This window comes from Argiope bruennichi, chromosome 6, assembly GCF_947563725.1.
Source record: "Argiope bruennichi chromosome 6, qqArgBrue1.1, whole genome shotgun sequence".
Lineage (NCBI taxonomy): Eukaryota > Metazoa > Arthropoda > Arachnida > Araneae > Araneidae > Argiope > Argiope bruennichi.
The window spans coordinates 115,478,851-115,623,029 of NC_079156.1; the positions used below are offsets into that span (position 1 = coordinate 115,478,851).

A 144,179-nucleotide genomic window follows, 5' to 3' on the forward strand; every position below is an offset into this window, starting at 1 on the left:
TTTCAGAAATTTCTGGCATAATTTACCACCATGGACAACGCAGTGGCCGACCGCCTACACTTAATCACCAAGACCAGCGACATTTTCGTAGAATTGTCAGTGTTAACAGACAAACAGTACTACGTGATATAACAGAGGGAATCAATGTGGGATGTAGGACGGACGTGTCTATTACAATGTGCCAAAATGTGGCTTTAATAGGCTATAGCAACAGAAAATCAACACAAATGCATTTACTAACAGCTCAATATCACTTGCAGCTTCTCCCTAGGCTCATAACCAGAATCGATTGGACCCAAGACAACTGAAAAACCTGGCTTGGGCACATAAGTTACGATTTTAGTTAGTAAGAGCTAATAGTAGAGTTTGACTCTAGCACAGACCCTATAAAGCCACGGAAGTAAACTGCTAACAAGACACTACGCAAGCTAATAGGTGCTCCATAATGGTGTGTTCTGTTTTTACATAGGCTAGGCTAAGTCTTGTGGCTCAACTCAACTGATAATTGACTGAAAATGGTAATATAAAATTACGCGGATACCATTTGCAGCCATTTATGGACTTCATGTACCCAAACAGCGATGAAATTTGAATGAACGACAATAATGCGCCATTTCACCGGCCCACAACTGTTCATGACAGATTTGAAGAACATTCTGGACAATTCCATCAAATAATTTGGCCACTTAGATAACATAAAATGAATCCCATTGAACATCTATGGCGCATAATCGGAAGATCATTTTTTGCACAAAACACTGCACCAGCAACACTTCCGAAATTACGGACGTCTATAGAGGCAGCATGACTGAGTATTTCTGCAGAGAACTGCACCAGCAACACTTCCGAAATTACGGACGTCTATAGAGGCAGCATGACTGAGTATTTCTGCAGAGAACTTCCAACGACTTGTTGAGTCCACATCAAGTTGTTTCATTTCGATGGGCAAAAGGAAGTTCAATATGCTATTAGGAAGTATCTCATAAGTTTGTCCCTCAGTGTAAAAGTAAATATATTAGTTTTAGCTTAATAATTCATTTTATTTGTGATATTATTTTAAATAATTCAATGCAACATTTCTCATTTGAAGAGACAAATGGAAAACAATATACATATTCTACACAACAGCGAGGTCTGATTCTAAATTTAGTTTAGAAAAGTTATCTATTTTGTCCTCCAATCCAACTGATTAATGTTCTAATTTGCTTTTCTTGTTCTAGAATACATTTAGTAGTCTAGAACAAGAAAAATCATTCTGTTTAACAAAATATCAAGAGCTATAACGCATAATTAGATCTATTAGGAGCATTTTGCAGCAAATTCTATTTTATCTTTTTCTTAATACTCAAATTTTAGTGTTTATAAACTAAATCAAATCTAAGAAACTATAAATGATTTCCGAAAGATAATAATTTTCTAATTTTCTAAAAGTTCACAATTTTAAACGGAATTACTTTTGTGAAGCTGACTGCACTAAACAATTCTTATACCAAAATTTTGTTATGAGTGAAAATCTCTCTTCCTTCGACTTCAAAATTTAATATTTAAATTCTGAAAGGCAAATTGAAAAGATTAAGCTAATTAAAATAACAATTTAGAATTGTTTTTATGGAATTCAAACCTCCTTTACCATAATCTAATACTACCGTTCAAGATCTTGTTAGTCGAGTGGTCAAGGCGGCGATTTCTCGGATATAAATTTCTGGACTCGAGCTTCAACTGCCTTTCTATATGGGTTAAAAAACGACAGTAAAATAAATTATTAGTAGCATATATCTGTACTTATAATATATATAAATGTGTATTTATGCTATATAACCTGGAGCGCTTAATTTACCGAGTTGGGAATATATGTTACTGGCAAAGTATGAAACGCCGGCATTCTATAGAATGCATGGCATTTTTAGGCAAAGTATGAAGTATGAGAATTATTACATTCTTTCCCTATGCACTGTTTATAATACTTGGCATTCTATAGAGTGAAAAATGCTATTTAGGCAAAGTAATAAAAAAGGTCCAGATAAGGCTATTATATAAACGACGTGCATTCCTCAAAAATACAAACTGTATTCTGAAAAAATAATGAGAATGCCATTAAAATAAAAATAAGCAAAGAAAATTGAAAGCTGTACAGAACCAAATTTAAGCTTTTCTTATTAAAGGAAATAAAATGTTCACATAACAAATAAGAAATTATAATTAACTACTTGTTGCTATATGGTACGCTTAAGTGGCATTTACAATTGAATTTCATTACATTTTTTAAGCAAAGACATTTCATATTTTGGCTCCTTACTTTACATATACATTTGACGAATCCTTGGTCGCTTTCACAATTGCAAATGACCGGAGAGGAATTTCGCGGTCAGAAATATCCTCAACTCAAAGCAAGTTCTTAAGGCATAAAGTGGCATGATGGAATATACTTGATTATACTTGAATATACTTGAATATACTTGATTGAAGTTCCCAGTCCATATATACCATTATCTATCACATTCATTACAAATGCCAATATATTGCATGAATCAGAGATGTATTTCAGACTTTGCCGTTTCTCATTCGGCATTCTATAGAATGTCTGTGTGAAATATAAATCGTTTCATACAATGCCGGCTAGCTTTAAGCATTATATACAAAGCCAGGCATTTTATAGAATACCGGATTTCATACTTTCCCGGTAATTTATCTTTATTTTTTAGAAAGTGGGAATGTGCACTTCGGAGAGATTTTTTTTAAATGTTAATTAAATACAAATTCAATGAAACATTTGCATTTTCCCGCGACATCTTCTGAAAATCTTTCAACATAAAAAAAATGATCTTTGAATCATCTTAAAATTCAAAAAAGTAACCTCTTAAAGATACTTGTGGCAACTTGGATCACTGTAATCCCTAAAAGGGGGAAATCTAGCATGCATCTTCCCTATTCGATAGGGAATTCATTCAGTTTGGACAAAAGCATGGCTGAATGACTTTGGAATCGGTACATTTGCCTGTAATAATAATTTAAATGATTCCGGAATTTCTATCTATATACTAATCCTGTTCTTTAATATCCATAAAATGTGAGTGAAATTATAAAGAACTAAAATGCAAAAGGACTGTTTATTTGGAATACGCAGTAGCATAAGTATATATATTGACATATATTGACGCAGTATATATGTATATTTGACACAACACCTTTTATTTTGTCATAAAAATATTTTAATTTTTAATCAGTTTTTAGAAAAGTATTTTAAGTATATTTATAAAAAATACATTTCAAATAAAATAAAATTTAAACTGCACGAACATATTTCCGGCACACGAGAAAAATTAGCTTTTATCAACGTGTTGCAATCACTTTGGCAAAATTAAAAGTTTAAGTTGACTCTAGACAAACTGTACTTAGAAAGCTTTGATTTTCAGGACATGTCTATGTACGAAATGAAATAAATATGTAGCATGAAATTTTTGTGAAAAATAAGAGCAAGAAAGAGTCCTTTCTATTACTTTTTTTAAAAATATGTATTATTAATTCAATGATTATGCATTATTTAGACAAACATTATATCTACTTCTATGATAACTTCTCTAAATGAAGCTTAATTGCTAATTTCTGAATCGTTAAATAAGACATATACAAATAATTAGATAAATTGAGGAAAAGATCATTTTCATACTTTCAGGCAATAGATATTTTGATGAATTACGAATTTTAAATTTTTATACAGCGCTTCAGTAAAATGAGGCATATTTAAAAAATGTTCTAGAAATTCTAATATTTTATTTAAAAATCTACCACGTTTTTGCGATTAAAATTGACTGTTTTCTGAAAATTTCAATATCGCTATTTCATAAAAATGTGAATTTTTAGACCACTCCATTGAATGTGTCTGGAGTTACTCCATGACTGGTTAGTCTAAAGTAATGGAATAATCGATTGTCCTACAATAATATTTTTCACAATATAATCATATTGGTAGTAAAATAATGGATAAAGTCTTTTGATTTAAGTGTCAAGAATATTTTACTAAATATGATCCATATGACCAAACGGTTGTTAAAATTTCAAAACTTTCCAAGGGTGAATTTTTTGATTAAAACAAATTAAAATTATTATATACGACATTTAAATCTTTTTGAATTTAAAACTGCAAACTAATTTGTCAAATAAATGAGAATTTTTTTTTCTTATTCTAAATTGACCTACCCTTTGAGATGTTATACAATATATAGTAGCCATGAAACGACAATGCTTAATGATTCTCTTTCTGTTCTCATATGTAAAAAATAATATGTTTGATTTCAACAAAATTTATGTATTATATAAATTACATATGAAATTACTACATACTATAAATTGTATTAATACTGCAGAAGATAGTGGCCTTTAATTCATTTGTATTGAACCACTTTGTTATTTCAAAGTTGTACGGGAATTATTTAAATACTTTAGTAACATATTTAAAAACAGTTTCATCAGCAAAACTGCTTAATCATCTGAGAAGAGGTAAGACATGATTTTGAAAATCTTGGGGAAATCTGCTGTGAATATTCAAAACAGCTGAAAGCTGAAGATGCTACCTTGAGACTTTTCAGCTTTAATTCCAGAGTTCGGGAGTTTTCTGTGAATGAGGTGCTTGAAAGTTATACTTTCAAGGAAGCTTATATGTACACTGATTAAATATTTCATGAGGTTCAAAAGGATTAGTTTGGAGATTGCCCCCCCCATGCAGTATCATTCAAAATACTAACTGGCTATCCAGAATGACTTCTGCACAAAATCTTACTTTCATTTTTTCTGGGTGATCTTTTTTGACACCTAACCCCCATTTTTTTCTGGGTGCCACCTGTCATCAACCATTTTTTCTGGGTGATGACACTTAGAATTTTGTGCACACTTGAATTCTGCCTTGCAGAATTCAAGTGTGCACAAATTTCTAAACTAAAGTCAAATTGTTAATTAGGTATTACGTTGTTATCGTAGCAGAACTTTCTTTTCTGGAAACTTTTTCATAAAATTTTTGCAACGATAGATTCCAGTGAAACAGATAGCCAAACGCAACTAGTTGATTAACCCTTTGCTCTCGGAAAAGTAATTCGATGCATTATTGTTCACTTAATACATGGACTTGTTTATTACACCAAAAAATAGATACATGCAACTGTTTTAAGTTGAACTTCCTTGAAAAATGTGTCCACATCTTTTTATCATTCTGTAGATATTTTTAACAATTAAAATTTCAAAAAATAAATAAATAAATAAATTGTCAAAATGATGCAACGTCTTGAATGGTGTTTCAGAGAAGACATTCGAGTGTGAAGGGTTACAAATTGCTTTTCTCCAGCCCTTCATATCACCGAATATATTACACAAATAGTATGCACAATTAATATATGTATTTGAGTAAGCTGTAGTTTTACTAGATGCTTCTTAGCTTCATTTTTTTAGGGTTAGAGGTAAGTATAGTTTTTGTAGGGGAGGAAAGGGTCTTTTCAGGGATAGAATTTTTAGAGACACCTAGGAAAATCCGGAATCGTCTCAAAACTGCTTAGGCGTTTTATTACTTTATGACAGATTTAAAGCAGAAATGAGCAACTAATTATCACAATGAATTATATCCCTTATATTAATGCCAGTCATTGAAATGCTATTTTTATTCGTTTAATCATTGTATTAATTCTGTTATATGTGATGAAACTGCTTAGGCGTTTTCTGTATTATTTCTTGACAGATCAAAAACAGATACCAACAATGGGTTGTCACAATGAATTATATCGCATATATTAATGCAAAATATTTAAATACTATTTTTTTATTCGTGTAAACGTTGTATTAATTCTATTATATGTGATGAAACAGCTGAGGCGTTTTTTTTTTATTATTTTATGGCATATTAAAAGAAGATACGAGTAATGAATTATATAACATACTTTAATGCGATATATTTAAATAATATTTTTTATCCGTGTGAACGTTGTATTAATTCTATTACATGTGATGAATAAAGAATAATATAGAAAATTCTAAATAGATTAATAAATCCATTGATTATGCTAATCTAATCATTTGACACGCTAGATAATCTAGATCTTTATCATTATTAAACAGAAAGAGTAAAGACATTTTCGCGTATGTACGGAGTCAAGAAGAGTACAGCAGTAAGAGGAGTGAGGTTAAAATAAGATAGACTAATCAGGGATACAAAATTAATAATATAGTTTATTACAAAATTAATAATATATAGTTTAGGAATGACATGTTTCAGAAATATATTGTTATTTTTTACTTTCAAACATTTTACCCTTAAATGCATAGTGTTTTAGATTGGCATTGTTTGTTTAAAACCTCATCTCTATATGTAGCAACTTTTTCATGGTGTTTTATTATTTTATTTTACTATACCAAAACTATTTTATATTTACCGAACGCAGTTTGAATCTTTGACAGTTTATTTATTTTATTTATCTTTTCTTATTTCATTGCTGGCGCGCTATCTGAGTAGAATTTCATTTCGGCCCGTGTTACGAATTGCGATTATTTATAAAAAAAAAAATGTAATAAAAACAGACAGGAAAAATTGTTTTTGTATAGAATCAAGGTAAAAGTAACGAATAATATCTATATTTTTGTATATACTGATAAATTTATGCACGAAAAATGTAACTTTTTTTGTGTTGTAAAAAAATATCTACAAAATCGGTTCTGAATAAGTTCACTAAACCTTGAGTGTCTTCTCATGCTTTGCCGTCTGTGGATGTAAGAAAAGGCGGCATTCATCACTGGCGTACATTTTCAAACAGATTCAGGTGTAAAATTTCACTATGTAAGTATACTACACAGTGGTCATGCAGCAAATGCAACGTTCCTTTATGTTTAAATGCTAAAAAAAAATTGTATCATCACTTTTCAAGTTTTGTAATGTAATGAGAGGTATTATTTATGTTTGAAATATTATATTATTGCACACAATAGATTTGTAGAATTCAAGGTGCGATTGTTCATAATGTACAAATAAATCAAGTTTTATTTTTTGAAAATTAAAAAAAAAAATATGTAAAGGGTTTTTACTACACTTTTTTCATGGTTGATTCTAAATTTTATTTATTAAAAATAAAAATGCATGCGTTTAAGGATTAAGATTAATAATATTAATTTCATTTGATGTGTGAAAATGTTATTTATTAATTTTAGCCTAAAAGTAGTTGGAAGAAAATAAATTATTTAAAACATATATTTCTATTTCTTGTTTCAGAATATAATAACTTAGAAAAATAAAACTATTTTAGATAAACTTTATCATTAATTATTTTTAGAAAATTGTTCCTTATCTTGGTTTAAACTGATTATCCGATCTTCATCATTTGTTTAGAAAATTATCTTAATATTCATTTACGATTCTTGTAATAAATCATTGCAATCATTAAAATTCTTGTAATAAATTTGCAATCTTCATTGCATATTAGATACACGATTACAACTATTGTTTTAGAAGATTATTGTTTATTTCCGAATAAAAGTTGCCAAATCATTTCTTGCCACAACAATTCATTTCAATCAATTACTTTAATTCGGATTATCAATTAGTTTAACTAACAAAGATAAATTCATTTTAGATGCAATTTTCTTTAATTTCAAAGCAAATTATTGTTTATTTTCTTTATAAATCCTTTGAGCAAAAACAAATTTATTTTAATCAGGCTAATTTTTTTCAAGATTATGGATAATTTGCTTAACATTGGCTTATTATGACTAACACTGTCAATTTAAATAAAAAAAATAATTGATAATTATGATAACTCGCTTCTGAAACCATTGAATATTCTGATGTCTTTGATAAACATTGAAACAGAAAATTCTCATTCATTTAGAATTCTTGTTAATAAATCATTGCAATCATTACAATTCTTGTAATAAATGTGCTATCTTCCTTGCATATTAGATGCACAATTACAACTATTTATTTTTATAAGATTATTATTAATTTCAGAATAAAAGTTGCCAAATCATTTTTTTCCACATCAATTCACTTCAATCAATTACTTTAATTCGGATTTGAAACAAAATAAACAATGTTAAATTCATTTTAGATGGACTTTAATTTAATTTCTAACAGATTGATGTTCATTTTCGTTATAAATTCTTTAAGCAAAAATAAATTTACTTTAGTCACTCACTTTAATTTTTTTGAAGATTATTGCTAATTGGCTTAATATTGGTTTATTATGGCTAACACTGCGAATTTAAATAAAAAATAATTGAAAATTATGATAACTTAATGGCTTCAGAAGACTATTGTTAACTTTGTTATAAAATAAATTTATTTTAAATTACAAAATCATCTTTTCAATCATTTACTTTAGATGGTTAAATATAATTTGGATTTGAAACAAACCTAAACAAAGTTAAATTAATTTCAGACGAAATTTTCTTTAATTTCTTCGCAGATTATTGTTATAAATTCTTTGAGCATAAATAAATTTGTTCTAATCACTCACTTTTTTTTAAGATTATCGCTAACATTGACTTTAGTCAATTTAAATGAAAAATAATTGATAATTATGGTAACTTACTTCTGAATCCTCTGAATATTCTTATGTCTTTGGTAAACTTAGGGGATCTATATGACTCAGGAGCACAAACAAACTGAACCTGACCGAAACAAAACACATTTGAGACTAGAAAGACCTGCATGCGCTCCTATCATTAAGTATTATTTTCTGGGAACTTATCAGTCAAATTCAGAAGATTGTATCTTATTGAAAGGTGACAGTGGGAAAATGAAACTAGATAATGAATGAATCAAGGTAATAAAAATCAGCTTTTTTAAATTTAATCGTTTTGGCCCTCAGGGGAACCCCCGGAGATTACATTTTTTCAAAAGAGGATTTATCCCTATTTGGTAGGTAAATTCCATTTTCACATTTAGAATTGTAGAAGCAATCATTTTTAAATGAGAGTGAAAAGTTTGATACCTTCAGAATGCATGCATAAATAATTCCGTAGGTAGAATAAATTAAAAATTTATGTTGCATTTAAGGTATCCGACTAAGTTCACTTATGTTGCATTTAAGGTATCCTACTAGATTCACTTATGTTGCATTTAAGGTATCCGACTAAGTTCACTTATGTTGCATTTAAGGTATCCTACTAGGTTCACTTATGTTGCATTTAAGGTATCCGACTAAGTTCACTTATGTTGCATTTAAGGTATCCGACTAGGTTCACTTATGTTGCATTTAAGGTATCCGACTAAGTTCACTTATGTTGCATTTAAGGTATCCGACTAGGTTCACTTATGTTGCATTTAAGGTATCCGACTAGGTTCACTGATGTTGCATTTAAGGTATCCAGATTAAGTTATCCGACTATGTAAAATGATTTTTCCAGAAAAATTGAACTTTTTTATGATCTGAAAATAAAGTCCATACTTCGTAGATTCTAAAACAGACTTTGTTTTTAATATATACAACATAGAACTATATATACAGTAGTTTCAATAATGCACAAATAAAAATAAAATCGAAAACTGGTATTTTTAATAGATTTTATTTTTACCTTAAAATTCTCCAAAATAATATTTGATACGTTTATATTAACTCTCTATCTACTCAGTCTTAGTTTTCTTACTTTTGGCATTTCTGTAAAAAAAGGCGTGGAAACTACATGTATTTCCAACGCATTTGGCTGAACTGATTTCAAAGTATAACATTTAAATGTATTTTCTGAAGAATGAACATTTCATTGTGGTGGATTCACGGAAAACATATCTCAGAATCAATTCAATAAAATTTCATGAAATTTGGTATGCTTTGTCCAAAACCTTTAAAGGTGTGATATATCTCGGAATTTAAGATAACTTCATTTAGACATGTTTCACAGACACTTTAAGCTCAAAGCATAGACAAATTTTGACACAAAAAAAAATTATTATTACTTCAAATATTCAAAAAAAAATTTATTTATTAAAATGATTTTTATCTTGTGGTCTGTTACATTTTATGTAATTTGAATTATATACAGGTGAAATAAGAATTAAAAATTTCCATTCTTTTTAAACTTACACTGTTTTTCATAAAATTGAAAATTTTGCTAAATTTTCATTAAATAAGCAGGTTTATTGTTATCATTTTTTTCAAAAACTGAAGGCAATGAGTGTATTTTATTTTTTTTTTTTCCTTCTAATAGTGACTTTTTAAGTCTGGTTTAGCTATTTGGTACAATAAAAAATATTCATGTATCAATTTTCTTTTATAATTCATATCCGAACCTAGTCGGTGGAACAACATTATTAGACTCGATAACAATCTTTAACATAATAATATTTAAAATTGAGACAAAATATTTTTATTAAATTTCGTCTGGTGTTACACATATTTAATATCGTCATGTTTTCCAATATTTTTATAAATAATCTATACTTATAATAAAGCTCAATGTGTGTGTGTGTGTGTGTGTGTGTGTGTGTGTGTGTGTGTGTGTGTGTGTGTGTGTGTGTGTGTGTGTGTGTGTGTGTGTGTTGGCGCTCTACAGGCCAGGTCATTTGACATACAGCTATCAAATTTGGTACATGTATACCTTAGAGGTCGGGAATGTGCACCTGGGGTCCCTTTTTTGAAATTTTAATTATTAATTAAAAACTAACTTTCCTGCCAAAAAAATCTTCCATTTTCCCCACCGCCAACTTTTCCGCCAAAAAAATCTTCCATTTTCCCCAACGCCAAATGAGTAAAGCTTCAATTCTTTTTTCTCCCAACAGTAATGAGGCTAGGGTTAACATTTTTCGGCGGATTATTTCAAACGATTCTGTTTATTTTCTTAATGTTTTATGCATTTAAAATTAAACATTGTTAATTAATCTATGTTTCAGATTCATTCTGAAGTACTTTTGAATTAAAATAACACAGAATAAAGGAAATTAAGAATGTATAATCTGCATAGCGTTACCCCAACTGGCGTAGAAAAATTCACGCATTTGCGTTACCGGAGCTGGCGAAGAAAATTCACGCATGCGCATTCTGATTGTTGCCATGACAACCGTTATCAACAGATGATTTAAATTATTTTTAGGTTAGCATGCTTTTGTAAGTAAATTGTATTTATGTTAGTTATATATTTTTTGTATATGCTTATAGTTTTAAGTACATCGTTTTTTAAGTAGATTTTTTTAACCTGTTTTTCAATTATTTAAATTATTTTTAGGTTAGTTGCATGCTTTTGTAATTAAATTGTATTTATGTTAATTATATATTTTTTTGTATATGCTTATAGTTTTAAGTACATCGTTTTTTAAGTAGTTTTTTAAACCTGTTTTCGACCGATTATTTTAAACGATTCATTTTATTTTCTTAATGTTTGATGCATTTAAAATTAAACATTGTTAATGAATCGATCTGTTCATGATGAATCTGAGAAAATTTTGTTGACAAATTCTTGAGATATTACATAACTTAAGAAAGATATTCTTTAGGGCCCATAAAGTTTAAACGCTCAGTGACTCTATTATCAGTAATCATATTATTAAAAAAAATGCTTTGCTTCAGTAAAAAATATTATTATATTAATTGCAGTTTAGTCATTTCCATTTTAATTTTAAGCATAAATTCTACCAGAACTAAGAGAAAATTAGAGAGATACATATTATATTATGGCTGAAGGACTTTATATTATTATGAGTGAATTACATGACTATCAAAATTTGAAGCTTTAAAATATTTGATGAAGAAGCTATTAAAGTAGGAATTACATAAAATATTTAATTATTAAAATTTTAAAGAGCATTAAGATTGGAAAACCTGCTGGTCGCCAAAGGTGGCTAGTATGAAATGTTTTTAACTATCCCCTATCTCTTACTTGGTTTGGATTGGAATTTCATTCCAAAGGAAATAAGCAACAACACATTAAGCTACTTACTTTGTAATAAAATTTTTAAGCATTTAAAATAAATACGATAATTAGATTTATTACTTAAAAACACATTGAATAATTAATTAATGAGTAACAGATTAATTCAATTTATATTTGATGAATTAATTTTATTTTTGAAATAGATATCAAACCAAATCCAAATATAATCTGATCGAGTATTACCAGAAGAAAAAGAAATTATTCTTTATACTTACCATGCAGTTTAGTATTTCTCGTTATTCAAAAAATAAGATTTTGAAATCCTCCAGCAGCCATTTAAAATTTTGTTTTGTTCTTTTAAATAAGTATTTGAAAATAATTCAACGTTTAAAATATTTTTACTTATTTCAAAAAAATATGTTAAAATTTATAGATGGCTTAAAAATCGTTTTCTCCGGGGGAAATTTCAACATTATCATGCCAAACTTAACATAAAATAACTTTTAATATTCTAAGGGAGATAACTGCGTAATTCGCAATTACAATTTAAATGTGAAGATTCTTTACATTTAAAAAATATCACGAGGAAGTATATAAAAACACCTAAAATTAAAGGTTACGAAATACTTTAAAATTTTTAATGAAAATTTGCTAAACTTCCCCAGAAAAGTTTATACTTTAAAATTTTTAACATTTCAAAATGGCTTTATAAAAAAATTTTAACTAATTGTTTATTTGCAAAAAGTCTATTGCACAAATTTAAGGAATCAATTTGTTTGGATATATTTTATATCGAATGCAGATGTTAATGTAAACTGACAGAATTATCCAATATTTATGTTTACCTAAATTGATACCATTTTTAAATGTTTAGATTTATTATTATTACTCTTGGTGAGCAATATTTTTGATAAAAATCGTACACTTTCTTTCTGGTAATAAAAGAATGTATAACATTTCATTCATCTAAAGTTTAGCGTTTTTAAATTCATCAATTGAAAAAACAATAATCCGGCAGATCGATTTCACATGCATGCATTTTGTCCAAAAAGAACTGATAGATATTTTAATTTTGTTATAAACACATCATGATAGCATATCAAATCTTTATGACAAAATAAAACTTGGTAGATCACATTCTAAATGAATTTATTTGATTTGAACGCATTAGAGCACTGCAGTTTAAAATAGAATTGTCGTTGCTTAATTAGCGTATAAAGTAAAAGAAGTCATATTACAGATTTTTAGATATAATGTTATTATTGTTGATTAAAAAAATTTGAATTCCAAAATTTTTTATTATTATAATTTTTATTTTCACATTATAAATCATATATCAAAAAAGTAGGAAGAAAAGAATTGGCAGTAAGTAAATGAAAAATGTGAAGTTTTAAATTTCTATAATATGTCGCATGTCAAATATATTATAAAAACGTCTTATTTTCAACAGTCAATTCAACAAGAATTTATGCATACAAGATTTTATTTAAATTACATTAAGATTCATTGTAAAGATAGTAGAGGGAAAAAAAATATCCACTCTATTCTTGATGTGCTAAATTTCCGAAATTGATTTATTATTAAGTTCTTGAAGGCAATATATTATTTTAATAATTTCAAAATATAAATATTTGAAAATCATGAAATTTTTGTTTTCGTCTTAGTGAAATCCTTAAGAATTAATTATTTTTTAAATCTATTTTTACATTCAGTCTTATTTATAATAATGCAATACAAAATATACAAAAAAGCAGATGTTCATTTAATTAAATGAGTTTACAAAAAAAAAAACCTTTAATAGAATATAAAAATTAATTAATGCCTCTAAAAACTGTGGAAATAACGAATAAAATACTAAAGGCATAATTAATTAAGTTAAAATAACGAATCAACAACAAATAATGAAAAAGAGCTCTTAAAATTTCTTTAAAATTTAAAATATATTAATATTTTAATTATCTTATTATAATAACACAAGTGCATTAAACTTTTATAAAGCTTTTTTGTCTTTCGCATCTCGGGCAAAAGAAATAATCTATTTCGCATACATTGATAAAAGGACGCATTAAAATAAATACTTTTTTAATTTAAATTTAAAATAAATACTAAAATAAATATTTTTAATAAAAATACTTTATTAAAAATTTACTAAAAATACTTTAATAAAATACGTTACTAATAATACTAACTAATACTTTACTAAATTAATACTTTACTAATGCTTTACTGAAAATACTTTACATTAGTAAAGTATTTTACATTAGTAAAATAATTACTGAAAATACTTTAATAAAAAGTTAAAATAAATACTTCTTTAATATCAAATTTTAAAAAAGTTCATTTTCGATGCTTAGATTGTAACCTAAGCATCGTGATAACAACTTTAAGATCAAAAGAACAACATAAAGATCTGAAAAATATCAACATTATATCATTTCTAAAACGTTTGTCTATCATTGTATGGTTTTCAATCAATTCTTTTAAACAGGTCGTGTTAAATATTAAGTGCAAAAATATATAAATCATAGACAGCATAAAAATATCAAATAATATGAGAAATTTAGTGATAATAATCTTGATGATAATTTGGGAAATAATAATGAAATAGAAGAACACTTATATGTTTTCAAAAAAAATCGAATCTTTCATGAACAACAAAACAAACATGATGAACACCTTCATGGCCCTTGATATATATATATAACTCCAGATAATATTATCTACTTCCGATAATACTTCAACTGTTTGAAAAATACGTATTTCTTTGAATTTTAAGTCCCTACAAATTCTGAAGTTTGTTTCTTTATATCTGAAACTGATTTCCGCCACTTATCATCTAAATAAATGTTTCGATTTCGTTTTTATGTTATCAGTGAACTTCGGTGAATCTGAAGTACTTACAGGAAATGAAATGCACCCACTTAAAAGTGTGCCCTCCGTAATTTTATTGATTTTAAAATTCTACACTTCCTAGTTCTAGAAGAAAATTCTTTTAATTCGTGTGTTCATTTGAATGCTCAAATATCTATGCGCATATAATTTTAAACACAAATTAAAGACAATAAAACAGATAAAAAGCTGCATGCAGTATTGTATATTCAGCTGCAATTAAATGTATTTTAGAAGGCCGGGGTTTCTTTGAGACATCTCATGATTTAGAACTCTGATCAGATATGGAGATGGATATATGAGCTCACCTGAGTTCAAATATTCGCGTCACACCAAAGGAAATACGTCGTAATTGTAAGAAGATTCAAATTTCAGAATGGTGATACATTTTACAAAATAAATTGATAATTCTTAATTTATCATGATTTAGTAGAAAAGTTTATAAATAAACGGATATTGAAACTGCAAGAACAAAATGGAACTTATTTAATTGTGATGAAAGCTTATAAGCCAGTTAACAGCTACGATACACGAGCAATTGTTTTTGTATTGAGATCATGTTACTCGGGTGCGAACCACAAGGTCCCAGGTTCTATCCTCGCTCATTCCAGTCCGCCTCATAATAAAGAGCACTAAAATGCATTAAAATATTTAAATTCTAAATCTGGAAATCATCTCCATCTCTTGCAGAACAAATGTCTCATTTATATGAATTCCTAAAACACGATTTCACTTGATAACTCTAACATTCCTTCCTATAAAACCAGAAAACGACAAATTAATGAAAAGCACTCAGTTATTCAGAAGCATAAAATAAAATGTAAAAACGTTTAAGAGTTTAGAACTACCTGTTAGAAACATCAAAACATGGTATTGTTTTAGGCTTGATTCCTCTGCCATCATATCATTCTTGTGAAATTACTCTTAATTATAGAAAAGATAACGTGTACAAGATAAAACAATTTTTCTACGTATTGTAAAATTCAACAAGCGATAGCCTGAATTACTATCAACACCTCAAGGCCACTGTACTCCATTTCAGGGCGGCCATTCCTTTTATTTCAATTTTAACAGAGATAGAATTCAATAAATTTAAAAAGAAAAAGCTAAAAATCTTATTTATTTGTGATTTATATTATTCTGAAATATATTAAGAAAAAGACAAATTTTTATTCCGTTCACAATGGAATACTAGGAATTAAATATTTACATTAAATTTCCAATTCTTTCACATAATAATTAAAATATTTCTTTATATTTTAAAATAAGAATGTTTAAAATGTTTTTTCATTGAATTTTATTCAATGATTCCTCGATAAAGTCAAATGATTTTTATCGCAAGTGTGCGAAAACGGGAAAGAAACAAATACGTGATGTATAAAATCCGATTTTGAATCCACATCAATAAGCAACATCGATTAAAATAAAACTAATGAATACTTCAAATCATCGACTAATGAAGATATCATTGACTGCAATTCCGACGTAATTACTGACGACACCTCTTCAGTTATTTAAGAACAACAGACTTCCAGTCATCCTGAACATAATCATGGTGACTGCAAGCCATGTCAAACCTCGGAGGTCGGGAATGGGCACCTGGGGTCCCCTTTTTTTGAATTTTTAATTATTAATTAAAAACTAACTTTCCCGTCAAAAAGTCGTTTCATTTTTCCACCGCCAAATGAGTAAGGCTTAATTTTTCTTCCCCACGCTAACAAGGATAGGCTTAACATATTTTCGGCCGATTATTTCAAATGATTTTGTTTATTTTCTTAGTGTTTGATGCATTTAAAATCAAACATTGTTAATTAATCGATCTACTTATACGATCTCAGAAAAGTTTGTTGACAAATTCTTGAGATATTACATAAATTAAGAAAGATATTCTTTAGTGCCCATATAGTTTAAACGCTCAGTGACTCTGTAATCATACTATTAAAAATGCTTTGTTCCAGTAAAAAATATTATTATAATAATTGCAGATTAATCATTTCCACTTTAATTTAAAGCATAAATTCTACGAAGAAAATTAGAGAGATACATATTGCGTTATGACTGAAGGCCGTTTTAATATAATGAGTGAATTATATGACTATCAAAATTTGAAGTTTTAAAATATTTTGATGAAGAAGCTATTATAGTAGGAATTACATAAAATATTTAATTATTAAAATTTTAACGCGTATTAAGATTGACGAACCGGCTGATAACCAAAGGCGGCTAGTTTTAAATAAAATTATTTGAAAAAGACCCTGCTCCCCGGAAAGATAGAAAAGAATTAGACCAGTCTTGATATTATATTTCTTGAATAATTTGTCTACAGATTCTGATAAAATAGGAATCTAAATTCTTAACAAGGATTTTATTATTCCCCTTTGTCATTTTCAAAGTAAGAGTAAAAAATTTATATCTTTCAATACTTTTATAAAATCATAAATTCTTACTTAACCCTTTGTTTGGTAGTACAGGAAAATCTAGCTCTTGTGCTAGTAAACCACAAAATCCAACCTACTTCGAAAGCGGAGACGTGATGGGCTATGAAAATGTTCCTAGAGTGGGAAAAAAATGGTTCCAAACTAGAAATGATTGCTGGAAATTTAGTCTGACTGAGAGAGATTCCGACCAAAATAAATGCCCAAGAATCATTCAATCGTGATATTCTTTTTAATTTAATTTCATTACAACTGATGAACCCGTATTTAGAATATGTATGGTGCAGGATGTTTCCAGATTAGAAATGATTGCTGGAAATTCAGTCTGACTGAGAGAGATTCCGACCAAAATAAATGCCCAAAAATCATTCAATCGTGATATTCTTTTTAATTTAATTTCATTACAACTGATGAACCCGTATTTAGAATATGTATGGTGCAGGATGTTTCCAGATTAGAAATGATTGCTGGAAATTCAGTCTGACTGAGAGAGATTCCGACCAAAATAAATGCCCAAGAATCATTCAATCGTGATATTCTTTTTAATTTAATTTCATTACAACTGATGAACCCGTATTTAGAATATGTATGGTGCAGGATGTTTCCAGATTAGAAATGATTGCTGGAAATTCAGTCTGACTGAGAGAGATTCCGACCAAAATAAATGCCCAAGAATCATTCAATCGTGATATTCTTTTTAATTTAATTTCATTACAACTGATGAACCCGTATTTAGAATATGTATGGTGCAGGATGTTTCCAGATTAGAAATGATTGCTGGAAATTCAGTCTGACTGAGAGAGATTCCGACCAAAATAAATGCCCAAGAATCATTCAATCGTGATATTCTTTTTAATTTAATTTCATTACAACTGATGAACCCGTATTTAGAATATGTATGGTGCAGGATGTTTCCAGATTAGAAATGATTGCTGGAAATTCAGTCTGACTGAGAGAGATTCCGACCAAAATAAATGCCCAAGAATCATTCAATCGTGATATTCTTTTTAATTTAATTTCATTACAACTGATGAACCCGTATTTAGAATATGTATGGTGCAGGATGTTTCCAGATTAGAAATGATTGCTGGAAATTCAGTCTGACTGAGAGAGATTCCGACCAAAATAAATGCCCAAAAATCATCCAATCGTGATATTCTTTTTAATTTAATTTCATTACAACTGATGAACCCGTATTTAGAATATGTATGGTGCAGGATGTTTCCAGATTAGAAATGATTGCTGGAAATTCAGTCTGACTGAGAGAGATTCCGACCAAAATAAATGCCCAAGAATCATTCAATCGTGATATTCTTTTTAATTTAATTTCATTACAACTGATGAACCCGTATTTAGAATATGTATGGTGCAGGATGTTTCCAGATTAGAAATGATTGCTGGAAATTCAGTCTGACTGAGAGAGATTCCGACCAAAATAAATGCCCAAAAATCATCCAATCGTGATATTCTTTTTAATTTAATTTCATTACAACTGATGAACCCGTATTTAGAATATGTATGGTGCAGGATGTTTCCAGATTAGAAATGATTGCTGGAAATTCAGTCTGACTGAGAGAGATTCCGACCAAAATAAATGCCCAAGAATCATTCAATCGTGATATTCTTTTTAATTTAATTTCATTACAACTGATGAACCCGTATTTAGAATATGTATGGTGCAGGATGTTTCCAGATTAGAAATGATTGCTGGAAATTCAGTCGAACAAGCAACGGTTCTCACCAACTATATGTTTAGGAAACATTCAGGAGGATGGTTTCTTGAATTTTATTTCATTGTTAATTAGAATTAATGAACATAAACTTGGATTGTTGTAAATTTAGTTTAGTTATATTCACGTCTCGTTTTAAAGCAACACTAGGGTTATTTTGGGATGGACCTCCTAATTTTGAGCCTCGTTTAAATGACGAATACGATACCGGATCTGGCAACCCTTTCGCCACGCTACATCAGCAGGAGTGCGTTTGGTCCAGACGGTTTAACGTGCACCAGACCAGCTCGTATGGCGGTTCGTCGGTGGAATTGGATCTCGAATCTGAAACCCACCGGTTTCGAAGCCGAGACCAGGCCACCGTGGCCCTGGATTGTTATAAACATCCGCCTTAGACAATCATCTGTTTCGCCGTGAATATTGGCCGCGTTTAATTTCAATTAAATTTATTACGAATAATTTCCTGTCCAAAATTACGCGAACTAGCTATTTTTTCAAGCATCGAATTGTTATAAAAAGAGCCTCAAATGTATTGGCGAACATTTATTAAATCTTTGACATGAATCTAGGATTTTTAATGTATCTAACGTGAGAATATATACGTTGGCTACCTTTTTTACCAACTAATTAGAACCAAAATCTAACATGGAAGTACAGTTATAAATCATATACCAAATTTCATTGATTTAAGTCATTGCACTAATGAGTTATTGTGTTTGCATGCATACTCAAGTACAGACCGATAAGTGGTCAACCCTCTGACAGATTTGATGCAAAATCTGATAAGAATCTACATAATAGATGCTATATTTGTGTACCAAATTTTATCTGTATTGCTATTTGAGTTTTGTAGTTATCAAATTACTTGTGCTCGAACAGCCAGATAGACAGATTTCCTTTGAATGAATTTCATTCAAAAATTTTGATAGATATCTGCAAATTTGGTCTAAAGTCTATATACCAAATTCTATCAATCTGTTTCAAATTATTTTGAGTTTTTGTATTCAGAAACAGGCATAGTTTGAAAAATTGAATTTTCACACTCTGGAAAGAGGCATTTCCTAAAACTTTTAAACAGTATTTTTATTTTTTGGACCCTCAAACAAAAATAAACGTTACTCTCATTAGATTATTGCTTTGTTTTGACTGTATATGTCAGACAAATGTGATTTCTTAGAATAACGAAAATTTTACTTTCCTCCGCTTAAAATAAATTTTCTGTGTGCAGTCATTTTTCATTCCTTCCATGTGTACAAAACATATTAAATATAAAATAATTACTTTCTTCTGCTTAAAAATGTTCAAATAATAAAGTAATTTGTTATATATTAATGTCGATATAGTTTATATGTTTTTCCGCTTCTCAAAGTTAAATAAATCTGAATTCTTCGTGTATGCATGGGTCAAACTTAACCACAATTTCCATAAAAAAATTAAATACTGTATTTTTTTATGTTTCTGCTATGGTAATACATTCATCGTGAAACTAAAGGAAAAACTTACTTACGGGCAACTTACGGGTTTAAAATAACTCTAAAATTTATTATTATTTTTTTATCAAACGAAAAATAATTAGAGAAAAATCTTCATTCCCTTATTAAATGCCATCACATATTATAACATCTTGCATTAATAGCAGATGGTTAAATATCGTCCTATCTATAGTTATAATAAAGCTCAATGTGTGTGTGTGTGTGTGTGTGTGTGTGTGTGTGTGTGTGTGTGTGTGTGTGTGTGTGTGTGTGTGTGTGTGTGTGTGTGTGTGTGTGTGTGTGTGTGTGTGTGTGTGCGTGGTGTGTTGGCGCTCTACAGGCCAGACCGTACTAACTATTACAGCGCAAAATTTATTTTTACATCATATTGAAGTTCAAAAAATAATCTTTTTACCAATACTTTAACCTATAAATTAAGTTTTGATTTTTAACGTATTTTTAAAAAAAAATATTTTGACTATATTTTTCAACAATATATTTTGGACAAAATAAAACTAAAATTTAATCTGTACGAGCATGTCAATGGGAAAAAATTAGTTTTCATCAACGTGTTGCCATCACATTGATAGAAGTTCAAATTAAAAAATCCATCAACTATTATTACAAATTAAATATATAAAAGTGTAATTATCAGCACTTATCGTATCTGTATGACGTGAAAAAAATTTGAAATATAATATTTTCAAAAAAATAAACTCAAAAAAAGTTTTCTAGTATCTTTTATAATATCTATATTATCAATTCAATAAAACAGCGTAATTTAAGGCAAACATATTTTAATATATATAGGATAATCACTCTAGTCATCGACCATCAGCTAATTTGGGGCATGCGTCTACTAACAAAATGGTCTAAATGAAATAAATAATTATATTTTATGTAACTTGAGTCAATAAATGATCCGATGAATTACGAATTTTAAATTTTTACATAGGTCCTCTGCCCTTTGAATCATATTTAACTTAATATTCTTGAGACATCAAAATTTAAAATAAAAATTGTTGAACTCAATCAACTAAATCATCACTAAAAACTAATTTATGAAATTTGAATATCGCTCTTCTTTAAAAACGGGTGATTTTAGACCACTTCAGCGATCGTTTCAAAGAAGATACGCCTATCTTCTGCCAGGGTTTCTCGATAGCGATTGCCTATGATTATGAAAATGTTAATTGTTCTAAACTATTTTATTCGAAACTTCATAAATGGGTCAGATTTGATGGCAGAATATAGAAACGTTTATTTATTTATTTAAAAGTTGGAGTGTCAAGAATATTTCGAGGAATATAATTCCTTTAAGACCAAAAGACTATGAAAAAAATTTAAAATTCATAATTTTTTCATAAGTACATTTAAAAATTGAAATAAAAAAAATATTTTTTTATTTACATCATTTATATATTTTGAAAGTAAAACTAAAACTAAAAACTGAATTTATAATGAATCTGAATTTTTTTTAATCATTCTTTAAGATATTATATAAATTATGAAAATTATTCTGCAATGCACATACAACTTCAATGCCGAATGACTCTGCTTTCAATTTTCAGATTTAAAAAAAAGATATGGTTGCTTTCATTAAAAAATGTTTTTATATTAATTTCAGTTTAACATTTCTACTTTAATTTAAAATAGAAATTTTATGGATGCTGACAGAAAATTAGAGAAAGAGATATATAAGTTGTACAATGAACAGAACAGTTTAAGGCCTACATAATAGTATGACTGAATTATATAACTATGAATATCTGAAGCTTAAAACTATTTTGCAGGAAAAGCTTTTAAGAGACCAAATTTTATAAAATATTTCATTGGAAATTTTAGCCAGCATTAACACTGGAGAACCATCTAGTCCCCAAAGGTGGCTAGTATGTAATAAAAATACGATAGTTCAAGATACTTAAAATTATTAAATTTTGAATGATCTATTTGTGCTGCCATCTATCCATCGCTAAAGCAATGAAGAATATTTTTATAAGCAATATAAACGCTTCCTGATTTTTTTTATAAATTAATAAATTATTAGGAAAAGTTTAAGAGTAATAAATGAAGTGAAATGAATTAATGAAATCAGGCCTTCATCTCAGATCTCAAAAATTCACATAATAATTCATTCATTTTCATATTCTGATAGAAACTATTCATTCTTATTGCATAGAACATGTAGAGTTGTTTTGGAATAGAAATTAAAATTAAACATTTAAATTCTTGTATTAAATTAATTAAAAAATTTAAAAAAATTCTTATATTAGTTAGTTATAATAAGGACGTTTGATGCTTTTACAAGAAACATAATGTCATTCCTCCAAGCGTTTATTATTATTATTATTTAAGCCTCAACTTCTTTTCAACTTGAATATTGTGTATCATTTGAAATGAAATAAACCGATTATACTATATTTATTTGTATATTTTTATAATTTATTGGATAAATTTTATTTTAATTCCAGATTAAACTTTCTTATATTTTTACTTGGATTGATTTTCAAAAGCATTAAATTTTTAATTAATGTTCTGTATATGGTATAAATTCAACAAAATACTTTTGTGTGAAAAGCTTACTCGAAGCACGTCAATTATTTTGGCATTTTAAAGTTACAAAAAATGAATTTATTTTTACGAAACTTAATTATTAGATTTCATCTCTCTTACAGTCAAAATAATAATAATAATAATAAAAGCTGTTAAAGAAAATTATATTTCTTCGAAATTCCATCCTGAACATTATATTTAACTCAATGAAAAGTTCTATGCTTTTTAAATCATTATTTACTTTAAATTAGCATTTTAAAGATGTTTGTGTTTTATCATCATTTTCTCTTATATAAAATACTAATCATCTTTGTTGATAAGTTAATTCGCCATGATTAACAGTTGCTACAAATTTCAATTAAATATTTTTTGCATAACTTCATTTTAATAGCTTCCCAGTCAAAATATTTTTTAACTTTAAATCTGATAGACATATTATTCATAATAATTTTGATTATTATGATTATTGATAATTTTGATTATTATTATTCATTGTACCATACAATCTTCTAATTTTCTGTCTACGCTTTTATATATTCAATTATATCACAGAATCTATATGTGCTTGAGTATAGATTCTGTATAAAAAGAATGTGCACTAGCTATTAGCTTTGAAATTAAAGTCAACTTTATTTTTTAATTTCGGATTAAAAGATTACTTATTTTGAAATCAACACAAGATGAAAAAGTAAACCAAATTCTCATATCTTGATCATCAATAATGGTAAAAACGCATGGGCTTAATACCTGTGGTAATCATGAAAGAGATTTAAGTTTCATTACAATAAATATATTGCAAAATGAGTTTAACATATTTTCAATTAAAAGAATCAAAAAATCAATTAAAAGATTAAAAAATTACACAACAAAACATCGAAATTATTGAACACATCATACTTTGTATTTTAGTATCATATGAAAATAATTTTTCTGCTATGACATTTTTCGGTAATCATAGTGAAAAAGTAACAAACTGCCACTTAATTTTTAATTAATTAAAATTTCAAAAACTTGCTCCATGTGCAAGTCATCCTCCAAAGTTTAGTTTTACAAGTTTGATAGCCCTGGCACAGACAATCTAACAAACACACACATTCATTATTATCAACTTTCCAAAGCTGAGACTTGTGCGGTTTGAGGCTCGAACTCGCAACGTTAAGGTTCATAGCCGAGTAACATCGCCACTAGACAAAAGTGTACACTCTTCTCCGGAACTTGTTAACTGGATTATAATGTTACCACCACAACAGTCCCCCACCAGTGAGTCGGTAGAATTTATCGCGCCAGTCATGGCGAGCGACGAACGTGATTATCGCGCCAGGCGTTATGGTGAGCGACGAACGTTGAAACGCGCCAAGTGTTATGGCGGGCGACGGCGAGCGTGTGTCAGTGGTTGCTGCCGGTAGATGGAGCCACGACAGCTGAATGAAGGATGCGGATGTTCAGAACCAGGGTCACCAATGTGCGGGTTGAGGTTCGAACTCGCAACGTTAGGGTTCATAGCCGAGTAAGATAGCCACTAGACAAAAGTGTACACGCTTCTCCGCAAGTTGTTAACAGGCTTATAATGTTACCACCACAGACTGATCTGAATTTAATTAAATCTTGTTAAGAATAATGTTTATAATGTGAAAGGTATAGAACAAAAACTAAGTTAGCAAGATGAATAAAATTTGGTATTTGATTAAAATACTAAATTTTAGATATATACCATAGTTTGGATGAAATACGTCATTTAGAATTATATCCGTTGGCAATATGTATAAATATGATTATTCAATACCACACCAAATTAGATAGAAAACATTTCGTATAATATTTTATGATCAGAATGCTATATCTAGGTCAAATTTTAATAATAAAATAATTAATAATGAAATTAATTTAATTATGTTGTAGCAGTTGTATTACTCTATCTTCTCTTTTGGATAATAGATGGCAATGCCTAATTAGGTACACATCCCATAGTGCATTGCGATAATAAATAATGAGATGTGATGCTGTTCGGTTAACGTATGCGTGCTTGCATGTCTTGTCCTTTCGTGTTTGTGTTTGTTTTGCTTGAAATGTGATCATTAAAGAAATGTTCCCGAAAACAAACATCCTCCTGCTTCCACTGCACGGATCATAATGATCTTCGTTCCACCACAAAGTTTATTTTGGTTATACTTGATGCTAATGCTTTAGTTAAAAACAATATACAAGATAATGAACCATATTATACCATAATTAAATCGATCTGCTCTTAAGTCGCACATTCATTTAAATTTAGGCAAAGGAATTTATTTTTGAAGTCATTTGAATTCAAAATTATATTTAAGCGAGCTATATTATATAAAGAAAAATTCACCACATTTCTTGATTTGTACAAAAATAAAATTATTTTTCACCATAAATGGTACTCAGTACAGAATTTTTTTTCTCTTATTAATAAAAATCAAGGAAAGGGTGAAAAGAATATACCGTAAAAGAAATAAAGAAAAGTTTTAAGTTTTTTTAAAAAGAAAACAGAAGTGAAAAGTCTCGCCATTTTAATACAATTCTGCATTTCTAGCAAGAATAGTATAAGTAAATACCGTTCCTATCAATGCAAAGAGGGTGCTTCTTTTATAAGACAAGATATCACATCCCATCATCAAAGAGTCTTCATCATAAAACAAATCTCTTTTCAAGTCTGCTTCGTCCAAAGTTTTCAGGACAAGGCATCTTGCATGCGTTTTTCTATGAAATGTCTGCTTGAATTTGCTCACTTCAATGGGCAAACCACCGGAAATCCAAAGCACTGACGTTACACACCACACGGAATTAAGGACAAAAAACGATGATTCCATTTTCCAGAAATGATCGCTAGATCGCCAGCTCTTTTCTAGAAACCACCCTATGATGCTACAAAACATGAGCGTATTAGCAATGATTATAAAGAAAACAGGCAGAGACAGCGTGGCTTGGATGTCAAGTATTATGTTGTCAACATGTGCTTTCCTTGTCAGGATATTAAGTTGGTTGCTGAAATCAAATCCGTCTGGAGGACAGCGCTGGATTTCTTTTGTAAGGTACTTGATATACTTTGAACAGCGTAGACATAATGTGATATAAAAGAGGGCTAAAAGATTTGTTGCACATGGGTATACCATATAATAAAAGTTGCATTTCATTATGAATGTGAATGACCTTGCCCATTTACTGGGTAGATAGTACCCAAAAATAGAAGCTCTTGGATCATAGTCATTCAAAAAGAAGAGTAAAACAATCGAAGCTATTAAAGATTCGATGATGATTATGTATGTCAAAATATTTAGTTCTTTAGAATTTGAAGACTCAATGTTTCGAATCTTTTTCATTAATATCCATATTTGCTTCCTTTTATATAGTGTTACGAACCACGTAACAACAGCGGAAGTAAAGCCAGCGAGATAAGCAATACCAGATTTTCTATCCTGTAGAGATAATGTTATTGTATACGTTACCCACACATCCATGCACGAATAAAGAACTAAAAGGCTGAAAATATGTGACATAAAACGCCATCTTACGTTAGAAGCATTCGAAATTCCTATCCAACAGATTAGTTTAAATAAAAACATAGGAAATTTTTCAATTTTGAATTTTTTATTATCCGTCATGTTCACTGTTTTGATATACATCGGCTATCTACAATGTATTGTATTTAAGAAGTAATGGCTTATTTCATAGAAAATTCACATCAAAAATTTTAATAGAGAATTCATATTTATTAATTTATTGCAGCTAAGTGAGCAGAAATATTTTCTTTCGTTTTCATGCTAGATAGAAAAGATAAAATATAACTAAAACTTGTAATGTTTAATTTCATCGTTAGAAACGGTTTATTACAAACATCACAACCTGTTCGTCTCAAATATTTGCAAGAACTTTGTCCTTTCTTTTAAAAATATATTCGCTTTTTTCTTCCATCAACAACAACAAAGAAATTTCATGTTACGAAATATTTGGCTGAAATCGAATTTGATATTATATTCTAAAAGCCTCCTTTGTAGATGTTTTACTTAGCAACAATATGTCTTCGATTCTTTTAATAAACATCAAAAAACAAAGAAGAAAGACGTTTTCGTCAAAGAATTGATCTATTCATCATTATGAAATCAATTTATTCATGAAAGGTTTAATTTTCAGAATAATGAGTTTCATCAAAATGTAAACTGAAAAACTATCAAGTTTGTAAATAAAAGGCAAAATAAGACTTAATTGATTTTTCTACTTGCAATTTTAATATGATCCGAAACATTTTCTACAGCCTTTGAAAACACCAAAAAAATCTATTTTTTCAATTATTATCTTACATACACGTTTTAACTATATCAGAAAAAAATAATAACAATAAAGAAAACATTGATTATTGAAATATCTTTTCAAATTTCTCTGATTTGAGTTCCAGTAAAGCATTGAATATTGAAAAGAAGTATGTTTTAGCAGCTCAGCTAAAAGAAAAAGAAAAAATTAAATAGATCATATTCTATACATTTCTAAATATTTTCTGCATAAAATATAAGCAATTGAATTCATGAATACAGTCATTAATAAAACAAATAATCTCTTGCAATTCTTAACTGGTTGCAATTCCATCATTCAAATGATGGAAGCTGCTGAATTCGGGAATACATTCACTAATAAAACAATTAATCTCATGTAATTCTTTATTGGTTGTAATTCCGTCATTCAAATAGTGAAAGCAACTGATTTCGTGAATACATTCACTAATAAAACAAATAATATCATGCGATTCTTAATTGTTGTAATTCCGTCATTCAAATGGTGAAAGCAACTAATTTTGTGATTACATTCACTAATAAAACAAATAATATCATGCGATTCTTAATTGATTGTAATTCCATCATTCAAATGGTGAAAGCAAATGATTTCGTGAATATATTCACTAATAAAACAAATAATATCATGCGATTTTTAATTGGTTGTAATTCTGCCATTCAAATCGTGAACGCAACTACTTTTGTGATTACATTCACTAATAAAACAAATAATATTATGCGATTCTTAATTGATTGTAATTCCGTCATTCAAATGACGAAAGCAAATGATTTCGTGAATATACTCACTAATAAAACAAATAATATCATGCGATTTTTAATTGGTTGTAATTCCATCATTCAAATGGTGAAAGCAACTGATTTTGTGATTACATTCACTAATAAAACAAGTAATATCATGCGATTCTTAACTGTTGTAATTCCGTCATGCAAATGGTGAAAGCAACTAATTTTGTGATTACATTCACTAATAAAACAAATAATATCATACAATTCTTAATTGATTGTGATTCCGTCATTCAAATGGTGAAAGCAAATGATTTCGTGAATATATTCACTAATAAAACAAATAATATCATGCGATTCTCAAATGATTACAATAGTCATTCAAATGGTGGAAGCTATTGAATTCTTGAATACATTCGCAAATTAAATAAATAGTCTCATGCAATTCTCAACTAGTTATTATTTCGTCATTCAAATAGTTGACAGTGATACTTGTATTAGACCATCATTGTATTAAATTTCTAAAAACTTTCTTCATTCAATTCCTATAAACTTGCATTTTTGTTATGTTCATACAGAATAATACTAAAATAGTTATTTTTTTAAGCAATGGCAATTTCATAAAACAATTCCAAATGATAAATAAACTTGCGTCTTATTATTAAATCTGAACTGTTTAATTTGATATTTATAGAATAAATATGAATTAATGAATTAATTAATCTGCATTTCAGAAAAAGATTCGAAGAAGTTAACTAGCATTTTTAAGTGTTACTGAGAAGCATTAGAGAATAAATATGAACATGCTTCAGAGAAGCATTAGAGAATAAATATGAACATGCTTCAGAGAAGCATTAGAGAATAAATATGAACATGCTTCAGAGAAGCATTAGAGAATAAATATGAACATGCTTCATCATGTAAAATCAATACAGACATCAACTTCTGTGATTTTTATTAGAGATATGCCTATTTTCGATTTATCGAAAAAAAAAGATTTTTCGAAGCCAGTTTTTGAAAAATATCGATCTATCGGAATCTTGAAAATAAATAATGGTTCGCGATAAATCGCGATACAATAAATCGATATTCACAGTTAATTTACGTTTTCGATTCCGTATTGGTTATCGGTTAGTGCTTATTTTTGTTGCTCTTCATTCCTTTTTACTTTCATATGTAAGTTTTGGTAATATTTCTATAAATATTGATATATTCTAATATATAAAAATATATCGTGAAGTATTGTTTTAAGCATGGCATTTGGAATAAACTGTTTTCGGTTTCATAAATAAATGATACCATTATGGAAGAATAATTGCTGTTTTCAGAAGGTTGTTGACTATCCTTTGTTTAATCACTAAATATTCAACTTCAGAAATAAAATCAAAATGGATAGAATAAAAGCATTAATTCAGATTAAATCCACAATTTTATTCGCAGCTCGCATTTTCACATTCAAGCGTACTCACATAAAAAAAATACGCATCATTATATCTCAGCTTTCGCCATCAGCTACATTGCTTGCTGAATGCCTTTCAAAACTTGTTTGAATGCTCTATCGGTCTTGATTCAACTTCCAATACTTATCGAATTTGCACTACATATCGGATTTGCTTATATTTATCAAATTTTCGATATATATCCAACTTTTGCACATATGTTGTATTTCGATATTTATCTAATTTTGGGTAATTTCGATATTGATCGATTTTGCATGACTGTTGAGAATCAGTCTCGGCTATGTTTTACAATTTCTTTTTTTCTTTTTTAAATTTCAAGGCATCTTTTTGCATATCGGCGGAAAATATGCTTTATTATTTTCTTTTTAATCCGCATGCTTTTCTTCAGTATGCGTTTTTATATTTCTAAAAGTGTAATTTTTCTTGTTTTGTATCATTAAAAATGCTCTTTTCCAATCTCATAATCTATTTTCTATTACAACGCTTTATTTTTTATTTAAAAAAGATTTTTTTAATTAATTTTATTACTACAATTTATTTCTCTTTATGTGATTGGATTATATGTTGCGCTTTCTTCAAATTTTCAAGCTTTTTAATACAGTTTTCTTTTCTTTGCCTTTTTTTATTAATGCTCTTTTTTTATTTTCAAATACATAGTATTTTGAATTGATTTAAAAATTCCTGCATTCAATTGACTTAAGAAATTTTTTTGAAATTATTACTTTTATGTTTTTAAAGTAAAGATATTTTAGTGGTGATCTTTTTAACTGTTTTTATATAATCTTTTTTTTTTTTTCATTTCCCCCTTCATTTTAATTTTAATTTTAATTTTTTCATTTCAATTCGAATTTCATAATTTGCCAAAATGTTGATAGATTAATTAGAAATAAAAAATCATTAGCTAGAATGTTAATATTCAGAAACACAGCGTTGTACTTGAGTGATGATTATTTTTTCATTGAGTTTTTATTAATGATGATATATAATACCATATTTTTCTTTTATTTCATCATGATCAGAACTTTTTCGTAAATTTTTAATGTGTTATATCATTTACATGTAAATAAATTTACACTCCATAATATTTGTTATTAATTTTTTACTCATTGCGGAATTACTTTTTGTTTTGTCTCTTTTTGAGTTTTGAAATAGTAAATTGAATGATTAATTTTAGTTGTATAACATACCTAGTGTTAAAGTCCGAGTGCATATTTAAATTAAATATGCCAATAGTACTATTTAAATGAGAATAAAAATTTATGTAATTCATATCAAAGTTAATTTTTCAAGACATTGGATTTTGAATTCAGGTTTATTAAAATTATTTAATTTCACCTGTTAAAGACATTATTATGTCGTTTTCCTTTTTTTTTTTATGAAGAATGAAAAGAACTGAAGTTTTTTTTTCTAAATGAGCAGAAAAAAGGTAAATTTTTAAAAATTATTATATTGGAAAAATCGCAATATTATAAATTGTAGCATGCAGACAGTGCTTTGGCAATGACGCACAAACGGTCTTAACGCAATTATTTTCTAACTATTTTTATTCAAAAGAAAAAGTTTATTTTTATCATACAAATTGAAACCTCCTTTTATTTGGAGTCGTTTTGATCAGCCAATATGTTAAGACATGCTATTATGACTTATAATAGCTATAAATAAATAATGATATCACAATATATCGAAAAATATTGATATATATTGGATGATGAAGTTCGGTCATCGCTGAGACCTAATTTTTTCTTTCTCATATGCGAAGTATAGAGAAAATATTGTAATCGTCAAAAAATTTGAACTCTAAATTTTGACGAACCTCCAAGATTCGGACATTTTTGAGGTCGAAAAACACATTTCTGAAAAATGTCCATCTGTCTTCTATGACAAAGGTAATTTTAAAATGCGTTGAGATTGACGGATTAAATTTAATATACGGTCTTTATAGCAAATTTGTAGATTTCAATCCAATTTTGATCAAAATCTATTTAGAAGAAGGGTGTCTTTCTAGTTGTTCGAATACAAATTAACACGATAACTGCAAAATGAAGAGAGCTAGATGGCTACAATTTGGTGTACAGATTTAACACCTATAATGTAGACGCTATAGCTGAAAAATGCAACTATCAAGTATATCATATTAAATATATCAAATCTGGTATGAAATTTTCAGAGTGTGATTATATTTTTGAGTGAAATTTTATTTTTCAATAGTTTCGAAACAATATACCTAAAACATTAATTCAATTTTTGGTACAAATTATTATAAACCTGTAACGCTGCTTCCCAGCACAGTTAATTCTATCACCGGAAAGGCCAATTTACAATCATCTGTATTGGATGCTGCTCGGGACCCGAGCCAGTAATCCCAGAGCTTGGCAACAAACTTGGAGACGAATTTGGCGACTTTGGTGACAAAATGGATAATGCTGGAAACTTCGAGAATTTTAACGATCCATCCAATAGGAACTGAGATACACCCGATTGGCCCAGTAAGTTGTCGCTCCGCCTTCTAGGAACTATACAAGGCCGGCAATCTCAAACTGCGAGGAATCGTAGTGAACCAGATCGGAATCGTAGACAAAGTAGCGAGTCTTCGAGAGGATAGCGAAGCAATGGCGGAGTGCCAATGTAGTGTGGAGCTTAAGGTATTGCTGAACTGGGATGTGTGCCGTGTCCTGTTGTCTATTGTGGAAGCATCATCAAGTTGTGTGTGGAGTAGCCAGTCGTGTAGTGGTAAGTCGGCAGTTGGATACGGCTAAAGCGAGGAGTTTTCAGCCATCTGGAGAGATCGTAGAGCGAAGCTCCTGCTGAATTCTGTCTGGCCGCTTTGTGTGCTGTGGTCGAATACTACTTGTGGGCTACTGTGGGTTGTAGTGTGCTGCTGTGTGTTCGTCTCGGCTATTTATAGTTATCATCTTTGTATTTGTCTCGTCTGTGTACTCGTGTTCTTCGTGCAAATAAACGTCATCGTTGCCTTCTACTGAGGCCTGCTGATTATGTTTTCACACCATACAACCACTACAAGGCGAACCCGGTGAAATCCGTAACAAAATTTTAAATGCCAAGGATTAATCGCCAAAAAATATAGCCAATGATCACGAGATGGATTCAGTAAAAATGCTAAATTCATGCCGAAGTTCAATATTTCGTAACTATTGTTTATTAACTTTATGTTTTTAACATTTAATTTTGTTTTAAACATCTAACTTTATGTTTTTAACAGTTACTTTTGTTTTTAACAGTTACTTTTGTTTTTAACATTCAACTTTATGTTTTTAACATTTACGGTCTTTCAAAGTCCATAATTTTATGCGCAGGAGAAGAGGAATAATACCTTTATTAGGGAATATGAGAGAAAGTTCTGTAGAGACTATTACTGCTGTTTTAACATGGCAACAGCTGATAAAATATTGTAACTTTTAAAATATGCATGATTCAAAAATTTTTAAAAATTGCTAAAGAGACATAGAAATACTGAACTTGGCATACAATTATTTCTTAGGTAATTGCTTATTTAAAAGGATTTTACAACATTTTGTCAAATTGTGTTAAAAACTATTCAAAATTTTAATATTTCCGTTCCATAATTTCGAACATATCATAGCCTAAAAACTATATTTTCACCATTTTAAAGTTTAGAAAAATTAGCTTTCCAATAACACCAATTTTATTTCCATATTTTTTTTTAATTTAATTAAATTTTTAAGATATTTGTGTGAATATTTTATGACACTTTTTTTACACTGTTATTGCATTTATATAAGCTTATGCTTCGACGTTATTAAACACATATTTTTGTATGAACATTGACGTTTCTATATATTTAAGAATACATTTTAATAAATAGTATAAAGATAGACGAATTTCAAGTCTAAAATATTATTATGTCACGATGCTACGAACCAGAGGCTCAAAATCTCCTTTAAATTTTTGAAATTAGTGTTAAAATATCCATCTTAAATAGTACAATTGGGGACTTAAATAAATTCAAAATATATTGCATATCTCTCATCATATTAGAATAAATACTTTGTGCGAGTTACATTAAGTATTTTAACTTTACAGTGCGCGCATCCATTATTTCACTCGTTGAAAGTCTCCACACACACTATTCAAAAATATAAAATTTTGAGTGATTAATTATTACAATTAAGTTATATTTGAGTAAAGTTTGTTTAAAAGATTGCAAACAATATAATCACAAAATACAAGAAAAAAAATAAAAAAAAATGCAAAATCATGTAACTATTTAATTTCATGACACATCATTTAATTCATTAACGTCTAATTCTACTTTTATTTTCAACAGTTTCAATTCTTTTTGTAAAACTTTTTGCTCAATTTTTCTTTTATAAGAAGGTTTGCAGCAGTTGTAGATATTTTCTTCCAAGCAGCATTTTTTTTTCTTTTTGTCGAATAAAGAATGCCACGGTTGATTGCAGCTACGTGATATTGATAGCATCAAAGAGAAGAAGACACAGCAAAAACTCATTCCAACGGTCGCGCGTATCTCTGAATCACAAATAAATAGCAGATTAGATGAGTTCTATTAATGCTCAGAATTCCCAATATTTACTAATAATTTCTTGAAAGCAGCTGCAAGAATAGCCAAAATCAGGCTTTCGTAGCGACCTGTGATAAAAGATATAAAAATAAATTCTTCTCTAATGTATTTCTCACATATGACCGTCTCTTTTAGGGTAATTGCAAAGTTGCTGATTCATAGGATTTATGGTGCTTTGATATCCAAACACTACATATGGAAATTTCTATAAAACTTCCGTTATGAAATCTTAAAATCAGATCTCTTTATTCAATTACAATTATTCTTTCAAATCAGACTTAAGATACTGCAATTCATTCAATGAATTGTAAAGCTGCCGAATATAACTAAGGTTATCAAATATCTAAATGATATTCAATTAAAATTAAAAAAATAATTGACTGATATTGTCACGTAGGTACTTGAGTGTGGAACTCAATGACACACACAAAAAGTAGAGCTAAACCAATTTATTAACTCAACTCAGAACACAGTGACTGACAAAACTTCTGCTTTTATACTAGCAGGGAAAGTTCCAGAATACTTTTCTGGAGACAGTAAGAAAAGTCCAGAACACTTGTCTGGTAAACTCAAGAAATGTCCCGAATCTTCTGGAACATGAAATAAAGAGAAACATAAAACCAATTAATTAATAATTTACAAAAACCGTGAATCGCAGGATACGAACTCACAATCCCTTGATTATGAGATCAGTTCTATGACCATTCGGCCATGAAGAGGTGACTGACACTTTTCAAAGCGGCAATATTATTATATCAAGTATTGTTTCTTTTAATCTAATGCTATATAAGAATTTCCATATTTTTTTGTTTGAGAAACAATTCTTGTTTATAAGGTTGTGTATATTAAAACAAAATCCTCATAATCATAATAATTCAAACGATAAAGAAAAATGTGAGATAAGGAAAAAAATATTTTGCTACAATCTAACAAAGATTATAATCAGTCACCCTAAAATGCATCTTTGTTTAACACTCATATAGTTTCGTATCATTAATCGTATGAAAAGTCTTACAATTATATACAAATATAATTTTTTATGTCAGCATTTTTCGATTTTCGGATGTTATTAACCGTATGCCAGGATTAATCGCCAAATTTCTCGCCAAGTATTGCATGATAGATTCAATAAAAATGCCAAAGTCCCGTAAAAGGTTAATATTTCGCAACTCTTTTACGCCGCATCATGCAAGGCATTCTCTGGTATAAAATCTTTATTAGAAACTATGCGAGAATGTTTTGGAGAGACCACTCCCATTGTTTGATTTTTTTAATTCAATAATATCGGTACTTACGTATTAACGCCACCGCAGCTACAGATTTGGCGGTTTTTAACTGCCCCTATCACTTTCAAAATTCAATGCCACCTCAGCTACAGATCTGGCGGTTTTTAAGTGCTGCTCGCCAAAAATGGCTTCAAAAATCGGCAAACAACAAGGAATCCAAAAGATAACTGCAGGATTAACAATCCAAACAACAGGATTGCTCTTTATTGGCGCATTAGCGCAAAAACCGCCAAATCTGTAGCTACGGTGGCGTTAATGAGTAAATACCATAATATCTTATTTATTCACATATTTCTCCCCATTAAAATCTTGTACTTAGTTCGTAATTTTACATCTGCGCTTTTTTCGATTAATTAAAGATTGCACAAATTATTTCTTCAGCTGCATTCGGTTCCCGTATGTCTCAAATGAAGTTTCGTTTGAAAATGCAACCGGGTAAGAATTTGTAATATGCATCTATTTCCCCATTTCCCTATCTTAACCTAAATCAACGCTGAAAGACAGACTTTGGATTAAGTTAAAAACGCAATGACACACACAAGAAGTAGAGCTAAACCAATTTATTAACTGAACTCTGAACTCAGAACACAGTGACTGACAAAACTTCTGCTTTTATACTAGCAGGGAAAGTTCCAGAATACTTTTCTGGAGACAGTAAGAAAAGTCCAGAACACTTGTCTGGTAAACTCAAGAAATGTCCCGAATCTTCTGGAACATGAAATAAAGAGAAACATAAAACCAATTAATTAATAATTTACAAAAACCGTGAATCGCAGGATACGAACTCACAATCCCTTGATTATGAGATCAGTTCTATGACCATTCGGCCATGAAGAGGTGACTGACACTTTTCAAAGCGGCAATATTATTATATCAAGTATTGTTTCTTTTAATCTAATGCTATATAAGAATTTCCATATTTTTTTGTTTGAGAAACCATTCTTGTGTATAAGGTTGTGTATATTAAAACAAAATCCTCATAATCATAATAATTCAAACGATAAAGAAAAATGTGAGATAAGGAAAAAAATATTTTGCTACAATCTAACAAAGATTATAATCAGTCACCTTAAAATGCATCTTTGTTTAACACTCATATAGTTTCGTATCATTAATCGTATGAAAAGTCTTACAATTATATACAAATATAATTTTTTATGTCAGCATTTTTGCAAGAGTACAGGATTCTTAGAACAATTTTTTAAGAGTTCAAACAAGAAAATTAAATGGCCTTCTCGTCAATTATCAAAATTAAAACTGCTCGGTTTAGTTTAGTTCAGTTATATTAACGTCCCGTTTTAAAGCAACACTAATTAAAACTACTCGGATTAATTTAACTGAAAATTTAACCCAATCAATCCTTTTACAAGAACTTTTAAACAGTTTTCAAAATATTCAGAAATTGCAACATGAACTGTATGTTCAACTGCGTGTGCATTCAATTTAAAAGCTTTTCTAGATAGTACACAGTGGCGTAGTTATTCAGGTGCAAGGGGGTATAGATGTCAAGGATGCAAGTCCCATGGAAACAAAACTTTAAGATATTAATATTGCTTTTTGAAATAAAATACAATGAAGGAACGAAAAAATAATACCATGGCCCGGACGACATCGGCTACGCGAAGCCACTGATCAAGAAAAATTAATTTCTTCCCAGACGTCACTTACTTTCTGCGGATATCTGATGAAACAGTCCGTCAAAAAAGTACCATGATAGTTGCTATAACTCGTAATCGATAAAATTACATTTTTATCACAAGGCAAAAATATTGATTGAAATATGATTTGAAAGAATGCCCTCTTTAAAAATATGCAAATTGCATTCGCGTAAGATGCCCTTTACATATTGATATTTTCATAATCTTGAAATTTTCCAATTGCAATCCTTAATCTTTCGTCTTTCAACTGAAGCGACATGATAAGAAATCCCCAGATATAAAATATTAGACAAATCGGTTCAAATTCAGCAGAGACACAAGAGAAAAAAGATTGAGGGGTTGTTTCAATATATAAAAATGTAGCAAATAGGTCATTCTATTAACACTTTTTTTAGTTCAAGTTTTCATTTTAGTCATTAATATGAAAGCTTTATTCTAAAGGAAAATTAACGTTCTTTTAAATAAGTGTACAATTGTTAGCAATGAAACAAGACTAAATAAGAATTCGAAATCTATGTTTTCATTTATATACTTAATTTCAAATAAATAATAAACAATATTTTTGAGGCATATTTTTAAAAAAATAAAATATTTTGGATAAATTTAGCAATTAAAATTAATAAAAAAGACTTAAATTAAAAAATTTTGGAGCAGCTGAAAAATAAAATGCAGATGCATATTTTTTGAAAAAATTCCTTTATAGCTGAAATAAAAAATATATATATTATTCTTGTACAAGTTTTTTACCAAGCGATGATTTAAATCATTTTTAAGAATATGTATATATTTAATATTTTTGTTTTAACAGAACGCGCATCAAATAAAGAAAATTATAGGGACTTCATAAGTTTTTGATTTATTTTTTAATTTGTGGTAATCTATCGACACTATATTATTCATGCAGTGTGTGCGTGTGTGTTTACTTTTCCATATACGTAGTATACAGAAGTTTAGTTTAGTTATATTAACGTCCCATTATAAAGCAACACTAGTGCTATTTTGTGATGGACCTCGTAATTTCGAACCGCGGTCAGATGACGAGGACGACACCTGAGCTGGCAACCCCCTCTCCACACAACACCACACCAGCGGGAGGACGTTTGGCATGACAGATTTAACGTGCGACAGACCCCCTTACACGACAGTTCTTCGGTGGAATCGGGTCTCGAACCTGAAACACTACAGCTCACAAGCCGAGACCTCACCACCAGGCCACCGCGGCCCTGTAGTATAGAGAGAAAGTACAGTAATCAATAAATATTTCAAACTTGGGATTTTGACGGATCTCCATATTTTAGACCTCCCTTAGTTCGAAAAACATATTTTTGGAGAATGGCCGTCTGTCTGTCTGTGACCATGATAACTCAAAACCGAAGAAGTCCGTCTGTCTTGCTGTTTAAATATAGTTTAACAAGATAATTACAAAACAAAGAGAGTTAGGTAGATCAGATTCGGCACACGGATTTAACATCGATAGTGTGGAAACACATGAAATTTTGAACGAAATCCAATGAGGGGTTTTAAATCTGTCGGTCTGTACTTCCAGAAAGATATAAACGTAATAACTTAAAGTATTAAAAAAATTTTTCGTCACATTTTTGTTTCAATCGGTTGGGAAAAATGAATATAAATCACAAATTCGATTTTCGGATGTTATTAACCGTATGCCAGGATTAATCGCCAAATTTCTCGCCAAGTATGGCATGATAGATTCAATAAAAATGCCAAAGTCCCGTAAAAGGTTAATATTTCGCAACTCTTTTACGCCGCGTCATGCAAGGCATTCTCTGGTATAAAATCTTTATTAGAAACTATGCGAGAATGTTTTGGAGAGACCACTCCCATTGTTTGATTTTTTTAATTCAATAATATCGGTACTTACGTATTAACGCCACCGCAGCTACAGATTTGGCGGTTTTTAACTGCCCCTATCACTTTCAAAATTCAATGCCACCTCAGCTACAGATCTGGCGGTTTTTAAGTGCTGCTCGCCAAAAATGGCTTCAAAAATCGGCAAACAACAAGGAATCCAAAAGATAACTGCAGGATTAACAATCCAAACAACAGGATTGCTCTTTATTGGCGCATTAGCGCAAAAACCGCCAAATCTGTAGCTACGGTGGCGTTAATGCGTAAATACCATAATATCTTATTTATTCACATATTTCTCCCCATTAAAATCTTGTACTTAGTTCGTAACTTTACATCTGCGCTTTTTTCGATTAATTAAAGATTGCACAAATTATTTCTTCAGCTGCATTCGGTTCCCGTATGTCTCAAATGAAGTTTCGTTTGAAAATGCAACCGGGTAAGAATTTGTAATATGCATCTATTTCCCCATTTCCCTATCTTAACCTAAATCAACGCTGAAAGACAGACTTTGGATTAAGTTAAAAACATTTTAATGATTATCTCTGAAAGATAATTACATCTTTCAAAGATTTTTTATTGCTTTCAGAGAGTCTTTTTCCAAAGTTAAGATGCTTTTCAAAACTAGCGAGAGAGGTCTGCCCAAAGTATGAGAGGTTCTCTCATACTCTCTGATAAAGTGTTATACCACAGAATGCAAGAATACCTTGCAGTGGCATTGGCATACAATAGTTATGAAATACTAACCTTTGGCGGGAATTTAACAATTTTTTGAATTTATATTGTGATAATTGGCGAGTTTTTTTGCGCGATTAATCTCTGGCATGTGGTTAATAGTATCCAATCGAATTTGTATTTTAAGCTCGTGAATCATGACGCTATATTTTGTCGCCTATAAATGAAAAAAAAATCTTTAATATCAATTACTTAGCACAGACTTTGTTTTGTAATAACACATCGTTTCATTTTCTGATTTATTTTCATTAAATCTTCTGAAAACCTTCTTCCACACTCACTAATAAAGGTGTTATCTTAGAGAACATCTTGCATGGCATTGGCGTGCAATAGTGGCGAAATATTAACCTTTGGCATGAATTTAGCATTTTTTCTGAATCTGCAGTGTGATCATTGGCAAGTTTTTCGGCAATGAGGCCCTCGCATGCTGTTATAAGTATCTGAAAGTCAAATTTGCGTTTCAGACGTCTTTTTCCGAACCAGTTGGGGAAAAAAAGGTTTGATACAAAACTAAACTTGTGGTCACAAAATCACATACCAAATTTGATATATTTAAGTCATTGTTTTTTTTAGTTAACGCGTTTACTTGTTTCTGAAAGTACAGACCGACAGACAATCTGTAATTGGATTTGGCTTAAAATTTGATAGTTGTTTACACTATAGATATTAAATGCATGTGCCAAAATTTATTCATTTAATTCTTCCCGTCTTGTAATTATCGTGTTAACTTATATTCAAACAGGCGGACAAACAGACTTCCTCAGAACGAATTTTATTCAAAATTTAACATATATCTACAAATTTGGTTTTAAGAATGTATACCAAATTTCATCTGTCTAGTTCAAAGCATTTTTGAGTTTCCTTTGTCACAAACAGACAAATACGAGGAGTTTCATCATAATCTCGAGTTCAAATTTTTAGACGATTACTATACTTTATCTATACTTCGTTTACGAAAAAGAAAAATTATAAATCATACTGTTCTGAAAGCGTTCGGTTATTGCTGTATATCTTTAAAACTATTTGACGAAAATGGATAAAATTTGCAATAATGATGTTTTAGGTCTTGCTTCTTAGATTAGCATTAATTAATTTTTTTTTTGAGTTTCTATTTAAAACTTTTTAAGTTGTGAATTTAATATTTTATTAAAAGCATAAAATATACTTTCATATAATTAAAAATGCACAATATTAATCTTGCTTTTGAATATTTTAATGTAAATTAAGAATTTTCATCAACGGTTTCTTATATCTTAAAATATATTGAAAGAAACAAGAAGTTTCATTCAATATTAGAAATTCAAATTTTCAATTTTTTATGCCTCATCAACCATTTAAAATTACAAAATATCATATGTCTTTTAGCTATTTTAATCGTTAGAATTCAGATGTGTGTTCTAAATAGGGTGCTGGTAATGAAAAAAAAAATTGAGTAAATCTAAATATGGAGACTCTCCCAGTACATCAAAAAATATTTCATACACTTATATCAAAAATATTTGACCACCTAGAGGCATTTACAGTATTTATTGTGCGCTAATTAATTTTGCAATAAAGAACTGTATCCATATGTTTTTTTCGCGTTCCGCGCATTAAATATTTACTATTAACAAGCTCACTGCTATAGGTGTCTGTAGAATTTAGTTAAAACATTTCGTTTATTTATTACTTTGTGTATAGAAATACAGAGTTATGTTTATGAAAATATTTAATAAAATTCTAATTAAAGATCGGGAGTTTTCACTCCGCCACTCTGTCGTATACTTACCTAGCGAATGTGGTCGTTTTGCTTTTAGCTTCTACTACAATCAAGAAATTCGAGAATTCTTAGACCTTTTTTTTTTTTTTTTGATTAATTAGGTTTAAAATTTGATGCATGTTTACAATTTTAATGTAAATACAGCCTACCAAATTTCATTTATTTAGCCTTATTTTATAGATATCACTTTCAAATGGTTGATGAACTAACTGAGCTGATGAACTAACCTTAGTCGAGTCAGATAAAATTTGATACTCTTAGTCGAATTGGATTAGATTCAAAAATTGATACAATATACAATAATGGTGATAGAAATATATACCAAATTCCGATTTATTGTAAAATCTAAAAATATTTAGAGCAAGTTTATGAGATTTTGTTTAGAATCTTTAAAAGTTAAACAGTTCGCTTTCACCCTACAATGCATGCTTTTTTTTGCAAAAAAAAAAAAAAAAAAAAAATGTTTTTTTTGAATAGTTACATATAAACTAAGAAAATTATTTTTTAAAATGTAAAGTATTTTTTTGTAAAATTTTTTTGAAAAATTAATGTGCAAAGTGGTTACATTATAAATTAAGCAATATCACAGTAACACAAATCACATAATAACAATTTCCTAATAAAAATAAAAGTTAATTTTTACAATTTATATTTTACAAAGTTAAAAAAAATATATTGTATTTTTAATGGCAGAACTATCCATACAACAGCCGCCCTGGTATTTATTTGTCCATTGTTTGCAATTTAAATATAATTCTAGTACCGCTTTTATAAACTATCGATCTTTTGTAACAAACTTTTATCAAAAAGCATTTAAAAAAGAATTTCCAAACATTCATTGTTATCTTTCGAAACAATCATACGAAATTTATAAATGTGTAACCAGTGGCACTTTGAGACGTAGTATTTGTATTCTTCCCATGATGACTATCAGTTAGTAAGAGAGACATCACTACTCTGTGATAGTTCATTAGCCAAGTTGAAACTATGTGATATTTTATACTTCCACTAGCCGCCTTTGGCGACCAGCCGGTTCGCCAATCTTAATGTTCGTTTAAATTTTAATAATTAAATAGGTTTAACCGGAGTTTAACCCCCTTCTTCGCCAAGTTGCGATAACGCACCAAAGCTGGCAATCTTTATTATGCACTATAATTGAACATCTGCTTCTTTGCTTTTGAACATTTCGCAAGGCCGTTGTTTGCGATTTTTAAAAATTTCGCCAAGCAGGGGATAAAACTCCGGTCGTACCATTAAACATTTTACGCAATTCCAACTTTAATAGATTCTTCAGCAAAATATTTTAAAACTTCAAATTTTGATAGTCATATAATTCACTCATAATATTATAAAGGCCTTCAGTTATAGCGTGATATATATCTCTCTAATTTTCTGTTACCCCTCGTAGAAATTATGCTTTAAATTACAGTGTAAATGATTAATCTGCAATTAATATAATATTTTTTACTGAAACAAAGCATTTTTTTAATAATATGATTACTGATAATAGAGTCACTGAGCGTTTAAACTTTATGGTCACTAAAGAATATCTTTCTTAATTTATGTAATATCTCAAGAATTTGTCAACAAAAATTTCTCAGATTCATCATGAACAGATCGATTCATTAACAATGTTTAATTTTAAATGCATCAAACACTAAGAAAATAAAATGAATCGTTTAAAATAATCGGTCGAAAACAGGTTTAAAAAAATCTACTTAAAAAACGATGTACTTAAAACTATAAGCATATACAAAAAATATATAACTAACATAAATACATTTTACTTACAAAAGCATGCAACTAACCTAAAAATAATTTAAATCGTCCGTTGGTTGTCATGCCAACAATCAGAACAATGCGCATGCGTGGATTTTCTTCGCCAGTTACGTCAACGCAAATGCGTAAATTTTTCTACGCCAGTTGGGGTAACGCTATGCAGATTAGACATTTTTAATTTCCTTTATTCTGTGTTATTTTAATTCAAAAGTACTTCAGAATGAATGTGAAACATGGATTAATTAACAATGTTTAATTTTAAATGCATAAAACATTAAGAAAATAAACAGAATCGTTTGAAATAATCCGTCGAAAAATGTTAACCCTAGCCTAATTACTGTTGGGAGAAAAAAACAACTGATGCCTTACTTATTTGGCGATGGGGAAAATGGAAGATTTTTTTGGCGGAAAAGTTGGCGTTGGGAAAAATGGAAGATTTTTTTGGCGGGAAAGTTAGTTTTTAATTAATAATGGACTACCCCTAACATTTAGGGGGATGAAAAATAGATGTTGGCCGATTCTCATAGATACCGGATAAGCACAAAAAATTTCATCAAAATCGGTCAAGCCGTTTCGGAGGAGTATGGCAACGAAAACTGTGACACGAGAATTTTATATATTAGATGTTAAGTATGTGTGTGTAATTTGATGTTTTGTGTGTCTTGTGATGTGGAATCTAGAAGAAATCTCAAATAAAATATGGTTCAAAAAAGTCGGTGTTTTCATCTTTACAACACCATGAGTCTCTCTTCACTACAAATGGCGCCTAACGTGGGACTAGTATGGAAATAAAAACATGTCACAAAATAGCTACACGTTACACTGAAGGGAAAATAATTTGAATTGAACAATGCGATAATTACTTGAAGTTTGATACCGAATTTATATATTTTTTGTTGCTTTTTTAACCTTTTACCTAATTTTAAAGAAAGCTGAAGGTCTTTTAGTTATTTAAACTTCTTTTCTACTTTTAAAGTGCATGTACACACTTAAAACTTCGAAAATCGTTCAAAATATTGAATATTTTTTTTATTGCTTAATAATGTTCTCTGATCCTGTAGCTTTCAAACTATACCAAGATGTTGTCAATATTCGAAATATTTCTCGAGTTATAATTATTTTTCTTGAGGTGCTTTCATTAAAAACTCTAGTTACGGTTTTTTTAAACTCATTTTATGAAGAATGATATTTTTCCACTATGTTGCTTCATTCAAACAATCATAACTCAACAAGAAATTAACCAAATACAATTATTTATATATCAAAATAATCTGTATGAAATAGCGGATGTTTTGTGCCTCAATCAAAGTTATATTTATAGAAATAAATTTTTAATGGCTATTTAAAAGTTAAAATTACAGAAAAAAAATCTCTCTTTTTCTATTCATCGTTGATGAAAAAATTGTTAAAAAAAACTATATATTTTTATAACTTGATTGAGGCAGACGACATGAAGACTAATAGTAGGCATAATTTCCAACTAGAACTATGTGTCTGTACAAATTAGAATTCAAGATATCATGTTTCAAAAAATATGCTAATTAGCTCGTTAAATATTATTTAATTAATTAATAATTAGTGTAATATGGTTTTTTCTTAGTGAAATGAGTTTAAACATATATTAATGACCTACTGTAAAAAACTGGATTTTTAAAGTTAAAATTTGAAAAAAAAAAAATCTTCTAGTGTGCACGTACACCTTAAACAATTAAGCAAATTTATAAAGAAAAATTCTCAAACTCAATAAAAAAAAAACTCAATTTAACTCAATAAAAAAGCATGCAATTATACTCCTGCTAAATACAAAAATTATTTCAATAAAATTTTAAAATTTCAAAGTTTTTAAAAATTTAAAAAGATATGATATTAATTTAACTCTTTAACCCAATACGCTCCCATAAAAACCACTAAAGTCTGCTTTTCGGTAAACTATAAATAAAATTTTAACTATTTTAAATTTTAATGTGAAATTTCGAGATTAATTTTTTAAAGCCTCGATTCAAACATCGTTTTAGCTCTAAATGTTTATTTTAAATATATAAAGTTTGCATAAATCCTGTAAAATGAAATAGTTTGGGAAAATAGTGCTGGTATGAAAAACCCAGATCGATTATGCCGGCTTAAATAACACATAGTGCTGAATGAAGTGTTAAAAGTCAGAAGCCCCATCTTATAAAAAAAATTGTTTATGTTTAAAAGTAGCAACTTCCTCGGGCTATTACGCTGCGATAAGTGAAACTTCCCCGGATTCGGCCGGGCTTACTCATCAAGTTAATAATCAGTTTACGCTTTTCCTACCAAACGACTTTTCACTTCCTCCGGAGCACGTGGTTTTTTTGCGTCAGTTGCTCTCTGTTGGGGAAATCCCCTTCCCGAAAAGCAAAAGGACCTGATGCCTTCCGCCAGGTTCCATCCTGCAGACGATTCTCCCAATTGGAAGGGGTAATTAATTGTATGAAATCGTTTGGGAGATTTTTTTGTGGATCTTCTGATATATCTGTGAGCAGAATTCTATCGTTTTTGGTTGACCATTGTAGATATCGAAAGACGCTAGTGTTTTCAGGACAAATTTTTTCAAATAAATTTTAATCGTTTATTTATAGCTTATGATACTCGTCAAGTAAGGTAAAGTTTCAACTTCTCTATTTCATCAAATATCTTAATTAATTGAAATCTTTTTGTTCTGTTATAAATAGATAAAAATAATAGAAAAAACATTTTGAATTATTTAGATTACTAAGCTTAGTAAGTATAAGGATAATTTTGTATTATTTGAAACAGTTTTAACGTTATAATTTTGCAAAAATCGTAATAGCAGTAAACAGTAGTATTTGTTTTATTAAACTTAGTACTGAAATATTTTTGTTCTGTTATAAATGTATAAAAATTAAAAAATGTATATTGAATATATTTTTTATTAAGTTTAGTAAGTTTACTGATTTTCTTTATAAGCTTAGAAAGTGCAGGGATAATTTAGAATTACTCTATAATTCATCAAAATCTGAATTAATTAAAATCGTTTTATTCTGCTATAAATAGATAAAAATCATAGAAAAAATATTCTGAATTATTTATCTTACTAAGCGTAGTGAATATAAGAATAATTTTGCATTACTTGAAATATTTGTAACTTTTTATAAACTGGTAAAAACCATAATTGCAGTATAAAGTAGTATTTGCACTGCTAAACTTAGCAAAAATGAAGATAATTAAGTACTGTATTATTTTTGTTTTCTTACAAATATGTAAAAATTAGGAAATGTATATTGAATATATTTTCGTTATTAAGTTTAATAAGTTCGTGGATCTTCTTCACAAGCTAGGGATAATTTAAAATTACTTTATAATTCATCAAAATCTGATCATTGAAATATTTTTGTTCTGTTATAAATAGATAAAAAAAAATCATCGAAACAATATTTTGAATTATTTATCTTTTTAGTAAATATAAGGATAATTTTGCATTACTTGAAGCATTTTTAACTTGTTATAAATTGGTAAAAATCATAATAACAATGTACAGTAGTAGTTGCTCTATAATTACTAAATTCAGTAAACCAAGGCCTACAGTGTCCCTATCTGCTTTCTTGACCAAGGGCCCTGAGGTGCAAGGTATATGTCCCGGTTAGGTGGTCCCTATTGTATAATTCCCAAGCATGCTTGGTCTTCAGTTTATCGATCTACTGAAGGAATGAAAATCTGAGTCAGCCTTGCTCAACCCGAGGATCGAATCTCGGACCTGTGCATTGGACTACGCCACAGGACTTCATTTGCTCTATTAAACTTAGTAAATTAGAATATAATTAACCATTGAAATATATTTGTTCAGCTATAAATGAGTAAAAATTAGGAAATGCATTCAGAATATATTGTTTTATTAAGTTTAGTAAGTTTACTGATTTTCTTTATAAGCTTAGAAAGTATAAGGATAATTTAGAATTGCATTATAATTCATCAAAATCTAAATTTTTTATTGTGATATAAATAGATAAAAATCATTGAAAAAATCATCTGAATTATTTATCTTACTAAGCTTAGTGAGTATAAGGATAATTTTGCATTACTTGAAATGTTTTTAACTTGCAATAAATTAGCAAAAATCACAAAAGCAGATAAAGTAGTATATGCCCTATTAAACTTTGCAAATACGAAGATAATTAAATATTGAAATATTTTTGCTTTCCTTTATATATGAAAAATTAGGAAATGTATATTGAATACATAAATAAAAATCGTAGAAAATCTATTCTGAATTATTTATTTTACTAAGCCTAGTAAGCATAAGGATAATTTTGCATTGCTTGAAACATTTTTTTGTTATGAATAGGTTTTAAAAAAATCATAATAGCAGTATATGCTGTATTGAGCTTTGTAAATATGAAAATAATTAAATAAATATTGAAATATTCTTGTTCTGCTACAAATATGCAAAAATTAGGGAATGTATATTGAATATATTTTCTTTATTAAGTTTAGCACATTAACAGATTTTCTTTATAGGCTTAGAATGTGTGCGGATAATTTAGAATCACTTTATATGTTTTTGTTCTGTTAGAAATAGATGAAACTCACAGGAACATATACTAAATATATTTATTTTATTAAATTTAATAAGTATAATTATAAGATAGCTTTAAATAAAGAAATTTGTGCTCTCTAAAGTTTTGATATCTTTTAAATTATTTTTAGATGTGTTACAATCATTTTAAGACTGATATCAGAGGTGATAATTCTCCTTTTCCTCTATAGATCCCATTGACAACTTCCGATCGAGTGTTTATTTACTAGATACTAAAAAGGTAATCTTTAGTTGATAAAGGATTGCTGAGAGTACATGCTGAAGATAACTGATAGGATGTTTCATTGAGTGGCTCTGTGTATTTAAAAAGTTCAAATTTTGTCCTTCTGACAAGTAGATTGTTTGTGACATAGCTCTAAGAAAGTACCTACCTAGACTTGGATGAACTTTTTACTTATTTCTCTCTCTTTTGATGGTCGAATAGACTACATATGATCATCCAATTTTTTTGAATTTGCGCTTTTACAACATTTACAAAGATGGATAGATATAGACGTGAACAAGCATCCATTAGGACCACTGACTGGAACTTAATGAGAGTATCTGGGAGGATTTCCACTATAAATAACAGACATTTTTCACTGAGAAAAGGGCGTCATCCGTTTGAAAACTTATTGTCATGTCTTGTATTGTTCTTGGTGTGCTTGCATGTTGTTCTATCTGACTTACCAGAGGAAGATACTTTCCCGAAGGAAAAATGTGAAACAGCATTGCCGGAATGCCAGTGTGAAGATTATATGGATGTTGTTGGACTCATATGCCGGAATGTAAAGAATTTCGAAACTTTCTCTCGAACGCTATCGGATGGGTCAGTGTTTGAGGTCAACACAACATACGAGATTGTCTTGAAAGGAGTTCGAGTATTACCTCGTCAGTTTCTTAAAGGACTGATTGTGCAAAGATTGTTTATCGATGATATTCAGACAGAGGTCATAGAAGACGGGGCTTTTGATGGAATGTTACAACTTAAGAAATTCCAAGTAAAGCTCAGTTCTATAAAGGTGAGTTTCTATTTTCGAATTTCCTATTTTCTCTCTGTTTAGTAATGTTATCATATTAATATCCAAAAAATGAAAGCGTTTATAGTGTATGTTGTATTTCTTTTGGTATAAAATATGAAAATGATTCTTTTAGAAATATATAACCTCCACCTTGGGGTAGGGGGGGGGGGCACCCCAATGAAAGGTGTGGTAAGCTTCCGGTAGGGCGGTGTGTTTTTAATTCTCTGGTGAGTAATATAATAATATGAAATCGTGTTCACTCCCGTGATGAAACATATAGTAGTGGGCAAAATTTAGAAACCTGTGACGAATTGTGATAAGCGAGGATAGAACCTGGGACCTTGTGGTTCGCAGCCCACTAACATGACCACAATACAAAAGCAATTGTTCGTGTAGCGTAGCTGTTAACTGGCTTATAAGCTTTCACCACAAACCTTTTAGAAATACATCTTGGGAAATTTAAAGGTTCACAACATCAATGGTGCTTTCCGTAATACTATAAAGTTTTATATTATTTTAAAGAAAATTTAATCAAGAATATAATGCGTTCAATTATCGTTATTTTTTAAAAGCTATAGTTAAATAACCTGAAAAAATGGCGGCCTTTTTCTTTAGATGATAAGACATATAGTAAAGGGGCCAATTATTACTTTAACGAAATTTTCCAAGTATTTTTCCAATAACATTTTTATTAATTAATCTATCCTTATGTTTTTTCATACTTATCCATATGTTTTACAGATTTCGTTTATTCTCTTTGCAAAAGTACTAAATTTTCTTCTTTTTGAGCCGTAAATCGATGTCAAATCGATGTTTAATTGTTGGCGCGCAGAAACTAATTATCAACTGAGAAACTAAACAATAATTTACATGAGTGTAACGGTTTTAACAGGGAAGGGGACCAGTTATTGATACAATATCCAACCATGAAACGAGTTTGTTTTATGAAGAGAGTCCCTTCATTTATATCTTTTATTTATTGGAACAAACTTGTCATACAGTGGCTTTTGAACACTTCTAACGTTTGGTAATTATTATCCATATTTAAATAACACAAAATAATCTGAAAAAATTTCGTAATTTGATGATTTTAAATGATTTTTGGTAACCATGCTCTGCTGTTTGACTAGTATCTCATCCTCATCAATTTGAAAAATATCTGGGGAAGGGCTAGCTACAACTTTTCACTCTGAAATCCATAACAAACCTTGATTGCCTTCTTTTATAAATATTGTAGCTAGGAAGAAGTCACTCTTAATGATTTCTTATCTGAATCCATTTCTGATGAAATTTCGAATTTTTTTCCATGTTTTTATGTTCATATCCTTCTGAAATGTTCTTCTGTTTTTTTTCCCTCTTCATGCCCTTCTTTGACCTCTGTTCTTACATTCTATTATTCCATGTTTTTATGTTTATATCCTTCTGAAATGTTCTTCTGTTTTTGATTTTCTTCTGTTTTTCCCCTCTTCATGCCCTTCTTTGACTTCTGTTCTTACATTCTATTATTCCATGTTTTTATGTTCATATCCTTCTGAAATGTTCTTCTGTTTTTGATCTTCTTCTGTTTTTCCCCTCTTCATGCCCTTCTTTGACCTCTGTTCTTACATTCTATTATTCCATGTTCTTATGTTCATATCCTTCTGAAATGTTCTTCTGTTTTTGATCTTCTTCTGTTTTTCCCCTCTTCATGCCCTTCTTTGACCTCTGTTCTTACATTCTATTATTCCATGTTTTTATTCATATCCTTCTGAAATGTTCTTCTGTTTTCCCCCTCTTCATGCCCTTCTTTGACCTCTGTTCTTACATTCTATTATTCCATGTTTTTATGTTCATATCCTTCTGAAATGTTCTTCTGTTTTTGATCTTCTTCTGTTTTTCCCCTCTTCATGCCCTTCTTTGACCTCTGTTCTTACATTCTATTATTCCATGTTCTTATGTTCATATCCTTCTGAAATGTTCTTCTGTTTTTGATCTTCTTCTGTTTTTCCCCTCTTCATGCCCTTCTTTGACCTCTGTTCTTACATTCTATTATTCCATGTTTTTATTCATATCCTTCTGAAATGTTCTTCTGTTTTTCCCCTCTTCATGCCCTTCTTTGACCTCTGTTCTTACATTCTATTATTCCATGTTTTTATGTTCATATCCTTCTGAAATGTTCTTCTGTTTTTGATCTTCTTCTGTATTTTCCCCTCTTCATGCCCTTCTTTGACCTCTGTTCTTACATTCTATTATTCATCCAAATTTGTATTATCGCACTGCACAATTCAACCAAGAAAGTTAATTTCTTTGGGCTTGCCTTTAATTTGTGACGTTTCTATAGTCACGCCGTAAATCTCATCCATAATCAAAGCTGGCTGAGAGAATTCCACTATTCCAACATGAAAATGATTAAAATCATTTTCCATCCCATTATTCTCATCTGATTGACGTATTTGCCACTGATCATCTTCTTTATTCTAGCTTTTCGATAATTTCTTTGACTTCTTGACTCTGATATGTCTTTCCTTTGATACTATTGCCTTATTCTACTTCTTCTCTGTTGCTTTTTTGTAATTAAATCTCCACTTTTTCTTGTTTTATTTGTGCTCGCTCTGTTGTTGTTTTTTTTTCCTCATCTGTTTCCTTTTTAAGTATTTTTTATACTCAATTGAAGTGAATACGCTTGTCAAAGTTTCTCTGTTACTCTTCTTGGCGGTCTTCTAATGGACTTCCCTTGAAGAGGCTTGGTAACAGGGAATTGGCACCTGCAGGTGATTTTATCTGAACATTTACTATGGTTTCTATAGTTGTCAACTGATATTGCTCAGAACTTAAGATGCTAGGGATAATTTCAATGTGAGGTTCGTTTCCACCTCCATCGTTTTGATCTTACTTTATTACTAGATTCCCTAAAACAACGCCTTTTCATCCTTTTTCTAAATTTCGAAAAGCGATGCAACTTCGATATTCCCAGTTTCTGATGATTCTATAAACAATTTTAGAGTATCTTCACCTACGAATCTTTCTAATACTGGCAACAATTGTAGGACTTATTTTGAGTCTAATGTACTTTTGCAAAGATAAGAGGAATTAGGATTTGTGGTGTTTTTAGAGAAAAGGTGTATGTTGTTGGTGTACCAGGGGACGAGTAGGCATTTTCTGATTTATTTATTCATTTATTTTTTAATTGAACCACCTAATTAACTGTGGTTCAAATATAAACCTCTAAATCTATTCAAATGTATAGATATCTATATAGGTACCTTAAACATTTCAAATTGTGTGATAGAATTCTTTGAATATTCTTTTATTGGAGTCAATAAAAGAATATTCAAGTTTCCAATAGCTGGTGTAATCCAATTTAATTATCAACATCTTCGAGAACCTGTTCCTCTGTTATTTTTAAAAAGTAGAAGCATCGTGCTGCTATAAATGAAAAAATAAGTATAATAAGAATATACACCAAAGTCGTATGAAATACCCTATTATTGACACTTTGTGCAATAATTTGGAAAACTTATCATTTTGACAGTCGCAGTTTGGCAGCACTCGTTTCCTTCGAAGTTATTATTTGAAGATATTCACTGATATCAAAATGTGTGAAAAAGAATTGTATGTCATGAACATAATAAGAGAGGATAGAATAGGTAAAATTTTGATTCCACTTCTTAAGGAAATCCTTAAAGAGTCGGCAACTAATATTATGTTTTAAGAAATATTTCCTCACATATTATCTATCACCCAATAGAGACTTGATAATGGCGGGAATCGATGTCTGATTAAACTGCCTTCGATTTTGAAGTCCTAGGTAGTCCCAAATCTTTTCCTTATCAAATTTAAGATACAAGTGTTAACAATTAGTGACATGCAATTTATAAGTACCTTTACCTTAACTTTTTTTCATTTGAATTTAGCCAATGAGAAGGAAAGTTATATTGACGATAAAATATTGTTATCAGTCTACTTCAGCAATCGACGTTATGCTTCGAAACCTTTTTTCTGTATGCGATCACCATCAAGCTAATCACTGTTTGTTGTATTCTTCCATTTTGCAAGTTATCGCTAATGCCATGCAAGATATTTGAGGCTTTATCCAAGGTTTTATCCAATAAAAGTTACCAAAAAAATCGATGTGATGTTGTGTTATTACACGAACAAAGCTTTAGTTATAATGAATATTGAAAAAAAATTGGTGAAAATCTCATTAAAGGCGAAATTTTTACTTTTTTGAAGAATTATAAGGAAATTTAGTCAAAATGCTATAGACAAGAAAAAGTGCACAATACCAAGTAATGATAAAACAATTAATAAACTGTGTCTGCTTGTCAGAATAAAATCATCTGGAAGTATGCATAAGTGAAATGGCGCAATGCATGTGAAATTAGGTTCATGGACTATTCGAAGCAGATTGCAGGAATCTGGACTAAATGTAAGAGTTTCATACAAAAAAAGTATCATTTTAGAATCTGAAACAATCTTGAAAAGATTAAACTGGACAAAAGCTCGTGTTAACTGGTCAGCGGAACAATAGTATGATGTGATTCGGAAAGATGAGACCAAGATCTCATTATTGAGATTTGCAGAAACAAACTGTTTCCCTTTCTTCTAATAAAGCTTTTAAAAAGTAAAATGATCAGACATCTAAATTGAGAACAACTTCGTTCTATTCCTTTATTTTGACTCTGAATTTTTACATGTTGCCATTTTCAAAAAGTGAAAGTACAACAATACGCGACAGGATAAGATATGTTTCGGGCCTGCTTTTATCAGTTCAGTCTCTGTTTAACGCTCATTACCTAGTAGCAATAATATAAAATACGAAAAAGAATAAAAAGAGAGGATTCTTATCCTGAATACATTACATCTACTATTAAAACTAGTTGGTGTTATTATCTTATTCTGTAAAGCAACAAAAGACGTAGTCACAATTTGTAGGACTAATGGAAATATAATTTCCCCAAAGTGCATTAATGAAATACTCGTTCCTGAATTGCTATCTTCTGGATGTGATCTTTTTCCACATAATGAATTTATAATTCTACAGAATATTGATCCATGTCATGTTGGTACTGCATATAAAAACAAGTTTCTAGATGATCATATGTCACTACTTGAAATGCCTGGGAATTGTCCAATCTTAACCCAATCGTAAAAACCCCAGTAAAAAGTGCTTGTTACACAATAAAAACCAACTAATTAAAGCAATAAATAACTCAATCATGGGTTTTAAGGTGGTTATAAATGAAGTGCATCCCAACTTTGCAGGGTATTAAATTGTCTCCCCGAAACTTACTCGCATACTCCCAAATTCAAGTCTTAACCTCACCTCCACCCAGCGAATAAAGTTAAGAACCTTGGATAAAGCCTCAAATATCTTGCATGGCATTAGCGATAATCATAAAAATGTATAGATTTTTGACGTACATCTAATATTTTTACTAAATCTATCATGCAAATATGTATCTTAAACACATTTTTTTTTCTATAAAATGACACAAAAATTTAACATAAAGCTACAGTTGTAGTCATAAAAAAGATAGCATATAGATAATATAAAAATATAGATAATAATAAAAAAGATAGCATATAGATAGCATCAAGATAACATAACAAATTCCATTGAGTAATGCCTTTGCGTTTGTGAGTTATTCCATTTACTTACATGCGAAAGTACAAGCCGACAGATAGTCAACCATTTGACAGATTTGGTTCAAAATTTGATAAGATTCTATATCTTCTGTTACTAACTTTATCAACTTTTTACATTTTGGAGTTATTTAGTTCACTAGTAATCAAAAAACCAGTCAGACGGACTTTCTATGAGTGGATATCGTTAAATATTTGACAAAATTCTACAAATTGGGTTTTTATAAAAAAAAAATCATCAAAGTGGTTTTGAATTATCGTTTTAACTGACAGACATAATGTCAAAAATGTTTTTTTTTTTTTTTTTTAAACTCAGGAAGGTTTGAAAGTCGTCAAAATCTCGAGTTCGAGTTTTTTGACGATTGCAAAATTTCCTACGAGAAAGTAAGAAGAAAAGGAAAAAGAGCAAAATTTATCGTCTATACTTTATTTCTTCGAGCTTTGTTATGATTTTATTTAAAACTCGCCGCCTTTGGCGACCAGCCGGTTCGCCAGTCTTAATGCTCGTTAAAATTTTCATAATTAAATATTTTATGCGTTTCCTACATTAATAGCTTCTTCATCAAAATATTTTAAAACTTAAAATTTTGATAGTCATATAATTTACTCATAATATTATAAAGGCCTTCAGTCGTAACGTGATATGTATCTCTCTAATTTTCTGTTAGCTCCCGTAGAATTTATGCTTTAAATTAAAGTGGAAATAATTAATCTGCCATTCATATAATAATATTTTTTACTGAAACAAAGCAATTTTTATAATATGATTACTGAAAACAGAGTCACTCAGCATTTAAAACTTATGGGCGCTAAAGAATATCTTTCTTAATTTATGTAATATCTCAAGAATTTGTCAACAAAATTTTCTCAGATTCATCATGAACAGATCGATTAATTAACAATGTTTCATTTTAAATGCATCAAACACTAAGAAAATAAACAAAATCGTTTAAAATAATCGGTCGAAAACAAGTTAAAAAAAACTACTTAAAAAAGGATGTACTTAAAACTATAATCATATACAGAAAACATATAATAAACATAAATATAATTTAATTACAAAAGCATGCAACTAACCTAAATATAATTTAAATCAAGTCCGCATCCGTTGAAAATATTTGTCACCAATCAGAACACAATGCGCATGCGTGAATTTTACGCAATGCATGATGAAATTTTGTGAATTTTACGCAACGCCAGTTATGGTAACGCAAATGCATGAATTTTTCTACGTCATTTGGGGTAGCGCTATGCAGATTAGAATTTTTTAATTTCCTTTATTCTGTTTTATTTTAATTCAAAAGTACTTCAGAATGAATCTGAAAGATCGATTAATTAACAAGGTTAATTTTAAATGCATCAAACATTAAGAAAATAAACAGAATCCTCTGAAATAATTGGTCGAAAAATGTTAAGTCTAACCTCATTAGCGTGGGAAAAAAACTGAAGCCTTACTGATTTGGCGGTGGGGAAATGAAGAGTTTTTGGCGGGAAAGTTAGTTTTTAATTAATAATTAAAATTCTAATTAAAAATTCAAAAAAAGGGACACCAGGTGCACATTTCCGACCTCCAAGGTATACATGTACCAAATTTGGTAGCTGTAGGTCAAACGGGCTGGCCTGTAGAGCGCCAACACACACACATTGAGCTTTATTATAAGTATAGATGATAACTATGCCTGTTCTAGAAAATCTCTGCATAGGGTTATAAAAATCTTTACCTACATACATCCTCACCAAATTTTGACAATTATTGCATAATATCCAGATATACGGATGCTAAACAAAGTTCCTTTACTCCGAATTCGGTGCTAGCCGTCCTCTTATAAATTACGTCATTCCGGATAGATGAGTCAGATGCTAACAGTATCAGAATCCGAATTTTGGGCTAGCCGTTGTCTTATAAATTACATCATTCAGCAAGAGATGAGTCATAGATGTTATCTTAATTTTTTTTTCCTTCAAATTTGCTAATCAGCACTGAGTGATAAGTCTTACAACTTCCGCTGAAACAAGTTACGTACTCAACAGTTTCAATCCTCAGACAGAATAGATAAAAAAATTTAATCAGTAACTTTATTTCATCCGATTTTCTCCTCTCAGATAGTGACAGCCGGCTCGGAGGAAGAAAGCATTGCGTTTAACCTTGAGTATATTTTGGTTTTCTAGTTTCACTTTCACTTTAACCTTAACCGCAGACGCGTTTTTTTAGAACACGAGAACTTCCCATGCGTTTGTTTGTTTTTGTCAATAAAATGGATTTTGCTTCTCTCTTTTTTAACGCTAAACACTTTACTCAAAATAAGTTATAATACTGACTTGCTTGTGTCACTTGACTGTACTGTATCTACGTATATACTCAATATGATTTATATATTCTCATTGTTTAAAGATATTGTAATAAATAATCGGTTATAAAAACACACATGGAAACCTGATCATTTATATTTGATGAAGTGTTATCTATTATAACATTTTTAATTTTTTTTTTTTTTTTTTTGTTGAGGAAGGGGCAAATTCTATATTTTAAGTCGACCTTCATATGATCTTCCCCCTTTGACCAACATTCTTAATCTTGCAGTTAAAAAAGGTTTTTTTCAATGTAACTCTCCTTAAACATAAATAGTAGAGTGCGCAAGAATTTTTTTAAAGATTTGTTTAGATACTTCGTTATAGTCTTGTATAGTTTTTTTTATATTAAAAATATCGCACGCTTTTCAGTATGCATTGTTGTTATTTCTGAAATATTATCATACAAAAAAGTATTTTTACACTACATTAAAGTTTTAAAAAAATAATTTTTCAGAGACATAAATTTCATTTTCGTACAATTTATTTTTCTCATTTTTAATAAATTTTCAAGATGTATTATGCAAAAAAAATATATTATTGGAAAACAAGATTACATAAGAATACAAGATTACAGAGCACACTAACAGAAATCTAAAAGAATACTCTCTGAAAAGTTTAAAAGCAGGTGATTAACAATTTATATCAGGAAAAAATACTGATTTGATATATTATGATTAGGGATTGCAATACCGGACCAAAATTTCAATACCGGTATTCGGTATTTTTTAGATCTTAATACCGGGATACCGGTTTTAATACCGGTATTAGAAATTTTAGAAAAAGAAAGAAAACACAGGTGTTTCTTTGTTTTATTTTCCAGTTTTATAAGAGAGTTTAAATATCACAAAAAATAATTTGTAACTTATAAATTATAACAGTATATAAAGAATCACAAAAAAGTAAAGGCACAATTTATTTATTTAAATCACACAAAAAGTGTAAATATCACTATTCAGTCGTACTATTACAAATTTTTGAAATGTGATCTTAAAAAACATAATGCATCCATTGTACTGTCATTAAGCCTGAAAAGTAATTTTGTGTAAAAATTACCAGCTGTCTAAAACGCTCTTTGGGCATCTAAGCTAGTTGGTGGTACTGTTAGCAATGCGCGATTCACTTTTTCCAAGTATTTACCTCTAAATCTATCATCTTCAAATAAATCAATTTCTCTTCGGAGGTTTTGGATATAGCTGATTTCTGTATTGTATTTTGATTCGTTAAATTTTTTTTATTTATCGCTAATTCTAATTTTTGTTCAAGAGACAATTCCTTCTCACTATCGACATTAGTGTCATCATAATCTTTGATACCTGAACCGAATTCTTTTGAATGTGGATAGGTTTGTGGGTAAAAAATTTTAAGAAAATTTACTATAAACTTAATCAGATTCGAATTGATAATTTTCTTTTCTTCTTTTTCATTTTCATTTTTAAAATCATTATAATTATGTAAATACCATAAGACATTTTCTATTTCGGTATGCCTTTCTTCTGTGCGATTTTTCAATGTAATATATAATTTTTCAGATAGTAATGTGTGCTGCAACATGAAATTTATTGTTGCATTAGCTGTTAATAAATTAAAATCTCTCCGACATAATGCCTCTGTAGTCAGTTTTATTGGAAGTAGAGCTGATATAGTTCTGGATATTAAGTCGAATTCACTCTCTGAAAAGTTAATTTACAGGTTTAAGTCGATTATTGCTTTTTGGATTGGATTTCTAAATTTCAAAAATCGTTCCATCATTAGGAGTAAATTAATGATGTGTGTAGAATCTATTATTGTCTTAGAATCTATTATTAACATATATTCTGTTTTATTTTCAGTTAGTATATATTTTTGTAATATGGCATTTTTTGTAGGGAAACGTTTAAATATCTTAACAATTTTTCGAACTTTATAAATTATAGGAAACAATTCTTGATGGGTTAATATTTCATCCTCATGAGCAATATCTTCTTCAACAATTACATTGTCATTATCTTCATCGTCAATATCACTCTCACTCTTACTCTCTTTAATGTCAGAATCCGAAGTTTCTATATCCAAAGTATTTGGATTCTTCTGTTCTTTATTTTTTTGGTATAATACATCTATTACTCCCAATTGAATTCCATGAGCATAGCACAATTGCTGATTTGCACCAATCAACTTTCCAACTTTTTTCATAACTGTTGCTCCATTAATCTTTACGGATACAATATCTTCTTTCAGGGATAATCGATATTTCGCTAATTTAGATTTAAGCAATTAATTAAGTCAATGATTAGCTAATTAATTTCGCCCGTTAGGAAGACATAGAAACAAAAACGTATACTACTTTGCTATGTTGGTGATCCCTGAACAATTTAAACAATTACAAGACAATTTTAAAAATTTCTAGTAATACCGAAAAACCGGTATTTAAACTTGTGAATACCGGTATTACAAAATTGCACAAATGACTCAAAATACCGGTATTCGGTATCCCGGTATACCGGTATTGCAATCCCTAATTATGATGCTTTTTATTAATGAAAGGCCAATTATTTAAATAATTGCGAACTATCTTTTGCTCTCTTATACTTCGATATTTGTGAATAAGATTTGAAGTACTTATATAACAAGTAATAATTATCTAGGAAAGAAATTAGCTTAATGGTGTCTTTTTTTTTAAATAATTGTCCGGTTCAATTCAGTAAGTAATATAAGCCTATTTAAAGCGCATCAATTTGTCGTCGGCTGACAGGTGTTCATACTTCAGTGGTGCAGTACAGGATGCCAAACATTTGATATTTGTATACATCATATTTATTTCCGAAAGACATAAGAATTACTTTCTAAAGAACAATATAGCTTGGCCTCCTCATTTATCTGTCTTTGTACAGAGTAAACCATCTTTCATTTTCTTTACAGTATTTTTTAAGCTTTATTCCTGTGTGCTTGCCTACATATATTTGCATATATACTTTTAGGCTTTTTGTATTTCCATTTTGAATATTTTATTTTTACTTGATCATGCTTCTACGTTTGCATTACATCATTTACTGTATGTTTCCGTTAGTTTCTTTGCATTTGTGCCAGTGTCTTTTATATTTGAAATTTCTTCCTCTAACAATTGTGTATTGACTTATGTTTGCAGGCCTTGTGGTATACTTATTAGCACATAAGGAATATGTACATCGGGAATAAAAAAAAAATTCGTTAAGTAAAATCAAATTCAATTTTACATAAAAAAAATATTTGATAAAGGGATTTTTTTCTAACACATTATTTTATGCAAAAGCAGTTTTTACATTAAAAATATTAACATGTAAGCAATTTACCCCCCCCCAAATAAATATATTAGATATTCATGCATAGAATTTTTAAATTTCTAATTTTTCCTTATTTAAATTCGTTTGTTATGTTCTCAGAGATCATAAGAACCTCTTTATAAGCCCCTAATTCACCCAAAGACTTTTATCAAAGAAGTCTGTAAAAAATTGAAAATTTTCACTTAATAGAAAAATTGAATGCATTCGATGTAAATTGCTGTTTTTATTATGAAGTTTCGTAACATATTTGTTGTATTGAAAATGCTTTTATTCTTTTTGTTAATTAAAATCAACAGCTTGTTTATTAAAATTACTATTTTTAAAAAATTCATTTTTATTATGACTACTATATTTATGAACATTACATACTTTTTAATAAATATAAATGATTTATTAAATCTATTAATTAATGAAAATAAATATTTATTGCATTTTTTTTAATCCTAAAATTATCGTTTTCTTTTGATGTATTGCTATATAAACCCAGTTTTTACAGATTGCATTTTCAGATAAATCTAAATTGCTTTAGATTTTCTGGCAACTGCAAGTTATTTGCATCTTCTGTATAACCACTTTACAAGCATTCTCGAGAGTAAATATTCCACAGTTATTAACTTAAATCAAATTTTTTTTCAGGAAATTCCGGACTTCCGTCCTGTAAGTAGCTCCTTGAAAAATTTGATTCTCGACAACAGCCGGTTGACCTCCATCTCTGGTAGCAGACTTCAGAATCTACCGAATTTGGAGACTGTCTCTTTTGTAAACAACTCTATCCAATCTGTGGCATCGGATGCATTTCAGGTAAAACATTTTCCCCCCTGTTTTGCATATATTTACTACTAGCCATCTTTGGCGATCAGCCGATTCGCCAATCTTAATGCTCGTTAAAATTTTAATAATTCAATATTTTATGTAATTCCTACTTTAATAGCTTCTTCATTAAAAATTTTTAAAACTTCAAATTTTGATAGTCATATAATTCACTCATAATATAAAGGCCTTCAGCCATAACGTAATATGTATCTCTCTAATTTTCTGTTAGCTCCTGTAGAATTTAGGCTTTAAATTAAAGTGGAAATGATTAAACTGCAATTAATATAATAATATATATATTTATTTTTTTTACTGAAACGAAGCATTTTTTTTAAATATGAGTACTGAAAACAGAGTCGCTGAGTATTTAAACCTTATGGGCCCTAAAGAATATTTTTGTTAATTTATATAATATCTCAAGAAGTTTTCAACAAAATTTTCTAGGATTCATCATGATCAACAGATCGATTAATTAACAATGTTTAATTTTAAATGCATCAAACACTAAAAAAACAAACAAAATCGTTTGAAATAATCTGTGGAAAACATATTAAGCCTTCAAAACCAAGTCCGTGTCCGTTGAAAATAGTTGTCAACAATCAGAGCACAATGCGCATACATGAATTTTCAACGCCAGTTATGGTAACGCAAATGTGTGAATTTTCAACTCCAGTTGGGGTAACGCTATGCAGATTAGAAATTTTTAATTTCCTTTATTCGGTTTTATTTTTATTCAAAAGTACTTCAGAATGAATCTGAAAGATCGATTAATTAACAATGTTTAATTTTATATGCATCAAACATCGTTTGAAATAAGCGGCCAAAAATATTTTAAGCCTATCCTCTTTAGCGTGGAGAATAAAACTGAAGCCTTATTCATTTGGCGGTGCGCAAATGAAAAGATTTTTTGGCGGGAAAGTTAGTTTTTAATTAATAATTAAAATTCTAATTAAAAATTCGAAAAAGGGACCCCAGGAGCACATTCCCGACCTCCAAGGTATGCATGTGCTAAATTTGGTAGCTGTAGGTCGAACGGTCTGACCTGTAGCGCGCCAACACACACATTGAGCTTTATATAAGTATAGAAAACTGCTGCGTGTTTTCTGGATCAATTAACTTGGTAAGTTTGGTATAAAATACTTTTTTCAATATTGTCACGAAGATGTAAAGAAGTACGCCGTTAGTTTAAACAAATAATTAGATTTATTAGAACTAAGCAACTCACAACAGCACGAGACTAAGAAGTTACCCCTCACTAATGGGGCACAGCTTTTATACATGGATGGAATGTTTGGGAACAATCGAACTTGAATATTTAAGAAAGATATAGAACCTTCCAGATCTTAGATAAACAATAGATAATGTTTTAAGTAAACGAATTCCAGTGTTCGGATAAAACATCGTGGTTGGATTTCGAACCATGGACTAATCATGCAGAAATGAGATCCACTGCCGATTGAACCATGGCGATTGCTAGCTTTCCTGATTTGTGCGGCAATATTGAAAATCTTGAAAAATACATTAATTAGACTGTAATGTGAAAGGAAATTGATCAAACCATGGAAATTTATTTAATATTAAATACTTAAAAGTAGACTAGAAGCAAACTTTAACACTTCATTACTTGCAAAAGCTTTTAACTTTCGCCTTCGTTTTTCGATGCATTCATTGTAACTTACCATTAAACTAGTTTCGGAACTTTTAAACTATTTTCAAAATGTAAAGGAATTATGTCATTTCACCGAATAAGAGATGACAGTCACTTGATTTAATATCGGGCATATTTCATTCATTTCAAACACAGCACTTGCGAGTAGTTCGCAATTATAAATGAACTTGATAACTCCAAAACACAAAGAGCTAAGTGGATAAAATTTAGTACGCAAATTTAAGATTTAAAATATAGATTCTTATCAAATTGTGAATCAAATCTGTATAAAGGTGACCATTTGTCGGTCTGTACTTTGCGGTGAATTGGTATGAGCGAGGATAGAACCTAGGACCTTGCGGTTCGTTGCTCAGTAACATGACCACAATACAAAAGCAATTTCTCGTGTAGCGTACCTGTTAACTGGCTTATAAGCTTTCACCGCAACTTCCTCAGTCTTGTAAACTCAATAACTCATAAATGGAATGGCTTAAATAAATGAAATTCGATATGTTATAAATATAATTATGTCATATTTTGATCTTTATTGAGACGACGTTCAATAAGCCATTCAAAATACATATTCTCACGAAGATTCAATAGATTCACGCCAAAAATCTATATTTCGTGACAATTATTCGCCAATGCCATGCAAAAAATTTGCCACCTCACCTAAGATCTGCAATATTGCATGTGGGGAGGGAATAAAACTTGTTGACCCCAATAAGTCAGCAGAACGCTCCACCCACTAATTTTGTAGCGCCACCAAGTGGTGAAATGATATAACCTTTGAGTGTGTGTTGTGAGTGTTGAGAATAAAGCAATGGAGATACAGTCCAAGAGTTTATGTTTCATTTATAGGTGAATGAATTTTCTAAAAAAAACTGAGCTATCGTGGGCCAAAACAAAACATTTATTGAAGAATTTGCAAGATAATTCTGGGAAACCATTTTTGCTGGTTCTCTACAGCTATTGTTTTGATTTCTGTTTTGGCTTTCAGTTTGTTGCAACGAAACTCAGTTGTTTTAACCCACATAATTTTATTTTGTTAGAAGTCACTTTTCGAAATTAAGCTGTGTCGATAATTTCTGAGTTAATTTAAAGTTTTATACTATTTAGAAGCAAAACTTTTTTTTTAGAATTACATTTTAACTGTATTCTCTAAGAAATATATTTTGCAGCACTGTTCATTTCTGAACTGAAGAGCTCTCATTTATTCCTAGTTGGCACTTAAAGAGTTGCCATTGTCGAAAAGGTTGTTGCCATAAAAACTAAATTTAGCCCATTTTCCAGGTACTACTCGAAAAAAAATGGTTTACTATTGTTTCAATACGATTAAATAAAGAAATTAATATTCCTTATCATGCGCATTTCATACAGTACAATGCTCGTTTCTATGGCAACCACAAGAATAATGGTGTTGCCTTAATAGAAAAGAATAAAACTGCACTCGCATGACCTTTCTCAAATGACTCATACCAACTTAATTTTAGTTTTTATGGTGAATTAGAACGTAGAGTAAGGTAGTACGCAAATGAATTTTATATGACTTCTGTCATGTGACTGTGGCATTCCATCCATTATTTTTAAAAAAATTATTCAAACCTAGTTGCATAGAAAAATTTCATTGCTCGTCAGATGCCATTGTTTCTGTTTTATTTTCTCATGTTCATAGCAAAAATGTTCTAAACATCGAAAAAATCCACTACAAAATTTTAATGAGTCACCACGTTTCAAATATCTCTGAATTCGATAGGACATTCTTTGATTTGTATCTATTGACGTATTAAAACGATAATCAGGAAATGAAGGAAGTTAGATGGAAGAAATATGTGATCTATAATTAAATGAATTTTAATCAAGTTTTTGCTCAAATTCGTCAGCAAAAAATCTGTCTATAAGTTTATATTCATGTTAATGTGGTGACTCCCAGCCGCAATGGACTGGATAGATAATACAATTTTTTTTTTTGTCAACTAACTACAACAACTGTGCAATTCATAATAGATCGATTCCAATTATGTAACAGATGTGTTTTGGCCTAAAACTTTAGGTACTTCTTTTTTCTTTTTTTTATATGTCGGTCTGTTCATTTTTATGTAAGTGAAAGCAATAATTATATATCAACATACAACTTATATTTCCAATACATCATTATACAACTTATATCTCCAATACATCATTATATAACTTATATCTCCAATACATCATTATACAACTTATATTTCCAATAGTAAAAAAATGCTGTGCAACATTTAATGATACCGTTACGGTATTAAAAGGAAGTCACAATTTGGGGTTTTTAAAATGTCTTCTTAAAAATATCATGATCATTATGTTATGTTATGCATAAGAAATTTAATTGAAAGTAAATGAAACTAATGTTACCAATTAATCACCAAACATGGCTAGTTACCAATATACAGGGTCCCCTATAAACAACATCATACAACGCAAACGGATGAACGGATTGCAACAAAATTTGGTGTATAGACTATACAAGAGATGCTCTTACGGAATTTCGAAAAAAAAATTTAATTCCAAAATGTCCACCAGAGGGCCCCTTTTCCGAAAAAACATTAATTCTAACACAATAAACAACCAAAATGGAATACAGAAACAGTATTAATATTTATTGATTAGTTTCTGATCACCTTGTCATGGAACCACATTAAATAAAGGTTAGAAAAAAATAACAGTATGCTATTTGAGAATGAAAAAAGCAGTTAAGTTTGCAGAAACAAGAACAGATTAGGATGAAATTGCACAAGAGGAGCATTTGTTAATAGTGTCCAGGATGATGTAGTGAAAGGTGCACCATATGACCACCCTCATTCATCTGCAAAATTTCAAGTCGATGGACAGTGTGTTCAAAAGCAGATCGTAACTGATCCGTTGTGATGCTTTGCACATGAAGCGTTACGAAGTTCTTTAAGTCATTAATGTCGCAACACAGTCGCAATAAGATACCGTCATCATTACAGCCGGAAACATTGACACAAAACATGACAACAACTGCAAATGTTTCTTATCCTAACCTGTTTCGCATAAAGCTTCCTCTGCTTCACAAGCATGCAAACCTGGACATTTCTTTTCCTACAACTGACAGCTTTCTCCGATTTTACATTTATTACATATAATTCTTGTTCTGGATTGTTAATATTGTTTCTGTATTCCTTTTTGATCCTTCATTGTGTTAAATTTAATGTTTTTCCGGAAAATATGCCCTTTGGTAGACATTTTGGAACTGAATGTTTTTTTTTTTTTTTTTTTTTTCAAAATTCCATGAGCACATTTCTTGTATAGTCTATATGCCATATTTCACTGCTATCAATTCATCCGTTTGCGTTGTAGATGATGTTTATAGGGGAAGTTTAATTATAACCACCCTATATATTATTTTCTTATGTCATTATTTTCCAATCTAGGGCACAAACAATTTGATCATCTTTGACTTGTCGTGCAATCAGCTGAAGGCCCTTCCTCCAAAATTGCTCAACCCCTGGAAAAAGTTAAATAAATTGGCGTTGACATCTAATCAGCTACTGTATGTTGACCAGCTGTTTGCCGTTACTCATCCCAAAGTAGGAAATTTTGATTTTTTTTTTTAAATATTGTTTGCTTATAATGATTTAGCAAAAATTGCATAGTATTTGTTTATTGCAAGGAAATTAATGTGCTTTTTAACTAAACAAAACTTGTTTTATCTGTATGATATTTTAATATAATATCAAACTACTGAAATAAAGTATTCACTTTCCAAATCCAAATCTAATAATTCACTACAATTTGATGATAATGCGGGAACTGCTGACAGATCTCGTATCCTATATGGCACCATGCTGGCCATGTTGCGTCACATCATTAATCACGTGATGTCTTCCCGCCATTATTGGCAGACTAGAGTTGGGCAGTGAGTCTGTAAGACGTACAGCTCACGCTCATGTATCTTTATGTGTTTTATATTAGTATAGTAATGTTTTGTCCTTTAATCTCAATAAATATATTTCTCATATTAATGCTGGTCGTTGCCTTTCCCCACAATAATTTTGAATGAATACTTTCAAACATAATGATTGATTAACTTTTTCTGGCGCAATGGTCAATACTGACCTAGCTGTGCCACATTATGTAATGTGTTAAAATAGAAAAATAATTATTCATTAAAAACAGTTAGAAAATACTTAGTCAAAAGAACAAAGTGAGACTAGAAATCAAATATTACACTTGAAATCGATGTCATATATAAATGAAAACACCTTAACATGGTAAGGTTCACCAATTATATCTTTCAGATTTTGGTAATCTCTTCCGAAATATTTTATTCCTAGAAAGCGATATTTAAGGCATTCACATATGATATGATGAAAAAAATTATGGTACCACATCTTGAACAAATTGATGCGGTATCTGAATGAAGTAAATGCTTGTGAGTAAAATAAGTATGGTCTACACGAAGTCTTGTTAACTTGACACTCAATCTACGGCTGAAAGAGTCAGCCTTAAAACCAGAAATAGATGGCTGGATGGAATGCAATTTATTATCAAGTTGTAAGTCCCATCTATGTTGCCATATATGGAGTGAACATTGTCTTAAAATTCGTTCTAAGTCTTGAAACGGGACAAACATTTCCAGGGGTGTTTGTGCTCCGGGGAAACCCCGGAATTCCGGGGATTTTGAACTTTGATACCCGGAAATTCCGGGGATCGTCGTTCAAAAGGAAGTAGGAATAATAATGAATTATTTATTTTGATCTGGGTAATTTTGTTTGCTTTGAAAGCAGAAAACCCAAGGTCAGTGTGTGTGGTGAAAACTTTTCCTTTCTTTCTCCAAAGGCAGTGATAATGCGTGAAAAAAACTTCTTTTTTGTTCTTTCCTTATTGCGAGTTATGACTCATTCCCCCGGTTCTCGGACATTCTCTTCTGGATTCTTTTCGGCAAGTAGGCGCGGCAGAAAAAAAGGGAGAGACTTCGTTCGACCAGATGTGCGATCACGTGACCTGGGTTCAAAGGTCTTAATTCATGTACATACATAAAAGGTCTTAATTCATACAAAATTAATAACCATTAATTTTGCAAAAAAAGTAATTCATTGAACTTTTATAATTAGGTCATTCAATACTTCATAATCGTAATTTTTCATTTCTCCCCCCCCCCTTCTCGAAACTCCAAAATGTCGGTAGTAAGTCCGTAAAAGTTTCAGGGGATTTTTTGGGGTCCACAAACACCCCTGCATTTCTCAAATATAAATGAATGGCTAAAACATGAATTTTAAACTAAAAAATATATCAAAATCATCTTTCACACTATCTAACTCATTCAATCTAGCTCAAGAGTTGAAGGATTGGTCAAGAAGTTTTATGAATAACTCAAAAAAAGAGAGAGAAAATTAATATTTGATACTAATTTTGGGACTCATTTTAATCCAACTTCTTTCAAAATAAATTTAGAGGAATCTAATTAATAATTAATATAGATAAACTTCCCCAAATGATAACGGTGGCCATTCCTTTTAATGAAAATTTTTATATGTAATGAGTATGCAATTTTAACTCTTAGACATAGGTTAAAATAACTCATAGGAACGAAAACGAGCGACGGAGAATTACTCATGTGAAATCTTTTCCTTCCTTCTTCTTCTTTTTTTTTTTTTTTTTATATAATTTTTGCTGTCTCTTTTCCTTAAGAGAAATAAGGAACAAAGAGGTGTTCGGTGTATCCAAAATACATTATATTTATATACTCTAATGCTGTTGGTTTTTAAAACCAACACCATTCAAATGATTGGTGGTTTTCTGTCTGACTTTGGATGCTTTATTGAGTTTTTGTAAAGTATATTTAGTGTGTTTGATTGTTTAGTGCAGAAATGTGACTGAAGATGAATTAATTCTTGATGCACACTTCTGGTAGATCCTTGAAGATTACGTTGCTTAAACGGTTAAGAAAAGCTAATTTTGTCATTTAATTATTCCTCCTAAATTTATTAAGGAATTTTAAATTCTTTTACATGGAATTCATTTTAAGGATAGTAAAAATTGTCTGAATAGATTTTTGGTGATTTTTTTTGTAGAATCTTGAAATTAATGGCATTTAAACATTTAAGAATTTTAACTTTTAGCACTTAATTCTACTTTTTAAATTTATTAACAGAATTGTAAATTCTTTTAGATGAAATTCGTTCAATTTAGAGATAATTAATGCAGAGAAAAACTCCCTTCAGATTCACAGTGAAATGATTCCTAATAATTTTCTGAAAGAATCTAAATTCTTGAGGTTTAGGCGTTTAAGAACAAAAAAATCCTGTTTTGGCGCTTAATTGCACTTTATAAATTGAATAAATGTATTTTAAATTCTTTTTGGATGAAATTCGTTCAATTTATGGATATTCAAGTAAATTGGTTCGTGATGAAGTCTGTTTGAGTCTTGAAATTCGTTAACGTTTAGTCATTTGAGAAAATTAACTTTCAGTACTTAATTGCACCTTCTAAATTTATAAACTGAATTTTAATTCTTTTAGCTGAAATTCATTCAATTTATGGATAGTCAGCCGAATTGCTTCTTGATGAATTTCTGATTGCGTTTTGAAATTCACGACATTTTTACGTTTGAGAAAAATAACTTTTACCCTTTAATTGCGTCTTCTAAATTTATTAACTGAGTTTTAAATTCTTTTAGATGAAATTCGTTCAATTTAGGGATAGTCAAGAATTAGAGCTGGATATTATAATGCTGAATCATATGGTTGGAGGTGCATTTTAGTCCTCCGTAACTGTCTCCACCCTGCCTGATTGACTGGTGTTTACTCGATTGATTGTTGTTAATGATTTCATAAGCATTGTTGCAGGACGGTATATATTCTTCAGTCTAATTCCAAAATGTATATTTGATTTTCTTCTTCATATTATAAAGGACAAAACATTTTATATTTTGATAATAAGCTCTACATACTTGCTGCGTTATTCTTTCACTCTATTCTCCAGTAGGGCTGGGCGATGATAGAACTTAACTTCATGATCGTGATATATCGTTCAACATTTATCGATATTTTTCGATATATTCTGATATCATTATGTATTTATAGCTATTATAAGTTATAAATAGCATATCTTAACATACTGACTGATCAGAATGACTCCAAATAAAAGGAAATTTCAATTTATATAATAAAAATATTTTCTTTTGAATTATTTATAGCTATTATAAGTTATAGATAGCATCTCTTAACATACTGACTGATCAGAATGACTCCAAATAAAAGGAAATTTCAATTTATATTGTGGTGAATTGCATATAAGCCAGTAACAGCGCTTCTACCCGAACAGCTGTTTTGGCAAAATCGGATCGTTACTGGACTGTTAACCTAAAGGTCCCAGGTTCTATCCTAGCGCGTCCCTTACCTCTTCAATATAATAAAAATATTTTCTTTTGAATTATTTATAGCTATTATAAGTTATAGATAGCATCTCTTAACATACTGACTGATCAGAACGACTCCAAATAAAAGGAAATTTCAGTTTATATAATAAAAATATTTTCTTTTGAATAAAAATAGTTAGAAAATAATTTTGCTAAAACTCCTTTAATAAAGTGTGTCAATTCCAAAACAATATCTGCATGGTATAATTAATAGCTTTGCGTTTAAAACAAGCATTTTTATATATTAGAATACGACAGTATTTATAGAAATATTAACAAATTCCTGCATGATGGTCAATAAGAATGAAGAGCAACAAAAATAAGCACTAACCGGTAACCAGAAGGAAATAGAAAACATAAATTAATTGTGAATATCGATTTATTGTATCGCGATTTATCGTTAGCCGCTGGGCAAAAGAGAAAATAAAACGGAATTTCTTTTTTTTTTTTTATGCGAGTATGAAAGTGAGAAAATGCGAACTACGAATAAAATTGTAAATTTAATCTGAATTAATCCTTTTTGCTTTTATTTCTGAAGATGAATATTTAAGGATTAAACAAAGGTCGGTAATGGCATCCTTCAGTTAATTCAGATTCCATAATGGTATCATTCAGTTAGGGAACTAAAAACAATTTTTTCCATAATGGTATCATTCTGTTAGGGAATTAAAAATAGTTTATTCCAATATGATATTCTTAAAACAAGTTCTTTTATATATTAGAATACGACAATATTTATAAAAATATTAACAAAAATTCCGTATGAAGGTGAAAAAGAATCAAGAGCAAAAAATATAAACTTTAACCGATAACCAAAACGAAATCGACAGCGAAAATTAATTTTGAATATTGATGTATTGTATCGCGATTTATCGTAAACTATTATTCATGATCATGATTTCGATACATCAATTTTTTTCGAAAACTGGCGTCTAAAAATAAATTTTTCAAAAATATCGATTTTTTTTCTACAATTCGAAAATCAGCACAGCTCTACTCTCTAGTATGGTTGTGTTTTTCTTCTGTTCTTTATTCCTAACTGGAAAATAGATTATTATAAGAAGAAAAGAATAGAATGCGTAATATTGTAATATTACACAAAAGCGTCGAGAATTGGAACACTTCCTCTTTTCCTTGTGTAGTAAATGTAATAAAAAACATTTGGCACTCACTTTTCTAGTTTATATATTTGGATCACAATAACCTGACCGATTTGGATTCCATACTCCATCCTAACATGCCTGAAGTGCAAACGCTGCTTTTGTCTTACAACCCCTTGTCGAAGATTACAGAGAATTCCTTCAACGGCAAAGTGAACAATGCAAGATTCCTGTACTTGGATCACTGCCTCATTCGGGAATTCAATGCGAGCCACTTTAAGGATCTGGCCCTTTTATCAACCCTCGATCTCAGCTACAATCTCATCGAAAAGGTCGATAATCAGACGATAAAGTTTGGGTCTGGAGTTGAGCTTCATTTCACTGGAAATAAGATCACGGAGTTTAATGGTAAGATGAAATCAATAGATTCCGATACTTTTTGATTAGTATAATGAATCAAATGAATGATTCTAAATAAATGATGTATTAATACATTTGGTATGAGTCGTGCAGGAACGCTCTTTGTTGCTGATGGAGGGGGAGTCGACACACCCTTTTCTCCTTCATGCTTATCGATATGCTCACTGCACCTGTAGAAATCAAACGAAACTTTAAATAAATCCTGCATTAATAGCTACAGTGTGGGGAGTGTGCTAGGACACTCTTTGTTGCCAATGGACAACGTTTCGACGCGCCCTTCTTTCCTTCTATTCGTTACCAGCAGGTTCGCTGTATCTGGTAAATGAAAAGAGGAGCATGACGAGACTCTTTCTATTGGCAACAAAGAGTGTGACGAAAACTTATGAGCCAGTTAACAGCTACGCTATCCGAGCAATTGCTTTTGTATCGTGGTCATGTTACTGGACTGCGAACCACTAGTCCCAGGTTTTATCCTCGCTGATACCAATCCGCCACAAGAACAATCAGTATACTTAGCATACCGAAAGTATTTCAGGAAGTCAATCCTAGTAGCCTTAAATTTAACCAATCTATTCACTTTTTACTTTCTCGTATACGTATATAGAAAAAGCATAGTGATCGTCGAAAAATTCAAACTCGAGATTTTGACGAATCTCCAAGTTTCAAATCTCCCTGAGGGCGAAAAACAGATTTTTAGAAAATACCTGTCTCTCCGTGACAAAGATTACTCGAAAAAACTTTGATCTAGACAGATGAAATTTGGAATACTATCTTTATACTAAATTTGTAGATTTCTGTCAAATTTCGAGTAAAATCCGCTCAGAGGAAGTCTGTCCATCCTGCTGTTCGAGTATAATTTAACACAATAACTAGAAAACTAAGAGAGCTTGATAGATAAAATTCGATACACAGAATTAACATCTATACTCCAGACACCTGTCAAATGTTGAGTCAAATCCAACAAAGGATTGACCGTCTGTCGTTCTGTACTTTCAGAAATATGTAAACGCGATAATTTAAAAGCGCAATGACTTAAATATATCATATTTGATATGACATTTTGTGACTACAAATAAAGTTTTGTGTCAAAATTTTGTTCAAATCGTTTGAGAAATACTTATCTAATACACAAATTCGATGTTTGGATACTATTAACACGGACAAGGGATTAACCCTGTAATACCTCGTCAAGAATGACACGATAGATTTAGAAAAAATGCTAAATTCAGGCCAAAACTTAATATTTCGTAACTATTGCACGCCAGTGCCATATAAGGCGTTCTCTCGCATGACACCTTTTTTTATGGAGTATGCGAGAAGGTTTGGGGAAGACCACTTCAGCTATTCTAAATGAATCTTGCTGTCAAATTGAAGTTTTAAGAAATAGCATTAGTATCTTTTAAAAACTAATTAAATTATAAACGTAAGAGGAGGAAATTCGACTTTCATAATGCAAACTGGGTATGTATTAACTGGATGTTGGTGATTTTTCTCCAGAAACATTCCTTTAAAATGTCAAGTTTGTTATAACTAGTGATGAATCTCCATAACTTCACCAAAGATGTCATGTTATGTCATCGCCAAAGATACCATGCACATTGCTTGAGAAAATGCTTAAGTCATCAGTTTTCTAGAGCGCATATTAAAAATAATTAAATAATTTGATCAGGAAATAAGAGAACATTTTTAATGATGCTAATATGAGCTAAATTAAGATAAAAATTAGGAAATTAATTAAGATTTAAATTAAATCAATAGATACCATTATATATATGTATAAAGTTTTAAAAAAATACACATATGTAAAGTCTTTGCATTTTTATTCTCTCGTATATAAAGAGAAATTATTGTAATCGTTACAGAGATTTTGGCGAATTTTCGCTTTTCAGACCTTTCTGAGTCGGCAAAATCCATTTTGGGGATTATATCTGTCTAACTGCGCAAGTGATAATTCAACAAAGCTTTGGATGATACGGACAAAATTTATTGTGTAGTCTTAACACCAAATTTATGAATTACTGTCAAATTTAAATACAATCTTTTCATGTTTGAGTGCAAGGGTTGATTACAAAACATAAAGAGCTTGATGGATGTATAATTTTAACATTAAAAATTTGAATCCAGATCAAATTTTAAAAGAATCTTTCGTCAGATTAACCGTTTACTTCTGTACATACAAGTATAAATAAACTCTACAACTCAAAACGATTTAGATAAAGGAAACTTGGTAAGTAATTTTGTTTTTAAAATTGTAATAAGTCAACTTTTGATTTTAATCAGTTTACAAAAAGATTTCAAAAATTCACATTCAGTTTCCTTCACTTTTTTTCTTAACTTAATCAATATGTTAATAATTTATTTTAGATTATTTTTTTAAATAACTTTATAACATTTTGTGTGTTTATTTATTTATTGTGATTCTTGACTGTGTGACATCCCTGTTTGTTTATATTATTTTAGCAGATGTTCGTTGTTTATAAAAGTTGTAATGACTAGGGAAATGTATTGAAATCTAACTAATTATATTTGACAAAGTATTGATATTATCCTAATATGTTATAATTCATGGAATTTTTATTTTCTTAACAATCTATTTGGAAAAATATTCTTTGGATCTATACATCTTTCGATTTTTAACGGCTTTTTGATTGGCCTCTCTACGTCCCCTTTGCAAAAATAATAACCCTAAATGTGACATTAAATTGTATACTGATGGCAGCAAAATAGACAATTTTGCAGGTAGTGGCATCTATGTTGTAACTCCTCAGTCTAGTTTTTCCCCATGCCAACGAAATCCAGACTTCTGTTCCGTTTTTAGAAGCGAACTTCTAGCAATCGATGAAGACCATTTTACACGAAAATAATTATAAGAACCTTTGGATTCTTACTGATAGCAATTTAACTTAACAATTGGATAGCTTACTTAACAATTGGACCTATGTTGGAGATAAAGCAAGTTTGTCTATTCTTCAGAAGTTGAAGCTGATTTCACTCCAACATGATATTCATTTCCAGTGGATCCCATATCATGTGGATCTGCTTGGTAACGAAATAGCAGACAGGCTTGCAAAGAAAGGAAACAGCCTAGCGACTTCATCTTCTGCTGAGCTCACATACTTAGAACTATTCTCTCAGGCGAAATTCCTAAATAAGAACTGGATGGTTCCCCCTACTCATGATTGGTATAGAGCCAATAAGCCGGTCTAGTCCTTAATTCTTCCTTGTGATAGAAAAACCAACACTTGCCTGTCGCGCCTTGCCAGTGGTCACCTTAAATGCCTTTTCTTTTCTCAGGGTGAAAAATTTTACCCTCTTTGCCCGAAATGCTGCCAACATCAGGCCTCTGCTGAACATATTCTAGACTGTTTAGGACTTCTTTGGGAAGAAATTTATTCTTCTCCCTTCCTCGTTTTTGACTTTCTTCTTGTCAACGGATTTTTGGATTTGGTCTGACTAAGTCAGGCCATGGAGATTAGCAACAACAACAACACGTCCCCTTTTCTCTTATCCCAATGGCCATAGACAGTAGCCTTATTTGCCTAACCAGAAATCCGTCATTGATCCTTTAACTCATCCGTGTTTCTTTTTTGGCTATACATACCCGTGTCATTCTGGCTTGTTTTGTATTTTCTATTTTCTCGAACGACTTGTATACCAGCTTATAGAGTTCGTAATTGCCCCGTATTATCGTTGTTCAAATGAATCCTTTTCCAATAAATTCCATTTAAACCAGATTATTCCTAGCACTTACACGTTCAAATACTTTGAATTAAAAAAAAATCCAAGTGCTTTTTTTTTATTACACAAAAAAATAACCAAGAAACATATATGAATTGTAACATCAAGTTCTTTTGGAAATTTTCTTCCAGTCAAAAATTCAACCATATATTATCGTAACAATTAGACAGTAATTATTATAGGAGATATCTTATGTATTATACATATAAAAACTAAGCTATGTAGTTTTGCTTGAGAAAATAATCTTTAAAAACTGTAAATAATATTTCATACTGTTAAACTATATGTTGGTTTTCGGTTATTTTTCTTGGACAGTGGATCTAACATACAGAGTGAAGCATGTGTATCTGAACAAGAATTTGTTGACTTCCGTCGCTCGGACACTTCGGTACAGTCAACTTTTTGATGTTAACATGGCTGATAATCGAATCGAGACATTGGGACCACAAGACTTTCATGGGGTGCACGGGATTCAAAATATAAACCTGCAGGGGAATTTAATTTCCAAAGTAGATTCTCAGACTTTCAAGGGCATTCGCAGAGATCTCACTCACTTGGACCTCAGCCGAAACCAGATTCGTTCTCTCCAAGGTTGTGTTCGAGATCTATATTTGCTCGTTTCTTTGAACCTCACTGGTAACAAGATAGAGGTAAGTTTACAATATTGTAGTGGCATTGTTATTGATGTTATTTCGTTATGTGACAAATTATTTTCAAGCGCTTTTATTAACTAGCTTACTTTTTCGTCTGTTTGGCTGTATGGTACAAATTTCGCAATCAATTTTAAACTAACTTCACGATGAATTAGAAACTAAAATTTTAAAATATATAAAAAAAGTCGATTTTTTTTAAATTTTTAATTTTTATCCCAATTTTTATTTAAATTCTTAAATCTTTGAACAGATTTCTTTACATAATCATTAGAATTCTGTTTCTAAGTTTATTTTTTGGGATGTTGTACAGATTTTTATATTCGCATTTATATACTTTTTAATGCTATTTTGCATCACTGCCCTTTTCTTTAATTCTAATCTTTGATTGAATTTTCTTAAGAGAAACCTCATGAATTAAAGTCTAATGCATATTTTTTGTTCAAATTTGGTACAATAATTTCGCAATATGTTCTGCAGTTTCTGAATTAGAGAATAAATAATCTATATATTTAGAAATATATTATAGTTGATTTTGCACTTCGCAATCTGAAGGAAATTGAAAATTTTGTGTTTTTATTAGCAAACTTCTAAACTAGAAGATTTTTGCTTTATACCTCTTTTTAACCAGAAAAAAAAGACCCTTCTTTCCAATTTTTAAAACATTTTTGCCACTTAACTAGTATATTTTGGTATCGTTTTTGGTGTCTAATTAAATCTTTTTTTTTAATCTTTCTTCTCTTGATTTTTTAAATCTTTTTATGTGCAATATCAAAATATATTTATTTTCAAGTGTTTTTCAAAAATTCATCCCGAATTTAATCACATACTTTAAACACACTTCAGTACTTTTTGACATTGCAATATTAATTCAGTTCCTTGTCTTCATATTTGTTTCTCTGTTCGGTGCAAATGTTGCGATCGGTTAAAAACTTTTATTACTCACAGATGGCGCCATGAGAAATATTAGTTCATCGGGAAGTTAGTTTAAAGTCGATTTCAAAATTTCATATACATAAGACTAAAAAATATAACATAATTATTTAAATAAAAAATATATTTATTTAAATTATTTGAGATTTATTCTCTAAATGAATACTAATCTGTTTAAACATGGGAATTCTAATGCTTAATTTCTAAAGATAAAATTCATCCTTTTTCCCCTGGTTGAAGTTAATTGAAACTTGACTAATTGGAAACTTTTTAATTCGAATTTTTTCTCTGGTTTCTTAAAATTCCTATAAATACAGTATTAAAATATCATTTGCTTTCTTTAATTAATGGATCCACACTTTATCTATCCAATTTCTACAGTGACGGCAATAAGTGAGTATTCCTTGCAAGGATATGAAAGGAATTTGAATCGTTGGCAAAATTGAATTAAAAGGTTTCTAGTTATCCAATTTCGACTGTACAAAAATTGCAAGGACATGCAAGGCAGTTGAATGATTGATGATATCGAATAATAGGTTTCTGTTGGGTTAGTGTGCAATTAATTATAAGGAGTTTTTAAACGATATTATCAGGCGTTCATGAGCACTATTTATTAAAAAAACATAAAAATTCAACAGTAACATTTTTAAATGATTAATCCGGAGCGTAGTCACCATTTATTTTAATAATCGCTTCCCATTTGCAGAAACGGGCCCCGCTCATTTCGTTGAAGCAAATCTGGGAAAATTCGGGCATGTTCATCTTTAATGTTGTTGCTGGGCTTGTGGGGAGGGGGGGGATTCATCCACCAAATTTCCATACCTTTCCATGCTTTTTGAGATAACGAACAATGGTTGAGTTTTCCACATTGAAGTTGTTGGTCAGAATTCGAGTTGTCAAGCTTTCGTCCCCTTTCACGGTTGCTAAAAGTGCCTGGCCGTCGAAACCGATGATCGACCTTTTCCTGCCTTATATTCAAAGATAGTATCGCCAGATTTGAAAAGGGCAAACCATTCCCTGCATAGACTTTCACTGATTGTGCCCTCACCGAAAAGTCCGTTGAGATCGCGAAATGACTGCACTGCTTTCTATCTTTTCTCAAAGTGCTACAGCATAATATGACGAATATGAGTATGATTATCGACATGCATTTTTATAATTTAAAAATAGAAGAATATTTTCATTAATAAATTTATAAAATATTGTAAATTTTTATTAAAATATAGCACGTCTAAGAAACGCCTGATAATTATGCACCAACCCAGTATTTATCCAATTACGTCTAAAAAAGCTAAAAAAATCTACGTCAGCTAACTAAATCTATCAGCTAACTAAAATCTACGTCAGCTAACTAAATCTATCAGCTAACTAAAATCTACGTCAGCTAACTAAAATCTACGTCTTAAAAAATCTACGTCAGCTAACAAGGAAATTAGCGAACTCTCCTGTGTAGTTTTATGCATAGTTCAAAAGAAAAGATTCAGATGGAATTTAATGTATCAGAAATGTGAAAGTACAGAAACGAAAGTATTTCCAAATAATGAATTTGAATTTCTTTTTCAGTCTTTTGAAGAAGGTGAATTTATAGGGCTGGAGGAACTGCTGGAATTATATCTGGATGGCAATCTTCTCACCACGCTGGGCAACGAGATACAGCTCCTCATCCAGTTGCAGCACCTCATCATATCTAATAATAGAATAACAACGATTGAACCCGATCAAATACCACATACACTCAAGTTTCTTTATTTAGATGGTGAGTGGAGCCTGTATTCTCATTCAAATATCTTATAGTTCAGAATCTAATTTTCCTTGCTGAATCCGCAGTGAATCAATCCTCATTTAAGTATTATACATAAAAGATATTTGTTCTTAAGAAGTGTCCACTCTAATAGCTAATTCCTAAATCTTTAGAGATAGGCATATAAAGGGTGTCCCAAAATTTACGTAAGATTCGAATTTGCCACCATTCGTGCAATAAAGTGCTGGCAACCCTATTAAGGGAACATTTGACAGCTGATAGTTTAGGGTTAGTGAAAATAAAGCAATACCCGATAGAATGACTGTTAACGCAAGATTTGAATTAAATTTTAAAAAAAACAGTTTTTTCTTTAAATTGTTATATTTTTATTGAATCGTTAAGTACACAGGATAGGGTTATGTATGGAATAACACATAGGGTAGATGGCCTCCACGGCTTTGCTGGAATATACGCACTCTTTTCTCGAAATTTTTCAAAACCATTTTGCATAAATGTTGCTGAATTTCCTTCTTCAATGAGCGTGTACTTGCAGGTTTGATAGCATAAAGCTTTGACTTCAAATGGTGCCAAAGAAAAAGAAATCCAATGGTGTTAATTATGGTTGTTCAATTAAATAAGACAATCTAGTGAAATCTCAAATTTTCGAATTGTAGCCACCAGACATTCATTATTTTTGAAATATTGTTCAACAATGAAAAAACGTTGTTCTATCGTTTAACGCTCCATTTTTAATAACCCTAAATTATCAGCTATCAAATGTTTTTTTTAATAAGGTTGAAAACACTTTACTGCCCGAATGGTGGCAAATTCAAATCTTGTGTTAATTTAGGCCCACCCTTTACTTCCAGCTAGAAAAACGTTTTAAATTACTTTAAAAATTATAAATTTTGTTGCTTCAGTCTAAAAATGAATTTTTGAAAAAATTACGAATTCTATATTTCTGTTACTTGTAATTGATATAATATTTTTTAATTAATAATATTTTAAGCGAAAAGAATTGCGGTCATTTTTATTTGAACTGACGATAGTATTTTAAATTATTTCTATTTTCTATTTCATTAACACTTCAGATGATTTTAGACTAATTCAAAGGCCATATAAATAAAAATACACTAATCATCACATGACATATTTTCTAGGCAGCAATTGATTAACATAATAATAACTCCACAATTTTGGTTGCAAAGAAGTAAAAGTTTTTTGTATAAAATGATATCCATTCAAATACAATTTATTAAATGTGCTAAAACAACCAGATAATTATATAAAATTAAGACTTTATAATTTTGTAGCATTACATTTATTTACTCAAATATAAAATATAATTTTTCTCTTTTCTCGCTTGAGCTTTTTTTTAGTAGACAATGCTTATCAGTCTCTAACAGTTTAGCAATCAACTATTGGCTCCTGTTTAAATTAAAGATTTTATTTAAAAGTATCTTTACTGGAAATAAATATTTGCCGTTTGAATTCTCGACTGTTATCATTATTGATAAATCAGCAGAAAATAAAGTATATGTGTTGATAATCTCTTATCTATAACAAAAGAAAATTAAATTAAATTACCACTTAAAACATTTATTGCATTATTCAGTTTTAAAAATATTTCTGCTTTAAATTTTTTTAATTATTATTGAGTAGAAAAACTTCAACCAAATTCCGTTATTCTTCATTTCATCACAGAGAAGAAACCATAATAAATTGAATTTGATTGCTCATTGTCTTCTACAGAATCAATTGCATTTTTGCTGTAATAAAACACTATTTGTAAAATAGGTAGTAATTGTATAAATTAGACATGGTTTACACATATAATATAGGGTCGCTCAATCCATTCATTATAAAATGTTCTCAATATAGTATTATTTCCGTAGGCAATCCTTTCAAATGTGACTGTCAGTTGCTGCCTTTCCTTGAATATCTCAATTCTTCTTCTGTTGGGACTGACGGGCCACTTTGCACCCTTTCCAACCAGACATCTCAGTTGCCACCTACCAAATGCCCAGATGGGTGCAACTGCTCTTGCACGCAAAACAAAGACAAACGCTTCATGTCCGTGGACTGCAGTTCCGCAGAACTGACCGAGTTGCCGCCTTTGTTCACGACTGAATACCATTCCACAACCAAAGAAGTAAGTGCATAGATTCTATTTAATCTCATCGAAGAAACATACCATAGTAACACACAGATATTGTATGATATTAAAAAATATTTACATTTATTTTAGTGATAAAATGATAAAAAATAAAATTTCACATGTTCACCCATTTTTGCTTATATCAAAGTCCACTTTTCTCTTAACAATGCATTTCTTATTTTATAGAACTGTTCATCAATTGTGATCCACTTGCCACGTAATACCCAGTTTTCTCAAAGTGGCCCTTTCGTAATCGAAGATGAGATCAGGGGTCTAAATCTTTCCCACAACAAATTGAAATCTCTTGAAGATGCTGATTTGCCTGGTGGAATGAGTCACCTCTTTTTAAGTAATAACCTTCTCCACAAACCACCTCTCTCCTTGCTATACTCTTTGGAGAAACTGACCAATGTGACGTTCTCTGGCAATCCGTGGTCTTGTGATTGTGATTTGTTATCCTTCAAGGGGTGGATTCTTTACAAATCTGAAATCGTGAGTATAAATTGCAGTCATTTTTTTAAAAAATTATGCTTTTTTTTTCAGGGTAATAATTTTTTTAGTTGTTTTGGAAACTTTTTCTCCTCTGAAAATCTAGATAAGAAATAATTTTTACTAATATTTTAACCCGTAACTGGAGACGGGAGTCAAAATGACTCTACGTTGTTCATTACCTCTGCTTATCACGTGCTATTTGAGGGCCGCTTTGGCCTGGTGGTGAGATCGCGGCTTCGGGACTGGAGGGTTTTTGGTTCGATACCCGATTCCACCTAAAAACTTTCGTGTAAGCGGAGCTGGGGCACCAAACGTCCTCCCTCTGGTATGGTTCGGAAGCTTGGAGTGGGCGGGGGCCACCTCAGGTGTCATCCTCGTCATCTGACCGAGGTTTAAAATTGTAAGATTCGTTCCGAAATAGACGTAGTGCTGCTTTAAAAATGGGACGTTAATATAACTAAGCTAATCACGTAGTACTTTTAATGCAATCATCTCTTCAGTACCTTCAAGTTGTTCTTTCAGCAGTAAATTGACAAAAGTCTAAATTTGAACACGTGCGTACAACCGAGTTATTCTTTTTCAAAGTTTTTGTTCTTATTTATGGAATCATTGACTCCATCTTTTTGAAACTGTATTTAATTTCAATAAAAAAAGAATATAAAAATATTCTTAATAATAGTAGTTTAAAAAATTGTATTTTTCACTTTTGTTCGTTACATTATAACAGTTATCAACATTAGGGTAATTCCGTAATGTCTAAACGAAATAAATACTCCTTAAAAGATTGTTTAGGTTTTTCTTATGACATCTTTGCAACATTTAATATTATAACATTTAACTTTTTTAATATTAATATTTTTGATAATTACAGGATTTCCAGAATGTATTGTTCCAAAATAAATTCCAATGCTGTTTGCAAAAGACAAAAAAGAAAAATAACAAATAGAATCATTTTGACTTTATGTCTCTGGCCGCGTGAGGGAATTCATGTCTCCAGTTACGGGTTAAATAATAAGTTTAATAAATAATTTTCATAAACAAAGAGCATATATTATATTGAATACAGCAAATATATAATAAAAATTCTTAATGAATCTGATGTGTACTAAGTTTATATGTGATGTATTTTTATAATGATTATATTTTATTACTTTTTTGATGAAATGCTTTGTGAATTAGGAGATTTTTCAAATGAATTAAGAATTTCTTTTTAAAATTATTCATTTAAGATGATTGAGATATAATAATTTAAACTAACGATGAATAATTCGGCAATTAAAATTATATTTTATTAGTTGTGACTTCGAATTAAATAGTCAAAATAAGATTAAAATATAGCTAATATTTCAGCAGTGGATTAACTAAAATTCCTATTTATAAATTTATTTATTTCGTGTTTCTCAGAGTGATTGTTTGGGCTTCGGACTCCCGGGCATTTTTTTCATATTCGATCCTGCGTTTGCAATTCAATTAAATTTCGCTTATAACTTAAACAAGCCGTGGGGTAGGATTTTATTTACGATTTTACAAAAAAAGAAAGGAAAAAACTGCCGATTGAAGCTCGGTTTTCCAGATATTTTCAAAATTATGATAGAAAAAAATTCAAAAAGTGTGAGAAAAAATTCGAAATAAGATCATTCGAATTATCCAAATTCTTCTATTTTAATAATTGTGTTTAATAATTTAGTTTTAGTTCTGTTTTAATAATTGAGTTTAAAATGTTTTAAATTAAAAACGGTAAACATTATTTATGGATTTAGCTGATTGAATGTCATTGGATTTTTGTGACACAAAATCCAAGTTCGACCATTCCCCCAGTAGAATATATTGTACAATGTTATATGACATTGATCAATATTCGCAATATTGTTTAATATTGTGGAATATTGTTAGTATCATATAATATCGCACAATATTGTACAGTATTGAGCAACAGGCTATGCTATCTGGAACTGTGGCAAATCCCTATTAGCACAAAATACCGAAAAATATTTGCTGGCATTCTAAAAATCGAACAATATCGTGGGAATATCATACAATATCTTGTCCTAATAGGGATACGTTAGATTTCGTTGAAATATATACGGCTAAAACTCTAATAAGCCTTGAAACTTTAAAAATCGTTATTATTAATTCAAGGTTTTTTGCATTATTGTAAAGGCAATACCTATTTTTACATTTGGATTCACTTTGTTTGTTATTGCATAAAATTTATTGGACTTGCAGATTTGAATAATAAATTAAAAAAAACAATCTGTCTTTGTAGGTGGCAGATGGCAACGATACTCGCTGTGGTGCTCAGTCTTCTGAACTCAATGGACGTGTGATTTGGTCACTAACGGACATGGACCTCTGTCCTGTCAGCACTGCAGCGTCTACATCGCTCATAATTGGACTTTGTAAGATTTTTTTAAATGTTTCTTTTTTTCTTTTTTCTTTTTTTTTTTTTACATCTTCATAACTTTGTGCTTCATTTATTTTAGAAAATTCATGCATTGGCAGTTGTTCAATTAAAATCTGGTATTGTTAAATTTTGTAACCTTATGCTGATATTAATTAGTTGGTTTTGCAAGTTCTATTTCTTTTTAATCTTAAAAAGATATTTATTGTTTTTAATATGTCTGATCTTATAATTAAATATCATTTAGATTGTGTAAAAAAGTTTTCTCTCTTTTTTTATTATTTTGCTTAAAATTACTTGTAATTTTAATTTTGAATTTTTTATTGGCATAATTCTAAAGATTCCAAGTTGTTGTTTTTTTCCCATCAATTAGTTGAGTTTTGTTAAAGGGCCTCACCGATTTTCGTTAGCCCAGCCTTGCTTATGTAAAAGATATGTCTCCAGTTTCTTTGTGTGCGTGTGTGCGTGCGTGTGTGTGCCCGCGTGTGCGTGCGCGCGCGTGTGTGTGCGTACACGAGAGTGTGTGCTTGTGTGTGTGTGTGTGTGTGTGTGTGTGTGTGTGTGTGTGTGTGTGCGTGCGTGCGTACGTGAGTGTGCGTATGACTAGAGATTTAAATTATCTAAGTAGTAGTACCTACACTGAAATAGAAGAAAAGTCGAAATTGTAGGTCATTCTCTTTCGGAAAAATATAGAAAGTATCTATACTACATACTCATAGACAAAGAAGAAAATACTGTTTTTACTGAGACCGTGGGACGCTCCCTGCTGCTATTGTAACAATGTGTGGAAATATATGATCCAGATCTCATATAAAACTAAATGTCCGTGATTCTTTGGTAAAAAGTGTTACCATATGTTGGATAATAAGTTTTCGTCAGCCTCTGGAAATGTAATCAGGCGAGTGGAGAACTAAACTTTGCTGCTAGTGCTATTATCACAAAAGACCCAATAATATTATTACGATATCCTCGTAATATTGTAAGTTATTCAGAATATCGAATCATTGCACGATATCTTATGCTAATACCAAAGAAGATAAATTTATGAAGCAACTTACATTATACATGCATTTTTTCGTCGAAAATTTTAAACTATGTTAAACAATATGTAAAAAATATCCCTATTAGCTTAAGTTATTGACCACTATTCTGAATGCCGTCCGATATCGTAAAGATATTGCATTGGGAAATTTGTGCTAAAATGATCATATCTTTGGTGATTACGCTAAAAAAATATATGAAGTTATTTTTGCATATATTTTAAAATTATTTAGCCTTATTTTCGCCGCCTATTGTCCTAAGTAATAATACCTTCTATATTAATACATGATATTGTGCTCTATATCCACAATATTATTCGATATTCTGAATGCTGTACAGTATCATAAAGATATCAAAGTAACATTGATGATCATTTTTTATTAATAGAGTTAACCTAGTTCTTCTAAGCGAAATTTTTGTTTTGCCTTCTTTTCGCAATTTGACAGTCATTCAATTACATTTGCAAAATTATTGTCCGTACTAAATAAAGAAGAGTGAAATATACTCTAGTAACACAAATACTCAAAAGTATGCGATATCTTTATTATATTGTGCAACATTCGGAATAACGGACAGTTTCTGGTAATCGTACAATATGTTGCAATATATGTGTACAATATATATGCAATCGTACAACATGATGCTCTAACAGAGTAACCTAATAAGTTGGCAGATGTATCATCTTTGATATGACCTGTGTAATTTTATTAAAAATAAAACGATTGCAGGTTTTCTCCTGGCTGTTTCTCTTGTAATCATCGTGTTGATTGTTCACTGGACGAAAGTAAGAATTTGGCTGTTTGCGCATGGCGTCACCTGCTTCCAAAATTATGACGCTATTCAAAACAAAGAGTCTGAAAACCTCCTACAGATGAATGGACTCTTGAATGAGCAACGGTGAGTCGTCCATGCATATGTGGAATTTTAATTCAACAAAATAGTGTAGATAACATAACATAAATATCATTTGCAATTTAAAACGGTAACATATTGCCTTTATAAAACATCGAAAAAATACGTAAAGATATCTTGACGTATTCTGACATTTATTTAGATTATGTATGTGCTTGGTATATATTAATCTGTCGTAGTGGCTCAAACATCTCCGTATTAAAGTAGGGTTTACATTGAGCCAGCTATAATCTATCCAGTAAGACTACGCATGCGCAGAAACTGTAAAGTAGCAAGTACTTGCCTCATCGAGACAAGAACTTGCTAGTGTCCACTCTCTCGATGCATGAGCAATAATCTTTTGTCTGCGCATGTGTGATTTAACTGGCTGAATGTAATCCCACTTTAATGGGATGTATAAGTTTGGAAACTGCAATATCGACTTCATGTCTCCCTAGTTATCTACTTTCAGTTCAAAATTGCCAGAACCTAACCTATAAAATCCTTGTTGCAACGGAATATTGATCGAATTTAGCTAAATTGATAGTATCTTTTGCATTTTACATGTATTTAGTGAATTTTAGGAATGACTCTGTGTTTTTGCATTCATACATTGTATTTTAATTTTTGTTAATTTCAATAATAAGTACTTAGCAGATTCGCCTCGTAAAGTGAGAATCATTTGTAATACGAAGATAGATGTGTATTTTAAGGCTCTTATGCACCGAATAAAAAAAGAGTATACAGAACAGAATGAATTTTTTGGTAAAACTTATATACAAGTATTATTTTACTTTTTAACATAATCGCCTTAGAAATACAGGCAACTTCTCGGCTTTGAAACTTCTCGGTAGTCCGGAATTATTATTTTGGCATCCTAACCGTTTTCAATTCAGGGAAAAGATGAAAATCTCTCGGCTGTAAATCGCCTTCTCCATGAAAGGAGCCAAAACCGCAAGACTATCGCATCAGATTTTGTTCAACGAGTTGATAAAGTTGAAAAGAAATGTACGATGCCGAAATCAAAGGCAACGAGTTGACTTATGATTTTGGAATTTGAGTCTTAAGCATTTCTGCTCCATGTTCTTTCTTTAAAAGAAATTTCAAATAGCTTTTAGATTAATGATGAGCTTTAAAAAAGCGTTAAAGCCCATCTTATGTCACTGATAGCAATTTTTTCGAGACTTTGACGAGAGTGTAGAAAACCTGATCCACCAAGATGGCAAAATTCCTGAATTTTCAAGTAGATTATGTCGAAAAATAACCATTAACGTAAATAAGTTTTGGAAAAAAAAATCTCAATCTATTTTTTGCACTTGTCTTTTTTATGGCTCATTGGAGCTTGAAACAAAAACAGCCTTCATATTGTAAATAAATAAATTAATGTTTTAATAATTTCTTATGTGTAAATTATAGAAGGCACTCTCTATTGTGATTGGTGAATTATATTTAAGAACATACAATTTTTTCTCTTGTAATAATTAAGGTAATAGAGTGTATAACTGATTCTCTAAATCCTTCCTTGGGGATCTTTAAGGTTTCTTAGACTAAAGATCCCAATTAAGCTCTGGAAACTGCATGTGATTTTTGTAGTGTTGAAACAGTGATAATGGAGATAAGGAAGTGTATTATGCATTATCCTTTTCCAAACCTTCCTTAGTAGAGGTCTTAGAACTATTTTTATAAATATATGATTTTTGTTGTGCTGAAACAGTGATAATGGAGATCAGGAAGTGTATTATGCCTTATCCTTTTCCAAACTTTCCTTAGTAGAGATCTTAGAACTAGTGTAGAACAATTTTTTTTGTAGTGCTGAAACAGTGATAAGGGAGATCAAGAAGTGTATTATGCATTATCCTTTTCCAAATCTTTCTTGTTGGGATCTTAGAACTGTTTTTATAAATATGTGATTTTTATAATATTGAAACATTGATAATGGAGATAATAGATCTATAATCCATTTTCTTGCGGCAGAGGTACAGAACACTTGGTCAGTTTTCCACTTCCTGATGACAATGCGTATCGGCAAGAACACTCTAGGATTGGAGCAGAATTCCATGGAAACGGTGGTAGTTTATTTCAGGTAGTTTTAATAGCACCTTATAGTCTTCTTTGCTACGCCCAAATTGCTTGAAACTTCACGGGATCTTTTGCATTTTCTTCCTACATTTCAATCTTCCTACATTTCAAAAAAATGATTGATTTTTAAACTGGATTTATTTTTTGCGTTATGTTAGCTATATTCATTTCTTATTTGTAAGATGGAGTTTTGTGATCGGTTTTTAACTCATTTACTAATGCTAAAATTTTATGTGCTTGCAGCTTATATTAGTATTTAGTAAGGTAATTCTTATTGGTTATTGGTAACACTTTAGTGATATGTTATAAAAATATTTAATATTTTCTTAAAATATCAATGATTTTGATTTTAATTAGATAGGAGAGGTGTTGTCTGAAATAATACTTGATTAATTTTCAGAAATTTAAATTTGAAAAAGTTTATTCCCTGATTTTATCATAATTATAATAATATATTGAAAAATTTATTAATAAAAAGTAGAATTTATTAATAAATTTAAAGAATAAAAAGTATAAAGCAATAAAAATATTTTTCAATAAAAAGTATGTGTAATTAAAACATAGAAAAGAATTATTTAATAAAAATTTAAATATAGATGGGGAAGCAAAATTCACAATCGGAAAAACTGCTGAAAGAAATATACTATAAGAAATACTAAACTATCAGTATTAACTTGCATAATATGTACTAAACAGTACACAATATGACGCACTTCTTTTAATAAGCTGGTCAATTCAATTTCACATTTCAGCACAATTTTTATCTTAAGAAACATTTGATGATTTATTTTTGGCTCATATTTTTTATCTTAGAAACTTTGTGAATGTATGTATTATATGTTTTTATATATATTTATTAATCTCAGGATTGTTCTGTATCCACATTTGTACATAATGTTATTTCAGCAGCTTTGTGGTTTTTGTAAATGTTATAAATAAGTGGGCGTAATGTAACATTAACGCTTAGATATAATTGGTTAATTTTAATCGGACATATAGAAAACGGACCAATCATATCTAAGAGTTAATGTTACCCTAATATTTTATGAGTCACAGAATTTGAACTTTTTTTCATGAATTAATTTATTAGTCAACTCGGCTTAAACCATTTTTAATCATCCTGTTACGACCTCCACTGTCCTTTCGTCCCTGTCCATATGGGAAATCGATGATTCAATCATTAAATTGATGAAAGAAGGAATATAGATTTATCTTTAAAATTATGTAATACTGTATCAAATTCTTAAGCCAACACGTTCAAAAGTTTGACAGTCTGCCTTTGATTACTCGAAAACGCAACGATTTAAACAGATGTGATTTATGGTGCTATCTTGCAACCAAAATTATAGATTTCCTTTAAATTTTGATTTTTTTCTGTCTATATGGATGCGTGTGAGATCTATAGTTCAAAATCGCAACTAGCTGTCTGAAGGAATTTCAGTATTGCATGTTAGAAAAATTGTAGATGTGTATCAAATTTTCCATGCAATTATTACGAATTACTATTTATCAGTTATTATTATTATTATATATCAATTATTATTATTACGAATAATTATTTATCAATTATTATTTTTACGAATTATTATATATCAATTGTTATTATTATTATTACGAATAATGATTTATCCATTATTATTATTACGAATTATTATATATCAATTATTGTTATTAAGAATTATTATTTATCAATTATTATTATTAATTATTATATACCAATTATTATTAATACGAATAATTATTTATCAATTATTATTATTACGAATTATTATATACCAATTATTATTATTATTACAAATAATTATTTATTAATTATTATTACGAATTATTATATATCGATTATTATTATTGAGAATTATTATTTATCAATTATTATTATTAAGAATTATTAAATACCAATTATTATTATTATTATTATTACGAATTATTGTTTATTTATTATTATTATTATTACGAATTATTGTTTATCTATTATTATTATTACGAATTATTGTTTATCTATTATTATTATTATTACGAATTATTGTTTATCTATTATTATTATTATTACGAATTATTGTTTATCTGTTATTATTATTATTATTACGAATTATTGTTTATCAATTATTATTATGAACTATTTTATATCGATTATTATTCTTATGAATTATTATTTATCGATTATTATTATTACGAATTATTATTCATCAAACTATCTATTAATATATATTCAACAGAATAACTCGATAATGGAATTAATTAGATTAGTTAGGGATTTATTTTTATTATTGATTTACCTTTATTATACGATATCTATTATCTTTTTTATTCTATAAGGTTAAATGCAAAAGCGCCATATAGTAGAAGTATGGAAGAAGGGCGAGAGGAGCATACTGCTCTTCATTTTAATCACAACCAAATGAATTATTATCTTTATTATGCGATGAAATTAATCACAAAACGAAACATATTGTTGAAGTATGAAAAAAAGTTGACAGGAACAAACAAATCAAATGTATTTATTGCTGAATATTATTCAATTATCTTTAATACAGGATAGCTATTATATTTATTATACGATGAAATTTAAAACAAAACGAACCATGATGTAGAAGTATGGAAAAAAGTTAAGAGGAATAAACAAGCCAAATGAATTCATTGTTGAATATTATTCAATCCTATTTATTATGCGATAGTTATTGTCTTTTTTATTCAATGAAGTTAAATACAAAACGAATCATATTGTAAAAGTATGGAAGAAGGTTGAGAAAAGAATACTACTCTTTATTTTTATCACAACCTAATCAACTCATTGTTGAATGTTATTGAATTTAGTGTGAGAAACTAAAACTTATCTTTACTTATATTTTATTTATTTGTTTTATTTCAGGAACAGCCCGCTGATCGAGCATCTGCAAATAGATACATCAGTGTAACATCTCAAAGCAAACTGCCTATGTGATATTAAAGGAGCAAGCGAAAAAAAGTTTACGGAATATGACATAATAACTTGTCACTTTAAAAAAAAATAACATTATTTAGAATGGATACCATTAGTTTAATTTTGAAGATATATGTACAATTCTGATGGCATCAACTTTCAACAAATCTTGACGTGTGTTCATTTTATTTCTTGAACTGCTAAAGGCAAATTGTTCTGTGATAAGTAAATATTAAAAAAGAAGTTTTTTTTGTGATTTGAAACAATTAAGTTTGTTCTTTGATAAAATACAGGCTGTAACGCCATGAACTAGAAAAGCATGTATTTGTTACAAGGCAATAACGAATAGAGGGTGTAAGTAATAATTAGACAAGGCGCATACCCTGGTCTAGGTCCAATACCTGATTTCTAAATCCTTAATGACAGGCATATACTTCCAATTGGGAAAATGCTCTTAATGACTTAAATAATTATATCTTATACTGTTTAAGTCAATAAATATAATTCTGAAAAAATTAGAAAATTTAAATTTTTATATACTCCCCCTTAAACCCCTTCGTAATTGAGGATGAGAATTGTAGCTGGTTCTCGCCACCCTGGAGGGTACACGAAAATGTGAGGGTTTGGCTCCTCCCATCGATGGCGGGACGTGTTTCCTTAGGGATGGTTTGTAACGTGGCCGGTGAAGGCCCTTAGATTCAAATACAGTTCCCACCAGTGGTGTTGTAGCGGCGGTCCGATTATTCAGCTTTTTATCCGTGTGCCTTCTAGGCGGATCAGAGAGTCAGTGATAGGTCTTACTCCTTCCCCCCTACTATTAGTCATATTTAATAAATTATTTGAGCATGTCATTTTAATAAAAATACTTCCATCTTTTGCGGCTAAAATTGATTTTTTAAAGCGCCAAATTTCTTTACTTTAGGTCAATCAAGGTTGACAAGTTGAAAGATTAAAGCATCTTTTACTTAAAATGTGGCATACTAATTATGATTAACATAGCTGGTGAGACTATATAAAAATTTAGACTGTATAATTATCTCAGAAATACATTAACAGAAGCAACTTGAAATAAAATTTTCCATTTTTCCAATTGGAAGTTTGCCTGCTCCTTAAGATTTAGAAATCAGCTTTAGGACGCGATTAGAGTGGAAGTACTATTGCATAATGTGCCATTGCTGTTGTTATCTCTGTATGTAATATTGTACAACATTAAGAAAATAATATAAAATGCAGGATTTTTATAATGAAAAATATTATAAAGGTCTTACATTTTACAGCATTTGAATATTGTTAAGCAGTATTGTATATTATTTTTTACAAATTTTACAATGTTGTCCAGTATTATGTAAAGAAGAGTGTAAGTTTTTCGGCCAAAAATGTGAAATTTTAATAAATATTGCAATACATTAGTGTGTGTACACAGTGCTCTTTTTCTAAGGCAATGAAGGTGTTATTTTATTTTTGAATGGTTTCATGAAATTTAAACAGTGTCATAATGCGCATTTTTTTTAATTATTAATTAGCTTATATTGCTTATTTTTAGAACATAATTTCTGATTATAATCTTATTTGTGTAGTCATGTGATGCATATATAAATCGTATATTTATTTTTGAAATGTATGTTCGCAAACTTGAAACTGATTTTTTTTTATTATATTTTTTCTTTATCGCTTACATTTATTTGTAGAATCATTTGTTGCTATATAAATACTTTAATAATTACGCAATAAGGATTTTTTTTTTTTTACTACTCTGATGTTTAACAAGTTTCTATAGTTAGTAAAAAGAAACTAATTTGTTTAAAAAATTAAATATTTCTTTGAGATTTTATATATATATATATATATATATATATAGTGTGTGTGTGTGTGTGTGTGTGTGTGTGTGTGTGTGTGTGCGTGCGTGCGTGTGTGTGTGTGTGCGCGTGCGTGCGTGCGTCCTGTTTTCTTGTAAAGGGAACTTCGTATTTGTGAGATTAAATTGTGCCATAAATGTTAAACAAATCTCATGTGCCAGTTAATCATAATCCATGTTGTTCTATGAATTTAAAATTGGTTGTAAAGCGAAAAGTGAAATTATGAAAGCTTTTTTTTTTTTAATTAAAAATGTAATTTTTGCTCTTAATGGATTTTTGGCCAGACATGAACTGTAGAAGTAGTGTAGATGAATGTGCATTTCGAATTTCAGTTTAAGACTAATTCATTGTTCAGAAATTTTAAAAATTTCAAAACCATGTATAAAATAGTTCTCAAATGTTCTTTTTACATTTATATGTGAAGAAAAATTCCAATATTCAAAGTAATTTTTCTATAAATTTCATTTTACTTCTTGGCATTGTTCTTTCAAAGATATTCTTTGCATTTATACCCTTACACATTGCATATGAATTTGTGTATGTAAGAAAATAATGTGTTCAATTTGCATTCAGATATTATTATGCAATTAATGTTATTACATATTGTTCATTTATTTTATTTTAGAAATTTTAAAAAATGTAACACATTAAGCACATATTTTTTCATATGTCAAAAATAATTATGGATATAGTGGTATTTGGCTAATTCAAATTCTCTCTCTCTCTCTCTCTCTCCATCACCTCTCTCCCTCTCACTCTTGAGATTCTTATTAGTAATTCAAAACAATTATTTATCTGCAATTCGGACTCATTTTGATAAATTCGGAACCAAAACTAAAAATTAGCTTTATTTCTTATTTTTATTAGTATAGTCCATACTCTATATACCTGATAATCATTGATAATAATTCTTTAATGCTATAATTTTATTGAAGTACTTAACTGCTCTATGATGCATTGATTAAGAAATTTCTTATTAAAAAAAATTTGAAATTTTTAGTTGTACTTTTTTTTAAGTTTTATTTACAATTGTTGCATTCAAATGTTGAATAATATTTATTGAAATTTTTCTTTTATTGAAATTATTACTTTCAAAAGCAGTAAAAATATTTTAGTTGTAGTTATTATCAAATTACTCATTTATTAAAATATCTATCTTGTAATTGCATTGTATATTTTTTAACTATAATTATTATCACTTCATTAAAATAACTTTCTGTTTCTATATAATTTATTACAATTGTTACTTATGAAAAATAAATCTTTATTAGCTTTTTGAATTTCATTACTGTTACAACTGTTCATTAATGTTTTGAAGTTCATTACTGTTCTTTTGTTCTCACTTTAAATTTGTCATTTTCTTAAATTGAAGTTTAATTGAATAAGCCATACTTTTATGGTAGTTTCTTCAGCTTCAAAGGAACCAAGCTCCACTGAACATACGATTTTATTTTCTCTGTACTTTGTTAAATTCCACCTTGTAGAAACATTTTTTTTTAACTTTATATGTATGGTAAAAGATATTTTTAAATATTGTTGTAATTACTCATAAAGTAATAATAAAAATGAATTTAATTTTTAGGTAAGATTGTGGAAATGTTAAAGATAAATGTTCCTTATATTTTATGTTCCGTAGGGTAGTTTTTAGCATTTTGGCTATTTCAAAAGTGTGTATGCAAATTTCTTACATGCAAAATTTCATTATTCTGATAACTGAAGTGAAATGTTGTTTAAATGGAGTTAAGTAGGATGAAATAATCGCCTGCAGCATACTTCTTGGAAAAATTTGTGTTGAACTTAAATATATGCCTCCCCAGGTAACACAGCCTGTTGCACACTATATTGTTAAATATTGCCCGATATTATATGATATTAATCAATATTCCGCAATATTATACAATATTGCGAATGCCATATTATACAATATTGCGAATATTGATCAATGTCATGCAATATTGTATAGTATATGTGTGCTATTAGTGTTATGATGATCTGTGTGGTATATATTCATATTGATTTGATATCAATTTGTTAATCTCTGAATCGTACCATGGAGCATTTATTGTATGTAGATTTTATGCAAACATGTGTACTTGCATTTTGAATGGCAATAATTTTTTAATTGTTAGACTTATAGTTTGTTGATGTTTTATATGTGTAAATAAAAAAAAAGGATATTTGACATATTTGGTATTTTTATTTTTGTCCTGTAAATAAATAGTAACAATTTCGGCATCAAGCATAGTAATATTTCATTTTGGAAGTTGACCCAGTTTGTTTTAAGAGAAAATAATATAGGCAAGTACATTTTCCATGTAGCGCAGCCTGTTGCACATTATTGTACAATAATGTGCGATATTATATGATATTAAAGAATATTTCACAACATTAAACAATAGTGAAAATATTAATCAATGTCATATAATATTCTACAATATTTGTATGCTACTAGGGTTGTACTCTCAGTTTATATGTTATATTATTTACAGCTCGCATGCGTTAATTTTTTTTTTCTGGATTTGACATGGATTCTTTTTCAGTATGAATTTGTGCCACAAGAACAAAAGAAGTTTCGCTCTCACGCAAGCGCTATGATTTAATTCTATATCTAGATTGTTCATTTGACATGTAACAGCTCACTAGCCATGAAAAAAAATGTATTGTTATTGAAGAATTTTCATAAAGATAAAATAGTTTGGGCGGAATGTCTAGCCACTTTTTCTTTAATTTCATAAGCAAAAAAAGTTAATCCGTGCGATTTTTTTATAAACAGCTTTATTAGCAAAGTGAATAATTTGCGTGAATTTATTTTTTATCTTTGAATGTTAAATTAATAATATAAAATAGACGGTTTTTAAAAATAATTAAGAATTATTTGGCTCTCATTCTCACTAAGCTCTGAAATGTCTATAAAATAACTTTTACCGTTTTTCATAAGCAATTAAAAAAAAATTGAGTTAAGTAGACCCGAAAAGGATAGAAGGGTTAAATCAGATCAGAAGTGGAAGAAATATGGTTACGAAAACAATCGATTTATACAGAATAAACGTGTACTATAGGCTCATCATAAAATTTTCACTGTTGCCATCAGACCAAGCATTCCTAGGTACTTTTCCATTTCTATAAATATAAAAGCAAGCGAGCATATAGCTCTTTATAGAGTAGGCCATTCACCTCAAATTGTGGTGCAAGGGAGAAATCTGTCGTATCCACTTTCGGCACTGTTGAAACATGATAATACTTTTAAATAAGCATATTTTTGAATCCATGTAGCCAAACTGTTAAAACAATATTTCTATACTAGAAACATAATTTCTTTCCATTTTTAACCAAACGTGAGTTAAGGGAAACGTTCTCGATTATCTAAATTTCAGTAACAAACAAAAGATTTTTTTTTTTTTTTTTTTTTTTGCAAGTAACATTTACTATTCAATATAAAATTCAGAATCAATGTTTTATTTTAATTATAAAACAACAGAAAAATATTTGTTTCTTAAAGTATTGTTTCTTTAATAGCAAATCGAATGTGTACTGTGATGCGATAGTTTTCAAGTTCATAACCACATATCGGTGTGCTCAAAAGAATAATTGTGAGTAAAATCACTTCAAAACTAGTATAATATATGAGCATAAGTTTAGTAATTTTATAAGCATAAGTATATTGAGTTATAAGTTATAATATGAGCATAAGTTTAGTAAATTTAGGCTCACTTTAATAAGCTAAAAATAAAAATTTCAAAAAGTAACAAATGTGCTTGTAATTTGAAAATTTTTAAAATTATAAGATCTTTTGCGTGACAAATAGCCTCTAAAGTTTAATATTATTTAGCAGAAAAAATTAAAACATGTCTAAAATCGACAAATGTTTGTAAATATTGTTGTATAAAATTTCATATGATTCTAATGATTAGAATGTGTTTGTTCTATGTGAACTAAAATTTACAAAAAAAAACTTGTTTTGAGAAGAAAAAAATATATATATTTCATTGGGCTCCTAAATATCTTAATTTATTATTAAAGAATAATTTATATACTTTTGAGATTGCAAACCCATACAAAATTAAACATTTCTGTAATCAGTTAAATAACCCTAAGAGCACAAAATGCCTTAACAATATTGTTACAAGATCCACGAGATATTGTCTGGCATTCAGAATATCGAATGACATTATAGAAAAAACATACAATATCTTGTGCTAATAAGGATCTCTAATTTTATTAGACTAAAATTGAAAAATAAATTCTTTTTAAGGTACAATTGTTCCCAGAAACGAATTCTGCTGTTTTCGAAAATTTTGACTGAAATACATATGATTATTTAACAAACTGGACGTTCTCCAACTCAAAATACATGATACATTTTTTCCCCCGATCTATCCCACACATCCCCAATAAGTCATATTTCAAATACAAATCTATAAATAGCTAAAAAATATGTGACAAATTTCATCCACACAGATCGTTCTTTTTCTGTGTCATCGTGTTCAACAGTAATCGTGTGTATGTGTGTGTGAGAGGTAGAGAGAGAATAGCAAGTTCCAAGTTAACATATCCATTTCCATTCATGAAAGAGATTAATGAGATCCATATAGTTCTCGAACGAGAATAGCTAGTTCCACACCACCGTTTCTCTCCTTCTCTGTGATCCACTGAATGGTTCGTGTGCGAAAATAGGTGGGTCCACTCTATCGCTCATGAACGAACGACACGCTCAGAAATGGTGAATGGGTAAAATCGTTCATTTAGATGATTCGTTCGTTGAAGAATGACTTATATTTAGATCCTTCGAAGACGCTTCGAAAAATTTGGGGTAAATTCTTATGTTTTGCTAAATTCTTATTTGTGACTTCTACTAGAGCCACACTTAGCGGCATATATTTTACAAATATTTAACAGGCAGCTTAAAAATATACACATACTGTATCAGAGGAAAAGAAATTCCACACTCTTGTAAAAAGTATTTAACCTTTTTTGAAAAGCTTTATTATCCGACTATTGAGACCTGTATTCAAGGAACAGTAGTTAAACATTCATCATTTCAAAGTTGTATTTCATGCATCATTTAAAGAAAATTCATCATACCTTCTACTTATCGAAATAACTCGCAGGCTGTATTTTAATATGGAAATGAATGAGAATATACACATTGTTGATTCTTCTGCGAAACATCCGAATGTTAAAGTCAGATATCATTTAGACGATGCTGGGAAAAAAATATGGAAATGTGAGCTCTGCCATAAAGTTTTAACTCAAAGACCAAGTCTGAAAAGACATATATTAACTCATTTTGGTGAAAGGCCATACATTTGTGAAAAATGCAACAAATGTTTCATATCAATGAGCAGACTCAAACAACATATGAAGATTCATGATTGTATAAAGTCTCATATTTGCAGTGTATGTGCAAAAGGATTTTTTTACTTGTCTGATCTAAATAAACATATGTTGTCTCATACTGGAGAAAAACCTTTTAATTGCAATTTGTGCAACAAAGGTTTTAGTGCTTCATCAAGCTTTAAAAAGCATCAGTTACTACATTCAGGTGAAAAACCTTTTGTTTGTGAAATTTGCAACAAAGCTTTTTCACGAAAAAGTGTTCGAGATACTCATCTTCGGATTCATACAGGGGAAAAACCACATACATGCGAAATATGTGGTAAAGGTTTCGCTGACAAATCTGCTTTTTCTAGGCATCGGCGTGCTCATACAGGAGAAAGACCTCACACATGTGAGTTGTGTAATAAAAGTTTTGCCAAGTCATCTACACTTAAAGCTCATCATTTGATTCATACAGGAGAAAAACCACATGTTTGTAAAATTTGCAGTAAAAGATTTCGTCAGATTTCTGAGCTTAGGCAACATGAATGGGTTCATTCACGTGAAAAGCCTCACATGTGTGAGTTATGTGGTAAATCTTTTCGTCGATTGTGTGAGCGAGATAATCATTATGTGAATCACACAGGAGAACGGTCTTTTATCTGTACTATTTGTAAAAAAGCTTTTGCTAAAAAGTCAGTTTTAAATAGGCATATGCTTATTCATACCAAAGAAAAAAAGTTCTGTAAGTAAAAAATGTACAAAGGATGAAATCATTATAAAATATTAAATATTGTAAGAAAGATTCTATTCATTTTGATATATTCATAATTAAAGTTTCTAAATGTGTCCTTTTTATATTTGTTTACTTTTAATTTTATAAATTAATATTATTAAATATGTAGCCAAAGTATTGTCATACTGAAACCACTTATAAATTTCCCATTTTTTTTTTTTAATTTAATGATTTTTTTTAATTGTGAATCAAACAACTGCGATTATTGATTTTTTTTATTGCAACTGAAGAACAATTTTCTATTCTATATGTAATGATGATTTTTTTTAATTTCTAAAACTCAATCCTCAATATGGACTTGTATATTATTTTATTTCATTAAGAATTTATATGATAAGAATATTTTTATTAAATGTATAATGCAAGCAATCATTTACCTTATAAAGTTAGGATGCAAAAACCATTTGTGTAAAGCTTTTGGTAAAATTTAATGTTACCTTATATGTGCCAAAGAAAATATGAATAAATATTTTAATTAAAGTTGTTGTAGTTTTAATATATTTGGCTTTGTAAAGATTCTTTTTCTTATAGCTCTTTGAAGGAAATTCATGATTAAAATTAATATCAGGAAAGAAATTCATTTAAATTTACTTGCTAAAATTCATTTTCATAGATTTCCTTCATATTAGAAAGTTTCTTCTTGTCTTTCATAAGTTGTAATTAGAAGATGGAAATATGTCATTCATCGTCCATTTAGCTGAAGGAGATGCAATTCAGTGTTAATAGTTCTTTTTCTTTTTTCAATAAAAAACTTTTAGAAAATATTTAGGGAATTCTCACTATCTGAATATTAAGGATTACATTAAAGAAAACTTTTTGTTCAAACAATTTTTATAGATAAATTTTGGCAAATTAATATATTAGCAGATTTTAAGGTAATAGAAACCATAAAGTGTTGAAGCAAATTACTCTTTATTTGTAGGTTTAAAGTATTGGTGCTTAAAACATTGTGAAAAAATAATTGATGTTTATAAGAAAAACCTAATCTTGTTAATTTGTATTTGACACTCAGGGAAAACAAATAAGTAAAATGGAAGAAAAAAAATTCTGTGGAAAATTATAATTTCTTTAAACCTTAGAAGTAGTAATTAAATTGACATTAGGGTGATTATAAAATTTTTTCAGCTTATTGTAAATAACACTCTCTGAAATACTTTTAACATCACCATCATCACAAGGTTTGTGTGTTAAGCATAGTTGAGGATCATAAATTAAAAAAGAAGGTTATGGAATTTTAATCTGATTACTCTCTTATTTAAAAATTTGTAAGTTTTTATATATTTTCCATGAAAATTCATCATGGCAGTATAGATAAGTATTTTAGGATTTACGTTTAAAAAGATTTATGTTAGATTCTATTGAAATTCAATTAGATTTTTTTATTTTAGAAACTATAAAATTCAAATCATGTTTCAAATTTATAAACATTTCCATTTTTTGGTGTATATATTTTGCATTGTTCATTGTAAGTAGTATTTTCTTTATCCAAAATTATCCTGACAAATGTGAAATCATTTTTTTTTTTTTTTTTTTTCTTATTGAAATACAGAAAAAGATCAAGTGATTAAGCTATTTATGATAGTGCTGAAATGTAATGTTTTGACAAAAGAAAGGCTCTAAGTGCTGTTGCCTTATCAAAAGATTTTAAATACCTATAATCACAAACTAGGCAGATACATTGTACACATTTGAGCTAGATTAAAATAGTTCTGTTTCATAACATGATAGCTTTGTTTGTTCTTCATGGAATGGCATTGTTCATTTATATTTGAAAAACATCGTTAAAATTTCAGAACTTTTTCAGTGTAGTAGTTTTTTTCAACAAGATAAAGTGTAAAAATAATAATTTAAAAAAAAAGGGACTTTATATGACTTTACACATTATCAGGTGTGAGAATATGCGTCATTCTGTATTTAGCACAGTTTCAAACTTTGGTATTGAATGCCTGATCACCACAATTGTACTGTAATAATAAAAAATAACATTTTTATCATTTGATGAACACAGATATGCAATGGGAATTAATTCTATTAAGTATGTGTTGCTGTTTAAAAATCAAAACTACCTTTCACAATTTTTTCAAATTTTATAAAACAAAGATTAAATTTTTTGCAACTAATAATGAATATTGCAAAATTCATAATCATATCTTAAAGATAAAGATCTTGACACAAGGACCATTTATCTTCATCACAGGCTGCGAGGAGAGGGTTATCATCACATTCATTATTGGTTGTAATAAATTCAGTTTCTACACCCGCTTGAAAGATTGAGATGTTTTGTTGCTTGTTAAGTAATAATGTATAAATACATACACTGCTAATTTTCATGAATATAGTATTATAATATTTAATTAGAGAAATTATACTGCTGAAAAGAAAGTAATTATAATTGATTTGTAACGGAAACTCATGAAAACACCATCATCTTTGCCTCATGTATGAGAAGAAGACAAAATATAGTACGATATATTTTCAACAGATACTATTGTAAATTGTAAAAGCTGATGTTTAATAACCTTTAGTCCATTTTAAGGGAGGAGGGAACTATACAAATGCTTAAGTATGTGTACAATGAATTTTCATATATAATATCTGATTTCTTTTTTACATAAATATTATGGCACTAATAATTTTCTGTTATTTAAGTTTCTTAATCTTAGTTTCATGAATTAAAATTTTTTCTCTGTCTAACTTTTTTTTATTTTTTTTAACTCCAACTCAATTATCTAAATTTCTTTTTATTCAAATTTGATTTGATTTTTATTTAATTTGGATTATTGGAGTTTTATTGTACTGAAAGCAAATTCCACAGAAATTAAAAAATTCAGATTCTTCTCAAAATAATGAATAATAGTAATTATTATTTATTATTCAATCAAAATAATAGTAATTTAAATTACTATTACTTGTAATTTCAGTATTGAATAAATAAGTATACAAATCATGTCAAAAATGAAAGCTTATTCATTTATATTAAAAATTATCCGTGAAAGGAATTTCCTTCTTTACCAAAAAATCATAATAATAATTTAGGGGAGGGGAAATGTGTAGTTTTTTTTAAAGAAAACTGCAATTGCTTTTGAGTTCTGCATGAAAGCAATCACTAATACAAACACACAAAATAATTTCAAAAGGATAAATTTGGCATTTTAAAGAGAATATAACGTTTCTGTTAAAACTTACTTCACTAATTTGCATTATCAAAAATTTTACATCTATATTATTTATTGGTATATAGATTAATGTTGGTTATAATAATTGTCTGTATCACTGCAGAAATAAATTCAAAATTATAAAATTTAGAAATCTTAACTCAAAAAAGAATTTTTTCCAACAAGTATCAATATTGAAAGGTATATATTTTCTGCAAATCTAAATTTAATAGTCCAATTTGCTTTTTCCATCCAAATGATATGAAGTACCAAGCCAAATTGTGGCTCAACACTATTTAGATAGTTGTCCTTATGCATTTATCAGAACACGATATCAAAAGTAACAATAAGCATACTCTGTATTTCCTTGCTGAAATTGGGAAGTTAACTTGCTGTGTTTGATATTATTTCTCCATTTCTTGGACAAATGACTTTAAAGATATGGAGAATGTTTTATTGTAATTACTATAAAACTCATGCAATGTAGCATTTTTTTTTCTGTAATATTATCTATGTAAATAATGAAAAAGGTTGCAACAAAAAATATAAACACAAGCATTTATTTCAAATGAAAAACAGTGTTGAAAATGAACTCGTAAATTCTCTTCAGCAATACTTTGTGATTTAGATATGATATCAAATATATTATAAGCAAAGGATACCTTCAATGCCAAAGGATACTATGTCATTACTCAGAAAGTTATAAAAATGGAAAATAATGACAAAAAAAAATAATTAGCCTTATTTTTAATTTTTTTGTGTACATTAGGCACCAACATTTAAAAGACAAAACTCAAAAAAGATAATCAAACATTTTGTATTATTTTTCACAAGATGAAGCATTTACCATTATCTTTTCCTTTTAATTTATTTATTTATTTATCTTCAAATTAAGACAATTTTATGTTTCTCTATATCAGTTTGTGTCAATATTTCTGTCTGCATCAAATTTTGTGAAGATTTTTGTTTATCCTTCTGAATTCTATCTCTCATGTGAGTTTCATAATGTTTCCTGAGATGGGTTTTGCTTCGAAAACCAACTTTACAAAATTCACAAATATGTGGCCTTTCTCCAGTGTGGATAAAACTGTGTATCTCAAGTGCTCCTTTCTGTATAAAACTTTTTAAACAGAGTTCGCACTTGAAAGGTTTTTCACCACCATGAATATAAGCATGCTTATTAAGATCAGATTTAGTCCGAAACCATTTATTACACAATTCACAACAAAACGGTTTTAGCCCGGTATGTGTTAAATAATGAACTTTTAAAGAAGAATTTTGTCTAAAGCTTTTGTTACACAGTTCACAAATATATGGTTTTTCTCCAGTATGAATTCTATGATGATACTGTAGGTGAGATTTACGAATAAACCGTTTTGGGCATAATTCACAGACAAATGCTCTCTCTCCAGTATGAGACAAAATATGTGCCTCTAATTTGGATTGTCTAATAAAAGTTTTATTACATGACTCACAGGTATAAGGAGATTCACCGGTGTGACTCAATACATGATTAGCAAGGTCACACTTCTCGATAAAACTTTTGTTACAAATCTCACAATTGAAAGGCTTAGTTTTAAAATGAGTTGTATAATGCCGCTTGAGCTGCGTTCTCAGACTAAATCTTTTGGGGCACAAATCACAGGGATGAGGTTTTACTTCAAGGTGAGTCAAACGATGGAGATTGAGGGTAGATCGTTTGGCATATGATTTTCCACAATCCGGACATACGTAAGGTCTTTCACCAGTATGAGTACGGCGATGAGTGTATAAATTACTCTTCTGACTGAATGCAGAATTGCAAATATCGCATAAAAAACGTTTGCTTTCTAAGGAAACCATTTTTTTTTTTTTTTTTCAAATATAAAAGAACATTACTATTTTATACGGATATCACGTTTAAATTTTCCATCTGACGACATATATTATTTCAAACGTTGTACTCAGACATACAACAACAACAAAAAAAGAAAACTTCTGGAAAATATATTAAGAATATATCACTGAACATTACAATGCTTAGTATCATTAATTCAAATATCGTTTTGTTTTGCTTAATATTTTAACAAAACAAGTGATTGATTGATTGAGAGGATAATTTTCTTCCAGAGCAATATCGATTTGTTCACTATTAAAAATATCAGAAAAATAATTATAGTTTTTAAATTTCTTAACATACAATTTCATTTTCACCATAAAAAAGCTAATAATTTGTTTAACAACATTGTTATGATTCGATACATTCTGTTGCTTTCTGGTCCTAAAACAAGGATAGCCTCTAAAAAGTGATTGGTTGTACCCGCTCACTTTAAGGTTTTGTATCTTTCGTTTCAATTCAGCTGTTGAGGAAAGAACCGGAACCCGTTTGAAATCTACTCAGACAGGGTGACAAAATATACCGTGTCAATCATCTTGCAGGAGGCGGGAGCTATGCTTGAGGGATCGTATAATACGTAAAAGTGACGAAGTTTACCTCTTTTCAACGCATGCGTAAGGATTGAGAGTTTGTATATATTATTTTTTATAGAAAGTGGGAAAAGGTCACTTCTTAAGTACTTTTAAAGTAAAGGTAAAAGTACGGAAAGTTTGCAACATAATATGAGTATTATAGTAAACTATTTATTAAGAATACTAGTAAACTATTTAGACAGAGTTCTGTTTAGTAAAAAATATTCTTTTAAATTAAATCTTATTTTGAAATTAAATAAGCCAGCTGGATTGAGCTTCCCAAAAGTTCATCGTTATGCCCTAATAAAGGTGTTATCCCTTTTCCTATTCCCACATAAAATTGAGGATCTTGAATGAAGTCGTATATCTTTATTATAACATTCGCAAGCAACGGTTATAAAAAATACTTTGGCGTAAATTTCGTATTTTTACTGAATCTATCACGTGATTTTCGACGGTTTTTCGAAAAGATTATCCCCTAGCATGCGGTTAGTAGAAGCCGAAAATCGAATTTGTGTTTTAGATGAGTTTTTCCCCCAATCCATTGAAAGCAAAATCTGATACAAAACTACAGTTGCAGTCACAGTCATAGAGCAAATAGAGTTTACATGCTTGTGAAAACTATATTTCTAACATACAGAACAACAGACGGTCAACCCCTTGACTGATTTGGTTCCGAATGTGATAGATATCTATACATAAAGTTTTAAATCTATGCACCAAATTTTATCCATTTAGTTCTCTTCCTTTTATTATATTAATTTATATTCGCACAGTCGGACAAATCAAGTGCATCTGAATTGATTTCAATCAAAATTTGGTAGAAGAAAAATTTGGTATAAATATCATGAACCAAATTTCATTTGTCGAGCTTAAAGCGCTATTGAGTTATCCCGTTTCAGGATAGACAAATAGACAGAGAAACTTTATACCATTTTTTTTCTTTTGTACTTATTGATGTCTAAAACGGAGAGATTAGTCAAAATCTCGAGTCAAATTATTTTAAGATTGTAATACTTACTCTATATTTCGTATATGAAAAAGTAATAAATAAATAAAAAGTTTATTGTTTTTTTTTAATGCTGGTTATTTGTTTAGTGCTAGTGTTTAAAACCTGATTTCGTAGGATTTTGTTCATGTTTGTGATGTACAAAGAATTATATTGTAGGTGCTTTGTATTAAACCTTATTATCTAACTCTTTGCGCTTTTTTTTTTTTTTTTTTTCTTATCGTGTTCACCTTTACTCAAATAGCGATACAGACTTCCTGAGAATGGATTTCGTTCAAAATTTGAATAGAAATCATCACCTGTAGTATAAAAACCATGCAGTAAATTTTGTACATGTAGCTCAAATCATTTTTCAGTTATCATGTTCTAAAAACATGTTTTCGAACTCGGGAAGATCTGAAACGTAGACACTAATCAAAATCTTGACTTTCAATTTTTTTTTTCTAATTTAATTTTGTCAATTAATTTATTTTTTTGAAAATTATAATTCTATATACTATCTACATGTACAAAATTTGGTGCATAGTTTTTATACTAAATTTGAAGATTTTTATCAAATTTTGAACAAAATGCATTCTCGGGAAGTCTGTATGGCTATTTGAGTATAAGTGAACACGATAAGTACAAAGCGTAGGGAGATAGATAATAAGATTTTATAGAAAACACCTAAAATATAATCCAATATCATATTTTAAATAATATCTAAATGCGATAATTTAAAATAATTTAAATAAATGAAATTTGGTAGGTAATTTTGTTACTAAAATTGCAATCCTGTTTTTCTGTTATATTTGGGATTCGGATTTCAATCGGTAGAAGAAACCGTTCCTAAAATACATACGCAGTTTGCGGAGCTATATTAAGTACAATACTCTCATTACGGCTCTGAAAATGAAAATTTGGACATTCGTGATGTATATGACCTTTATTGAGGTCCATTTTTGTGGTAGGAGGAGAGACGATAACGTCATTGTTAGAGAGTATATGAAAAAGTTTCAGGGAGACTACTTCTGTTAGAGTGAAGATCGATAAAATTCTTCGAATTACAATAAAATATCTCCATTGATATGATGTGGAAATTAGAAAAAATTTGAAAACTACCGATAAGACTTTAAATTGACTTTTATGCAAATATTTGTCTCTTCAGAAAAAAATTTCGCTTTCCATTTGACAGGTTATGAAGATTAAATTTGCAAAGATGCGAATGTTCTTAATTTTTTCATTTTTGGTTTTAAAAAATTTCATCCCTTAAACCGGAAGGCGTAGACAAATTTTGTTTATTAAGCAATGAAATAAAAAAAAATCAGCTCTTCCGTCCTTTTTTCCACCAACTTTATAAAAATAGAGCTGAATGGATGAAAGAAGATGTGAGAGAATGTAACCAGCAAAGTATTTTAAAGAGTTGTCACAAGCAGTGCTTAGAGAATTTAAAGAATATTCGTACTTCTAATTCAAAAAGTCGGTGCATGACAATGTATTAAACTTAATTAGTTATTATTTTGGAAATGTTCCCCTAATTAAAATAAATAGCAGTGAATATGTACGAAATTAAATGTATTTAATATAGGCACTAAGCGCCTGAAAATAAATAAAAATGATTGAAACAATAAATAGTATTACTGTAACATTAAAATGTTGAAAAATCAAAGAATTGTCTGGAAATAAAATTGATTTCACTGAAAGATACAGGTGAACACGATAATTCCAAAACATAAAAGAGCTAGATGGATAAAATGTGATACAAAGATTTAGCACCTAAAATATCATATTCCGAACCATCAGGGAATTAACTAGCTGTCCCTACTTTAATATACATATAAATGCAATAAGTTAAGTCGCATCAATTTAAATAAATTATATTTGGTAGTTTATTTTATCACTAAAATTGTAATCCTTTCTTTTACCTGTTATAGTTCGAATTCTGGTTTCAATCGTTAGAAGTAATTATCTCCAAAAATGCATATACGGTTTTTCATTACTCTCATATACAGGGCTCTGCAAAAAAAAAAAAAAAAATCTGAGCTTTTGTGATGTTTATGACTTTTTGGAGTCGTTGAAATTACTCACGAGAACAATTTATATATGTCAAAAAAGTAATTAATTAAGTTCATTAACATGGTGTTAGTATCAGGAAATTTTTCCATTACGAAAAGTGAGATTTTTCAAAATGTTTGGCTCAATATGTCTTTATATGTATGTGAGTGACAAATTCCATGCCAAAATTTCCAGGAGTTCTTGAGTTATAAATTAATTTTTTTTTGCTTAAATTAAGTAATAGATATTCAGTAATAATTAATTTTACTATGTGATCCATGTTTTAAAATCTTATATAAAGATAATTTTTAAATTAAAGTTATTTTCTGAAATTCTTAATCCATTGTAGACTTCATACATAGGAAATTTTATTTTGCATAAAAAAAGCATTTTAACACAATTCTGTAGTTTAATCCTTTCACAACTATCCTAATCATAACTTCAGGATTAGATTTATTAAAATATTTGATGTGTTTAAATTACATGCTTATACTTTATTTACAATATATATGCACATATGATATTCTGCATTACCAGTTTTACTTACAATCTGCTTTAAATATCTCTTTGTAATCAACATTGAAAAATTTTAACTTAAAATTAACACAAAAATTTTAACATAATAAAAAACAATGAAATACGTAATTAGGTGACATCAAATTATCAGTACCAATTAGGTGACATCAAATTATAGGTATCATCAAACCAATATTTATTTAATTAAAAAGATTCTTGACTCATGGATTCAATAATTTTTTTTTTAAATATTTATAAAAAATCTTGTTTCAATTGCATTTTAAAATGATTAACTTTTTCATAAATTCTTCTCATTCTTTATAGCAAAGATATCAAACTCATACGTTAGACCAAAATAAACAAAGTTTATATAGGAGACAATTTAAAAAAAAATATTTTTCTTTTTGGAAATGTTGGTCTATTTCAAAAATGTCATAAAAAAAGAAGGAAGGCAAACTTATAACAATGCTTCCTTCTTTGCACCAGGCATCTTCAGCAACCCTCATTTCTATTAGAGGAAATAAGTTGTCATTAGTATTAATTTTAAAATGACACAAGATGAATATCAGTAATTCTGGATCTGACAGAGAACTTATTTCAAGTGAAAATAATTGCTCATATATATAAATACTTCAAAACAGGGAAATAATTTTATAACTCAATTTTCAAACCTGTCTGAGAAATATACATTCTATATCTATGGAGAAAATTTCGAGAAATGAATAAAACTTATTCCAAGGATTTTAAATCCTGACACTTGTTCCATATACAACTCTCAGCCTTAAAATGTTTTCCCTGCTGTATATTTTTGATACTATGCAATTTCTACTGAACTTGATCTGTTAAAGAGTTTAATTAAGAATTTTAAAAATTACAGTAAAAATGTTTTATTTATAATTTTATTATATACTGTTATGGCTACTAGACCATTAACATATTTACTATGGCTCAGACTGTTGTTTGAGGAATAAGATATGTGATAGCTTAAAAATGAATAATTTGTTAACATTTTCTCCCTCGAATTTTTAAAACCATTCAGTAGCAGAATTTACAAACTTGTATGGTAAATGCATACTTGAATACTTCTGAAAATTCTTATCAAAAAATATAAGTATAGAATGCAAATAAGATTATTCTCATTATTATCACTACCACTGCTTTTGCCATACACAAAAATTATTAATAATAATAATAATGTTCTATATTAGTAAACGCGGTTTCTCATCCTGAGTGTTGAAAGAAAGTATAAAGTAATGAGTATATAAATATATATGTAGTCTACATTCTTAGTGATTTTATTAAAATTGTACATTATTAATATAAACATTTTTACAACACAATTATCTATAGATGTGTTTATTAAGAATATATTTTCTAAAGTCACATTTCTGTTATTTGTTAGCATGAATGCAGAAATTTTCTCTTATATTTCACCTTTCTTATTTCATGTCATACCATTTAGATTAGTGCAGCACATATAGATTTCATTACATTATACAGAAATAAGCAAATATTAAAAGTAAAGAAATTTTTTAATAAAGAGATGTCATTTTTAATATTTGGTTAACATATGGTTAATAATGGTTAACATAATTTGAAGAGGATTAATGATTTTTTGTTAATTTTTCTTGTATACTTCAGGTAACAAAACATGTGGTTTATATAAATCTTTAATTAAGGTATTTTTTAGATTTGAAATAAAAAAATCATCTCTAATAATCATAAAAATACATTGCTTTTTTTTAACTGGTTTTATTATAATATGCAATAAAGTATTGTTTGATGTAAGGAAAATATTTCTTTCATTTAATATATTATGTATTTAAATACTATTAAAATTAAATAAAATTATTTTACTTTCAGAAGAGGATGATGCACAAAATGTATCACTTTTGATCCCTTTTTTTATAGGATAACTTCTATTGTGATAATAATAATAAAGATGAATGTATGTGCATTGACTCTCTACAAGCCACATCATTTGACCTACAGGGTCAAATATGGGACATAATTGAAATTAAATACAACCAATATCCTGACAAACCAGCCATATCAGCAAAGACGTCTAATAAATAACGAAGTTAATAATTTTAAATTCTAACATGATTTTGTTATTGGCTATATTTCTATAATGAATTTTGATGAACAAAATCACAGCTTTTGACATTTATGCTTTATTTAGATGTGTTAAATTTTACAAACGTCAAATTCTGATTAGACATTAATAATTTAGAGTTCTAAAACATCATCATAAGATCATATGATTTACAAATTTTTTCAACAAATAAAAATATTAAAAAGCATTTTTATTAATAAAAATTAACATTTACATTTCAAATCATTAAATCTCAGTTTATATATATATCAGTAAATGTTTATATTGCAATCATAAACATTAACAGGTCAAAGAAAACTCCAAACCTATTGAGCTGACTATAACTATTGAATAAATAAAAGGTATTTAAAGTTACAGAAACCCTTTTCTTGCATTTGTTCTTCTAAAAAATATCATACTTCATATTTAATTTTATTTCATAGACACATATTAAGAATTACATTTTCCTAGGTCAAGTTTTTTGTGAGAGTCAATCGAATAATTTGAGCTTTTGTTAGCATGTTAATAAAACATTGGAAGATAATTTTTTTTCCATATATGCATAATGCATTTGTGCACGTTAAAGACCATTTATCTTCATCACATGGTGCAAGGAAGGGGGTGGGGGTGGAGGTCATCACATTCATTATTGGTTGTAATAAATTTAATTTCTCCACTCTATTGCACATTATTACTTGTTAAGCAATAATGTTTAAATACATTCACTATTTATTTTCATGAATATAGTATTATAATGTTTAAATTAGAGAAATTATATTGTTGAAAACAAAGTAATTATGATTAGTTTGCAATGGTAATTCATGACGACATCATCATCTTTACTTCATGTATGAGAAGATGATAAAAAATAGCCTGATATATTTTCAACAGACATTATAAATTGTAGAAGCTGATATTTAATAACTTTCAATCAAATTTAAGGGGAGAAAAACTATACAAATGCTTAAGTATGTGTACAATTAATTTTCACATATACCTGATTTCTTTTTACATAAATATTATGGAACTAACAATTTTTTGTTGTTTAACTTCCCTAATTTTAATTTCATGAATTAAAATTGTTTTTTCTCAATTTATCTTTCTTCATTTAATTTTTAACTACAACTCAATCATCTAAATATCCTTTTATTCAAATTTATCTTATCTTATTTTTATTTAACTTAAATTATAGTAGTTTAATTGTATTAAAAGTAAATTCCACAGAAATCAAAAATTTCAGATGCTTCTCAAAATAATGATAATAATAGTAATTTTATTTATCAATGTATCAATGTAATAGAAATTTTAATTACAAATACTTCTAATTTGAGTATTGAATAAAAAAAATATAGATCATGTCAAAAAGATGAAAGCTTATTCATTTCAATTAAAAATTATCCATGAATCGAATTTTCATATATAATAAATAACTGATTTCTTTTTTACATAAATATTATGGCACTTATAATTTTCTGTTATTTAAGTTTCCTAATCTTAATTTCATGAATTAAAATTTTTTCTATGTCTAACTTTTATTAATTTTTAACTCCAAATCAATCATCTAAATTTCATTTTATTCAAATTTATTTATTTTTTTATTTAATTTAGATTATTGGAATTTTATTTACTGAAAGTAAATTCCACACAAGTTAAAAATTTCAGATTCTTCTCAAAATAATGAATAATAATAGTAATTATTATTTATTATTCAATCAAAATAATAGTAATTTAAGTTACTATTACTTGTAATTTCAGTATTGAATAAATAAATATATGAATCATGTCAAAAAGTGAAAGCTTATTTGTTTATATTAAAAATTATCCATGAAAGGAATTTCCTTCTTTTCCAAAAAAATCATAATAGTAATTTGGGGAGAAGAAATGTGTAGTTTTTCTTTTAGAGAAAACTGCTATTGCTTTTAAGTTTTGCATGAAAGCAATCACTAATACAAAAACACAAAATAATTCATAAATGATAAATTTGACATTTTAAAGTGAATATAACTTTTCTGTTAAAACTTACTTCACTAATTTGCATCATCAAAAATTTTATTTCCATATTATTTATTCATATGTAAAATTATTAATCTTAATTGTAATAATTGTCTGTATTCATGCAGAAATAAATTCAAAACTATAAAATTTGGCAATCTTAACTCAGAAAAGAATTTGCACAAACATGAAATAAAACAAATCTCAATATTGAAAGATATATATAATATTCTAAATTTAATAGTAATTTTTGCCTTTTTCATTCAAATTATATAAAGGACCAAGCCAAATGGTGGCTGAACTGTTTAAATAGACATCCTTACGCATTTATGAGAACATGATTTCAAAAGTAACAGTAAGCATGCTCAGTATTTCCTAAAAATGGCAAGTTGCTATGTTTGATATTATTATTCCATTTCTTGAACAATTGATTTAAAGGTATGGAGAATTTTTTATCATTATCATTATATAACTCATGCAATGTAGGTTTTTTTTTTTTTTGCAATTTTATATGTATAAATAATGAAAAAAGTTAGAATAAATGAAACAAAGAAAATAATCATTAGCATTTATTTCAAATGAAAAAGAGAGTATAAAGAAGTGATAAATTCTCCAGCAATATTTTGATATTCAGATATGGTATCAAATACATTGCGTATAAGCAAAGGACACCATGCCATTACTCAGAAAGTTAGAACTGGCTAAAACTTCATCTCGATTGGCTTTCATCTTGAAGAGAACTCAGAATTACCACACACACACACAAAAAAAAAAAAAAATCTGGCAACTGCATTATATTCTGAAATAAAATTTTTAAAAAATTTCAAAGCTAAGTAGAAAATAAATAATATATACATTACTTTTAGAAGATGTATTAAAACAATAAACAGATTAGAAATTACAATAAGCATATAATCTAAGATTGCAATCAATAATTTTAAACATATAAATATTTTTAACAAAAATTAATTTTATATGTTTCCAAAATATAAAGTAATGACAAAAATTGTAAATTTCAGATTTTGAACTATGATAAAAACAAAAATCATTGCTAAGCAGATTTACATTTAAATAAATTTTAATGCATTCAAGTTTGCTTTATAATAAATTATAATCAGTATTAATAAATATATTTAAAAAAAAATGTTAACAAGCACTAATTTAAGCAAATGAGTATAATGTTTATGCATTACCTCCTATCATAAGTATATAAATTCTCATTCAGTTCAATCTGTAATTTCAACATGATTTTGCGTAATTCTTTTTTTCACGTAGAACTTGCGAATTTTTTTCTGTTTCTAAGTCATTTAAGACAACTATATGTTTCTCTACCTCTGTTTTTGTAAATATTTCTGTCTGCATCAAATTTTGTTTCTCTTGCTGAATTCTATATCTCTTATGAGTTTTATAATGTTTCCTGAGATGGGCTTTGGCTCGGAAACCAACTTTACAAAATTCACAAATATGTGGCCTTTCTCCAGTGTGGATAAAATTGTGTATCTCAAGTGCTCCTTTCTGTATAAAACTTTTTAAACAGACTTCACACTTGAAAGGTTTTTCTCCGCCATGAGTATAAGCATGCTTATTAAGATCGGATTTAGTCCGAAACCATTTATTACAAAATTCACATTGAAATGGTTTTAGCCCAGTATGTGTTAAATAATGAACTTTTAAAGCAGAATTCTGCATAAAGCCTTTGTTACACAGTTCACAAATATATGGTTTTTCTCCAGTATGAGTTCTGTAATGATACTGTAATTGAGATTTATGAATAAATCTCTTTTGGCATAGTTCACAGACAAATGCTCTCTCTCCAGTATGAGATAAAATATGGGTCTCTAATCTGGAATACCTATCAAAAGCTTTATTACAGAACTCGCAAGTATAAGGAGATTCTCCTGTGTGAATCAATATATGATTAGCAAGCTCACACTTGTCACTAAAACTTTTGTTACAAATATCACAACTGAAAGGCTTAGTTTTAAAATGAGTTGTATAATGTCGCTTGAGCTGAGTTCTCAGACTAAATCTTTTAGGGCACAAATCACAGGGATGAGGTTTTACCTCAAGATGAGTCAAACAATGGAGATTGAGGGTAGATCGTTTGGCGTATGATTTTCCACAATCCGGACATATGTAAAGTCTTTCACCAGTATGAGTGCGGCGATGAGCGTATAAATTACTCTTCTGACTGAATCCAGAATTGCAAATATCACATAAAAAACGTTTGTTTTCTAAGCAATCCATTTCTTTTCCTTCTGAAAAATAAAAGTACAACTCTATTTTATACGAATATTACACTTAAATTTTGCCGCCTGACGACATAAATTATTTCAAACATGGGGGTACTTACTTTACCGTGAAAGGTCCGGATATTGCCAATTTGTTTACCTGTTGTATCGCCAAACCGGTTACTGGTAATAACCGCACAGCTCTCTCTGGTAAACCCTGCGTTATGTAGTATGCGCAGTAACGCATTTTTTAAGGCGTACTAATACATGCATTTGTTTTGGATGTATACAATACCGTACATCTATATACGGACAATCTATCGGAATTTTACCTTTGACGTGTTTTTCGCTTCTTGCTCGGCCTAGGTGGCAATAAGAATTGCTTGAAAAAATCTAAGGACAAGAAATAATATATGGCAAATATAAAAATATTTGTTGGTATAGGCATTATTATCAATGAAACTAAAGAAATATTTCATAAAAAATATCTAAATTTAGAAATTTCTTTTTTTTTTTCTTTTCTTTTTTTTTAAGTAAATCATTTATAATTTTGTATTGAAAAATCATGAAATATCTTTTCATTCCACTTGCATCTATAGATTTTGGAAAGATCCTTAACAGAAGATAATACAGAGTATAATTTATCTAAAAAATAATAAAAAGTACTGAAAATACACTGTACGATTAATAAATTTATAACTTTTTCTCTTATTCCACTTCTGTTGTTGTATGAGGACATCACATAGTATTTAAAATACTTTCTTCCGATTCAGAAAAAAAAAATAATAATAAATTGACCAAATTGAGAAATTCTCATTTTTTTGAAGAAGTTGGGAAATAGAATTTTCAGAAGACTCTTCTAAAAAACAAAATCTAATATTTTCTCCATAATTTTTTTCTTTTAAATAAAAAAAATGGTATTTAATTCAAATTTTTTCCAAATCTAATGTAGGCGTAAATATACAACCACCAATTTGGTGGTCTCATGCTGATCTGTTCTTCTGTTCACGAGAAGCTGGTTTTCTACTATTTTCCTGCCAAATAATGAATGGCATTGATTGATTAAACCTTAGGGTATCCATTGGGAAAGAAAGATGGCAAATTCTCCCTCTCAATGGAAGAAGACGGGGGGGGGGATGTTTGTAACCCAATTTCCTGCGTTAAATGGTGTGAAAAAAAGATTCCTTGTACACGCCCTGATTTGATAGAGTCGATAAGATGTTTCAAGTTCCATTTTCAATCCACAATTCATTTTCTAACACAGGGTTTTTTTAAGAAGGAAAAAAAAAAAAAAATCGAAAATAGATTTGATTAGAAAAAGACATCTTACACAGTAAACTGTTATTTTATTGAATTCCTATTAACAGATCGGGTGAATTAAATTCTGTCAAAATAAGGATTTTCCTTTAGTATATTTAAACTGATTAACTTTTATTTATTATTTAAGATAAATTTTTATTTAAGTGTACTTTATTATTTAAAAGTATAGGATTAAAAGTTTTATGAATATTAACTCAATATTTTACTATCTAGGTAATTAATTATTAATGATTTCCTCCGATTATATATAAATTACAAATGAAACTATTTGATATTGAAATAACCAGCAATTCCTTCTCTTTTATATATATATATATATATATATATATATTTGTACTCATGTTTTTCCATGCTTCCTCAGGAAAAAACTTCTATACATTTATATAACTCATACTATTTTAGAAACCTTGCATCGCTCAATTCATTGTGCTATGCGTTTCCTTAATTTTCTACCCATGAGTTTATACATTCAGTTATATGATAGGAATATTGTCATTATTTGATTCTGAAGTTAAAACCATAATTGTAAGAAAGCAAAATTTTATTAAAACCACATTTCATAATGGAAACTTCTTAACATTGAAAAAGAAACGAAATCCTCCTATTTTGTTCAGAAACAATGCGGGAGATAATGAAATATTAAAAGCAACAATGAAAACGATTTGAATTTCACTTCAACAATGAAATTTAATGCTACAAAGACTACTTAAGATTTTTAAAAATGGATTTAGAATAGAAAGAAATCATATCATTTATAAGATAATGTTTTGAATTTTAACATTATTTTTTTATGTTAATGTAAAAATTATCATTGTATTAAAAAATTTTCAGGGGTTATAGTGGAAAAATGTCAAAATGTTTCTTATTTTTAGTTAATTAATCAAAAAATTTAAAAAAAAATCTCCCTATCATATCTTCCAAGTCATACAAAAAAATCATACATGCCAAGTTAAATAGTTGTATCTCAAACAGCCTGGCCTGTAGATTGTCGTCAAAAGACACAAAAATCATTTATTACTAGAAGAGATAGAGATAGAAACAGAGGATCTCAGAATTTTAATAAAATGCTGTAGCGTCTAAATGAAGACCTTCAAATTCTTAAAAATGTTATTTATGAGAAGTGTTATGAAAATCATTCTCAAAGAATTATTACTAATTTATTTTTTTGGCAGAATAGTTATTATTTTAATCCTACTATTATATTTATAGTTCTTACTTTATTATTTTTATTGAAATTACTCTCTGTAAAGAGTTCAATAAACCTTATAAATTGAAAATCAAGAGCTAAGAAGTACGCAGTTTGATAACTCAAGCAAATTTATTTGGAATGAAATTATTTAATTGCGACCATAACTTTTTATCCATTTTTTTGATTATTGGAGAATGTAATATTAGACAAATATTTGCATATGATAATTTTTCAGTATTGAATAAATTTCCATTTTTCCATTTTACCATTTTAAATTTCCATTTCTAAACTTTCTATTTTTGAATGAATCGCCACATAAAAAAAATATGTTTGTACCAACTTAAAATTTAAAAAAAATAGCTTCATAGTGAAATCAGTTCTACCGTCATGCGAACTTTCTCTAATTTTTAATCAGTTTTCAAAGTTAATTTAAATAAAATTTATGCGTGATATAGAAATGTTAAAACTAGTTTACTCTATAATCACGCATTTCAAGCACGCATTTCTGATAATGTAGATATTAAATTGCTTTCCAAATTTTTAATACATCGAATAAAAGCAAAAACATGCACATGCAGAAATCAAACTGTCTTCTAAAATTATTGCAAATTCTTCAACTATTTGACCTATTTTTGAGTCATGTTTTTACCTTTTGAATAAAAAAATTGTAACGCGTTCAGTTAACGTATCATCTCTCCTTGCCAGGCATGGAATCATCCTAGAACTACTTTTGCGGAATTTCTATTAAATAAATTTTTCTCCATTCAGCCTCTCTACTTTTTAAAATTTATTTTATTCTCCTCGCATCTACAAATCTTCACTTTTTATTAGGTATTTTGAAGTTTTTATTTATCCCTACAGTCAAAATCTTCCATGTAACTGCACATGTTCTGTTTTTTCCTTTCAACATTATTAGGACCGGAGGTTAAGAGCTCCGAGTTCAAATACTCCGCGATCAATCCCTGAAGTCAGAATTTATCATCTCTCTCTTTTATTGTTTTTTTTTTCAGGTTGAGTTCATAAAATAACATATTGTTAAACTTAGTAAGTTTGTCAAGTCTTAAATTGGATTCTTATGTTCCATATGGCAAAACTAAGGCTGCCGTGCATCCTAAGGCTTTTGAGTAGTAATAAATCAATTACTACGTTTGAGAATCTTAAAATATTGATTATAAGAATATCATAAGCTGTTAAATGGAGAATATGTTTTATTTAGCGGAGGATATTTTTATATGTTTTATTTTTAAACAAATAAAACGAATTAATGATGATGGGGCCACGGGTGATGCGGCTAGTATAATGTAATATAAAAATCATGTTTATATGAAATATTATAATACGCATAATTCTCTTATAGCCTGCAGCTTTATGTTCCTTAATGAGAATAGAAGTTTTATTAAATAATTTTAAAATCTCGTAGCTGCACAAAAAAATTTCAGACTGTGCCAAATGATTTTTAAAAAAGCATTTTATTAAAAAAAAAAAAGCACATTATTAAAGCACATTATTAAAAAATATATATATCCATAAAAATTTTACTTATTAAGTATAAACAAAAACCTAAACAAAATTATAAGAAATTTAAGTGGTTATATCTTATTCCATAAGTTAACCCTCTAAACAATGTTACAATCAATGAGGAGCAGATGTTTAAATTTTTAAAATTATGATCAAAATTAAGTCATCCGTAGACGTTACAATTCGATGCTAAAAGATAAAATCTATAAACAACACAAGAAAATCAAACTATTCAAGGGGAAAATTCTATAAATTTTGATTTCAAGGAATGCGGTAACAAATGTTCGAAGTAGAAGTCATCATTTAATTAGATTATTAAGGAAATGTAATAACCTGTTCCTGAGATATTTCCATTTACCGAGTTAGTTTAGTTAGATTAATATCCTATTTTGAAATTCGTCCAGCATGATGGCTATTTTGGGACAGATCTCGTGATTTTCAATTGCAGATAAGTGATGAGGACGACAACTGAGTCGGCACTCCTCTCGAAATTTCCGTACCACACCAATGAAATTATTTTACAAATCTAATTAAAAAGAATCTTCCTTGATGCGTATTCTGCCATTTTTCTCAAAAGGAATGAAATATTTGTTTCAAAGTAGCACAAATCATAAAAAAATATCCAATAATATTGATGAAATCAATTATTAACATTTTTTGTCCAGTGATTGAAGTCTGAAATTCCGACTCTGGATTCGGAGTCGGATTCAAGTCAGAATCATCCATCATTGATTTACATCCGAATTTCATTTGTTGAAGCATATATAAAAATCAAAAACAAAATGTTTGGTCATGCTATTCATTTCTATCAATGTCAGTGCGAATTCAGAAATGATGTATCCATCCAAATTAACTGGGAATTTGTTAATTTAAAAAAAAAAATGTCGAAAAAGAAGCCAGATTTTTATTGTTAATCTTATAAAATAATAAAAAGTTTAACTGATTGATTAAATCGTGATTAAATTTTTTGGTAATGATAAAGCTATTATCACTTTTTGTTTTTGTAAAAACCATGTTTTACAATAGACGCTTCTGCAGAATTGCAGAAATAAATATTATTATGTTATTGCAGCTATAACTTAAAATTTCAAAAATACGCATTTAAAATTAATTTAAAAAATTTCAATAAAAACAAAACTTTATTATAAAATAGAAAATATCCTATATTTAGAAAATAAGCAGGCTCGCGTATGCATGAATGTAAAAAGGTGCTTAATTTTTTGAGGTAAAGTGCTTAAAAAGTACTTAAATGTGCTTAATTTTTTAAGCATTTTCTCATTACATACGTCGGGACTTAAATTTTTTATAATATTAATTGGTTGATAGCAATAAATGAATTGGGTAAAATAAACTATATTTATATCAGATCAAAAGAAAGGGGGGAAATAACTCTTCACGAATATCGATAATTTATTTCAAAAATAACAGATAAAAATTCCTTAATTGTTATTTGTTAACATTTATTCCTTAATAGTTCACTCGTATAAAGTTTGTACTTGTACTAATTTTTAAAACTTATTTACCGATGTTCAAAATATCAAATGCTTGACTCATTTTGATTTTTATGGAAGGGCTTTCTTCAATATATTTCTCTTCGTCGGAATCATTAATGTTTATTAATTGGTCTTGCTCACAAAAAAAGCCTTCATTATTTCAAAATTTTAAAAAGAGGCTTTGAACATTTTAGCTGCACCATAAGTCATTTTAGGTAACTTTCATACTTGCTAAGACTTTCATTTTTGTCTTTTAACACTCAAATAAGTTTTTTTTTTAATCCATTCTTTTTTCATAATGCGGCCTCCTCATCTACACTTCCGCTAGCGACATATACGAACACTGTATTTTGCAAAAGTAGTTGAGAATCTCCTGTATAAATCTGACCTGGCCTAAGCAATTCATAAAATATTTCCGCGCCTAATAAAACATCAATTTTTCCAGGAATATTAAATTTGTAGTCTGCCAACTCAATATCGTTAGGTAAATCAATTGAAACATTAATCATTCTTGACGGAATTAAATCGGTTATTTTTTTGACAACTAGCAAATTAAGCTCTTTTTTAAAACTCATATCAAGATTATTTATGGTTGCCATAACACACCCATTAACAGTCATTGATGAATCATTTAAACAAGATACAAGTACATTAATTTTCTCATTCCTCAACTGCAATCTATCCGCACAATCCTTCGTTATAAAATTTGACTCGTTTCCTCGGTCTAGGAGGTACCTAACTTCATGTCTCGCGCCGTATCTGTCTCGTATTAAGCATTGCACGGTACTCAATAAAACTTTTTTTGTTTTGTTTTGCAAAAAACTCGTAGCCACTACTGATGCATTTCTCTCGCTCTCAATTTGGGGGAAGGCAATATTTTCTGACCCTCCCTGACGTAAGCATGTGCATTTGGATTCAACGGCGTCGAATCATTGGCTCCTGTTGCTGTTTGTGTCTGGGCGGAAGAGTTATCTCTTTTGGGATAATGAATTAATCTATTGTGCGGTTTCCCACAAAAACAATTTTTAGCTCTACACGGCTTCTTAACGAAACAATTTGAGGAAAAACATTTATAACATAAGCAATTAGTTTTCACGATATCTATTCTTTCGTCAACGCTAAGAGATTTGAACACAGGACACAAATACAACGGGTGGGATTCCTTTGTTTTACAACTATTTACAATGCATTTCGCATTTTTAACGGAAGACAGATAAACACTTGAAGTATTTTTTGACCCACGACTATTATTTTGATTACTGACATCATAACGCCGCGGTTCATATTTAGATTTATAATTAGGTGTTAAACTTTGTTCTCCTTTAATTTTTCCCTTCGACAATATGAAAATATCGCATTCTCGGCCTAACTCATGTGGTTTAAACCACGTCTCTCCTTGTTTTACGCCAATATGAGTAGTTAATTCTCTATCCAACGTCTCGATTATTTTATCTGACACTATTAATTCACAAATTGATTTTAAGTCTTTTACCTCCCGTAACTGACAATAGTATTCAAAGGTTGCACTCAATCTAGATGCGAACTGCACATAAATTTCATTGGGTAACCTTTGCGCCTTTTTAAAGTGATTTAGACATTCTTGGGGGGTTGGTTGAAACTCCTTTAACACCATGGCTTTAAGTTTATCATAATTACTCAAATCTTCTTCTCGAAGATAAACCATTAAATTACACGCTTTCTCTCCAAGGATATTTAAAAGAATTTCGGGTTTTAATTTCTCGGGAACATCTTTGGTTTTAAATGCCTTCTCAATCGACTGAAAAAATAAATTAAATGACTCGGCTCTCTGAGGAATCGGAATAGTTAGAGTTTTAATACTCTTAATCAAACTCTCTACATTACACTCTGTACCGATTGTTTTAAAGTCATTTTGTGATGGCTCACTCTCTCGAGATTGTTCACGCAATTTTGCAATTTCTAATTCCCTTTCTAACTGGGACAGTTTAATTCTCTCAAATTCTAGTCGATTTTCGTTTTCTAATTTTCTCCGCTCAAGTTTATCTTTTCTCTCGTTTATTTCCTCAAGTACACAGTCAACAATAGTTTGATACGATTCTTTATCTGTTTTATAAATCTTACTCTCCTGTATTAACTCTCTTAAATCTAGAACTTTAGCATTATCAGGTATAGGTAATTTTAACTCCTCTTTTTTAAACTTAGTAATACTCATTTTCGCAAAAATTAACTCAATCACAAATGAAATTAATAAAACACAAATTAATTACGTCTTAAAACACTAGATATAACAATATAAATATCATAAAATTTGAATAACTAACCTCTCACCAAGTAACAATAACAACTGAATCTCCGTGAAACCCAAACTTGAACTCTGAACAACACAAGACTATCGCTTTCGTTTTCAATTAATTTTCAATGCACTATTTTCAAAATTTTTGTTCTTCGGTCCCAGCCACCTCCAGCTCGACGGACCATGTAAATTCGCCAGTTCTACGCACACATTTAATGTAATTAACAACACAAATCAGATGGCAGAGACTTTAGAACAATTCCATTTTATTCGCGTGCTTTCCACACTCTCTCTCTTTCTCTACACAGCCACTCTCGCGTTACAGAATTATTTTCGTTTCACTTAGGGGGCGCCACCATACAATCATTTCACAACACCGAACAATACTATTATTGCTTAGTTTGTTAGTTTCAGATTTTATTTCAAAGAACTCTTTCAATCAGAAATCTCCTTACATCCTTTCAAAAACTATAAAAATTGTTTAAAAAAAATTCTTTTATTCCACGAGACGATTTTTTAAAATTTAAAATTTATAGGTTTGCTTTTCTTTTACTTTCTTTTCAATTACTTTTCATTTCAATTACTTTCATTTACTTTTCTTTTCAATTTACTTTTACATCTCAGTCTTACAAGAAATTACTTACAAATGAACTGATTACTTAGAAGCGGGCCTGATCTATTTAAGTTTTTTTTTTTTGTAAGAGAACGTTTTTATTTATTGATTAAGTGACAGTAAAAAAGATAATTTACGTGAAAAACCTAGAAAATATCCCTACTTTTTAAAATTATACGAAGTTTGTTTTTGGACATTCCCTGAACAGCTATAACACCATGGAACGGAAATTGTTCAAATCCGTTGATTAAAAAAAAGCTTGTGCTTGTTAATAATAATTGCATAACAGTAAAAATATTGCACAATATTTTCCAATTTTAAAAAAGGGTAATTTTTTATATCTTGTATAAACAAAAATTATAAATGTTGTTGGCTCCAATTTCTGGTCAAAAAAAAATTGTATCAACAGATTTAATCAAACTATTTGCAGACGATCCTGTAAAATGGCCATATTTAATACTTCTTTTTATTGGTATAAAAACTTTAGTAATATGCAGAAAATGTTCATGGTATTGATTAATGATTTTTATAAAAAATTTTATACAGGATTTTTTTTTATTTTCATAAAAATAATAATAAAATGATTTTAAAAAATGCAACTTGTTACTCCTGATTCTATACAAATTTTAGGCGCCCGCCTTCCTATTTATCTGAGTATTTCAGCTTTCAGCCTAATTTCTGAAATACACAAAAATATCATAATGAACAAAGGAAGCCTAAAGATTACATAGATATAATTGGAACAGGAATAAGAACATTTCTATAGCTTTGCACTTTCTTTTTGTCATTTTAACAGAACTTTATTCATATAATAATTTTTTAAATTTTCAGTTCTCTTGTTAACATTGACATCAGTTTTATACTGTAACTTGAGTTGAAAAGGAAGTGTTGTTCTGGTTTATCCCACCTGGTCGATAGTAACATCAAACCAGGTCTATGAGCCCGAACGCCTTCAAACAATGTAGCACAGCCTCACAGTGTGCTCATTATCTCCTAATCGACGAGGCATGATAAAAGGGCTTAAAATGCAGCTTCAAGAGGTCAAGGAACCAAAGACACCAAAGGCTGAAGACAGCCTCATGCCTGCATTGCATTTAGCTGAGCATAATGGAATGGCCTTCACGCCTTGGATGACTCTACCAGGAGAATACCCTCCCGACGTACTCCGTACATAGGGATTGCAATACCGGTATACCGGGATACCGAATACCGGTATTTTGAGCCATTTGTACAATTTTGTAATACCGGTATTCACAAGTTTAAATACCGGTTTTTCGGTATTTACTAGAAATTTTTAAAATTGTCTCCACTATATGTTCAGGGATCGCCAACGTAGCAAAATAGTATACGTTTTTGTTTTTATGTCTCCCTAACGGGCGAAATTAATTAACTAATTAATGGATTAATTAATTGCTTAAATCTAAATTAGCGAAACATGGATTATCCATGAAAGAAAATATTGTATCCATAATGACTAATGGAGCAACAGTTATGAAAAAAGTTGGAACGTTGATTGGTGCAAATCAGCAATTGTGCTAAGTTCATGGAATTCAGTTAGGAATAATAGATGTATTATATCAAAAAAATAAAGAACAGAAGAATCCAAATACTCTGGATATAGAAACTTCGGATTCCAACTTTGAAGAGAGTAAGAGTGAGAGTGATATTAACAATGAAGATAATGATAGTAATTGTTAAAGAAGTTATTGCTAATGAGGATGAAATATTAACCTATTAAGAATTGCTTCCTATAATTTATAAAGTTCGAAAAATTGTTAAGATATTTAAACGTAAAAGTATAAAGCTTTACGTTAAGCATAAACGTTAAAAGTATATCGCGCATTTGCTAACAATACCACTAACTATCGTAGATGGCGAAAGAGCGTTTTCGACAGCTAGTATTTTTTGCACAAAAATACTCTTCAGGCTTAATGACAGTACAATCGATGCGTTATGTTTTTTAAGAATCACATTTCAAAAATTTGTATTAGTACCACAGACTGAATAGTGATATTTACAATTTTTTGTGATTTAAATAAATAAGTTGTTCCCTTACTTTTTTGTGATTCTTTATATACTGTTATAATTTATAAGTTACAAATTATTTTTTGTGATATTTACACTCTCTAATAAAACTGGCAAATAAAACAAAGGAACAACTGTGTTTTCTTTCCTTTTCTAAAATTTCTAATACCGGTATTAAAACCGGTATCCCGGTATTAAGATCTAAAAAATACCGAATACCGGTATTGTAATTTTGGTCCGGTATTGCAATCACTATCCGTACATTTCGCCCAGGAACACTCCCCGGCTGCGATGAGGCAGCAATGCAGGACTTTAGGGGAGGAAAAGGAAGTGAAAATATTAATTGCTAAAATAAGTTTGAAAATAATACAAGGAATAATTATTTAATACAAGTTAAGGAATAGAAAGCGACTAAACTAACTATCCTAAATATTTAAAATATAGTGGAAAAAATTATTGGTATCATTAAAAAATAATAACATATTTGAACAAAATAATTATTACTATAGGGAATAATTTATTTAAAAAAACATTTAATTATATGAGTAATTAATTTACTAATTAGCATATAACTAAACTTTTATTATTCATTCATTCATTTATCATTCATTCATTCATGAATTGAGTCTATTGCTTTACACGATTCTGAATCTTTAGTTAATTCAAAAAAAAAAAAAAAAAAAAAAAAAAAAGCATCACTGATTCCATCATATAACCATCCTATCTTAAAAGATGGAGAGAGAGATTGCAAATATTTTTCTTCTTCTGTTGTTACACTTAAGTCAAGCGATTTCAGCATATAAATGGAAATGTTTACATCATTTATTTTAATAATTGTTTCACATGGGTTCTTCTTAATTTTGTTTAGTTTAAAAAAAAAACATTATTAGTTTTTTTGCTTGAAGTATCACCCGTTTTTTTTATTGAAACATCACCCGTTAAAGTGTTAGAATAAGTATCACTATCTTCTTTCAAAATTGGTTGATTCTTACTACTAATTGGAAAATTTTCTACAGAATTAGACATTTCATTTTCAGTTTTATTTCCCCTACTGCCTTCATTTGATATTCGTTTTTTCTTATCGCTAATGATCAAATCATTGGTATTTTTCCTTTTTTTAAAAGTTTCAGTTAGATTTTTTTTTTTTTTTTTTTGCTTTTTGTAAACTCTTTTTTATTTCTCTTTTGAGAAGTTCTGTAAAATTTCATCTGGGTCGCCATTTTCTTATTCGATGACACTGAATAATGAGGCTTTGGAGAGCATTTCTTGAGGCTGCTTTTTATTTTTGCGGCTCCACGGCATCCTTCTACTAAAAATTTCAATGTCGATATAACATTTTTAAGCATTAGTTTTTGAACATCTGAATTTTCTATTAATTTGGTTAATTCAGAACAAAGATTTTGACATTGAATAATTTGTCTTTCTGTAGATTTTATATTTATTTCTTTTGCAGAAATGGTGATATTATCTTCATTGATATTTCTTTCTTCTATTGAAAAAACATTTGATTTTAAAATGGATTTATTTGTAAAAAAGGTAGAATGAATTTTGTGGATATATTTGCACAAATTATCATCTGGGCAAGAACATTTATAAAGATGGCCACATAATGAGTCGCATGTCATATTCGTGCATTTCTCCAAATAATGCTCTGGTATTGGGCAATTTTTATGCATTTTTACCACTTTATATTCTTTGTTTTTATCTTCATTTGCTGACATATTCCAAGTATTTTCTGAATCTTGATAGACGTCTTCTGTATTAATTCTGATTCCTTTTTTTGTGATTTACTTCAATCCTTGTGGATGACTGAGTTTTGAATGGAAAATCCATATATAATTTGTAAGCATGTGTCAGATATCTATCTTTCTCCATTTGCATTAATGTGTTAACTGAATTATCTATTCGCCTATTAAATTTTCTTTTGAAATAAACTGTTCCAAGCAATAAATGAATTAAATGACAAATAGAACGCTCATGATCTTGAATTATAGCTGATAACTTTTTCTAACTGTTATAGATACCTGTAAATCGTGTAGAATTTTCACTTTTTCTAGAAAATAATGTACAGCAAAAAAAAAAAAAAAAAAAAAAATCGAGTCTTGTGTTTTTGAATAAATTAAAAATAAAACAAAATCGAACAATTTCCCTAAAAATTCTAAATGTATCCGTGTATACAAATTTAGCAAGATCATTATTATTTTGTTAAACAGACTACAAAATAATAATTTCGGTGTTTTCATTTCGCCCATTCGTCACTGATTAAATATTAGAAGTTTTTATTTTAGAGGAAGGGGCGCTTTGAGAATTTCAAGAGGGACGATTTTGGGCGCCTGCTTTCTTTGGAGGGGATATCAATGTGAAAATCGGCTACAGCATCATAGGAGGTCTGTTTTATCTCTGACGGTAGTGGCTTTTTCTCAGACACAACTACCCTGTACCTTAAGGCGGAAGGGGTCGGGGAGGCACTCATTTAATAGGCTTGCGTAATTATTGTGTTTCCTAAGGGTTTTGGTGTCTATATTCCTGTATTGTTAGCTCAAAATAGGGAAGATTTTATGGCTATTTACTGAAGAAATGTTTTCCCCTGCTTTCTTAATGATGAATGATATGTAAGAATACCAACACCTTTATTTTCCCGATAAATGCCAGGCACTCTTTTCAGGCGATGTAGGGATATAATAGCAAACTATTGGGTTATCATTGCGGCAAATTACAAAGCAGTTTTCTCATGAAATGTATTGTGAATATTGTTATTGCGGAAGGAAGTCATCTTCTTATTCTGTAAAAGGGCTATCGGAAGTTTTGATGCTTAGTAGAAACTATCGGTTTCAAATAAGGAAGACCCCAAAGACTTCAAACTGCCGCGATTTATGTATATAAAGAGAGAGAGACTATAGTCTCTCTATAATAAATACCTCTTAGTAATAGTAATAAATACCAAGTTAAAAGGAAAAAAAAATGAATCAAAATTAAACCAAATAAATACAGTTTTTAATTTGTTTTTTTGTTTTTGTTTGATTCCGAAATAATTTTTTTATTTTCGTTTCCGAAATAATTTAAATTTAGATTTAATTTCATAATGCTTATACTTTTGATTTATATATATATATATATATATATATATATATATATATATATATATATATATATATAATGATTACATATAAGAAAAAAATTCTAAATTCATTATTCAAGTGCTGCTCTGAAAATTTTTATTTAGTCGTGAATTGTTACTTTATATTTTACGTATTTTGAATCTATTTTTGAAGTTATCGAAGTAATTTTTGCATTATGAACAAAAGAAAGCATGAAATCACCAAAGGAGATATTAAAGCAATTTTGCTTGCTTCTAATGAAAGTGATGATAATGTGTCAAGAGAAATTGATGAATGACCAAAACAAAGGTATTTTAGCTTTATCTTCCATGTATCTCAATAAAGAATATGAATTGAAACTATTGAGAATTATTTTGGAAAAAATTAGATTATACTGGATTGGAATAAATTTTTGGAAATATAATATGAAGTTTTAGCCCAAAAACTTATCTCAATAATATTATAGAAAACCTCAGATTACTTTTTCAGAAGTTCAATATGCAAAAATCAAAAAGCATAACGATTTATACTAAAAAAGTAATGCTTATGACGAACTAAAGTAAACTTTTAAGTTGAAAGCTTGCAAAATGTATTTTCAAAATATATTTCAATTCTGAATTTTATTTAGCACACTTTTGTAATTCAGCATTAAATAAAGATTTAAAAATTTGTTATCTCGTCTATCGAATTGTTTTGGTAGAAATGAAATTTTGTAAACATAATATATGACATAATCTCTTGGTTTGACAAAATTTTAAAAGTTATAAAATAAGAAGATTAAGTAGATTAGTAATCGACTTAATGATTAAGTAGATTAAGAGATTAGTAAAAATAAGTTGCAAGTTAAAGATGTTTTTGGAATATATATTTGTCTCAAATTACTTTCTAATGATTTAGTTCAAAATAAGAATGAATAACTTTTTAGAAATATAATGTATAAACTTCTTTAAAAATTTAATTAAAATTCTAAGAAAAAAACTCTTAGTATTGCTTCAGAAAATTCCAAATCGTGTTTTATAATGAAAAATTCAACTCTAAAAAAATCAATAAACATAATGGTTTATTCTGAAGATGCAATACTGAAGATAATTACAGTAAAATTTTAAGCCGAATGTCGTAAGAAATATTATTTTCGAAATGAATAAAATGTTTCAAAAAGTGTTATTTGTTATTGGTTGCTTAGTAGGTTCCGTTATTTCGGTATGAAATGAAGATTTAAAACATTATCATCTCTATTATTGAATCACATTTGACAAATAACAAAATTCTTTTATGGTAATAATTTATTTAAATTTAGCAAAATAATTTTTATTAATAATTTAAAAGTGAATTCTTAGTGAAAATTAGATGAAAAATAATGTTTTTAAAATGGGTATTAATGTCAGTTTTCATTTCAACGCATTAAAACCAAACAAAAATGTTTGAAAGCATCATATGAAACTTTTCTTTAAAAATTTATTCACTAAGTTATAATGTAAAATTTAAAATTTGTTGTACTGAAAGAAAAAAAAAATGCCCCAAAAAATCAATGAGCGAAACGCTTGTCGTGGCTGGTTCGTGAGTGCTTTGAAAAAATAGGCAAATAGAAAACTTAACAAATTTATTGCAGATTCGTTCGAGTTACTCTGCTCAGTAACTCCTTCTCCTCCAAGAGCAAACACTCGAATGACATCACTCTAGCGCCATCTATGAACGTTTATTTCCTAACGCTTCAAAATCCAATCACTACAATGCTTCATGCTAAAAAATTTAAATACGCTTGAGTAAAACTCTTAGGCTGAAAGAAAATGCAAGCTCGTTGTTGAAAAACCGCAAGGCAATTCATTGTTCAAAGTAGATTTATTATTTCGAATGACGGGTTTCTTCTATATAAAATCAGTCTAATTATGTGCAATTGAATATTCGAAATACGAAAATTACTGTACAAAAGTAGCCCAATGAATAATTATAACTTTCGAGTATACTCTCTAATAAAGGCATCACCTCCCTCCCCAAATAAAATCATGGTCATTGGACAATACCGTCAACGCCACAAATGCACAGATTTTTATTTTTAGACAATGGCATATGAGTTTTGTGCTTCACAGTACGGTGAAGAAAACCAAATACGTATTGCGAATGCCCTTTTTTCAACTAATTGAAGTCAAAATTTAACGCAGAATGCATTTTAAATATCGCGATCATATTCTTACAAACCTGTAATTTTGCTTCCCAGCAAGACGAATAGTGTCATCCTAAGAAAGACCGTTGTACGATCTGTCCTGTGTGTGCTGAGCGGGTGCCGTGTCAATGAACTCAGAGGTTGGCGATTAACTTGGCGACCATTTGGCGACTTGGCGGTGAATTTGGCGAGTTTGGCGACTAAATGGATACTACTGGAAAGTTCGAGAACTTTCACGATCCATCCACTAAGACCCGAGATACAGCCAGGTACGCCCTGATTGGTCTGAAGATTCTAGCCCCACCTCCCGGAACTATAAAAGATGGGCAATCTGAAGCTGGAGAAGAAGTCGTCTGACCCAGTCACCAAACTTCTAGCACACACAGATGCTGAAAAAGCTGAGCTAATTGCAAACCAGCTGGAAGAGCAATTCAACCCAAATAATCTTAGTGATCCAAGCACAGAAAGCATTGTTGAGAGATCAATAGCAGCATACGCGCTCAAAAACCTTGACACAAACTACCTCAAAGTAACGCCATCGGAAATAGTTCAATTCATCAAGAAAATAAAAATTAACAAAGCCCCAGGTCCCGATGCAATAACCAACAAGATGCTCAAAAAACTACCTGACAATATCATTACCAAACTAACCCTCTTAGTAAACGAAATCCTAAAGCTCAGATACTTCCCCAAATGCTGGAAAATTGCGAGAGTTATCCCTATACTTAAACCTGGAAAAGACCCCTCCCTGCCAGTCAACTACAGACCAATTTCCCTACTCCCAACCCTCAGCAAACTAACTGAAAAAATAATCCTCACAAGATACTTAACACACAGTAAAGAACTTGGCATCTCAATCCCACAGCAATTTGGCTTCACGGAGAAACTCTCCACCACTCATCAATTACTCCGCATGATAGAATTCCTTCATGAAGGCAGGAAAAACAAAAAACCAACAGCAGCCATATTCTTGGACTTAGCAAAAGCATTCGATAAAGTTTGGATCCCAGGCCTAATACATAAATTAATTGCTTACAATTTCCCCAAAACAATAGTTGACATAATTAAATCTTACCTCACGGACCGATATTTCACAGTGCAAGTTAACCAGACGGACTCAACAAAAAGAAAACTCAGAGCCGGGGTACCCCAAGGCGGAATTCTGGCACCTGTCATATTCCTACTCTATCTGAATGACATACCCCAACAAAAAGACATCATGATAAGTCTCTATGCAGACGATACTGCAATTCTCTCCCAAGGCAAAAACCCTCAGCAAACAATCATCCCCCTACAAAATTACATTAATAATCTCGAAAATTGGCTAACCCGCTGGAAAATAAAACTCAACGTGGACAAAACAGAGGCAATCTTATTCTTCAAGAAAAATAATAACTGGCCCAAAATCCAAATATACAAAACTGAAATCAGCTGGCAAAACGAGGTCAAATACCTGGGAATAACACTAGATAAAAACTTAAATTACAAAACGCACATAAATAAAACAAGAGAAAAATTTAATTTGGCTTTCAGAATCCAATACCCGCTAATTTGCAGAAATTCAGGTCTGTCAATAAACAATAAAGTTCTCATTTACCTAGCATATCTAAGACCAATACTTACTTATGCATGTCCGACCTGGGCTGCTACGGCGAAAACTAACCTACAAAAAATAGTCGCACTGGAAAACAAAACATTAAGGATGATAGTCAGGGCCAGATGGTTCATCAGAAATGCGGAAATCATTAAAGCTCTGAACATCCCCCCCAATCAAACAATTCATCCTCAAACAAGCCCAAAACTTCTATGGAAACATCATAAATATAGACAACCCCACCCTAAGTAATCTACCGACATATGATATAAACGACACCTGCAACAAACGCAGACCTCGCTGTGCCCTTGCAATTTAAATTGCAGACAAATAATACATAACCCCCTTTTTTTTTCCCACACACAAGAAAACAATACTTCCAAACTAAAATAAACCATGTATGATGCACTGTAATTACTAAGGTCAGTTTCATATCACTCCAAAGTTAACCATTTTTAGATTTACGGATGGTGGGGCCTGCGGCCCCAATGAGCCGTAATCCCTCTCAACAAAGGAGAAGAAGTCGTGTGGATCGTAAAAAGAGGCGGTGTGTGGTGAGAGTCGGAGTCGCCGACACGTAGAGGTCTTGGAGGATGAGACAGCAAGAAAGCTGCTGAACTAATGAACTATTAGAGATTAAATGCGCTGCGTCATTACAATTGAGTGGCGGTATTTGTTGTAGAAGAAAAATTTTTGTAACAATATGTTAAATTTCATATATCTAAGTCGTTGTATTTTTATATTATCGCCAAACTGTGCTTTATGGACTCAGGAAATTAATTAAAACTAAGATATTGAGATTAGTTAAAATGTCGAGTTGGATTTTCGACGATTACAATACTTTCTCTTTGCATACTTCGTTATACTAATAAGTAAAAATGGGCTTGACTTCATAAATCACTTAATTCTTTTATGAATTATAATAAATTTTATTATAAACAGATAACTATTATGGGAAATTTGTATATCCTTTCTGAACTTCGAACTGAAATAAACAATGTCAACTTTCAATAACTCGAATGGCATATTCTATAATCTAGCATATCTTCTGATAAAGAAATATTTATTTGAAATAACAAATAAAATTCAATTCAATTTTAGAGGAAGGTACAAAAGTGCATAATAAGTCGCAAAAAATTTATATTTTTGATATAATACTTTAAAAAAAAATCTGAAAATAAAATTTAACAAACATAGAAACAGATATCGAAAGACATAAAAATATCAAAATGTCACTTTTCTTGTTTTAAACTGCGAAAATTTGTCTATATTTCTTTGATAATATCAGTTTGAATAAATAACGGAGACAACTGAATCATACTATTCCACAAACAGTTCTCAACTATTTTAGAAAAAAAAAAAAAAAAAAAAACGGTCTCTTTCAGCTTGCATTACAGATTCGGTATGGATCCCCGTTAGATTACAATCCGGAAGAAAACTAAATAAATAACAATCAAAGAGTCTTTACTTAAATATTCAATCACCATTTATAACCTATTGAATTTAGAATGTTTCCATTAATTTAGAAAAAAATATATATTAATATTATTCTCATCAATTTAAGTGATCTGACATTTTTAAAATGGAGGTACTCGCCTTCAGCAGTGACATTTTTGATGGAAAGTTGGGGGGGGGGAGGCTCCCCTCCTTTTTGGCATCTTTGATTCAAGCAGAAAAGAAAAATCTCACTATAGCATCAGAATTCGACGTTTGAGGTAAATATTATTCAAAATTAATGCTTTTCATTAAATAAACAAAATACTAATAGATGTTCTTTTAGCTTAAAAGAAACTAATCGTCTTCGGTTACCAGTTGTTTACCCTTCATATTAAAAGTAATAATTTAGCCCTTCAACTACAGAAACAGATAGTCAGCTGAGAAAGACGAAATTTTAGTAATGATTTTACACTGTGGTACCTAATCCGTAGAAAATAAAAGATAAGAAAATTAATAAAGAAAGTAACAGGAAACCTATATTGAAATGGAGAAGAATTAAATTGGAGTAGATGAACGTGAAATTGAGTTAGGATTTCAGGATTACTTTTATACTATATAAAGTAGGATAATCATTTAAGTTCTTCTACATGGAAAGCAAAGGGGAAAACATGTATCAGTAAGCAGTATTTATATTTTTATTTTTGAAAAGCTATAACTTCTCATTGTGAATTCTACTTAATAATAAAAAATTAAAAAAAAATTAAAAACAGTAGTACAGATTTTTTGAGTCCCAATTTCCAGAATGCATTAAAAACTGTTTCATATTAAAATACATATTCAATAACTTTAAAAAATAGAATTAAATGAACTTCTTATGGTAGGCATTTCAATTGTGTGTTTCTCATAATTTTTGCTAAGTTAGATATTAAAGCGAAATATTGATTAGTAATTTTACAAAATTATATTAATTTTATTATTAATAATTATCTAGAATAATTAATATTCATTAACTAATAAATATGAATAATTATTTCATATTCAACTTCGTTTTCTTAATACTCAATGTTAAAATGCCTTTATAATCATCTCAGAATTAATGCATTTATTCTATTTTTTGAAAATATCAATTTATATATGAAATAAAAATACATTTAAAATCCATATAATACAAATTAAATAACCTCAATTTAAAAATAGAAAAAATTTTTAAAAAAAAGTTAAAAAATTTGCAGGTGTAGCTCAAAATATTTACATACTTGACATTTTTTTGAATTAGTTTTAAAGAATGAAATAACAGCATTTCAATTTTCTGTTGTAAATATATCAAAATTGAATATACACATAAAAGAATTAATAATTATGCTACTATTTAAAATTTTTTGGGAGGGAGGGGGATCACAGATAATACAGTATGAAAATCAATATTGCACTAAGATACTTATGAATAATTTATTGGCATATCCATTCAAGAAGATCTATCACAGCTGCGATGCATGCAAATAACTGCTATCACAGATGAAAAGATCATCTAGTTTGGCATGGCTGCCAGCTGAATTTTCTTCCTTAGCAAATCTTCCACTTTCTTATCCAATATTTTCAAGTTGAATATTATCAAACATCAATACTGCAATATTGTATCAATTTTTGAACATGAGATATTTAGTAAACAGAGATAAAATCACTGAAAAAACACAGACAGAATTATATTATAGAAACCAAATGAAAAATAAATAAGTGGCTCAAAATCTAGTATTGTAGCTTAAAATCTAAAGACAGAATATGACTTTTTTATAAAATCATTGTCAATCAGGTAACTATTATATATTATATTTTGTTGAATTAGAAAGAAATTTGCATAATAACAAATAAATTTGTTATGAATGATTGGAGGTAAACAAAACTAAATATTGATCTTTAGATTGAATAATATTATGTATAAATAAAACTACAGGGCAATGAAAAGTACATAAATGCTGTTAAAGTAAATGCAAACATAACATCACAACTTAACAATAAAAGAAAATTTTTGATTAAAATCATTATAAAATGACCTGATTACAATTCATTATACTCGATGAAGCAAGAGGAAATAATGCATCGTAAAAATTGTCATAAATAAAATAGCTAAAAATAAAATGGAAAACTAAATTATAAATATTGCTTTTTATTTCTCACAATGCTATGCAGAAATAAAGTTAGAATTCATTGAAAAGTAAGACATAATTATTGTAAAAATTAATCTAAAAACAGAAGAGATTCCTATAAAATTTGAGTCAGAGCTATTTTAAAGACTCAAAGATAACTACTCAATTAGCAAATTGAGTTATTAATTTGACTGATTCTAAAATCTCTTTTTTGAACTTGTGTAAAATAAGTAGGGATGAACTAGATGTTTTCCATAATGCATACTGTGAGTTTCTAGCAAGTTTCTTTGAACCCGTACGATATAATAATCATTATAGAAAATTTTGCAAAATTAGATTGGCTATTAAAAATCATACTAATCATGTAAAATTATACACAAAAAATAACTGTAAAATTACATATAAATCTGAATCTTCTTTACCAAATATATGTGATAAATATGTTAAAATAGTCACTGACATACATTTATTGTCAATCTTTCTTCCTAAGAACCATTTCAAATTTTAATATTAAAATTTTCAAGATCTGTATTCACATTTTTATTATAAGACAAATAACTATATATGTTATAAACAGCCTTTAAATAACTTTTAGATTTATTATTCATAAAAAATAAAAGATGCCTTTTTTAAAAATAAATCCAAAATAATGTTATGATGAAATAAAATATAACTATAGTGTAAAACTGCTTAATATATAAAAAATATTAATTTATTTATAAATTATTGAATAAACTACATATATAAATTAAGTATTTGGATATTAACTGCATGCTGTTGATGAATATAGTCAAGATTTAGTTATGAAAGAATTTATGAGCAATGACCCTTGGCAATTAATTGTTAGCATGTGGTTAATATACAACAGAAAACTAAAGTTTTCTTCAAACATATCATTTTTTTTGTATTTTATTTACTATTGAAATTCATAATTATTTAATAAATGAAAGAAAATGATACATATAATCATCTGAGCATCATTGCAAAATATTTAGAGAATATCTTTTCAGAATGAGATGTAAAAAATGTCCTGACAACTGATGCCACTTGCTCCAATAATTCTCCAACATTATCTAAATATAAGGGAGAAAATACATGTTCAGATAATTCAGTTGATTTTAAAATGTAAAATGCACAATAAAAAAATTAACTTGCATATAAAAAGATTTTTCTATATCATTTTGCTTATACTTCATAAGAAAGAATCATACAAAAAGTTGATTAGTTTTTCATTGCTTCTTGCATCATTATTTCACTCAAACAAAATTTCTACCTTTCTTTTAATTCGGTCTACCTATTTTGTGTTCAGTGTGTATAAAATTGTTTTGTTAATTTAGCAAAGTACAAACATGGTTAATTGCTCCTAATGAAATTAACCATAAAAGTAAATTCAATGGAATAAAAAATTTAAAGCAAAAGAAAGAAATGTCACGGCTGACAAATTTGGATATCTGCAAAGTCTAACAGAGCAAAAGAAAGTGAATGATATTTATACACAGTTCAAGAGTATTAGTTATTAAAAGAAAACACATGGTGATTGATGAAAATAGTAAGCATGGAAGGTGGAATATTATAAGACAATATTTTTCGAAGGCTCCGAAAGTTAATTCAGCCTTGATTAGAAAGATTCATGCGAGTCCATAATTAGTTAACAAAAAGATAAAGATATGTAATAAATTTTCACATCACAAATTTGCTATCGTGAGTAAACAAGAAAATAAAACGTATGCAATAAGTTTTCGCCCTAAATAAACATAACAAGGAAGAATTAGTTTTCCCCTATACTCATTTATTATCCTGAATGTATAAACATTGTTCAGAAAGCATATTATAGGCCATTATTAAAACTCAGTAGAAAGGAATTTAAAAAGAAACCAGAATATTCTTATATGATAACCAGAATATATTATACTCAGAGCAAAGCTTAGCATATCGATCTCGCAGTGCAATGTAAACATAAGCACCAAAGCGAGGCATCGGCAAGCTCATGTTAACCTTTAGGAGTCCAATCACAGCGCAGTTCACATCAGCCTGATGCTTTTATAAGATGCGCTGTGATTGTACTCATTTAGGTTGACATGATCTGGTCGATTTCTAGAGAGTGTCAAATTCCCGAAGAAGGACCTCTCTCCTTCTCATGCACCACAACCTTGAAATGTTTCCATTCGTGATCCAGATACTCCAACCCCCCTGACTTAGAATGTCATTAATGCACACTATAATTTCGCGATCGTTTTGCTGCAACTTGTGGAAAAGGGTTCACTCGATGTGAATTACAATACGAAAAAGGAAATATTCACCTTAGTAACCGACGAAACAAAGTTAATCTCAATGATAGTGAAAAAGCTGTCATGGCTCAATGATAGGTCAAAAGCTGACAGCTAATGACCAAAAAATCCAATTTTTGAATACAAAATGAGACTATGAAACGGAGAAGCTTGTCCATGTCACAGTTTAAAATTTAAAAATTATTCTGTAAGAAAAAGAAAATATTCACCCTACTAACCGGCGAAACAAAGTTAATTTCACTGACAGTGAAAAAGCTGAATGCATAGCTAATGACCAAAAAATCCAATTTCAGAATACAAAATGAAAGACTATGAAACAGAGAAGCTTGTCAATGTCACAGTTTCAAATTTCAAAAATTCAGTTAAAAATTTAAATAACAATAAAGACTCCACACTACTCTCTAAAATTATTAATGCTACTTAAAAATTTAAATCAAATAAAGTATCCGGAATAAATGACATTAATAAAAAAATACTCAAAAGAGAACGTCTATATTTCATAGCAGAATTAGCCGTTTAATTTATACATTTTTCATATTCGGACATTTTCCTATTAGAAGTAAAACAGCAGCAGAAGGAGTAAAACAGCAACAATCGTAGCCATCCTGAAACCAGACGATTTAACTCAATAATAGAATTATTCAAGAAGCATTCCAGGATGAACAAGAAGCCTCGGCTATGTTTTTGGACTTGTAAAAAACTTTTGATAGAGTTTGAATGTCGGATAATTTTTACATTTCTTGATTTTAGTACCACTAATTACCTAATACGAATTATTAATTACTATAAGAAAAACAAAATGTATAAAATAAAAAATAAAACGAATTTTCAGTCCCTAGAATCATTTCAGCCGGAGTAGTTCAAAAATTAGTTGAAGGTCTTTCCCATCCTTATCAATGATATCTTTAAGAAATTTGACAGCTTTTTATTTTCGCTGCAAATACAACAATCCTCATAAAAATAAATATTCCAAATTGATCTCAATAGACAACTGAAAATAGATGATGTCGAATATTGAAAATTTCTTTTAATGTACCAAAAACCAAAACCATCATTTTTCATAAATACTCTAGAAATATCCATTTCCATGAACTGGAAATTACTGAAAAAATTATCCCGTGGTTTCAGAAAATTCCTTTTTGTAAATTTTGATAAAATTCTACTTTCGAAACCTCATTTCATTTATATCAATAAGAAGTGCGAAGATCTAACCGAAAAATTCTCCCCCCTAATATCAAGGAACCCAATAATAATAATAAATAATTACAGAGAACTTAAACTATTTATATACACAGTTTATTTGCGAAAGAAATTTCTAAAGCTGTTCAGCAGTAAGCTACAAAAAAAGAAATCTTAAATTTGCTAAATACAAAATATGATCAGTAAAAATATCTCTAAGCCCAATACTATATTCCCAATACCGAAATCTATAGAGCAGTTGACTACCCATCTGGAAACATTCATCGAAATTTTTCCAATCTCTGTAATAACTTTGAAAACTTCCATAAAAAACATTTAAACGTGTCCCTAAATTTGATCCCAATCCTAGAATTAAAAGACGTTTCGACTTTCTGCTCCAACACTTTTAATTTACATATGAACATTATCAAGATTCAAAACATGCCTCCAATCGCCATCTAACGTTTAATTTCTTAACAATAACGTTAATATCAGTAGCACGTAAATACAAATAACCCATAATCCTATTCTCCAATTAAAACGACCTCACACTTATACATCGTCATTACACTCAGTAAAAAATCGGAGACACGTACAATAGTGAATAATCATAATGTAATATAATAATATATTCTAAAATTATATTTGCCTCTCAGATTAAAAACTAAATATCAAGTTATATTTAAAAACAAAAAACTTTCATTAATAAATTTCATTCTTCGTTTGTGTTAAACCACGAAGAAAGTTTCGGAGGAAATGAATGTGTGAAATCGCTGAATCCTGATGAACACTAATTTATGCCTAATTGTAAAATAAAAAAAATAAAGCATATTGCATTCAGATAACATATTCCAATTGAAGTCGTATTTTTCGGCACCAATAAACGCACCACAATTTATTATTTTCCTCAGTTTATATAAGAAATACGAACCTAGTTTCGTTATCCTTCTTCTGGTCGGATGCAGTGTAGTATTTTTATCATATCCAGGACGCTGTTGAAAAACAGCTCGAAAGTAAAATAAAGCTATTATACGGTGTGTCCTTCATGAGGAGGAACGTTTTACGCAGAATTATATGATTAATTCATTGCGTGTTGTAATTGGTTGCAACACCGGAACGTGAAATTCCAAATCATTGTCATATATTTTGTTAAGAATTATTCTTTTTCCGAAAGAGGGCGCTGCGTCGCCTCCTACATAATCCTGATTTTTAGAAATATATGATTCGAGTATGTGTGTGTGTATTAGTGATGACTAAAATAAAAACCGTTAGCGGAAATGGTGTTTCCTGTTTTTCCCTCGGTAGTTGGGGTGAGTTTTGGTTTGGTTTCTTATAACTTAATTGCAAATACAGTTTTTGGTGTCAGAAGTGGGATGTGTTGAGTGTGGTGTTTTTTCGGTTGTTTGCATTTGAGTTTTGAGCTTGTCGTGGTATAATTTGTTGTTTTGGTTTGAGAATTTTAATTGTGTTTTTTAGAGGTTACTGGTCAAATTTATATGGTGATATTTTGAGCGTCTGTTTGTCGGGTAGATTTTAGCGATTTTATTGATAATATTTTTGTGTAATAAGTGCAGAAAATGTCGTTTAGTAATTTGAGGAAGGACAAGTTGAGGTTAGTTGCGGAGGAGATTGGTTTGGATGTTACGGAAGACCTAAAATTAATTGATTTGAAAAAATTAATCGAAAAGAGCGAGGTATTTAAGAAAGAACCAGATATTGTACAGGGCGTAATTGATAACATAATAGAGGATAAAAAATTAAAGAAGGGAAAGGAAAAGGAAATAAAAGTAAATGAAGCAAGGAGTGCAGCGGCCAAACAGGCGATAAATGACTGTTTGTTTCGCCAGTTGGCGATAAGCATCAATCATACCTAAGGAGATGAACTTTGCTCTCCAACGAATACGAGTGACTCACTTCCTGCCTTCGCCAGCTGGCTTAGAACTTCTGCCTCGTGCTGGTCGATGGAATTACGGCCAATCAATGTATCATGATATATATTTGTTATTTTAATTTGTAATTAAAATTTATTTTTGTTATTTACATGGCTGGCAGTTTTCATTAAGTAAAAATGTTTTAATACTTTAATTTAAAGTAAATTTGGCAATGCGTGTTAAACCACGCACCAAAGGAGGTTGGAAATGGAACGGGTAAAATTGGCGCAGTTAGAAAGACAGTTGGAGTTGCAAAATGGTTTGAATGGTTCAGGCCAAGGTGATTTGGATGCGTCAATATCAAAACGTTGACCATTCCCGTACCTACTACAGCAGAGTCCTTTAATTTGTTCTTCCAGTCGTTGGAAAAAGCGTTTAAAACCAAACACGTGCCAGACGGTTTGAAAGCGGAGATCTTGTTAACTATGTTAGGAGGAAGGATTTCAAATTTATTGGTTTATGTAACTTATGAAGACATTGCGAATTACGATAAACTTAAAGGAATTCGTTTTGAAGGAATTTCAGCCCACCCCCCAGGAATGTTTGGATCAGTTTCGGAACTCGAAAAAATTTCCAACAGAGAATTATGTGCAATACTCATTTCGATTAAGTGTTAATTTCGAATATTGAGAGCAGTTGAGGATTTTAAATTGTTATGTCAATTGATAATTTCTGATAAACTATATAGCGAACTTGATCGCGAGTTAAGAACTCATGTGGCGGTAAAGCAGGGTGAGTCATGGTTTAGATCTCATGTTTTAGGCAGGGAATGTGATACTTATTTGGCTTCAAAGGGTAAGCAAAAAGTAGAGTCTACAAGACCATATTCAGATGTTGGAGGTGGGAGAAGTGAAGTGTCTTTGGCTAACAAACACCGTAATTATAACAATAAAATTGTATCTAATGTGTATCCATCTAGTGCGAGGAATGTGAAGTGTAGATTTTGTAACACTGGGACCCATCTGTTATCTAATTATATCGGGTTTAAAAGACTTTCAGTGAACGATAAAGTAAGCTTTGTGAAACGTGCTTCAAGTGTTTTTCTTCGGAATGTTGTGCGCGAACTTGTAAATCAAGAAATTGTTTCTGTGGTGGTCCGCATCACACGCTTATTCATTATAAAAGAGACGGTAATGAGGGTAAAAGTATGCAGCCTGATACAGGAACAAGTATGCAGTGCAATTCATCTGTAACAAGTACAGGTGTACCTACAGTTCTTTTGCTTACATGCAGTGTTTATGCTAGTAATTCGGAATTAAATTTGAGTAAAATGATAAGAATTTTGTGTGATAATGGTAGCGAAAGAAGTTGGTGTACGAGATATTGACTAATTGCTTAAAATTGAAATCTATTCGGAAAGAAAGGTTGTCTGTTTTTTCTTTTGGTTCTGTCGAGCCTGTGGGGAGAACATATGACGTCGGAGTAATAACTCTCATCAGCCGGTATGACCCTGATTAGTAATTTCTGTAGAAGTACTAATAGCCGATACAATAACTACAGCTCCTGTGGCTATTCCAAACGCAGATGTCCGAAAAGGTATGCAGTTGCGAGGCTTAAATCTTGCCGACATATGTGAAAGCAAGGCAAAAATTGCGATTTTGATTGGAGGGGATGTATTTTGGCGGATAATAGATGCATTTCACTTTGAGAAATTAAACAACATGGTGACCCAGAAAATTGGAAAACAACTTTAATCTGGCCAAGAGGCGATTCGACGAATTGAAAAAGGGGTTCAATAAAAATGAATGGATAGTTAGTGCTTATCGCGAAACAATTAGGGATCAGGAAACTAATGGAATAATTGAAGAATGTGGTAGGGATAGGAATGAATATTTTATGCCTCATAGAGCAGTGGTCAGAGTGGATAAGGAACTAAAGTTCGCGTGGTTTTCAATTGTGGCTCCAAATCTGGACTAAACTTATCACTTAACGATTGTTTAGAGGCTGGTCCGAATTTGAATCCAAGCATTCTTGAGATAATAATGAAATTTAGGAGATTTAAAGTTGCATTACATGGGGACATAGAAAAGGCATTTTTAATAATAGGAATGGCTCTTGAAGATCGTACATTTTTTAAATTTCTTTGGAATGGAATGGAGGTAGCGATAATGAGGACTATCGGATTATGTAGATGACTAGATTACCCTTCGGATGCAAAACTTCTCCAATTATTTTGAGTGCAGTAATTAAACATCACATTGCAAAATTCGAAGCCGAAAGACCGGATTCAGTGTCAATGCTGAATTCTGGTTTGTATGTAGATGATTTGTATTTTGGTGCGCATAGTGTGATGGAAGCGTTTGCGTTATCATTAGATGCTGTGACAATTTTGAGAAGTGGTGGGTTTAAGTTGAGAAAATTAAGGTCCAACAATAGTAATTTGAGAGGTTTGTGGGTCAAAAACGAATTTTGTGAGACTGAAGAAGGCGTTGAGTTGAAAGTGCTGGGGCTAAATTGGAACCCCGACAAAGAGGTTTTGTTCTTGGAAGTGAAAGGGTTGGTGGATAGTTTTGAACAATAGAGAGAAGAGGTTGGAACAATATCAAGCGTTGTGTTTTACAGACTGCAACAAGAATTTTCGATCCTGTGAGATTGATTGCACCCTTTGTAGTAAGAATTAAGTGTTTATTACAAGAGATCTGGGAAAGAGGTATGGACTGGGATGATGATTTACCAGAGGATTTACGACTTAAGTGGATTACATGGCGTAACGAAATTAGGACGTTGAATGAAATAGTTATTCCTAAGAATTGTTTACAGCATTGTTAGAAGGGAATGGCAGAAAATCATGTACTTTGCGATGCATCCCTCAGGGCCTGAATTTTGGTTTGGTTTCCTATAACTTAATTGCAAATACAGTATGCAATTTCTTTTTTGATAATTGTTCAAATGATTATTTAGCAAGATAACTTATAAAAGCATTATTTTTAATACAACTGGCATATTTCAGTAACTTTCATAATAAAATATTATATAAAAATATTAAAAATAAATATAATATTTAGAACTAATTTCTTCTATCAGAAAATCATTAAGAAAATTTCAAAATACTGTGGAAAGAAATAAACACTTAATATATGAATGCCAATATTTATTTAATGAGAATTTTGAATATTTAGAAGTTACAGCAATTATTTTCTCTTTTGTTCACTGAATTTTTTTTTCTGTTTTAATAATTTTAAAATTAAAAATCCTTTAAAAATTATTAAAAACAAAATTCAATATTTCTTTTTGTAAGCATTAATTAAAATTCTTTATTGATTGTAAATTAAACTATTATTAATGAATATCTAAATTAGAAACACTAAAATTAGATGAAGATTAATTGAAATAAAATATAAAATACATAAAAGCATGAATGCTGGTCAAAAGGAAGTTAAGATAATTAGAGTGAATTATTCGTAAAAAAAAATCCATAAATTAAATAAATTTTTAAAATAAGGACAAATTTAATGGGAATTTTTTTAATTACTACACAAGTATTAATTATTACTTAATAAATAATCGTAATTGTTTTCTTAAAACCTATTTGAAAGCTAGAAATACAGTAGCATTCATAATTTATTCTAAACTCACTGTTTATATTCACTAAAAGATTTCTAAAATTGTTATAGACAATATGAAAATAATTTTAAAAAATGTCTGTTATGGCATTAAAGGTTTGAAAGTATGAGAGAAAAAACATTTTCATGTTCCATCTCAAACTTATATCGGTAAACATTAATTTAATAATACAAATTCCCCTCTTAACATAATCAATTAAGGACGACTCATCAAGAGAGCTTTTATGTGCCAAATCTCTCATGGTCAAAAAGTATTCCTGCAAAGTTTCGGTAGATTTCAATCGTCTAGCTTGCATCAAATTATGTAATTGAAGACCATTAATTTTCTGAGAAAATTCTTCTATCAAATGTTTTTTCATTTGTTCCCAATTATTAATTCCGCGAATAGACCTTATTAGAGTTAAAGCTGGACCAGTTAAGCATTTCTTTACAAAAATGACTTGATGAATTGGAGTGTTTATTTGGTATAAATCAAAGATGTCTTCAACATCAGAAATGAGTTTCCACACTCCCGAGACGAAAAAGGTTTTATTAACTCGACTATATCTTTCAAGCTA

The 144,179-nt window shown here is 29.4% G+C and overlaps 5 protein-coding genes across 8 annotated transcripts in view; 2 read left to right on the plus strand and 3 right to left on the minus strand.

Moving 5' to 3' along the window:
* LOC129971663 (uncharacterized) overlaps nt 1–8,643 on the minus strand; it is a 19,434-nt gene extending 10,791 nt beyond the window's left edge. The window contains exons 1-2 of one of the 2 annotated variants that reach the window (XM_056085634.1): nt 8,562–8,643; nt 1,647–1,727 (exon numbers count right to left, since the gene is read on the minus strand). The gene's annotated coding sequence lies outside the window, so the exon portion shown is untranslated. Of the gene's footprint in view, nt 1–1,630; nt 1,728–8,561 lie in introns of both variants that reach the window. The other variant, XM_056085633.1, reaches the window with a different exon arrangement.
* A 36,808-nt stretch (nt 8,644–45,451) lies between these two features.
* On the plus strand, nt 45,452–94,372 carry LOC129971582 (protein toll-like). Of its 2 annotated transcripts, XM_056085481.1 has the most exons (13): nt 45,452–45,676; nt 47,801–48,631; nt 60,544–60,708; nt 65,797–65,952; nt 70,966–71,293; nt 75,359–75,693; nt 78,190–78,382; nt 80,263–80,519; nt 80,712–81,017; nt 83,284–83,416; nt 85,188–85,356; nt 87,325–87,433; nt 90,299–94,372. In XM_056085481.1, exons 2-13 carry the CDS (start codon nt 48,110–48,112, stop codon nt 90,368–90,370), a joined length of 2,745 nt encoding a protein of 914 aa, XP_055941456.1. In that variant the 5' UTR covers nt 45,452–45,676; nt 47,801–48,109; the 3' UTR covers nt 90,371–94,372. The 2 variants fall into 2 exon arrangements, with proteins under 2 accessions (XP_055941456.1, XP_055941457.1); XM_056085482.1 differs by lacking the exon at nt 87,325–87,433.
* Nucleotides 94,373–96,964: 2,592 nt separating this feature from the next.
* LOC129972300 (zinc finger protein 239-like) lies at nt 96,965–98,719 on the plus strand. Its single transcript, XM_056086386.1, has one exon. It carries the CDS (start codon nt 97,327–97,329, stop codon nt 98,272–98,274), a length of 948 nt encoding a protein of 315 aa, XP_055942361.1. The 5' UTR covers nt 96,965–97,326; the 3' UTR covers nt 98,275–98,719.
* A 3,417-nt stretch (nt 98,720–102,136) lies between these two features.
* LOC129972435 (gastrula zinc finger protein XlCGF7.1-like) lies at nt 102,137–103,637 on the minus strand. The gene has a single exon (XM_056086572.1). The coding sequence runs from the start codon at nt 103,312–103,314 to the stop codon at nt 102,358–102,360; it is 957 nt and encodes a 318-aa protein (XP_055942547.1). The 5' UTR covers nt 103,315–103,637; the 3' UTR covers nt 102,137–102,357.
* Nucleotides 103,638–112,122: 8,485 nt separating this feature from the next.
* LOC129972239 (gastrula zinc finger protein xLCGF3.1-like) lies at nt 112,123–114,001 on the minus strand. 2 transcript variants are annotated; one of them, XM_056086295.1, is made up of 3 exons: nt 113,920–114,001; nt 112,760–113,824; nt 112,123–112,365 (listed from the first exon to the last, which is right to left on the minus strand). In XM_056086295.1, the coding sequence occupies exon 2, from the start codon at nt 113,811–113,813 to the stop codon at nt 112,806–112,808; it is 1,008 nt and encodes a 335-aa protein (XP_055942270.1). In that variant the 5' UTR covers nt 113,814–113,824; nt 113,920–114,001; the 3' UTR covers nt 112,123–112,365; nt 112,760–112,805. The 2 variants fall into 2 exon arrangements, with proteins under 2 accessions (XP_055942270.1, XP_055942269.1); XM_056086294.1 differs by lacking the exon at nt 113,920–114,001 and having other exon boundaries at nt 112,760–113,913.
* Between the last annotated feature and the right edge of the window lie 30,178 nt (nt 114,002–144,179).

Excerpts from the sequence above, each read along its gene's own strand:
- LOC129972239 (XM_056086295.1), bottom strand. The coding sequence starts at position 113,813 with ATGGATTGCTTAGAAAACAAACGTTTTTTATGTGATATTTGCAATTCT.
- LOC129972300 (XM_056086386.1), top strand. The coding sequence starts at position 97,327 with ATGGAAATGAATGAGAATATACACATTGTTGATTCTTCTGCGAAACAT.
- LOC129971582 (XM_056085481.1), top strand. The coding sequence starts at position 48,110 with ATGGATAGATATAGACGTGAACAAGCATCCATTAGGACCACTGACTGG. Across the intron at positions 60,709-65,796 it reads TGGCATCGGATGCATTTCAG|GGCACAAACAATTTGATCAT; the intron begins GTAAAACATTTT and ends TTTCCAATCTAG. Across the intron at positions 85,357-87,324 it reads GGACTCTTGAATGAGCAACG|AGGTACAGAACACTTGGTCA; the intron begins GTGAGTCGTCCA and ends TTCTTGCGGCAG.
- LOC129972435 (XM_056086572.1), bottom strand. The coding sequence starts at position 103,314 with ATGGTTTCCTTAGAAAGCAAACGTTTTTTATGCGATATTTGCAATTCT.